We start from the raw sequence: 118,801 nt of genomic DNA on the forward strand, positions 1-118,801 counted from the left end.
TTAACCCAAGTCTCTTTCCACTGCAGAATGTGTAGACACTTTGAAAAATACCTGATGGCAGCACCATCCCTAAAAGTCACCTTCCCCAACAAATATACCCAGTGAAATCAATTTATAGTGAGGCCCTACACCTCTAAAATAGTCACTAAAGCAAAGCCTAAGGAAAACTTCTAGACAGAAGCTGGTTCATTTATTTTGAGGTTTATCAGATTGTAGCCAGAAGTGCCCACATACCTTTATCACCCTGTTTCCTACTTTCATCATGTAATATTAGGCTATTTCCCCCTTATTGACTTGGGGGAGATAGTGACATAAAAACTGCATAAGAGTCTCAGAACATTTTTCAGCTACAGCTGGTAGAACATCTCCTTATTGTTGGATGTATTATACTATAGTCAAATCACTACTAATTAAGGGGAAAAGAAGCCCATAGTCTAAGGCAATCACTTCAGTTCTAATATTTTCATTGCATTCCAGAAGATTATATTGACTTTTTGCTTTTTCCTTTTCATTCACACTCACAAAGGTCAAATTCATAAGCAGAATAAGCCAGTTTATCTGTACCAGTGGTTAATTCAAAAGATCAGCTTTTAAGAATCATTAAACAGAAATGGAAAGGGCTTTAAAACTGTGAAGATTTGAATACTACTGAACTAGCTGGAATTGTAAAGATTATATAAGCCAATCCATCTAATTTTACAGGTGGATGGATTTTTCTCTCTAGATGATCTGGGTGTGTTGACATTATAATTACACTTTAGAATCCATAGCTCTTGGGTTGAGATGAAGGGTCCTCATCAGCAATGAGGGTGGGGGCAGGATGGCAATATTTCTAGCCCAAGAAATGGTAAAATCAAAGAAATGAAGACGTGGCATATCACTTGGAAAGTTTGCCAACCCCTAAAATAGGCTCTGGTGGGGACGTGAGGGAGGAAGAGAAGGAAAGCCTCTTTGTGGAAGTTGTGACTGTAGTAGGGGGCATACTATGAAACAAATAAACTGCAGCTGCCTTTTGGCATAAGTTGGTCCTGATTTTCAGTTGATGCTCCCCAGCCCCACCCCGCCCCCAATTCCATCATAAACACATAGTTATCCTGGCAACTGCCAAGAAAGCATGATTTAAAAAAAAACTCAGCCTATATTCACGTGGCAAGGAGTCAGTTTTCGGTAACATTCCAAAGAGGGATGGATGTTGCAATCGCCTGAGCTGGGATGTTTTCTTCTTTCTCTCCAATGATTTCTTTGACTTTCTAGGGGGTTTGTGGAGTCCTGGGTTCAGTTAACCCTCTGCAACTGAGCTGCATCCCTCCTCTCCCATCCCCCCCAACTTACAAAGGGAGTGAACCTGATCATATCAGATTCTTTCTCTGCATCTTCCTTTCTTCCTTCTTGTCACCCAGATCATACTTTGATTTAAGTAACTGTCCAAGTTATTCTAGTAGCAGGACAAAATGGGGGCCAGGTGAAGGGGGCCAGCTTTCCCAGATTCTGGGCTCAACCCTTTTCAGATACAAGATAGACTAGGTCAGAAGTAGGCTTTAGTTGAATTGAATGATACAGACTCTACTTATTCCCTCTTCAGCCTTCAGCCTTCTTAGCACATCACAAAGCATACATTTAACAACCCTAAAAGAGGTGATAAGTGGATGAAAGAAGGTGAGAAGAATTCCATCTATTATGATAGTTGCTGGATTGGAATTAAGAGGTCTGTGCACTGTCAATGTTCTGTCAACATCTACTCTAATACGTGCACAATTCTTTTTTCCCCCCCAAGGAAATGGGGTTAAGTGACTTGACCAAGGTCACACAGGTAGTAAGTATCAAGTCTCTTAGTCTGAATTATATTTGAACCCAGGTCCTCCTAACTTCAGGACTACTGCTCTATCCATTGTACCACCTAACTACTCCAACCTTGTACAATTCACTTACCACTCTGAGCTTTAGTTTCTGTAAAATAAAGGGATGAATTAGATGACCTTAAGGTCCCTTCCAACTCTAACAGCCTGTGTCTATGGTCTATTCTAGTTCTAACATTCTATGTTCTAACGTTCTATGTTCTCCTGCTCTAATATTTTAAGCCCCATATCTTATATCCTAAAGTCACTCCCACCTTTCGTGTTCTAAGAGTCTATAATTCTGTGACCCTTTGCAAACAACTAGTTTTGTCTTTCCCCCCTATCCCACAGAGGGCAGCTCTCTCCATCTGGCAATAAATTACCCCCAGACAGCGTTAATAGGATCCATTTGTGAGACAAGCCACTGGCTCCCAAGTCTAGGGCAATCCTGCAATAAACACTCACTCAGCTGTGGCTGCGGGTTTGGGTGTGCACATGTACTAGATGTAGAGGCAGCTGCAGTACCACTGACCAGCTGTGAACCAGAGAAAGGGTTAGGTGATAGAGACTTGTAGGGAGGAGATCACCATGAGAGAGCTTTTGGGGGAAGGAGTCTTTCACCCTGCTTGTAGTGCTCTGGGTTCCTAGGAGTACAGATTATACATATAAATTGTAGTGATGATAATCATACTAACACTTTACATTATACAGTACTTTCCAGAAAACAGAATTTTTCTCATACATTAGCTCATTTATTTTTTAGGATCCTATGAGGTCTGATACTTAACTCACTGCATATCAAAAGAAAGCTACTTCCCTCTTTGGGTTTCCTCTTCTGAAAAATGAAGGTTTCAATCTAGATGATCTCTAAGGTTCCTTTTAGCTCTATGGATAGTTCTCTTCCAGTTCTACAATGCTGGGTTCTAACCTTCTATGTTCTAGGTTCCTTTCCAATTCTAGAATTCTATGATAGGCAGAAGGAACAAGATTTGTTAAATGATTGGATTTGGGGTTGAAGGAGAAGCAAAAGTAAAGATGAAGGACTCCAAAGTTATGAATTTGGATAAGTGAAAGGATAGGAGTATCATCAACAGAAATGAGGAGGTTTGGAAGAGAGATTGGTTAGGAAAAAATAATGAATTTCAATTTGGTAATATTAATTTGATATTCAGGTGGAGATATTCAGGAGAATGCTGCTAATATTAGACTGATATAAGGAGAAAGATTAGTAGTGAGAGAAAACATTCAATCCATCCCAGGGAATATTTTAGTAAGGGCTTTCTAGAGACAATGTCTTGATCTTCCATATGAAGCTCATGTTCCCTTTTTCTTCCATGTTACCTTGAATACTGTTCTCAACTAAGACCATTTTCATTATGACAATTTTCTAGACATTAAAAAATTTGGGCTGGGTGTGATGGTGTACAGTATCTATAGTCCCTAATAACAATAACAACAATTGGGGTGGCTATATGGCGCAGTGGATAGAGCACAGGCCCTGGAGTCAGGAGTACCTGAGTTCAAATCCACCTCAGACACTTAAAAATTACCTAGCTGTGTGGCCTTGGGCTAGCCACTTAACCCCATTTGCCTTGCAAAACACTAAAACAAACAAACAAAACAACAATTAACTTTTATATTGCACTTTTAAGTATGCAGAGAACAGAAAGTGGGTCCTAGTATTTTCCCTATTTTACAAATGAAGAAATCAAGGAATGGAATGGTTAAGTGACTTGGCCCTGATCATACAGCTAGCAAGTGTGTGAGATTTGATTTGAACTCAGGTTTTAACTCCAAGTTCAGTGCTCTATCTACTCAACCAAGGAATCTGAAGCTGCTGATTTGTGTTGGGAGTTTGAGTTAAAAATAGGTTTAAAATCAATCAGATGGATCAAAGCAATCCATAGTCATTTGAAAAATTGCTCTAAATCATTACTAATTAGAGAAATGCAAATTAAAGCTTCTCTGAGGCACCACCTCATAAGTCACTTAACAAGTGACTTAACCATTCCATTCCTCTCAGATTGGCCAATATGACCAGAAAGGACAATGATCATTGTTGGAAGGGTTGTGGGAAATCTGGGACACTATTACATTGTTGGTAGAGCTGTGAACTCATCCAACCTTTCTAGAGAGAAATTTGGAACTATGCCCAAAGGGCAACAAAAATGTGCATACCCTTTGACTCAGCAATACCACTACTTGGTCTATAACCTGAAGAGATGATGAAAAAGGGTAAAAACATCACGTACAAAAATATTCATAGCAGCCCAATTTGTGGTGGCAAAGAATTGGAAATCAAGTAAATATCCTTCAATTAGGGAATGGCTTAGCAAACTGTGGTATATGTATGTCATGGAACACTATTGCTCTATTAGAAACCAGGAGGAATGGGAATTCAGGGGAGCCTGGAGGGATTTGCATGAACTGATGCTGAGTGAGATGAGCAGAACCAAAAAAATACTGTACACCCTAACAACAACATGGGGGCGATGATCAACCTTGATACACTTGCTCATTCCATCAGTGCAACAATCAGGGACAATTTGGGGCTGTCTGCAATAGAGAATACCATCTGTATCCAGAGAAAGAATTGTAGAGTTTGAACAAAGACCAAAGACTATTAATTTTAATTTAGAAAAAAACTGTTATCTTATTGTCTGATCTTGCTATCTCTTATACTTTGTTTCTTCCTTAAAGATATGATTTCTCTCTCATCATATTCAATTTGGATTAATGTATACCATGGAAACAATGTAAAGATTGGCAAATTGCCTTCGGGGGGGGGGGGAGGGAAGTAAGATTAGGGGAAAAATTGTAAAACTCAAAATAAATAAAATCTTTAAGAGAAAAATAAAAATATAAATATAAAAACAAAAAAATAAAAATAAAATCAATTAGATGCCCATATTATCTGTCACTAATTTGGTGTAGGACCATCAAGCTACCTTAGGAAAGATGAACGGATCCAAATTGGAAAGAGAGCAAATCAAAGTTTCCTTGCTGACCAACAGCAGGCCCACCACTGTGCAAAAAATGGCTCAGGTAAGGAAGGGGGTAGAAAAGATCTTATAAGGGAAGAGGAGCTCTAGAGGGCACCCTAAGAGGCTGAATTTGTTCTGACCTCTAAATGAGGAGTGTAATGGGTATAGTTCAAAAAAGCAGCAATATAATGGAAAGAACTCTGCCTATATTCTGTGTTCTAATATTTTATGTTTTAATGTTATAAAGTCCCTTCGGAGCTAACATTTCATAAGGTAGATATTTCATAAGGACATAGCAGGGATCTTCTGGTCTGACCCATTCTATACTTTTTGTTTTAATCCTCTATATTCTAAACTGTAATGGTCAATGTCCTTGTTCTAATACTTTATATTCTAAAATTCCTTCTTCCTCTTATATTTTACCTTTGTTTTTCTTGGGTTTTTTTTTTTTTAGGTTTTTGCAAGGCAAATGGAGTTAAGTGGCTTGCCCAAGGCCACACAGCTAGGTAATTATTAAGTGTCAGACCGGATTTGAACCCAGGTACTCCTGACTCCAAGGCCGGTGCTTTATCCATTACACCACCTAGCCACCCCTATATTTCTATATTTTATGTTTTAAGAAAATCCTTTCCTGCTCTAGCATTTTGTGGTTTAACAGGCAATGTTCTATCAGCAGCTAAGTGCCACAATGGATAGAGCACTGGCCTTAGATCTAGGAGTAACTAAATTCAAATCTGACCTCAGACATTTTACTAGCTCAGTTACCCTAGGCAAGTCATTTAACCCTGCTTATCTTGAAAATAAAATAAAAGAAACATTCATTACTCTAAGAACATAGGATCTAAAATTCTCCATTTCAATGGTTATAGTCTATGATTCCCCCTTCCCATATTTCATATATATACCTGCATGCATACAAACAACAGCAGTCTCTTAGGGTTGCCTTGATGGAATATCCTGTTGATCCTTTTCTTCCTTAGATAAATAATCTTTTCTGGAAAGAATGGGGGAAGACTTTAGAGAATGAGGACTAGGGTAGCTATCTTTTCCTCAATATCTAATGCTCCCACTCCCCAAACATCCCCTTCTATCAGGCCTTTAGTCTTATATTCAGTCTGAATCCCATATGCATGTCAGGAAAGGATATCAATAGACAACTGAGTCTCTATTAGTAACAGAAAATTCCATAATTTTCCTGTTCCCATTTTCCCCTTCAGTCAGCCAGGCTCATCCTAAAGAATAAACTAATCACCTCTATTTGCAAAGACCTTTGAGGAATATTTGGAAATATACTCTGAATCCTAGAGTGCCTTAGTACTTATGTGACAAGAAGATGCAATAAAGAATGTTGAGAGTTGGAAAGGACTTAGGACAAAGAATTTTAGAGTTAGAAGAGGCCTTCTGTATTTTTAGCAGCTTTTGACACTGTTTTATCCTCCTCCTGAATTTTTCTCCTATCTTGGCTTCCTGGATGCTGACTCTCCCACCAATTTGATCATTCCTTTTTAGCGATCTCTGTTGGTTTTTCAATGCATCTCCTTTCATCACCACCCTAACACCCCCTGAGTGTGGGCATCACAAAAGCTGTATCTTAGTCTTCTTTCTTCTCTTCTTGATGACCTTACTAGCAACCATGAATGCAATTATTTCTACATAGATGTCCAGTCCTGAATTCTGGTCTCTCATTTACCAGTTCTGGCTGATGAACATCTCTAGACTGTTCCACAGATAGCTTAAGTCAAACATCCAAAATGGAACTCATCATCTTTCTCTCAAACTCAGTCCCTTTTCCAAACTTCCAAACTTATGACCAAGATGGCACCATTCTCCCGGATATTCCCAGGTACACAACTTTGAAATCATAGTCTTCTGTGTTCTCCCTCACCTCTCCCTATCTCCCTCCACATTCAATCTGTTAGCACCTCTTTATTGTTTCTCCCTTTAACCATTCACAAAGCCATCACTCTAGTTCAGCTCTTTATCACCTCTCCTAAGACATCGTGATAGCCTCCTCATTGGCCTCCCAGAGACCAATCTCTTCGCCCTTACCTCTCAAATAGCAGTGAAAACTATTTTTTTAAAAACATAGACCTGACCACATCATTCCCCTATTCGAAATTCTTGAGCGAATCCCTATTGTCTCTGGAACAAATATGTCAGCATGGTGCTTAAGGCCTTCCATAATATAGCTGCAAATTACCTTTCTAGACTTCTTCCATATTACTCCCCCAGAACTGTTCTCTCAAGAAAGCCAAATTGAATCATTACATCTCCCACTTCCATCATCAGCACCAGTCACTCCCCAAACCTAGGCTACATTCCCTCCTCCTCTTGACTTCTGAGAAGTCTCATCTTTTTTAATTCTCAGCTCAGGTGCCAGCACTTCTGAGAAGCACTCCCTGAGATTTCCTCAGCCCCATTTCTGCCAGATGTTAATTCTCTCTCCACCCTCCAGTTACTCTGTACTTAGTCTGTGTATGCACTACCCACCCCCAACCCCAGTCTTTGCTAAAATGTCCCAGTGCCTACCACAGTGCCTTTTATAATATGTGTTTTCTAAATGTGTTTAATGTACTGTTATAACATAAGACGTTAGAACTGGAAGGGATTTTAGAACAGAAAATGTTAGAAGAACTTTTGGAAGTCACCTAATCCAACCCTCTCATTTTTGTAGACGATTAATTAAAGTCTGGAAGAAGGGGAGTGACTTGTCCAAGGTCTCAAATTGAGTTTATGGAAAAAACTGGTATTAGAATCCAGTGTTCTTTCCTCTAAAGCAGAGCCCTGAGAAAATGATCTTCAGAAGTGCTTTCAGAGGAGAAGGGGTGGATGGAGCAGAGAAAGGGTTAATCCCTTCACTGCCAGTTTCTAGGAAACTGCTGAAAGTCCAACTTATGAAAAGAAGAACCTGCCTTTGGCTGCTTTTCAGGCTTTTCTCCACTTTGGAGTGGGGGAAGGAAAAAAGAGAAAACGCGGGAACAGAGATTCTTGGGAAATTCACCATCTGCCTGCCGGGCCCCAGCTCCTGGGCAGGATCCAGACTGGGGCTGAAGGCCAAGGCTCCAGAAGCAAAGTGGAGGGACTGGGGTGTGTCATCTGTCCCATCTCAGCAAGAACACAGAAAACTGAGCCACTCGAGAATAATCAGCAAAAGAATCACTGCCTCAGCTGCACATCTGTCTGGAGCTTTACAGTTGTCAAAGCCTTTTCATATCTCATTTGCTCAAGAGGCAGATATGGACCAAGGAAAAAGGCACTGGATGCAAAATTCAAAGACCTCACTTTGAGATCCCACTCCTTCACATACTGGCTTTGGGACCCTTCTTTCTGACTTTCTTCTCTAAATAAAAGAGGGAGAAAATATTACTTCACAGAGTTTTGATGAGAAAATTACTTATAAATTTTATGGTACTATTTGAAATGCAAGGACAATATATCAGTACATGTGCTCCTAAGCTCACATAGTTGTAAGGAAAGTGATTTGTCAGTCTATCATCTATCTATCTATCTATCTATCTATCTATCTATCTATCTATCCCCCCAAATCTATGTCCATATACTATATATCTATGTAGACTAATAATATCATCAGTAGTAAAGGGGGCTAATAAATCAGGGCCATCCAACCTTACTTTTAAAAGATTTTATTGAAAGTTGCCATTTTAGTGGGAGCTCTGCGGTAGCTTGGCTCCATTTATTAAAGCACCAAAGGAAGCAGCATAAAATCACCCTGCAGACTGCATTTTGAACAACCCTGATATAAGTAATAGTAATTCATAAATATTTATATTCTATTTTATTAAATATTCACAGCTCTATGTAAATGTAAATTATTGCTGATATTATCAAATTTATTTTAGAGATGAGGAAATTGAAACACAGTGAAGTGACTTGCCCCTAAACACTCAGGTGGTTCATATCAGAACCAGGAGTCAGTGTCAGTTCTTCAACATCCTGTTTAGTGCCCTTTCTACCACAGCACACTGCAAGATAGAAAGAATTCTATTCCTTTCTAAGAGTTTTTGCCCCCAGACAGAAATTTTCCAGATAACTCAACTCCTGGCCTGATGTTCACTTCTGTGACATTGCCCACAGAGCCTTGCCCTCCCTGCTTGTCTTCTGGTCCCCTGATCCTCAGTTGGGGAGCAGAAAAGGGAGATACGGCATTAACCCCATCTGTGTATCTAAGAATATCAAGAGCCAGGGAGGTTTCTGTACACAGCATAGCTCCTGGACCCACACCCACAATAGGGCCAAGACATGCCTCTGTGAGACGTGGTATTTATTTTTAGCAACTCTACTGACTCCTTCCATTAACTGGCTCAGGGACTCCCCAGGATTGGGCTGTGCCCTCGGGCCCCTGGCTTCTATGTCTGCCAAGGCTCCAAGTGTCTCCCGGAGCTGAGTGGCTGTGTAGCTCTGATCGATATGGCCATTATGTCATAGTCACATGGTATGATTTATGTCATCTCCACACAGCTGGAAGAGCACTTAGTCTCCCACAAAGACTTGACCAAGAAAGAAATTTAAACAAAAAGGAAAAAAATAAAAAGAGTTTTTTAAGGAGGTTTCTAATAATATCAAAAATAACAGTTCCCAATTCTTTTAGGGCCCTAAAGTTTACAAAACACCTGCCTCACAAAAGCCAACTATATAGTTGTCTCCATTTTATGGATAAGGAAATTGAAGGTAAAAGATGATTAGACTTTTTCAAAGTCACACACATAATAAACAGTAGCAGAGTCAAGACCTGAACCCAGATCTTCTTATTCTCAGATTAGTGTCTTTTCCCTTTTAGGTCATTTCCTCGGTATCATTCTAGTAATAAAGGAAAGGTGCTAAAGCAGTGCACTTCACTATTAAAAACTTGACTATCAGAAATAATGATGAGGAAGATGAATATAGAGGAAGAGAGTAGGAGAATTGGATTTTATCGTCTCAGGATGATCCTCCATTTAGTAATTCTAAGAAGGAATTAACCCTAATTCTGATGTGCACTGATTTAGGGGATCAGGAAATCTGGATTCTACTCTCACCTAGGCAGCTGGGTGTTGTAAGGGAATGGAGTGTTAGTCCTTGGAGTCAGGAGGACTTGAATTTAAATCTGGTCTCAGATATTTACTAGCTGTGAAACTTTGGGCATGTCATTTTAACTCTGTCCTCATCATTTTTCTTGTTTTTCTTGTTTTTCTTTTTCTTTTGGTTTTTTGGCAGGGCAATGGGTAGTTAAGTGACTTGCCCAAGGTAATACATCTAGGCAATTATTAAGTGTCTGAGGTTGGATTTGCACTCAGGTTCTCCTAACTCCAGAGCTGGTACTCTATTTACTGTGCCACCTAGTTGCCCCTCCTCAGTTTTTCTCATCTATAAAAACAGGATAATAATACCTACCTACTAGGGTTGGTGTGAGGATCAATGAGATAATGTTTGTGCTTTAATAAATTCTTGTTTTCTTTCTACTTTTTCTTTTCTCCTCAGTCACAACTCACTGGGTATCCTTAGATAAATGCATTTCCACTCTATGAAGTTTCTCCTCATGAGGGTACCAGAAGCTCTCCCAAGTCCTTTCCAGTGCTATTATTCTGTGTTCTAAGTTTCCTTCTAGGACTAGCAGCCTACATTTAAGTTCTATATATGTCCTAATATTCTATGTGGTTGCTTTCAAACTCTTGAGCTGTGATCTCATTTATTTGAATGTTCCCTCCACTGAGACAACTCACAACCTATTTGCTCATCTCATGATTCTCTTTTTCCATACCCTCCAGGATGTTCATCATAGATGATCCACTCAGTGTGCTGGAGGTCTTCCTCTACTCCAAACATAGAAAGGATACCAATGGAATACTCAGACTGTTCACCTGTTATCCTTTGCCCTTGACTATAACCAGCCCATCTTCTATTCATATCATTCATCTCTCTGACAACATACTTTACTTGTCTTCTTTAATGTTTCTCATTGGTTATGTATTGCAGGTTGCTCATGTCCACCATGCACCTCTCCACTTGCTCGGTGTCATATTCATTCTCAATTATTTGATTAGTTACCCGACTTCAGGTTTATGACAGCAATGGTAGTATTGCTGGTTGGAAGGTTGGCTGAAGGCTTGTAAAAAACCTTGATGGTTCATCAGTTCATGAAAAATTCACACTGCTTTCTGACACAGAAGTGAAAGAGTCTTATAGCTTTTATTTCATGTGTTTCTGCAAATGTTTAAGGTAACAAGTAACAAAATACAGAGATCTGGACAATTCACAGAATTCCTTCTGAAAGCATCAAGGTAAAGAAAATAAGATGGTTAAGAAAGATAAAGTTAAGAAAAAGAAGGAAAGACAGCTGCCAGACCCTACTTGTAAATGGACTGGAAAAGCAACAGCAGCATGGCAGAAAGAAAGGGGAGAGCTTTTAAAGGGAGCTCATCATGCTGACTGTGTTGGGAGCAGAAAGGGCAATGCTAGAGATGTTCTAAGGAGTGGCTAACACCTGAATGTGACTAATGTCAGACATACAGGTAGGGGAGGGGAGCGGAGTACGTGGTACCTTCTAGGAGAAGGGTAACAAGGGAGTTGAGGGAAGGGGTTGAGGTTGTTTCTATTATCTCAGTGACTTAACCTCTCAGAAGAAGTTGAGGTTCTAGAAAACAATAGAAAGGAAATCAGAGGCCCACAGGATATGGCAGGTGAGAGCAGACAATAATACCCTTAATATTTTCCCTTCATCAGTAGAATATTGATATATTTAAAAGATGGACCATTTTGAGAAAACACCTTATCTCACTCCTTTGTAGAGGTTGGAAATATAAATGAAGAAATGTTGCACATAATATAAGATTTGTATGTTAATTTTGCTTAATTTTTCCCCTCTTTTTACTATTAATTATAAAGGATGACTCTCTGAGGGGAATGAAATATATTTATGTTTTATAAAAACAATTATTATTTAAAATTATTTAAATTAAATTTAAATTATTTAAAATAAATTGTTATTCCTAATTGTTATTCCTATTGGGGTCATTAAGGGAGCTCTATATAATTTTTAAAGGACAATTCAGATCAACTTCCTCCAGTTTAGTTCTGGGTCCACCTCGTAGTACATTTGTGTTATCTGTCATCTATATTTATACATAAACATACACATGTCTATAGGTTGTCCATCCAAACAATGTGTGAGAATATGACCAATAGACATTCTTCATCTACTTTTCCCTCATTTGTACCTGATTAGGTAAAATTCTTTTAAGTGGTTACAGTTTCTTATAGGAAACTTAATATTCTAGAAGCAGGTGTGACCAACTGAACCCTCCCCCCAATCAAGCAGGTCTGTGGCATCGGTTGTTGTGCTCATTGGTGGTTTGGGGTCCACTGTATTCATGAATGGTATTGATTTCTGTTTACAACCCCTGAAGGGTTTTTTCTGGGCAATGATGGCCCAGCAGAGCTAAAAGGTTGCACACACTTGTATCTAGACTTTAATGCAACTAGTACACTGTTAACTGCAAAAGGGGTATCTGGAATATTTCACCATCTGCCACATTCCCTCCTCAGCTTGAATTCTGCACTATATCTTCTCCATCACATTAACAAACATTTTTAGTCAGCATACTTTTCCCTGTTTTATGCCTTATCTGATGTTTATGATCAATTACCTGTTGTTACATATTTCAGTAAACCTTGAATGATTCTAATAATTCTATAGAGCTACACACAAGGTTTCAGTTCAAAAAGGCTTCTTCCTTTCCCAGATGACTGAACCTTTAAAGTTCCAGTAGTTACTGCTTCACCCAGGTTTGAGTCCTGACTAAATACTAAGAGACTTTTGTACAGGAAGTAGATGGTCAATTCAGCAAGGTTTCTGTGTTAAATAAATGCAAAATCAAAAAAAGAAAAGAAAAGAAAAAGAAAGTCTCCTTGAGACTCAGCTGTTTTGGAAAAGAAAAAGGGAATTACTTAGTTCACCCCAGTTTGTTGCAATGTAATGAGATACTTAAAATTCAAGACATCATTAGAACAATAGTTTCCTCTCAGTCTTTTTAGAAGAGGAGGACCTGAGTGAAAGCAGAAAGAAATGAAGCTGTTGCTGATAAAGCTATGGAAACCAGTCTTTGGAATATTACAAGATAACAGAAAATAGAGAATAGGCCTAAAGGGAAAAAGGAATAAAAACCTTATTGCTGCTAACTTGATGTTCAAGGTTTGAACAAGACCATCTGGGTCTCAGAATATCCCTATACATATAGAGAGAAGAACAAAATTATTTCTCTGATCTCTTCTAGCTTTAGTGCTCTACACTCTTTTTTATGACATAATAGAAGATAAATGGCATATTCTAAGAAGAAACACTTGTTTAGTGTAGGAGAGGTAGAAATGCAATGTAAGAGGTAGATTTTCTGCCTTTATTGCCTCAGTTAAGTATTATATTCTTGTCTCCCCTTCAGAGCAGAAGATTTTGTCTTTTTGACCAGAATGGGACCCAGGCATGCTCCCTTTCTTTAGAATATTTTCAATTCCCCATCCTTTCTTGCCCATACTTCAAGATACAGCACAAGTCCCAATTCTCAATTAATCAGGGAGACACTGAACAACTCCTATTTTCATAGATTAATAAGAGTATTAGAGCTGAAAAGTTCCAAGAACATAGCACAGAAGAACTGGAAGGGGTCTTAAAGAACATGATGTTTCAAAATAAAATGTTAAAACTAAAAGGAATCATAGAGCATAAAATTCTTAGAGTTTTAGAAACAAGAATGTAATAGCTAGAAGTAACCTTCAGGCATATCTTGTTAAAATATAGAACATAGACAATTAGAGCTGGAAGAGGTTTAGAGCATAGAACACACAGATTGTGAAACACTTAGGACAAACATAGCTTCCCCTAGCCTGGCTCCAGAATATGAGGAACACTGGATAGAATGATGGTGCCCATATGGAATGCATTGAGTGAGTGGTGGTTGCATTTCAAACATAAAGATGTTTCCTGAGCTGGGGTTCCTGGAAGAAATGGGTGATGTGCAACTATAAGTCTTTGATTGGCAGACCCCACTGTGTTGGGTTTGATAAAAGAGTTGCTTGTGTTACAGAAGAGAGGAGCCAATACAAACAAGACCAGGGTAGTGCCATCAAAGAAAGTACTTAACTTTGAGAAGGTGAAGAAACTGGCTTTTACCATCAAAGCCACATCAGCACAGACCATCAGCACAGTCTAGGAGACTAGAAGAGCTGGAAAAGAAGTCAGAATGGAGGAAAGGGGGCTTTATTTATTCACATTTCTGTTACCTTAATATTCAAAGGGTCAGAGAAGGTGGTCAAAAATCTCAGAGGCTTTCCTAATTTGCTGGACAGAAAGTTGCATATCAAAACACCAATGGGTACCCACTGCCTACCAGATGAAGCATAAATAAACTCATCACCTTGGCTTTCAAGGCCCTCTACAAAGTTGCCTCACATTACTTCTTTCAGCCTTATTTCCCACTGCTCTTCTCTAGTAATAGTCTACTCCTTACCCTCCAAAGATGTATATTCCTGCTAACTTGATGTTCCTTTGTTCATAACTTTGTTCACAATATTACCTTGTCATATCTGTGAATCTATCCACATTCTACCCACCTTTACAAAGCTAAGTGGATTTTTTTAGCCTTCTCCAGGAAGTCTTCTTAGTGACTGTGCCCAATAATTTCTCTGACATCTGAAGTTTTGCAACACATACTAGCTACACCATTCATTTTCTGGTTTGTGAAATCTCTTTTTAGACTAAGTTTGTATCTGTGTGTTCTATCTCTCTAATTAGACTACAATTTTTCAGGGCAAAGACAAGGTTAATTGCACAGTATCAGTACAGAATTGTACAGAATCAATAGAGGTTCGTTGTTGTCATCATAGTCATCATCATGATCATCATTATCATTATTGTCATCACCACCACCACCACCATCATCACTATTACTAAATAACCATCCACCCCGGAGTCAGGAGTACCTAAGTTCAAGTCCAATCTCAGACACTTAATAATTACCTAGTTGTGTGGCCTTGGGCAACTCACTTAACCCCATTTGCCTTGCCAAAAAACACCAAAAAAACAGAAACTAGCCATTGAGTCAGTCCATAGACACACACACACACACACACACACACACACTTCATTTTTCAAATCTAGGTCTGTGATTTTACTGACATGAGAAACTTCCTTGTATGGAAACTCCTTCAATTGGTGCAGGCTAGCAATTCATCTTTAATTTCTAATCTTAGCAAAGTATATGGAGCACTGAAACATGAAGTGACTTACCCACAGTCATACAAATAGTATGTGCCAGAGATACAATTTAAATCCTGCTCTTAACTTAAAAATTAAGAAGACAATGTTATACTTATGTGTAATGTAGGAATTGTCCAGTGAGGATCCAATCTTCAAACATCTTTTATCTGTCTTGTCTGGGACCAAGTCATATAGCTGCTTGGGGATACTGTTTTCAAACATGTGTGTTGGAGAGCTCTGTTCTCCATTTCATGTATGATTGTTTCCTAGTCACTTACTTTGTGGTATACATAGGGGTAGGGGGAATAGGCTACCAGAGCTATCTCTCCCCCGACCTGGAACCTGACCGCAGGCCTTACCTCAGTCACTACCAGGAAAAGAGGTCAGATTTGACTTGTTCAGGCCTTTTTGTATGCATATTTAATTCTGACTCAACAGTAAATACTGGGATCTAAGTCAGTGGTATCAAATTCAAGTAGAAATAGAGGCCAGTGATCATACATAAGGATTCCTGTGAACCACTTGTTAATTTTAAAATGTAATATCATCTGTTTTATTGTATTTTTATTTATTTTGTTAAATATGTCCCAATTACATTTTAATCTTTTCTGGGCAGTTCTAGGGAATGCTATAGGCATATGTGACATCTCTGATTTAAGCAATAGCAACCATTGCACTTTAAATTTAAGCCCAAAGTCATTGAATGTGGAAAGCAAGCAAGCAACTCAGTATGAAAGCAGATGGGAAAGACTAATTTTGTAACTATTGTTCTTACCATACTTTCTCAATAAATCTTTTTTTCCAAAAATGAATAGAGTTCTACTGATTGTTTAATAATGAGGAATAACAGAATAGAGGCTCATTAACGAAGTACTAGAAGCTGCAATCCCCCCAGGTATACTCCCAGCACTCTGAATGGTGAGGTAAAATCTTTAGGGACACAACTGAATAGTGGGAGTGGGAGTTAGAAGAAGGAGTCCAGAGGGGCTACATGGCATTCTAAAATTCCTTTCTGTCTAATATTATATGTGACATGTTCTAACATTGCCCATTTTGTTTTATTTTGTTTTGTTTTTAACAAAAGGGAGGATTCAATGTAATTCAACAAATATAAAGTCCAAACTATTTATACTTTGCAAAGTATTAGGGTTACAAGGACAAAAAAGGAAATAATCTCTAACCTCAAGAAGTTTATATTCTAGAGAAAGAAAAATATAAAATATAGAAAGCCAAGAAAGCCAGAAATAACCAGAGAGAGGGCAGCTAGATGATGCAGTGGATAGAGTACCAGTCTTAGAATCAGAAGGACCTGAATTCAAATTCCACCTTAGACACTTAATTATTACCTAGCTGTCTGACCTTGGGCAAGTCATTTAACTCCATTGACTTACAATAAAAACAAAAACAATGACAAAAAAGAAAGAACCATAGTGACAGAAGAGAAGAGAGGAAAAACCACTGATTTTGGAGGCCAAAGAACTAAGTTCAAATTCTGTCTTTGTTATTTACTATTTGTGTGACCTTGTGCAAATCATTTTAACTTTTGGAATTTCATTTTCCTGATCTGCAAGAAATAAGGAGTTTGGACCAAATTGTCTCTAAATTCCCAATCAGCTCTCAGTTTTATGAGCCTGTCATAACTCAGTTGGATATTCACATAAACTACTGCTTCTACTATCTGTATAAAAGAAGGATAATAATAGTTTACAAAATACTTTACATATATCATCTCATTTGAACTACAAAACAACCTGCAAAATTAGGTTCTGCAGACATCATTACTCTGATTTTACAGGTGAATAAACAGATTCAGAAAAGTTCGTTGGTTTGCCTTCCATTTTCTATATTGACTCTACCTAGATGAGAGCCCTGGGTGGAGGAGGGAGGAAGCAGAGAAAGAAGAGGTGAATGAGAGTGAAGTAACAGTCAAAGTTGCTTAGTGAAGAGTAGAGCTCTCCCCAACTGGGGCTGTCCATAACTATTAGGGTTCAACTATTGTTCTATTAGAAACCAGGAGGGATAGGAATTCAGGGAAGTCTGGAGGGATTTGCATGAACTGATGCTAAGCAAGATGAGCAGAACCAGAAAAACATTGTACACCCTAACAGCAACATGGAGGTGATGATCAACCTTGATGGACTTGCTTATCCCTTCAGTGCAACAACCAGGGATAATTTTGGGCTATCTGCAATGGAGAATACCATCTGTATCCAGAGAAAGAATTGTGGACTTTGAACAAAGACCAAAGACTATTACCATCAAATTAGGAAAAAAACCATTATATTATTATGTAATTTTAATATCTCATACCTTATTTTTCTTCCTTAAGGATATAATTCCCCTGTCATCACATTCAACTGAGATCAATGTATAACATGGAACCAATGTAAAGACTAACAGAATGCCTTCTGTGGAGGGTGGGGGGAGGGAAGCAAGAATAGTAGAAAAATTGTGAAACTCAAAATAAATAAGATCTTTCCTTTAAAAAATGGCATTAGTTAGGAAAAAAACTGATATCTTGTTGTCTGATCTTATCTCTTATACTTTGTGTTTCTTCCAAGATATGATTTCTCTCTCATTACACTCAATTTGGATCAATGTACAACATGGAAATAATGTAGAGACTGACAGATTGCTTTCTGTGGTGGGGTGGTAAGATTGGGGGAAGAATTATAGAGCTCAAAATAAATAAAATCTTTAATTAAAAAATGATATTAGGGTTCAGTCCTTCTTCCTACATCCTTGAACTGTCATGGAAGGAAATGGAAGGTAAATTTACTTCCAGTGTGAGAACAGGATCAGAGGAAGTAAAAGAAAAAGCCTTGGCCCAGATATTACTGGGCAAAACTGGCCCTGTGCCCATATGTGAATGGTTCTGGTTAAATTCCTAGATAACTTCCCAATTTTCTCCAAAGATTTGAGAAAATGAATTGTGAAAGGAAAGTTGATGATCATAGATTTAGAACTGGAAGAAACCTCTGGGATCAAGTAGCTCAATACTTTCATTTTACAGAAGAGGAAACTGAGGTTAAATGACTTGCTCAATGTCATGGTAAGAAGTAAGGGCAACTAGTTGATACAGAGGACAGGAGATTTGTTGTCAGGAATACCTTAGTTCAAAACTCCAACATTTTTTTGCCATATAACCCTGGACAAGTTATTTAGTTGCTATTTACCTCAGTTTCCTCTTCTGTAAAATTGGGATAATTATAACACCTACATCTTTGGGTTGTTGTGAAAAATATATGAGATAAAATTGTAAAGTACTTATTAGGTAGCAGAAATTAGATGTGAACCTAGGTTCTCTGTGTCCTAGTTTAATGTACTTTCTACTGTACCATGCATGGACAGTTAGGTGACACATTGGATAGATCACACTTGATGTCAGAAAGACTTGAGTTCAACTTTAGCCTCAGACCTGTCTAGTTGTGTGACACTGGGCAAGTCCACCACCCTTTTTGTCTTGGTTTCCTCATCTGTAAAATGACCTGGAAAAGGAAATGACAAACCACTTCAGTATCTTTGTCAAAAAAACATTTTTTAATGAGGCTATGAATAGTCAGGCACAACTGAAACAACAGAAGCAAAAACTATAACACACTGCCTTAGTTTTATCTGAGTGAAGAAATGTGGACCATAACTTTTCTTTATATAGCTGTGACTCACAAATCATAAACCCTCAGAACTGGAAAGAATCAAATATTACCTAATGCAAACTCCTACCAATACCAGAATTTCCTTCAGTTCATGATAAAATCATGAGTCATTGAAAATTTGGTTAGAGAAAATTTTCAGGGACCTTTCTGGGAATAGAAAAACTCAGAGGCATGATGTTTGTGGTTTTAGGAAGCCTCATTATTTGATGGTCCTGTTTGGTGGGCCATTTGGTTTGGAGCACCTGTTGGTGGTCCATTGTTTATTTTTTTTAATTTCCCAAGAAAGCAAAGCAAAATCCTATAATAACTACAAAGCCAAGCCATGCAGAGTTGAAAAGGCCAATGGTTCTGAGTTCAAGTTTAGACTCTATCATTGGCTTCATCTTTGTAAGCTTAGGTAAACCCCATGGATTCTTTGGGTGTTGGTTTCCTCATTCAATAAAATCTAAGTTTGTTAGTGCTTTGGTGGCAGACACCGTTCCATTTTGTCTTTATGCTTAGCAGATAGTAGGCACTTAGAGGTGGAAGAGTCTTCAGATTATAGTTCAACAGCTCGATTTACAAATAAGGAAATGAAAGCTAAAATGATAAGGTTCTGTAGACAGTTCAGGAATCTGGGAAGAGGGCTACATCTGGTGATTCTGTATCATCAGACTGGGGTGGCTTCTTTACTCTTTCTCTTTCTGCCCCTGTTGTACTTCAGTCCTATCTCCATTACCAGAGCTTTCAAATGAAGAAGCTGAACAGGGTATAATCTAAGGACCCTTCCAACCCTGGAGCCTGTGGTCTTATGTACTAGCTTTGTGACATTGGTAAATCACTTTCCCTCTTTAAATCTCAGTTTTCTGGGCAATTGGGTAGCACAGTGGATAGAGCACTAAGCCTGGAATCAGGAGGACCTCAAGAGAAATCTGGCCTCAGACACTTGATACTAGCTGTCTAACCCTGTCAATAAATAAATAATTAAATCTCGGTTTTCTCATTTATGAAATAGTGACAATAATACTTTACTCTCTCTAATAAGATTGACATGCGATAATAACTTACATTTATATTGTATGTTAAAGTTTTACATAGTCCTTGATTCCATTTGGTCTTTATAATCACCCCACTTAAGTAAGTATTATCCACATTTTCCAAGTAAGAAAACTGAAGCTCAGAGAGGTTATTTTGCTTCCCGCAGCAATCTAGCTAGTTAGTGTCTGATTCCACCCTCTGATTTAGGTATATCTTGGTTCCAAGTCCATTTGCCCCCCTCTTTATATCAAGCAGAGATAATGCCCATGAAACATGTAAGCCTTAAAGCTCCTTACAAATGTAAGCTATTATTACATAATAACTATATAAGTTGAAGTTAATATTTTTTCCAGAGCTTTTTGCAATGAATGCATAGAGAATAAAAATTAATGAGAAAAGCAGAAGGTATATTCATTTGAATCTCCATATCTGACAATTAAGCTTTAAAGAGAACTTCTTATAAATAATAATAAATGTCCTTTCCTACTTTTCAGAGAGCTTCAGACATGAATACCTACCATTTGATTCCTACTACAACCCTGAGAGATAGGGCAGAGCATAGGCACTATGATTCTTAATTGATAGATAAGGTAGCTGGGGCCCAAAAAGGTAAAGGGACTTGTTGAGGAGCTAAGTCTGCACTAGTTTCATGGCAGGAAGTCCTCTAGTCAGGGCAAGAACCCAACCAGTATTCTTAGTCCAATGTCCTTTCCATCAAACTAAGCTGTCTCTTAACATGTCTGTGTTTTAACAAGGGACCTTCTAATGTCTTAAATTATAGAAATTAATGGTGAGAATTACAGGCATATGAAAGGAATAATGGAGAAGATATTATTGGAGGGAGTTCCTTGCAAGGATCCTTAAACCACAACATGTATCTAGAATCTCAGAGTGTTATATCATGAAGGAAACTGAATAGATGCAGGTTAAAATAGACTGTTAGAACTAGAAGACTTTCGAACCTAGAATGAAAGGAAATTGTCGAATCGAAAGGTTCTAGGTTTTCTCATCCTTCAAATTCTAACTCACAAGCCCCCTCTTTATGAAACTTTCCCCACTTAAACCTCTCCAGAGTTACAACTTTGTTTTCTCTATTATATATTGAGCTAGTTCTTCCTTTCTGTTGGGTCATTAGCTACTTAAGACCAGGGTCTGTGTTCTCTTCTGGTCCTTAGCATATAGTACAGGATCTTATAAGTATTAAGTGCTAAATAAACATTTATTGAATTTCACTGAATTGTGAGGGCCCTTATAATATACTTTAGTCCAACCCCCTTATACTTACTGATGAGGAAAGTAAAGGTCATGGAAGGGAAGTGGTTTGCTCAAAGTCATAGGAGCTTTTGTTCAGAAATCAGCCTCAGCCTGGGTAGGAGGCCAACTCATAGATTCATACATCACATTGGTAGAGAGACTTGCTTTCCATACTTTCCCACAGAAGCCACAGGTAAAGGTGTTTATGTCCTAGTCATGCTGAGGAAGGCCATATGCTTTTTAATGAGGCAATGCCTGGTCCTTACAACCAAGAATTTTTTTAAATGGTGTTAACAACCAGGCTTTGTGGTAGAACTTTTAAATCTATCAACACCTCAGTGGTGACAAGGATCATAAACTGATCCATAAATTTAAACCTATGAAATCTGAGCCTGTTAGTGGTCACTTGCTTGCAGAACATGAAATGTTTTTATTATTTTATTTACTTTATTTCATTTTATATTTGTGGCACCTTTGTAAAGCACTTTATGTTCCATGTTTTCCTGCTTGATAACTTAATAGATCTTCTGTAAGCCAAGTAATACTCTGTGAAACAGGGACTTAATGGGAAAGAGAATTGATTTATGAGACAATTGGCTTCTCAGTATCTTGCCCACCCAGTTTCCTCTGATGCTTTCCTTTGGTTGTATAACTCTTTACATGAAAAGTTAAAAGAAAAAAAAATGTTATCAAGAAAGGGTATTTCATGTGCCACATGCAGCCCCACAATGTTAGAATGGTAGGTTTAGCCATGAAAACTCAGGGCCAATAACAAGAAGCAAATGTTGGCCAGTAACATTCTCACATCATCAGCTTTGCTAGGTCTAAGGACACATGTTATTTTGGCAACACTGCTATAAGTAGCAAAATATTATTACTCCTTTGGGAACCAGTTGTAACAGCGTTATTTTTGTGTTGCTGACAATGACGTATTGTTTGATGTGAATGTAATCCTGAAGAAGATAAAGAAGACTAGTTACAGGATCACAGAAATATGGAAGACTAGAATTAGGGATCTTGGAACCCCTGATCTTGAGGACAAGGGTAATTTCATTTTTACCTCTTATCACCTCACATCCAACCTAGAGCCTTGCATGTAAGTAGGCACTTAACTATTTGTTGAATTAAATTTTAATGTCAAAATACTATGGGGAGATGCGTTTTGTGTGTGCTCTGGAAGTTGTTGGGTGTTCATTGGGAAGTATCTTTTTTCCTCAAAACAAAGTGGATCAAGAGAAAAGAGGAAAAATGGGACATTGAATGTTAGGAACACCTAACAATACTAGCAACAGTACCAGATTTGGCTTCAGAAGACCTGGCTCATAGCATGAGGATGATACTTTTAGTTGTGTGGTTATGGCCAAGTCTCTTATTGCTATATCTCTGAGCCTCAGTTTCTACATCCGTCACTAGGAGATGATAAGAATTGTATCGCCTACTTGGAGGGAAATTGTGCAGAATGAAATTACAAACTTTAGAATGAAGTGGAAACGAATCCTTCCAGAGTCCTGGAGATGCTGCAGACCACAGAACGCAACCTCTGGTTTACAAAGAAGAGAAGCGGCTTGGTCACAATCTCCTGGGCACGGAGCGCTCTTCTCCCCCGTTCCAAAGTCCCCAACTTGCCACCTCTGGTTGGATTATATGTTTTATCCCCCAGATCCTTTCAAATTCGGCCCTCCCGTTACTCTCAATCTTTCTGCCCCAGTCCGCTGAGCTCTTTTCTTCAGCCTTCTCTCTTTCCAGCCCCGTCCCATCCCGGTCCCGCACCTGCGGGGGAGAACACGCCCCCCACCACAGAGGCAGGTTACCCTGCCCCGGAGAGACGCCTTAACGACCCCTGGGCTCGCTGGGGGGCCGGCCGGTCCTTAACACTCGTTAAGGAGCAGGTTGGACGGAGATGTCCGAGGTCCGGTCACCAAGGCTCGGCGCTGGGAGGGGCGATGCCCGAGGGCTGCGGCCGGAGGTCGGAGCCCGCCGAGCCGCGCCACCGCCTGCTTCTGCTCCGGAGCCTCCGGATCCTCTTCAGCACGGAATGAGCACTCCTCCGCCCGGGCTTGTGCAAACGGTGCCTCCCGGGCTCCTCGTGCGCTCAGGGCGCACGTGGGTGGCTGCGTGCGTGGGAGACAGGTGGGCAGGAAGGCCACGGGCGGGTCTGCGCTCGGGCTGAGCACGTGTGCGCGTGTGTCTGTGTGTCTGTGCGCGCGTGGGACGCTGCCCCTTTAAGCGCAGCCCGGGGGGAGCGTGGGGCGCCGCCGGGTGGGCGGCCGGGAGGCGGCGCGGCTCGGGGGGGCCCCGGCCCCACTTCCTGGCCGGCGGCCTCCAATGGTGAGCGGGAGGATGCCCGTGTTAATTACATAAGCAGAACGTAAATAATTCGCGGGAAAAAAAAGCGAAAAAGATGGCGCCCCGCATCCCTCTGCCGCCGGCCTGATCGGAGTGCAGCCGCTGCTCGGGCCATGGCCGGGACTCCGCGGCCCCCGAGACGCTGACGGCCGGCCGGGCCCGGGGACGGCCAGCCGCGGGGGCGCCCAGACCTCCGCTCCCGATGCGCTGGGCGGCCGGACTCCCAGCGGGACCGCCGGACGGACGCGCAGCCTCGGGGTAAGGACGGCGCCCGGACCCGGGGCGCGGGGGGGGGGGGTTCGGGGGGCTCCTCTCCCCCCTCTTCGTGGCCTCCATCCTTCTCAGAACCTTCCACAGCTGTGGACTGAGTTGGTTCTGGGGCGGAGGGGGAGGACGGGAGGGGTTTGGGGGGGGCAGCTGCTTTTCGGGTCTCCAGGCGCGCTCAGGCCAGAGGAAACCAGGGAACCGGGGTTCGACTCTCGGGGCAAGTGGAAAGGAGAGAGAGAGAAAGGGGCAGGGCGGGAATGGGGGGTCTTGTCAATGCATCCCACGAGCCCCGGCCCCCGACATCCTCACGGAAGACCGGGCGGCGCGGGTGGCGAACGGGGCCGGGTGGGCACGGAGGGGGCAGGGGGCGATTGTTATTTCAAGCACGTTGGCAGCGCTTGGCCAACGATCGGGGCTGCGGGAAAGTTGGAGGGAGCGCGTTCGCGGGACGGGGCGGGGCGGGGGCGGCTGCGCAGACAGGGGCTCCGGGCAGCCTCGGCTCGCCTCTGTGGGAGCCGGAGACCCGAGTTTTAATTTTTTTTTTGTAAAAAATGAAAAATAAAAAATAAAAGAATGAAGTGCATCGGGCTCCGGGGGGCCTCTCTCTGTATGAATCACCCCGTCTCTCTCCTCCTCTTCCCTCCCCTCCCTCTTCTCCGGGGCCCCAGACACCAATTTGACTCAGATTTGAACTGGACGGAGTGTGTAACCCACAAAAATGCATTTTATTTTGAATGTGTTTGAATCAGCCAATCAGAGCCCTTGGGGGCCCGGCTCGGAAAAGTCGGAGGCAGCGGAGACGGAGGTGCTGGGGGCTGGGGACGCCGGGGTGTGATGCGGGGGGTGGGAGAGGATGACTCCCGGGGCTGGGAGGGCCCGCGCCTCCCGTCCCCTCCCGGGCCTGCCCCCGCCGCTGCACTTGCCGGCGTCGCGAGGGGCGCGGGAGGCGGGGGGCGGGGGCGGGGGCCCGGATCCCGGGCGAGGAAGTGTCAGTTCGTGAACCTGCCGCGGGAGCCGGGCCGGGGGGCGGCGGGCCGGGCCCGCACCGAGCGGGAACCCTGCGCGCCCCACCCCTTTCCCGGCCCCGCTTGACTCATGCCGCCCGATCCATCCAAAAGGTGGAGAGTCGGAGGCGTCAGGCAGCCGCTCCCCCCCGCCCCGGACTCTGGGCGCTCGGCAGCCAGGGATTCCCTCTCTCCTCAGGTAGGAGGCGCGGCTCCTCCCGGCGGGGAGGGCGGGCGGGCGGCCGGAGCCCAGCCCCGACCTCCGCGCTGCGGCCGGCCGGCCCGGGAAGGGTTCGCTGCACAGCGATGCTCCGTACGGAGCAGGGCCCCGGGGCCCGGGCCCAGCGGGTGGCCGGAGAGGCTCCCTTCCCGGGGCTCCGCTGGACGCACGCCGACCTCGCCCCCACCTGGGGTCCGTCCCGGGGAGGCGGTTTTCGAGGTCCCACCGGGAGCGGGAGCAGGATATCGCACGGCTGTTCTGACACCTGGTCTGGGGTCCTGGCACTGCGGAGGGTGCCCAGTCCGCCTTCGCCCAGAGAGGGAGTGGAGCCGGCTGAGGACACTGAGCGCCGGGAAACATTTCGGTTCCTCCTAGAGACCTTTCGCGATTCCCACCCCGAATCCTTAGTTTGCTGCTCGCAACCTGGACGTTTGCTTTTTTACTTTACAGCTGTGCGTCTGCTGGGCCCCTTCTCTAGAAGGCAAGCTCATTGAGGGCAGGACTATTTTTTTTGTCTTTTTCTTCCGAAAATCTGGCACTTGGAGTGGGAGGGGGGAGTATGGGGGGGGGGTCGATTTGGATTTTATGAAAGAAAAACACCCTTCCCTTGCCGGGTTGCACCTGCTCTGCAGTTCAGTCTGAGAGTCTTCTGGGCACTAAGGCCACTAGGGACTTGCCCCAGTAGCCCCAGGCTTCCTCATTCTGTAGCTCCTTTCTCAACACTACTCTTGTTATCTCTCTATCTCAAATTTAATTAATAGCTGAATTGAACTCAATTTGGGGGGATCAGAGGCAAGTAGGAAAGTTGAGAGTTGAAAAATATTGATCAATCCAGGGTGTTGAGTGGGAATTAATTTATTAATTATTAATAATTATTAATTTTATATTATATTTCTATCTGTTCAGATTTATAACTAGCCCATAACTAACCTCAAGGATATAGACTGTACAAATGTGAATATGAAGAATGCAGAGATAAAGTGACTTGCCCAGCCTGAAAAATTCAGTCCACTCTCCCTTTTCTCACCTTTCACCAAATCCAAACCCTTTTTCCCTTTCCCACAGGAAGAAATTAAATTTCCAAGATACTCCTATGATTCTATGCACTTCTTCCACTTGGAAGATAAATGAAATCAAGGGATATTGTTCATGGAAAGCATTTTATGTTACTGAATCTCATCCCCTCTCCATTAATAATAACTTTTCCCCCTTCAACCTTGAGTAGGCAGTGAACAGATGACTAGATTGGAGTCAAGAAAACCTGATTTCACATTCAGCCCCATAGATTGAGTAGCATAAACTCAGATAAGTCTTTGCCTCAAATTCTTAAATTATAAAATGGAGATAATAAAAACACCTTATAAGGTTGATGTGAGGATCAAAGATAATATTAATAGATAGTAGATGAGCTACTATTGTGTAGTTCATTTTGTAATTTTTTTATGTACTTCTGGGTATCATAACTCTGTTAGTGTGTCTTTCCGGCATGGTGAATGGAGTACTGGACTTAAAGTTGAGGTGATCAGGTTTCAAATCCTTTGACACTAATCATTTGACTGAGGGCAAGTCAATTCTCTAAAAACCTGTTTCTTCATCTGTAAAATGTGAATGATGTCTGCAGTGCCTACCTCCTCTGAAGACCAAATGAGATGATATGTGCAAAGTGCCTTGCAAACTTTCAATTATTATTTAAATATAACTGTTCCATGTGGCTAGGGAGATGGGGAAAGAAAAAGAATATCAAGCTCCTACTATGTGCCAGACAGCTCTTTACAAATATTTATACTTCTATCCCTATGAGGTAGGAAGTATCAGTATCCCACCTTAAAGATTAAGATGCAGTCAGACTGAAGTTAAGTGACTTGCCCAAAATCACCTAGCTACTAAGTATAGGAGACTAGATTTGATATGGGATCTTCTTGACTTCAATTTCTGAGCTCCATCTACTGGGCCATCTGTCCCAACAAATTTTTTCCTTAATTAAAATCTTGTGTCTTTATAGTGCTCTGCATATAATAGATATGTTTGTGTTCACACATGCAAATTTCATATATATATGCCTATGTGCACTTACACATGCATGTTGTGTTTTTTTAAGATACTGAAGTGATTTGCCACTTCTTTGTTCAGTTCATTTTACAGATGGGGAAACTAATGCAAATAGAGTTAAGTGACTTGCTCAGGGTCACACAGTTAGTCAGTGACTAGGGTCAGATTTAAACTCAGGAAGATGAATCTTCCTGACTCCTTTATCCCCTATGCCATCTGGCTGTATATATACAGGCAGACACATTCATTATGTACATAAGTGTGTGTGTGTGTATTAAATGAAATCAAAGTGTGCAGAAAACAATGCCTTGAAATGGTAGCAGTATCCTAAGATTGAATCAATTTCAATAAACATTTATTTTGTACAATACACAAGGCCTAGGAATGCAAAGATTGAAAATTATACAAACCTTCCCAATAATGATTTACAGTACATAATGGATACCCCAATGAGTATCATATAAGGGTAAAATGGAGGAAGTAACATGTAACAGAAGCAAAATAATAACTCATGCTCTTATACACATTTAGAGAGCTCTAGGGGACAGTGCTAGATTTGTCTTTAGAAAGACCTGGGTTCAAATTCTGCTTTGACTTTTTTTTATGATCATAGGGAATGATCTTTCTGTGCCTTGGGCAGCCCTCTATAAAAGTCTCTACTAAGAGTTTCTGGGCAGCTAGGTGGTGTAGTGGATAAAGCACCAGCCCTGGAGTCAGGAGTACCTGGGTTCAAATCTGGTCTCAGACACTTAATTACCTAGCTGTGTGGCCTTGGGCAAGCCACTTAACTCCATTTGCCTTGCAAAAAACCTAAAAAAAAAAAAGAGAGAGTTTCTAATCTGGGGAAAGTCCACATCCCAGTAAAATTATAAGTGCTTGACAGTGAAAACCTTTAAAGTTTTCAAAAGATAAAAGTATTTCCCCACAACAACCCTGAGAAGCAAGTTATAGTATCTTCATTTTACAGATGAGGGAAATGAGACTCAGAAAAGTTAAGTGACTTGCTCACAGTCATGTAGTGGAAGTGCTCTAGGAAAGGGAAAGCATTACTTTCAGGTGATACAGCTCCTAAATTGAGTCTTGAATTTCAGCAAACAGTAGTAAGGAGGGAGTGCAATGCAGACATGAAAATTGACCATCAATCCCAGAAACTTAAAGAAAACAGATCAAAATCAGGGATTAGGACAGGCCCCATGACTTTATTGGTATAGGGAACATTCTCCTTTAATGCAAGCTGGTACTTTTCTCTGCTGGTATAATCTTAGAGAATTACCCCCTGAGAGGTGAAGTGATTTGCTTAGTGTATGTGAGAAAGGCAGAATCAGGACATAGATCTTCCTGGTTTTAAGGTCACACAATGCCTCTGTAACATCAGAGAACTGCTAGTAAATGATATTGTTTCATTGGGCGGTAGGGAGTTAGAAAGTTAGAAAGATAGGTTGTGACTAGATAAGAGATTTTCTGGCCCTTTCCTCTAACTTAGCATCCTAGATGATCCATGGTTATCTTCTGCTTTTGAAAGATGCTTGACATCTAACGGCATTTCTGTAGCATTTCTGATTCTGAGAATAATCAATTTTATTATAAAACCCTCCCCTAATAGTGCTGGTGACATGTAAAACCTATAACTAATCTCCCTATAAATGGTAATGAATCAATTCCTCAACAAATATTTATTAAGATTCTTTATAAAGGTATCTGATGACAGGGGAAGTCAACAAACATATATAAAACATCCTATTGCTAGACACTTTGGGAAAGTCAAAAATGATCACAAAGTCCTGGCTATTGAGGAACTTATGGTCTACTTTGTCAGGGATTTGTAAGCTACTTTAATATTGACTTAATAACTTAACATTTTAATAACTATTATAATTATTTCCCTTGTAATTTTGCATATTTTATTTTATTCATTTAAAAATGTTATTCTGTGAAACAGTGAATAAGTTTCATCCAATTGTCAAAAGATTCATGACACAAAAAGTTGAGACACTGCTTGGTTAAATAATATATAATTCCTGGCATAACATGGTCATTTATGTTAATTGAGTGACTGACCGTGATAAATGAACTAGCAATGTTATAAGATCCAAGGCAACTGTAGATGAGACTCGAAATTCAATAATTCCAGGAACTTTTTAGGGGTGAGTTAAATAATACTTGATCAAATATAGCCCAAGAATGATGTTATAAATATCCAAATGGCCCTTGGCAGAAAAAAGGTTCCCTATCCCTGGTTTAAGTCCTCATGATCTCACACCTAGATCATTGCAAATCTTTCCCTATTTCAATCTATTACCCAGTTAGCTATCAAAGTGGTTTTCCTAAAGCATGTAGATGATCTTGTTACTTTTCTACTCAATAAATTAGTGACTCCCTATTAACTCTGGGATCAGTTATAAAATCCTTTGTTTGGCTTTTAAAACCCTTCATAACCTTGCCCCTTCTATCTTTCAAGTTTTCTTAAACCTTCCTCCCTTTCATGTCACTATATGATTCTGAATTCTGGCTTCCTTGCTATTCTTCACACAAGATATTCCATTTCCAGATTCTAGTACATTTTGACTGGCTGTCATCCAGACCCAGAATTATCCCCTTCTAGGCTTTCCTGGCTTCCTTCAAATTCCAGCTAAAATCTCACCTTCTGTAAGAAATCTTTCCAAATCCTCCTTAAGGCTAGTGATTTCCCCCACCCCCATGATTATTTCCAATTTATCCTGCACATCTCATGTTTATACATAGTTGTGTATTGTCTCCTCCCCCACCATTAGACTGTGAGTTCCTTGAGGGCAGGAACTGTTTTTTGACTTTCTTGATGCTATCAGTGCTAGTAAATAAGGCACTTAATAGATGCTTATTGATATGTCTACACTAGAACACTGAAGTCAGATCTGTATTTTAGCTGGGGCTGTATTGATAATTTAACATATGATTTTGGGTAAGTCACACTGCCCTCTCCTCAATAGTTAAAGACTTTTAAAGTTGAAAGGGATCTTTGAGATCCTCTGATCTAAACTATTTAAAAGATGGGAAATTGATCATATTCAGAGGAATGGTGGCATTTGCAGCCTTCTTTTTCTGATTTTTAAATTCAGTTTTCTTCATAGCCTTTTAGATATTTCTTCAAAATCCTTTTACTTCTAAAATTATGGAAAAGTTTCATCAACAAGATAAGATATAAGCTGAACCTTAAAGGATTGATAGAATCTGGATTAGTTAAGACTTCTGAACATTTATTTATTTGCCCTTTGGTAATTTTATAACCTAATAATTTGAATTAGTTTTCATAAAATAATATACTTTAAAATCAGGGGAAAGGGGCATTATAAAAATCTTACTTAACCAAGACTTGAGTGGGACATAAATTATCTAGAGGTTTTCCTTCTCTCCAGGTGAATCCTTGAGGGAAGTCAAGGTCTCTGGCCAAACCTCTGCTCTGAGAGTGAATGAGGGGAAAATTCAACTCTTTTTTTCCCTAGAAAAAGTTAAGTGTATGTTCAGTTCATCAGCCTACCTAGGAAAGTGGGTCTCTAGAACTGAGAAATTTTGTGTTAAATATTAAAGATTGAATGTATATTTTTGTCTTTTTTAATCCCAGGGGTGGTCAAAACTGATGGAGAACCTCTCTCTGGAGTCAGAAATCCAAGATGACTGTGGGCCACCCAGAGCAATGGGTGCTCCTACAAAAACCAGAAACAACTTCAAAGACTTGATGGTCAAGCTGACCGAGGGCCAGTATGTGCTGTGCAGATGGACAGATGGACTGTATTATCTTGGAAAGATTAAAAGGGTAAAACATGGCATACTAGGATCTCTAATTCCCCAGGCCCAGAGCCCAGTCCCTCCACATCAGCTTCTGAGCTCCAAAACCAAAATGGGAAGAGGATTTTTGGGAAATTAATTAATTGATTAATTGATATTATTGACAACTACTTATCCTTGTGGGGTCCAGACAGCCAAAAGTGAAACAAGTTAGAATAAACTTAAGTTCTTTATAGATTTATAGGGCCTAGGGATCATTTATTCCCACTATTTGTGTTTGGGGATTTTTGTTTGTTTGTTTTCAGCAGTCCAGGGAAGTGAAGAGACTTCCAAGGTCACACAGGTTGTAAGTATAGGGGTTAGGAATCCAAACTGTCTTCTAAGTAAATCTAAGGCTCTTTATACTGTAGCAGGAAACCTCCTTACAACTCATTGACATAATCACTTCTTTACCTTTTCCTGAGAAGGAAGATCAAAAAAGACTTGAATTCCTGGGGGGAGGACTCCCTGGTTCATTATTCTTTAGAAAGTCATTGTGAAAATAACTCTTCTACTCTGACAACCTTCTCCTTTAGTAAAGGAGAAAAATGTGGCTCAGCCGGGGGAAATAATGTGAGAGGAAAATGAACAGAGAAGTTGTATCAGCTGAGGTTGTTGTATCTGTGATGTATTTTGTGTTGATTTTGAGTTATAAATGTGAAGAAGGTCCCCGAGTTCAAATCTGGCCTCAGACACTTAGTAATTGCCTAAATGCATGACCTTGGGCAAGTCACTTAATCTCATTGCCTCAAATAAAAAAAAAAGAAAGTCCCCAGGTTGGAATAATCCAAAAATTACTCACCAAATGAAGTATGGCATAGTCATACCAGAGCCCAATTTGGGAGATCCTGATCCCATTTCTAGCCTTTGCTACTGGATGTCTTTGGACAACTAGCTTCCCCTTTACTGACTTTATTTTTCCTTGTCTAAAGAATAAGGGGCTTGGACAGTTTGATCTCTTTTAGCTTGAAGTTTGAAAAATCTTTTGAGTCTAGCTTTGATGTGTCTTAGCAAAGTAGATTTGGCAGGATCACCCAGATATCATTCTTATGTTTTTTCTAAACCAGTTTAGATTTCTGGGGGCCTATTTTGTCCATAAATATTTTCATGGAAGGCACCCCTGCATGCTCTTCCCCATACTCACTTATTTAGTAAATTCTCATCAGAAAATACTTTTTGAGACCTAGTTTAAATTTCACCTGCTTTTGCAGAATCTGGAATAGAATTAGTAATCTGCCATTAACTCCTAATACCCTTGGCAAATATTTTCCCTCTGCCTTCAGTTTCTTTATCTCTAAAATAAAGAAGTTAGACAAAATTATTTATAAAATCCCTTCCAGCTCTAATTTATTGACTGTCATCCATAGTTCCTTTATTACTTATTCTTCATCTGTAATGAAATATCATAAGCCAGCTCTATTAGAATATAAATTGGTCCCTGTGGGTGATACGTTGAATTAATTGCCCTTTTGGGTGAATGTTTCTCTGTTGATTCCTGATCAAGAGCATTGGGCCTGAGGGGATGGAACCTCAGTTGGATAACTTCAGCGTGGGGGGGGGGGGGATGGACTGTTCAGGCCTGATCACTTATGAAGGGCAGACTTGGATGAATCTAGAGCTAAGGGAGGAACTGAAACCTCCTGGGACTCGAGAATCATCCCTGCTGTTCCTAAGTCTTTCTAACATTTGGTCAGCTACTTGACCTCTTAAAGAGATCCTCTTACAAAGTTAAACAAATGTAAATTACTATTATTAGAAGGCTCAGGTTATAGTGGAAAGAGAAATGGTTTTGTAATTGGGGAAGATCTCCATTCAAGTTTTGTCTCTAATTCATACAAGATGTGTAGCTATGGGCCTCATTTAACCACTCAGCATCTCAGGCAAAAGTCTCTAATGCTATAAATTAAAGAAGAGTTGTCAATCTATCTTAGTAGAGGAAGTTTTTCTACATCAAGGTCTCTCTGCCAGTGAAATCGCAGATCCAGACAGCCTAGCATCATCACCATCATCGCCGTTGTCATTTTCGTCATCATCTTAAGGCCAACTGTGAAAACAGAAGATGACCACCTTGGGTGTACTTGAAAGTTGTGCATTGGGCTAAATCTGGTGGGCTAAGCCCCTCACTTGTAGTCCCCTTTCTAACTACAGGTCAGCAGTTCCAAGCAAAGTTGCCTTGTGACCTTTGAAGACAACTCCAAGTACTGGGTCTTATGGAAGGATATCCAACATGGTGAGTAACCTGAAAACTTGGATCACAATCCCTGGATTTCTTTTATGGATTGATCTCCTTGGATTTTCACTAGAATTCCCTACTCCATTTGTTCTTTGCTACTTTCTTTCAACTTGATACCTTAATTAATTCCTGGGCTCTTTAGAGTTTTAGAATCAAAAAACATAGAATGGGATAGCTAGAAGAAGTCTTAAATATCTATTTTATTATTCCCCCCCCCATCTCATTTTCCAGATGAGGAAGATAAGACCTAAAGCAGTTGTGTCCAGCCTGTGGATTGAGGGCCACATACCCTCAAAACCCATTCATGAGGCATTATTTTATTTTATTATTATACTCATTGGTAATAGGGTTTACACTGTAGTCATAAATAAATATTAAATTCTATATATACAGTCCTTGACAAGTTTTTTTCAGTGATGTGGCCAAGAAGACCTAAAAGGTTGGACACTCATGAACCTAGAGCTAAGCATGGTATAGCAACATAATGATGATAATAATAATAATAATTACAATAATAATCCTCTTATCAAAGAATTTGGACCTAGAAGAATGAGAAGAAAAGATGGATGCTTAGATGGGCATTCTGAGCCTGAGAACCTTCTTCATTTAATAGGTGTTTATACTTTGTAGCTTCACAGGAACAATAGTATTGAAAAGGAAGCAGCCAAAGGATTTGTTTAATTAATTTAGAGCAGAACTAACTTTCACTGAGACATAGAACCCATCCCTCATTACTTATTCATTCATTCATGTATCATATAATTCCTGAGTGCTGATTATTTAATTTAGTTTATCACAAGAAGGATCTGTACCCAACTTGAAGACTTAGTCTTCTATTGTGAAGCTAGGATGATAGAAATGGGGGGGGTGTAGCAAAGATCACTTAATTCAATACTGTCTGCTCTTGCCCAAGGTGCCATTGGTGATGAATGGCATGATGTCTGAATAAAGACAGAATATTAGAAAGGAATCCTAAAGTTGATCTCTTCCAATCCTCTTAAGGGTGAAGTGGAAAGAGCATTGGATATGAAATTCAGAAGATCTAGGTTTGGATCCTACTTCTATAACTTACTACATGTGTGACCTTGAACATGTCACTTTTGATTCCCTCTTCTGAAATGTAGGAGTTAGAATACATTCTCACTTAGATTCTTCTAGGTCTAGATTCAGTGATTCCTTCCATTTTACAGTGGAGGAAATTGAAACTCAAAAGAGTCACTTTTTACTTGTGCCCAACTCTTTATGACTTAATTTGGGAGTTTTTTAGCAAATATACTGTAGTTATTTGTCATTTCCTTCTCCAAGTTATTTTATAGATGAGAAAAAAACTGGGTCAAACAGGGTTAAGTGACTTGCCCAGGGTCATATGGTTAGTAAGTGTCTAAGGCTGTATTTGAAACCAGGAAGAGGATTCATCCTCATCCCAGGCCCAGTGTTTTGTTATCAACCCAAATATCTCTCAACCAAGTCTCTTTGTTCTGATCCATTTTGCTCCTCGCTAGCCACACACACTATCACCCTGGGAATTGTATGGCTTACAAAACCTATTAGGGCTGAAACAAAACAAAACAGACTGACCCTGAGCCACAAGCTAGTTTTAAGCAGGGCCAGTCCAATAATAGGTGAGGTGTAGAGTATCTGAGAACAGATACTACTACTCAATTCAGAAAAAAATTGTCCTTCTCTTCCAACCTTGATCCTATTCCTTCTATAGGATCCTACCCCCCCCCAAAGTTTTTTGTCTTTTTTTTTTAATCCCAAATAGTATTGTTCTCTTAAAGTGATTGTAGCTTTTGGATATAGAGGGAATCTTAAACATGATCTAATCCATTTCTTTCATTATGCAAACATTTATCCAAGGTTAAAAGAAAGGCAGTTTCTAAGGCAACTTGCTCAAAGTTATCTAGCTATGTAATGTCAGAATTGGGACAAGAAGGTAGATGTCCTATAGTCCCGTAAGAATTACAGGATTTCAAAACAAAAAGAATCTTAGAGATGATATAATTCAATCTTATAATAAGGAAACTGGGACATTTTCCCTGAATTGCTTTTATATTAAGCATTTAGAGGAATTAGCGGGTTGGTAAACATAGTGTAATGCCCTCAGAGCATGAAAGAATCTTGAGTCATATCTCCCCTAAAAGATCATCAGAGGTTCTAAAATTTCCTAGCTTCCTAGCAGAGAGAGAACTAATCTCTTTTTACCTTTCATATTCTCTCAGGGCTGGGTACTGCCACCATTAGATGAACAAATGAGCATTTTATTTTCCCATTGTGAGAGTTAACCTGGTAGTCAGTTACTTGGAGCCAGATGACCTTGGTTTCTAGTCCTGACTCTGCTATTTATAAGTTATGTGACCTTGAACCAGTCACTTCCATTCTCCAGCACTTAGATTCATTTCACTTTGTAGGTGACCTTTGAGGTCTAGATCTGCTTCGTTTTTGTCTTTGTAATTCCATTGTTTGCACAAGATATAAACTTGGAATAATTTTTTTAAAACTGAATTGAGATTATAGATTTAAAAGTTGCAAAGAATCCTAGAGGCCATCTAGTCTAACACACCCCTCCCCCCCTTTTACAGAGGAGGAAACCAAGATCCAGAGCTATCAAATGATTTGCCATAAGGTCACACCAATAAGAAAGTGATAGGATTGAGATAAGAATTCAGGTAGTCTGACTTAAAATCTCCAATCTTTCTATTGTACTGTGCTGCTTGATGATTAATAATTCATCTAAGTCCCTCTTATTGACATAATTCTGAATTTGCTCTAACTTTTTGTCTTCTAAGGTCCTTTCCAAGTTGGAACATTAATGGAAGAGATTTTGTCCTTAATTTCCTGACTCTTAACTGTTATTTTCTCTTTTAGCTGGTGTTCCAGGCGAAGAGCCCAAATGTAACATCTGTCTGGGAAAAACATCTGGACCCCTGAATGAGATTCTCATCTGTGGAAAGTGTGGTCTTGGTGAGTGTCATCTCTGACTCTAGCACTGTCAGTGGGATAAAACTGGGGTCAAATCTGCCCTTACTCAGTGTGGAAGAGGCACTCCCTTTATTTCTGGGATTCTTTTCTAACCTTGCCCCAAGACCAGAAGTTCACCCCATGACCTTGCCTTTGCTGGGCAGTTGTCTAGGATAGAATGGGGAACACTTAGTAGATGTATAACCTTGGGCAAGTTATATAACTTCTTTAAACCTCAGTTTCCTCATATGCAAAATGGGTACAATAATACCAGTATTAGTTCTCTTATAAGGCTGTTGGGAGAACAGGGCTCTTTATGCCTTAAATTACCACATAAATCTGAACCATTACAACTGATGACTCCACTTCTGAAGGGGAATTTGAGGAAGGAAACTAGGGGTGGGAAAAAAAACTGTCATAATGATAGATAAGTCACGTTTCTATAGTGTTTTCAGATGTATAAAGCACTTTTTTTTTTCTTGGACAGTCCTGCCAAGTAGATAGCACAAGTGTTTTCCCATTATACAAAGAAGAAACTTGAAGTTCAGAGAGGTTAAATCAATCTTGGGTCACATAGCAATTAAGTGCCAGAGACAAGGATTTAAATCCAAATTTTCAGTGTTCCTTTGACTACTTGGAACTACCTCATGTATGACTGGGGCTGCCAAGTTTACTTCTTATCATTTGCTCACATTTTTCCATTGGGGTAAAACTTGCAGCTCATCGAATAAAGCCCCTTTTGCTGAAGCCCCAAAGTAAGATCTCCCTCTCAGTGAGCTCCTGCCTAGCATCATGCTTAAGACTCCCATATCCTCTTCTCCTTTGGAAGACTCTGCCAACATGCGGATGTTACTTAAGAAAGGGGATCATGGGGACAGCTAGGTGGCCCAGTGAATAGAGTACCGACCCTGGAGTCAGAAGGACCTGAGTTCAAATGTGGCCTCAGACACTTAATAATTACCTAGCTGTGTGACCTTGGGCAAGTCACTTTAACCTCATTGCCTTGCAAGGAAAAAAAAGGGGATCATCCACCACTACCAGAGCATGAGCTAGGACAGAGCTGAAAGGTACTCTAAAGGTTATTTAGGCCAGAGGTCAACAAATGATGGTCCATGGTCCAATTTTGGCCTGCTTGATGAGATTTTAAAAATTGACTTGAGAGATTTTAAAACATAAAAACTATTCTTAGCTCTCAAATAAAAAAACAGATAAATCAAAGTTCCAGTTTTTTAGATGAAAAAATAGGCCTAGAGAGAGGGCAAATGACTGGTCCAGGATCAGAGGTAGCATGTATCAATGCTGAAATTGAAACCCAGGTCTTCTGGTTCTAATTATAAACTAATTCTCTTTATTATACTACACTGTCTCAAATTAACCCTAAGAGAGAGCAAGTAGCTGAAGAGGCCTTGTTATCTATATATGTAACATTTGGATAGGGATGAGAAGGATCAGAACTTGAATCATTTTCTCAGGGTCCTATAAGGGCAGACTTGGGATCCTAAGGAGGAAGAATAAATACAGAAGACATAGAAGGAAAAGGGAAGGAATTTACCCTATTCACCTATTTAGCTGAGTTGGCTCTGCCTCCTTTCCTTCCTTAGCTCTAGATACTTTCATAAGTTAGGTTCTCCTAAAAAAAAAAATAGTGAGAACTGTCATCTAGGATGTCTAAGGTCCTGGCTATCAAGATGCAAATCAGCTGCTTCAATTTTACCCTCAGCCCCTTTCCTGATTCTTCCATTACTATTCTCCCTGGCTGCCTGATCATAAGTTGAATGTGTTACCTAAATAGTAGCCAGACCCCTCAGGGTTATGACTTTCTAAGAACTAGGCTTTCCTTAGCAGTGCCCTGGAGAGGATACCAAGCTCTGAGAACTGAAGAAAAACACCTAAACTGGTGACTCTGTGTGTATATGGATATACATAGATAGATGAGGCTGTGTATATATGAGGATGGTAGGCATGTTATGTGTACATATGGATATATGGAAATGTGTGTGATTCTGTGCCTCTAGTTTTGTGGGGGGGGGGGCAGCAAATTAGAAGGGGTGTAAGAAAGAGATATAACTATCTACTTAGTTTTCCTCAATTTGAAAGAATGTTATGTACCTACTGCCCAGGAATGGGGGATAGGTGAACTGGGTAGGATGAATAATTTTTGACGTGACCTGGAGGAGAAACCTCTGAGTTAAACTATAACCCATCATGGTAGCTAGATCCTCTCTTCCTAGAATGGCAGTTTCTTGAGAAACTGCCCAACCTCTGCAATCTAGCTCCCTGGAAACACTCTCTACCTTTGCCACTCCATAGGTTACCATCAGCAATGCCATATCCCCATTGCAAGCAGCACCGAAGGGCCCCTGCTAACACCATGGTTTTGTCGACGCTGTATCTTCGCTCTGGCTGTGCGGGTGAGCCCTCAGGTCCTAGACTGTCTCCTATCAGTCTCTTTCTATTCTCATTCTCTCTCTCTCTCTCTCTCTCTCTCTCTCTCTCTCTCTCTCTCTTCTTCCTTTAGTAAAATGAGAGGTTTGGATTAAGTCTCTAAATTCTCTTCCAGCTCTGACATTGTATGTTGTAAAGACCTCTCTAGTTCTGATACTATAATTCTCTTCAACAGTCTTCATTTCTGTCTTTTCTGTGTTTCCTTTCAAATATATTTCATCTGCCTCCTCCACTCCAATCATGGATTTGTAACCTGGTGGTTCCCAGACCACAAGTCAGATTCCTATCATCCCCTCCCAAGAATATCTGTCCCTAGAAGTGATGACAGCTTTTGGGTGGGGAATCACCCATTCCAGCTGCCAGTCATTGGAACCACATCTGTTTTATCCAAGTACCAGTGTATCCACATTTACCCAGGAGATCCCTAGTTGAATGTGGTAGTCATAAATGACTGGACTGTTCCATCTTCTGCAAGAGGTGTTTCCTGGGCTGCTAGTGCTGTCTCTCTGAGATGACTTTCCATAGTATGTTTTCAGTTGTCTGCATATTTTTTCTTCCATTAAAACATGAGCTTTTGGAGGACAGGGAACTGATCTTTGCCTTTGTATTCACAGCACTTAGCAGTGGCTGGCATATAATAAGACTATATATGCTATATACATATATATATGTGTATATATACATATATATATATATATGTATGCTATAAATGCTCATTATCTGACTGACCAACTGAATGACCGTTCCACCCACTTGCTGTTGGCTCACTTGTGCCAATGACTCTGGAACCCCCTAGGGTCTTTGGAATGACTTGTCTGCCTTCTCCTCATCTCCTCCCCAGAAAGGTGGCGCACTGAAGAAGGGAGCCATTGCCAAGACCTTGCAAGCAGTGAAAATGGTACTCTCTTACAAGCCTGAAGAGCTAGACTGGGACTCCCCACATCGGACCAACCAGCAGCAGTGTTACTGCTACTGTGGAGGTCCTGGAGAGTAAGGGCCTGGTCACCTTCCCGGTGACTGCTGGGGTTATTGGATGGTGGGGTTGGGGCTCATGTTGATATCCAGGCATAGAACATCACTTGCTTAAGCTTGGAGCACAGCTATTGGCTTCAAATAATGGAGAGGGAGACAGTGAGAGAGAGAGGAATGAGAGACAGAGGGAGGGAAGGACAGAAAGAAAAAGAGAGAGGGAGAGAGACACAAAGAGAGGTAAAGACAGTGTAGAGAAAAAAGGAGAGGAGAGAAGGACAGAAAGGGAGAGGGAGAAGAAAGACAGAGAGAGAGAGGGGGACAAGATTAATGATAGTTGAGATCCCAGGAAGTGTTAGTCCTATTGTTGCTCTCCAGAATATTGTTCCAGTTCTTTGTTTCTGATTCCTGATAGACGAGTTCATTCACAAAAGAGCAACTAGAATGGAATAGAGACAGATAGAGGTCTTAAACCTTGTGACTTAAAGAACAGAAAGACCACCTCCCTAAGAAAGCTAACATCTAGAACAGAAAGATAATAGGGTGTGACCAGGGAAGAAGACAATGGAACTATCTATGTTCAGTTCTGGGTGCCTGGAGAACAAGACTGGGGCATCTCCAAGCCAGGTTTTCTCTCCCAGACCTTGCTAACTCTCTTTTCCTGTTGACTAGAGAGAGATAGGACTAGAGACCTCAATTTTACAAGGATTAGGGTAACTAGATCTAGTTGGAGAAGAAAATATAACATGAATCAAATAAACATTAATCATCCATGGGTGTAAGAGTTAATGTGACTAGGATACATAGTGCTAGAATCTAGAATGAGGAAGAACTGAGTTTGAATTCTCCTTCTAACACTACTTGTGTGCCCTGTTGGCAAGTCATTTCTGAGCCTATCTTTCCTCATCCATAAACCAAGGATAATGATCATTACTATCTGGACCATCTCCTCATAGCCTTGTTGTAAGGCTCAAGTGAGGTAAAATAGATCAAGGGAGTAGCAATCTTAAAGCATTATAATGAAGTCAATTTGTGTTGTTTACTGTTAAGTAGGAAGGTTGTAAGGGACTGGTACAGAATACAAATGGAAGACCCAGATTCTACCCTTAGAAACTTTATCCTATAAGATACTGCAGTTTTAAACTTCAACCTCATATTCTGACCTGTATATAGAAGAAAAATGGAAAAGATTAAAGATGAGGACATCTGGATTTTAGTCTTTGCTCTATCATTTATTCCATGACTAGGTAATTCAGTTCCTTTTTCTGGGTGTCAGTTTACCCATCTATCAAATGGTTAACAATACTTAACCCTACCTACCTCTCAGGGGTATTATTGAAATAAGATGAAATGAAAAGTGCTTTTTAAAAGTATAAAGCCAGGTATTGTGTGTTACCTTGTAATAGTAATTAGTATTATTATTCTATTAAGAAAATTGCTTTGGCTGTTTCATATGGAAATGATCTCTTTGATGGGTATATGTTGGGCATATATTACCCAGAAAAGAAGAAACTAAGAAAATATTTTTTTCTTTGGGATTGGGGAAAGGAAGAGTGCTATCCCTACAAGGGCCTGGCCTTTCCTTCCTTTCCATTTCCCTAGCCCTCATTCTAGAGAGAAAAAGCAAGAGATCAAAGTTGACATGGGCTTCTTCTCTCCCTAGGTGGTACCTAAGAATGCTTCAGTGTTACAGGTGTAGGCAATGGTTTCATGAGGCCTGTACCCAGTGCTTGAATGAGCCCATGATGTTTGGAGACAGGTACATGTTTTTCTTAGATGGTCTCTGCTTGATATATGTCCTCATATAAGATGATAAATGCTTCATTTTTCTGAGCAATCATATCTTCAGCTATCTCTGCTTTTCTCACATACATATGTTTATTTTACATTTGCATTTGTGTGTGTGTCTGCATATCTATTTCTCTAGTATACATGTGATGTCTATTTGTGTGATTATTTGTGCATGTTGCATCACAAAACATGGACTGGCTTCTCCGTGTTACAACTCAGCAGCCAGTTCCTGTTGACATTCAAGTGCAGAGTCTGAGTGGGAATTGCTTCTCAATAGGGCCATGAAGTCAATATGTAGAATTTCTTGACTCCTTGTATATTCATGGTGAAATTTCCAGAGAAAGGCCATCCTGTCTCATCTCTTTTCTCTGACCAAACCCATTTAATTTAACTCCTGCCTCCTTGATCTCAAAAGTCCCTGGGAGCAATGATTAACTAGATTTCTGGCCCAATCTAAAGCCAATTCCCAAATGCTCAGAAATTCAGGGACTTTTCAAGAACATGAAGCAGAGGATAAAGTGAAGGATCTTAATGGACCTGTCAGTTAACTAGAATATATTAAGTGCTATTAAGGTACAAGTGCTGGTATTAAGTGCTAAGAAAACAAAGAAAGGAGGAAAAACAATCCCTGACCTTAAGGAACTCATAATCTGATATGGAAGATAGCATGCCAACAACTATGTACATATCACATATACACAGGATAAATCAGGGTTTGTCTCAGAGGGCAGCTAGATGGTGTGGTGGATAGAGCACTGGCCCTGGAGTCAGAGGGACCCTGAGTTAAAATCCAGTCTCTTGACATTAACTAGTTGTGTGACTTGGGCAAGTCACTTATTCTTGATTGCCTCCAAAAATTGAAAAATAATAATATTAAGGAGGTCTTAGGCTTCTTTAACTGAGACTTGAAGGAGAGCATTCTGGTCAGAGAGAAGGACTGAGTCATACAGATTCTGAGATGTCCGTTCTGCCACTCAAAGCTTTCTCAGCTGTCCCTGACCCCTTCTCTCCCTTTTTCTTACAGGTTCTATGTGTTCTTCTGCTCGGTGTGTAATCAGGGTCCAGAGTACATTAAGAGGCTACCTCTAAGATGGTGAGAGTTGAGTGTGGTTGGGTAGACCTCATGTTTGTCCTCCTGTTGCAGTTTCCTCACTTGTAGAATGAGGATAATAATAGCAACTACTTCCTAGGGTTGTTATTAGGCTAAAAGAAGATAATATTTGTAAAACACTTTGTAAATCTTAAGAGTACTATATAAATGCTAGTTATTCTTATTATTATTATCAACTCATGAGTCAGGAAATGAAGCCAAAAGAACAGAAGTCTTGACCCTTTCTGAATCATAGTGATTTTGTCTTTCCTAGAAAAAAGAAAGATACCATTTGTTCTTTGCCACTTTGTCCCCAGATTTGACCTTCTTCAGCTGTAAGATCCCTTCCTCTCCCTGTGTTCCCATCACCAATCTGGATTTAGAGCCTGAAACATTTCTCCTTGGGAGTGGGGCAGGGGATCTAGAAGATAAGTCAGTTCTAAACCTTTTCCTTCTGTCTCCAGGGTGGATGTGGTTCATCTTGCCCTCTATAACTTGGGGGTACAGAGCAAAAAGAAATACTTTGATTTTGAAGAAATCCTAGCCTTTGTCAATCACCACTGGGATCTTCTTCAGCTTGGCAAGGTACTGGGGTTGGGACAGGGAAGAAGACAAACAGTGACTGGGGTGGGACAAAGAAATAAAACTTAAGTGCTGGGAATCAGTCTGCTGAAGCTGGAAAAGACCCAACAAGAGAAAATGTCAGAGGTATAAGATCTTAAAGAGCATCTTGTCCAGCCGGCTCATTTTATAGAAAGATAAACAGGAGTCCATCAAGGGGAAGTGACTTTAGCAAGGTCACATGGCTAGCTAGTGGCAAATTCAGGACTCTCAATCCAATATTCTTTCTATTACATGTTTAAATTGAACTAAAAAAAAAAATAGAAAATCCAAGACTGTTTATGACCCAGAGATGCCAACTTTAGGAAAAGGGCTTGTTAACCCAGCTCTGCCTAGCTAGAGCCTCAGTGGTCCTGGGAGAGAGCTGGAAGTGGGAAAGGATGAGAAGGACAAGGCAAGTAGAATTTAGGCAGTTTTTTTTTTTTTCTTGAGTCCTATGGGTTCTTGGAAGAAGCTGAGGCAATACAGCTCCCTGCTGGTGAAACTTTGAATAGCATGTTTTGGTTAAGGAGGACTGAAACTTCTTTTGGTCTTCCATCTTTTTCATAATTTTGATACACATCATGAAATATTAGGGAGCTCTCTTGATCATCACACCATCACTAAGGTTCAGAGAGGTACAATGGCTTACCCAAGTCCACACAGCTAAGAGACAGCTGAGCCAGTGTTCCTATCTAGATTTCTTGACTTGGAGAACAGTATTCCGTGACTTATATTACTTACATTTCTTAGCTTTTTACGGTTCCAAAGTATTTTATAATCCAATTGAGTCCTTCAAGAAATCATATAGCATTAATGGGGCAAAAACTATTAGACCTCCTTTATAGATGAGAAGGCCATGACTCTGAGACATTAAAAACCTAAACAGCTAGATCTAGAAAGGTCTTTCTGAGATCATTTGGTCCAATCTCCTTGTTTTTTACAGATAAGGACCCTGGGGTCCCAAAAGAGGAAAGGACTTATCCAAGATCATGTAGTGTCAATGCTGAGACACTAATTCTAGTCTCCTGCCTTTCTAGCACAGCTATAATTGTCAGTCAGAGCCTTTGGCCAGAGGTATAATTAGGTCTATGAAGTCAGTGCCTAGTTTAGGGGGTTCAGGAAATTCCATGCTTACCTAAAAGTTGAGGCTGAGGCTGGTGATTCAAAGACAGTTTAAAGTAGTAGAGTAAAACAACATGACCCTGATCAGAGACTTTGCAGGTGTCCCAAAGCTAAAGACTAATAGCTTGCATTGCTCCTTGAGCTGATTAATGTTTAATTGAATTCCTTCCTCAGTTAACCAGCACCCCAGTGACAGAGCGAGGACCCCATCTCCTTAATGCACTGAACAGCTACAAAAGCAGGTGAGCAGGGGACTGAAAAATGAACTGGGTTCAAATCCAAGTGTATGATCTCTCCAACCCTGGTACTCTTTCTTCCTACCTGAGGACCCCTCCCACCCCAAGACTTCCAGACTACTCCCTGCCAACAACAACCAAAAAATCCTCCTGCCTATATGAAATTAAAGCATCTTTCCACACTTCCCCTCATTGATCTCAGATTAATAGAATGTAGAGACTATGAAAGTCCTTAGTATATGGGAAATTTGAGCTAGAGGAGATCTCAGAGATCATCTAGAGTCAAATGCTTCATTTTATAGATGATAATAATGATAATTCGTGTTCCAAAGCATTTTCTAAACTGACAGCCCATCTGTTAGTGTATCCATACTATCTATGGTGAGTGAGGTCTAAAGGGGACCAGGCTGAATCATTAGGCAGTGCTTTTAGCGACCCAAAACAAAGGGTCAGTTTCCCAGTGTCCATTCTAGTGATATTGTAGGGCTGCAAGTCATGGGATATTGCAGGCTCTGGAGATGTACAGCTGGTGGTCAGCCAGAAGGCAATATGGACAGAGGGGCGGGCACACAAAGGAGTTAGGCAAGTGGAGCAAACCTTGCATAAGATGCCATTAGGAAGATCATGTAATCAAGAAAGGTGTGTGAATAGTGAGGGGAAAACTGGTGGTCAACTTGTGTGTTCTCTTGAAACCACATTTGGGAACCAAAGACCCCACTTCCTTTCCACAAACCAAGTCTAGTTGAGTAGAGTATTTACAACAAGAACATGGATGAGAGTTATACAAGATGAATGGACAATGAAGAATTGCAACAAATGTGGTGTAGCACCTAGAATACTGGAGGCAGGAAGATGGGATTCAAAATTCAATCTCAAATCTCATTCCTCCTTGAGCTCCAGAATTGTTTCATATTTGCCTTTGTGTCTCCAAAACTGTGCCTCAATTTTCTTATCTGTAAATTAGAGATACTAATAGTGTTTACCTTTCAGGGTGATGGTGAGGATCAAATAAGATATTTGTAATCCTCTTTGTAAAACTGAAAGAACTTTATAAATGTGATTTTTTTTTTTGGTAAGGCAATGGGGTTGCTTGCCCAAGGCCACACAGTTAGGTAATTATTAAGTGTCTGAGGCCGCATTTGAACTCAGGTACTCCTGACTCCAGGGCCAGTGCTCTATCCACTGTGCCACCTATCAGCCCGTAAATGTGATTTATTATTGTTAATTATTATTATTATTGTGGTTGGAAGTAAGTGTCTATATTAATGAAATCACAGGTTATTCAATCAGCTATGATTTTTTCCTCTGAATAGTATATTTTTCCAATTACATGTAAAAAATAATTTTCAGCATTCACTTTTGTAAAATTTTCTCTCCAATATAGCAAGAAATCCTTATATAGGTATTTATGCATAATCATGTTAAACATATTTCCATAGTAGTTATCATTCTACTTTTTTTTTGTTAAGGTAATGGGGTTAAGTGACTTGTGCAAGGTCACGCAGATAGGTAATTATTAAGTGTCTGAGGTCTGATTTAAACTCAGGGTCTCCTGACTTCCAGGGCCAGTGCTCTATCCACTGTACCACCTAGCTGCTCTCTACTCCTATTTGTTAGGCACCTGTTGTATGCTTGGGACTGTGGAGTAAGTATTAGAGATCCTTCAAGATCATGAAATATATTTTTTCAGTATATTACAAACAGCTCTGGGGCTGTTAGCTATAACAAGTACCATTAACATGCTCATCTTTGGTAATCTGCCACCTAAAGAGGTTAAACAACTTTCCTGTAGTCACACAGCTAGTGACAAATAGTACATAGATAGACTTCATCCAGTTTTCTCTTCATTATACCATGCTCCCTCTCTCCCCCATGAGCCCTTGATTCTTAGAGCCATGGAACATTAGCATTTATGCAGTCGAAGCTCCTAGCTAATGCTGAAAGATCAAGACATCAGATGAGTCATTCAGTCTCTGTCTAGACACTTTTAGTGAGGAGGAAATCACCACCCAGATATCCAGGTGCCTTCATGGATAACTATTACTTCCTTTTGCCAAACCCACATCTGCCTCTGTGGAACCATTGGTTCTAGTTGTGCCCCTGGGACCAAGCAGAATAAGATCTAATATCTCTTCCACGTTGCAACTACCATAGATTTTACCTGGGACCTGCATAACACCTTTTAGCCTTTGGGAGGCAGAGTGGTCCATTGGAGAGATGGATCGGTTTGGAGTTAGAGACTTTGAGCCACCATCCCTTGCGCTATCTCTGACATTAGGCAAGTTATTTAAACTCTCTGTAAACTGGCTTATTCATCTGTAATCTTACTCATCTGTAAAATGGCAAGGTTAGACTAGATGACTTCTCAGGCCCTTCCAAGCCTAAATCTATGATGTTGTTCATAGTATTTTAAATTGTTCTTTCTTGTACTTAACATGTAACACATTTCTTGGGGAAGACTAGCTGCTCTTAAATTCTTTTCCCAGCCTTACAAACCTCCTTACATTCTTAGTGTTCTAGTATCCTTGAAGGGCACAAAGTCTTCTAGCTGCTCTCTAGGATGGAACCTATAAATGTATTAAATTAAAGTGAATGTTAGGTAATTTAGAAGATTAAAGACAGCTGATACTCAGTTTCCTTAAGAAGTTGCCTTTGTTTCTGAGGGCCCAAGACAGTGGTACTTCCAGGAAGATAATATTCTGTGGAGGCAAGTAGTTTAGCAAAGTTAGCTTTTTTATTTAAAAAAACAAAAAGGCAAAAACTATTAAGTATTTACTATGTCTGAGATATTAGATATACAAAGAAGAGAAAGTACATAGTTCCTGCCTTCAGCGAGTTTACTTTATAATAAAGAAGATGTAACAGACACAAAGAATTATGTATGATACATGAAGAATGACAAGGCATTATCAGACAGTAAGCTCTATGAGGACAGGGCCTAGGGCTTAGCTAAACTCTTCATCCTTATGCTCTACATATGGTAGGCACTTGATCCATGTTCAGTAGATGAAAGAATATAATAGGGGTTGAGATTCAGTCAAAATGTCAGAGAAAAGAGACTTCCTGGTACAGTAGAGTGGCCAAAGAAAGCTTCAAAGAGGGGCCTCTTTAGGATGAATCAGATTTGGCAGGTTAGAGGGAAGAAGGTCTAGACATTCAAGAGAAGTTGTGTTATAGTAGAAAGAACCCTGAATCTGGATTTAAGAGATCTGAATTCATATTATGACTCTTCTGCTGCATACTTTGATGACCTAGAGTAATACCAGGGTCTTGGCCTCCTCATCTATATAATTAAACTAGACTAAATGACCCCAAAGATTCCTTTCATTTCTAAATCTCTGATTCTGGAGGTAGGGCACAGCAAAAGCAAAGTTTTTGGAGATGGGATTCAGGGAAAGGTGCAATGAGGAGAAATATTCAAACTTCAAAACGCTCAAAACTCAAAAGGTCCCTACCTCTTCCAGAAGGTTCTCCTTGGTTCCCTGGATCTGGAGTAATCTTCCCTCTTAGATCTCACTGGAGGATTTCTTTTGTACCCTTTTAGTGAACTCACTTGCAATATGAATTATAGGGGTATCTGGTTTTATTGTTACTGTCCCTCTTGAGCTCATATTCAAACTTTATATCTTCCACAATATTCAAAAGCAGAGATTTAATCTTTTTTGCATCATGAACCTTTTTGGTAGACTGGTAAATCCTATAGACTCCTCAGAACAAAGGTTGTTTTTTATTTTAATTTAATGTAGAAAGTAAAATACATAAAATTGCTTTTGAAATAGTTATCAAGATTTAAAAAAAAAAATTCAGGAACACCAGGTTAAAAACCCTTGTTCTATATTACTGAGCATCGGAGTAGATGCTTAATAAATGTTTGGTCTATTTTATTTCTTAGTTGAGAGCATGAAGAGGAAAAGACAATGAAAAGCAATAGGTTCCCCAGTTACTGGGAAACTTGAGGCTACCTCATGTTCCTTGTAGCTCAAAAATGTATTGTATCTGTCTCCCCTGGAGCAAGGAGTATGTTTGGGGGTAGGGCCTAACCCGGGACCCCAGAGATAAGGGACTGTGATAAGCTCTGAAGCCTCTCCTGGGCCTTTGCTCACTGCCTCTCCTCATCCCCTCCATCTCCCTAACTGCCGGTACAGCCTACTGCTTTGCATACCATGAGTTCTTAAGGAGTGTTATTTATATCCCTCCTGTTATTTTAGGTTTCTCTGTGGCAAGGAGATCAAGAAGAAAAAATGTATTTTCCGACTAAGGATCCGGGTCCCTCCCAACCCACCTGGTAAACTGCTGCCAGACAAGGTGGTGACTCTGAAGGAGAATGGAGGCACTTCCTCTGACCTACAGAAGAGAGGGAAGAGCAAGTACCAAACTAAGCATAGGTCAGTGCCCTAAGGAGTGCTCCCCACACAGGCGGAGGGGGCTGGAGCTGCAGCAATGACTTGGTATTTCTGCCCCCAGATCCCACCCGAGAAGACAGGGAAGTACAGTAGACACTGAACTTCCTTCCCTTCCAGGCCCTGTGCTTCCATCCCAGCCTCTGCCCTTTGTTCCATGACCTCAACTCTCATCCTAGATGTGTCATGGAATCTTACGAGTTTGAGCTCCTTCAGCCCGGATGACCCCATTAGTCCCTGTCTTCCACCTGCCTCTGATCCTGATGCCAGTCCTTATTTTCTCTCACCCCTATGATCACAGCCTCTCTGTTAATCCAGCCCCAACCTTTCATGGTGCCATGCCCCTGTCCTTTCCCATTGCTAAAATCTTGTGAACCCAGCCCCTGTGACCCAAGCCCCTGACCTTTCCTCCATGCCCGTAGTCCCTTTCCCTCTGACCAGTGCTCACTTCTCTCTGCATGGTGTGAAGAGCTGAGTCTCTTCCCTGGCCTCCCCTCTCTTGGATATCCAATTGCTCAGTCTTCCCATATTAGACTCCCATTCCTTCCCCCTCTTCCCCAAAGTGTTGGGGGAGAGGGAAGAGGCTGACATACTCTCTTTCTTTCTCCCTTTTCTGTGTCCACAGTTCGGTGCCTCATGAACAGCAGAAAAGGCGAGTTGTTAGAAGAAAAAGATCAAAATTTTTGTTGGAAGATGCTATTCCCAGTGTTAGTTTCTCACTGTCTGTCTTTACTCTCCACACTTTTACTTTCCTGGGTCTATACAAATCAGCAAAATGTTATTTAAAAAAGAAATATAGCTTCTGTTCTCTCATCCTTAATTTTGGTAACTATATATAGTTTGCCGCATATGGGAGAAAATTCTAGCACCTTTAGCAAGAGTAATACCCACTCCATTTATACAGCATTTCATACTTCTCCAGGCATTTACACGTTGACCATACCATTAGATCCTCATAAAAACTTGTAGTATAATGATGGGAAGAGACCAGGATGTGCAGTTGGGAGACCTGAGTTGAAACCCTGGCTCTGTCACTCATTGTCTCCAAAGACCCAGGGAAACTCCTTGCCCTCTCTTTGACTTTGATTTACTAATCCATATAAGGAGGGAGTTTGTCTAAATGGTCAGCTATTTAAAAGGCCATTTGAACCCTAACTTCTGGAACCTATAAACCTTGTCTGAGAAGCATTGCAGGGATTATCTCTATTTTTGGATGAGAAAAGAGATACCTAGAGAGAGTAATTAGTATATACAAGGTCACCTAGTGAGCCAATGCCAGTCTGACCTAGGACCTGTGCTGGACCAGTTTCAGGACAGTTCTAATATTACCTTCTCATCCCTGAACCCTGGCATCCATGTCCGGGGACCAGACTTAAGGGAAAGGACAAGGCAGCTGGAGGCCAAGAGGTCCCGAGCCATCCTAGGCCTGTAGACCCAAGGGGTGGGGGGCAGAGAGAGCATTGATGCCACAAGGGGTGGGCTGGCTTCGCCTGCCTGGGAAGAACTTGGAGTGCTCCTGGCTTAGCGGGGCTATTTGAGTCATGGTGCTGAGAGAATTGTTAAGCTACTATTTGGGAACTCCTGATTCTCTTCGAAAGGTCACTGGACTTGGTTCAAGTACTGTCTCTGCTACTTCTATTTGTGTGGCATCAGGCAAGTTATTTAATTTCCCTGAGTCACAGTTTTTTTTTTCATTATTTATGAAGTCCATTTCAGTCTGAATCTGGTATCTTGCCTTCACTACCCAGATGGTTATGGGGTCCTGAGAGCAGGTCATGTATTTAGTCTCTGCCTATTAGGTACAGAAGCCTGTTCCTTAAATCTGGTTCCAGCAGAGAGAATAAAGATATTGTCTCTGCCCTTATGATGCTAAAAGCCTAGGAGAAAATATGTTGAGCTTATCTGGGAAAAGTCAGACCAGGTCGTAGGAGGACAGCCAAGAGTCCCATGTTTACATAGCACTTTCACAAAAGATCTATCACAATATCCCAGGGTAGTTGCTCTATTTCAAATAAAGAAAGCAAGATTCAAGGGAGAGCAAGTGATGCCAGAGGTCACACCACTACCAAATGGCAGAGTCAGGATTTGGACCTAGGTTTCCTGACTCAAAATCTAATCTCTTCACTATCAGTAGCTTGAACCAATCAAGTATTAAGTACTGACCATAATAAGAACTCATATGTCTCTAGCCCTTATAGGTCCATAATTTGCTTTTCTCTGCAACAATCCTATGAGGTGGGGAGAAGTCTAACTATTTTAGAGATGAGGGAACTTACACTCATGAAAGTTAGTCACTTGAAAAGAGCTCCAGCCCTAAGTGAGGTGTTGCAGAGCATCCAAGGGATGATGAGGACACATTTCCCATTCACCTAGAATTTGTATCTTTGTTGGGGTTCAGGATTCTTTAGGATCTTTTGGAAAGGGGAAGGTAGGAAGAGAAGAGGAAGGCTTTCTAAAAGAGGGTGGGGAATGGGTACAGATTATTTGCTAGATGTTCAGTGACTTCATATTTCTTCTGTCCCCTTAGAGTGATTTCACCTCAGCCTGGAGTACCAACCACCACCTTGCCAGCATATTTGACTTCACTCTAGATGAGATTCAGAGTTTAAAAAGGTAATTGAGAATAATTCCCAATTCAATTAGATGAGATTGAAGAGTTTAGGGAGGAAGGGAACATGTTATCAGTGTCTTTGCAAAAGGCAGGACTAAGGGTAGCTAGGTGGCGCAGTGGATAGAGCACTGGCCCTGCAGTCAGGAGAACCTGAGTTCAAATTCGGGCTCAGACATCCATAGAGTCCAGATTTTGTGTGATCTTGGGTAAGTCACTTAGCCCAGTTGACAAAAAGGAAAAAAAAGACAAGACTAAAAACCAGAGAATTTAGAACTGGAAGGGAACTGACGAAAACACTTAGTCCCATGCCTTCATTCTAAAAGTGAGAACAAAGAGGGGATATGACTTGCCCAAGGTCACATAGACAACTAGTAAAGCTGGAATTCTCTTTCCAAATCTATATCATGTGGTAGAAGTGAAGGGTGAGAAGGAGCAACCATTTTAATAGAGAAAAGGGAAGTAATTTGAAGTTTTAGAAGGCACACAAGATTTGAGAGTTAGAAGACTTGCTAACTTGTGATTTTAGGCTAGTCGCTTCCCCCTCTGTAAAAAGATGAACAAGATGATATATGAATATACCCTTATATTTTCCAGGTCATTCTGGGAGTAATGTTCTATGATTTCGGTTGTAGCATGCCCTAGCAGGCTTGGCTTGGCCAAACCAAAAGGGTTAAGCTCCTCTTTGGAAGAAGAACGGTGTTACCTTTCTCTTCCTTTTTTCTTTCAGTGCCAGCTCAGGCCAAACCTTTTTCTCAGATGTGGACTCCACAGACGCTGCCAGCACATCTGGCTCAGCCTCCACCAGCCTATCCTATGAGTCCAGGTGAGCAACAGTAGGAGCCACTCTGGCACAACGGTCCCAAGCCCTGGCTTTCCCCAGCATTGATCCCATGGTCTGTGCTCTTTAGGTTCCAATATCTATGCTGTCCCTTTCCTCCCAGGGTGGGGTTAAGAGTCTTGAGGGTGGGCAGTGGTTATATAGGCTTGGCTTCTGTATGGAGTAAGTATGCATATGTCCCCCAACACTCAGTCATGACCCCTCCATACCCAAGTTTGATCCATCCAGTTCCCTATCAGCACTTAAAAGTCCCATCATCACCTTCTGCCCCTCCTGGACAGGCGGACTGTGGGTAGCCGGAAGAGGAAGCTGGCAGCCAAAGCATACACATCCCTAGGGGCGAAGCGACGGGCAGCAGAGCCTGGTGGGCGCTGCACCTCAGACAGCAGTGCCGAAGGGGGCTCGGGCCCTGAGAGACCCGATGATGGCATTGATAGCCACACTTTTGAGAGCATCAGTGAGGACGATTCATCCCTTTCCCACCTCAAGTCCTCCATCACCAACTACTTTGGTGCAGCTGGGCGGCTGGCATGTGGTGAAAAGTACCAGGTCCTTGCTCGAAGGGTGACCCCTGAAGGGAAGGTTCAGTACCTGGTGGAATGGGAGGGGACTACCCCATATTGACCCAGTGTTGAAAATATGGAGGGGGAAGAGCAAGAAGACAGTCTTTAAAGAATCTTGTGAACCAAAGGAGAGAAGAGGGAAGTCTACCCCAGGGGCCTACTAAGCTCTTGGGCCTCTCTCTATCCCCAGGGGTTTCCAGGGAATTTGGAATAAGTAGTGAAGCTCAGCTGTAGAATTCCAAGTCTTTTTGCCAGGCTAAGAAGCTCCTATGATGTTTGACTGAGCTCCTAGATAGGACTGACTTCTCTCTTCTCACATTCTCTCCCTTTTGTGTTTTTTTTAAAAAAAAATTTCTGCCTTTCCGTGTTTTTTGTTTCCTTTCCTAGTTCCATTTTACTCTTTCTTGAGGTCTGTTCATTTTTCTCTATGAATCTTTGTCTCTTTCCCTATGTGTTTTACCATTCTAGGTGTTTCTTTCTATACCTTGATAGAAGTCTTTTTTCCTTTACTTTTCTGGTCGTCTTCTTCCCACCACTCCACCCTTCCCCAAGCTATATTATTTTCATACAGAGGGCAGCTGCTTCAGGCCCTTCTCTGACCTGACCTTGGGTGAGATATTCTCATGGCATCAGAGTATCTTTAGTATACTAGGGAATTCAGGTTGGGAGGAGGGAAATCTGGACTCTATGGAGTCTGAAGGAGACCTTGTTGTAGCTCCCTCATTTCCCCACCCAGTGTGAATGTGGTAGGATATAGATAGGTAGGAGAAAGATATCAATACAACCTCATATTGCCCAACTTGTAGGATAGGAACTCTTCTATTGGATGAGAGACCTGCACCCCACCCCACACCCAGATGAACAACAGAAAGGGTCAATTTTTCCATTATATTTATTTCTTACCTTTATGGAATGGTATTAAGAATCTCCATCTTCTCCCCAAACTTTGCTGTGAGTCTGAGATAGAAATCACTTCATCACCAAGGGCTTTCTGTGTGGGAGCCCTGGATCAGGGGAAGGAGAGAAAACAAGAATTTGACCCAAGGCAGTGCCCCCAACCCAGCTTCTTCCCTTCCTGGGATCCTAAGACACACATTAGAATTCTCCTTTCCTGGGGGTAGTCACATAGGTTCCTTAAGCACAGCCTTTCCTGGGAACAGTCTGTTTAGTCAGCTCCTGGAACAGGAAGAACTGAGGTGGAGGTGGATATAGGATGTATATGTCTTTAGAGTTAGGGATGCTATAATGAGGATTGTGGGACTTCAGATCTCAAAGAAACCTCATAAGGCAATTAGTTCAACTTCACTTTTTTCTAGATAAGAAAATGGAGTGGTGATGTAAAGGGAAGAGCATTAGACTTCGGAGTTCAAGGATCTAAAAGAATGCTGACTCTGGGATCAGAGGACCTGGATTCAAATCCTGCCTCTGTGATCTTGGATGAGAAACCTAATTTTTCTTGACCTCAGTTTCCTCAGTGGTAAAGTAAGACTGGAAGACCTCTTGGGTTTTCTTCCAGTTTTTAGCTATATGATACAGGTTTGAATCCTGTTTCTATTATATCCCAGGTGACTTTGGGCAAGTCACTAAATCTCTCTGAGCCTTAATTTTCCTTCTCTTGTAAATTGAAGAGGTTGGCCTCAATGACCTTTCTCTTCCATTTCTAAATCTTCTGCTAAGTGACTTGCCCAAAGTCATAAAAATAATAAATATCAGAGCTGGAATTTAAACCCAGGTCTTCTGACTTCAAAGGCAGTATGTTCTCCACACTCTACAGCCTTCTGTATTGATTGTATATTTGTGTATTTAACCCTACCACTGATCTGTCAATAGATGCCAAACTAACAACCTAAAAGTGGTAGTAGGGATGGCTACACTTCCATCTAGAGGAGGTATCCCTCTCTCCTGAAACTTTGACAATCATTTGTACAGGAAGCCCAGTGCTTGGCACTGTCCCCATCCTCTTAAGAGGAGAGCTGAGGAGATGGGGGGACAGGGATTGAGGGTGGAAAATAAGTTAATCTTCTCAGACTGAGAAGTGCTATCTTGATAAGCAACAGCAACCACAAAAGGAAAGTCGTAACCAAGCTGGAGGCTCCCTTTATACCCCCTTCTCCATACTTCTCCCTAGAAGAGGAATCACCCATATTGGAAGAAAATGGGAACTTCCTGTTATTGCTGCTTTTGTGAATAATCAAAACCATCTCTCAGAGAAGGGAAAACAGATGCACATAGTTCTTCATAGGGTAGAATGCTCACAGCTCTACCAAATGCTGTTTGGGGAAGTTGGAGGTGGAGATGGGTGGCAGGACTTGAAGCACTTATGTAGACTTAGGTCTCTAAATGGGGCTGACTCTGGAAAACTCAAAGATCAGGGATGGGGTGAAGGACAGCAATTACAAGTGGCCAAACTGGTGTTTGAGTAGGTCTTAAGATATTTCCAATATTTTACCTTGCTGGACCCCAAGCCTTAAACCCTGTCCTCATGCCTTATAAAGAACATCTCTGGTCCCAGGGAGGGACTTAAATTGAAACTTAAAAACCTCAGAACTGACCAGTGCCTTTCAGATTGAATTCCTCACTCTACTCATCCCAACAGAAAAAAAAAGTGCTAACTTTTCACTGACTCCCATTCAACCAGAAAAGTTGTGTTCCGTGAGTAACCGTGACTTGAGGCCTTGGTGAGTTTCCACTCAGATACTGCTAGGCGGTCTCTCTAGGCCCCAAGAAACTAGCCATGGAGTAAAGGCCTCTCCCCTTGACTCAGCAGACCCATGAATAGCATTTACAAATTAAAGCAAATGTCTGTTCAAGCTGACCCCAGATCCAGCCTTGCACCAAACTAATGAAGCCTGGGTGAAGGAGCAGGGAGTTCAGTAGGGTTGTTTAGAAGTTCTGTTGTAGATCTCAGGTGGGAGGTGGTGGTGATAAATGGGCTTCCTGGGTCCTTGGATCTACCCAAGAATGACACACCTCTGAGCTGAGTCCTGTCCTGTCACTGAGGACACTGGCCATGCCAGCACCTTAGGACAAATAACCCTTTAAAGATACTGCCTACTTAATCGTTGACTGTGGATGCCTTGGAGTTGTGAGAATAAAGGGACAGCTAAAAATATGGGAAATAATGGTATCTGTCCCTAACTGTTCACAATCCAGTCAATTTCCTGGCAATCCCAAGAGCCATGTGATCTGGGGAGAAAACTGAGCACCTCTCCCAGATCTCTTTCCATGCTTTGGGCACTTTGGGTCCCCTAAACTCGTCACATGAGGGTGGTTGAGAATCTCTTCACTAAGGGACTCTACTCAAAAGGCAGGTGTATTTCCCACCCCTGGGAGTCTCTTGGTCCCTGTCTGGACACTCTGAAGTTTCCTTAGTTCTTTATAGGGGCTGGATCCAACTTTGGCATTCTCATTGGACTCCTGAGGGTATTCAACATTAGTTGTAATAGTTTCTGTAACTACTCTGTTGTGCACCTTTTAAAAAGATTTATGATTCTAAGTTGCTGCTTTTAATAACCAACATTTTATATTAAAGTTGTAATTAATGTTTGATGTACAATTAAAAATCTTGCCTTGTAAAAATCACCTGTTTTTTCCCACATCGGTCTTTAGGCAAGGGATTCCCTTGCTGAAGGAGATGCCAAAAAGGCAAAATAAAGTGACTGACTTATTGCTTGCCCTATCCCCAGACTGAGGAACACTTAACCCAAAGTTCTCAACTCCATCACCAATAACACTTCCCATTTCTCTTAATTGTTCATGATTTGCGAAGAGCTATCCTAGTAAACCTATGAAACAGGCCATATAAGTTGCCCCCGTTTTGAAGTTGAGAAAACAGACCAGAGAATAAAGTAAATGACAAAGGTCAGTTGGTGTCAAAGATGAAGCAAACTCTCGTCTGGCTTGAAGTCCAGTATGAGTAAGTCTGGTTTTTGCCTTTTTTTTCCTTTCCTTATCTCTCCCTCTTCCCTACCCCATGCCCCCAGAATGTTATTATGTTAGTATTTACATATGTGCAGTGAGTATCTAGCAGATAACCTGACCTGGTGGGAAGTGTTTTCATGGTCTTTGACTATCCCAAGAAAATGTGGAGTCAGAACAATGGGAGTCATAATGGAACAAATACCAGCTTTAGATTAAGAAAACTGGTTCAAATCCCAACCTTGGACAATCCAATCTTACCTCTTTGGACCTTGGTTTCCTCATTTGTAAAATAAGTGGATTGAAAGTTCTCTAAAGTTGTTTTCCATCTTTAGAACCTACAATCTGTTAACTCACCCCAATCAACCTCTTTCTTAAATGTGCTACACTATCATCTTTGGGCTATCTGCTCAGGTCCAGAGAATAATGAGATTCAAGATCAGAGTTAGAGTTGGAAGGGACCTCATAGGTCATATAATTCAATCATCTTTTGTCAGTGAAGAAACAGGTCTAGGGTGGTAGGTGACTTGCCCATTGATAATATGAAGCAAAGATGGGATTGGAACCCTGGTCCTCTAATTCTAGAATCAGTCCTTTCCCCATTGAACCATCTTTCCTTCCAATGATAGTCTCCCATTATCTTTTCTCATTAGCCCCTCCTCACTCAGCATTCTATCCTAACACAAAGAGTCTGTCAGTGAAATACCAAGAAAAGGAAGTAAAGCACAATGCTGAGCCCTATGGATTCAAAGGAGGAATAAAGAATAATAAAGTGGTAAAAAAAACAAAGGTGCTTGATCTAGCAAATGAGGATTAATATATATGGACCACTTTAAATAAAATTTTAAAATGCAGCACATATACAAGACAGGTTCTTAACTATTGAACTAGAGCACAAGTATGCTTTAAAATTCTGACTTGTAATAAGGGCAAGAATATGGTGGACTATCATGATCAAGGAAGCTTTTTGTTTTATTTTTCAAGGCAATGGGGTTAAGTGGCTTGCCCAAAGCCACACAGCTAGGTAATTATTAAGTGTCTGAGGTCAGATTTGAACCCAAGTACTCCTGACTCCAGGGCTGGTGCTCTATCCACTGTGCCACCTAGCTGCCTCCCTCAAGGAAGCTTTCCTAAATGAGGTGGTACTTGAGCTGGACTTTGAATGATAGGTAATATTTAGATAAGAGATGACAACCCCCAACAGGAGATGTAGACAAGACGTTAAATGTTTACATAGAAAGTATCAAGGAGAAAGGAGGGGAGGCAATCAGGAGTAGCAAAAATAGTGTAAAAGACTGTACCTAAATGTGCTTCCCCAAGAATGTACAATTCTCTCAATAGGATCTCTTTCTCTTGGGTCCCTGGGCTTCAGATATTTTACTTCTTCCCTCCTTCTTCTCTTTGTCTCTCCTTCCTTCTTTTCCCTTTCCTCCTTCCTCCCACAGAATTTATGTTTCTGATATTTCATATTAAGCCATCTGCCCATGTCTAGGCCAAAAAGAACAAGGGCAGGATTCCTCAGAAGTTTACATCAGTTGTGAATTTTGACATTAAGCTACTCTCATCTAATATCCTAGTTTTAGGGAAGAAGGAAAAGGACTTCCTTTTATTTTTTTAATCTTAATTTCCAAATATCTTCTTCTCATCCCACATACACCCAATGAGCTATCAAAATAAAAAGATTGTGTGGGAGAGGGAGAGGAAAGCAGTTTGCCAAAACTAACCAACAGATCAATAAAGTCTGAAATTGTAATATTTCATACTCATGGTTCACCCTTGCCAAGAAAAAAAAGGAGAGAAGTGCATTAAAAAAAAAATCTCTTATTCCAGGCCAGGTTTGAAAATCATAACAATATAAGTTTAAGTCTCAATTTTGATGTCAATGTATTATTTTCCTGGTTCTGTTTATTTTACTGTTGTAGTTCATATCAGCCTTCCCATTCTTACTCCTTCATTCATTGTTTCTTATAGTAGAATAATATTCCATTGCATGCATTAGCATGCATGCATCTGTGGTTAACGAGCATCTACTTTGTTTCAATTTCTTTTCTAGGGAGTTTATTTTTTTTGTAAATAATATTTTAGTTTTTCCAATCACATGTAAAAATAACTTTCAAAATTTATTTTTTAAATATGATTTTAAGTTTCAAATTTTTCTCCTTTCCTCCCTCACCAAGATAGCAAGAATTTTACATAGGCCATACACATGCAATCATATAAACATAGTTCAATCATATAAACATATTTCCATATTAGTCATGTTGTGAAAGAAGAAACAAACAGAACAAAAGGAAAAAACTAAAAAAAAACAACAACAAAGGTGTAAATAGTATGCTTTGATCTACATTCAGATTCTATAGGGTTTTTTTTCTGGATGTGGGTATCGTTTTCCAATATGAGTCTTTTGGAATTGTCTTGGATCATCGTATTGCTTAGAAGAACTAAGTCATTCATACATAATCATCGTGATGTTGCAGTTGCTGTGTTCAGTGTTTTCCTCACTTCACTCATCAGTTCATGTAAGTCTTTCCAGACCTTTCTGAAATCTGTCTGCTCATCATTTCTTATAGCACAATAGCCATGCCCCAACTGATGGTCATTCCTAGGGAGAAAATTTCTTAAGAGTTTCTTTTCATTATAAACATGCTCTTTTGATTCTTGAGATGCAATTTGTGACTACTTTCTCCTCCAGATGCCAAGTCAAAAAATCCCCAGGCTCCAGATTTCTCTGTATAGCTACACATAACTACATTGATGCATACACACAAATAAGAGAAATGTGTATGATTTTAGTCTTTTTTAAAATCTTGGGTCATCTCTCACTGAGGAGATCTTTGCATAAAACATAGCTATTTTTTTAAAACCAGAAACTTCTCTTCATAATTTTCTTTCATGCTTCAACTTAAAGAAGTTTCAAGGCACTTTAGAGATAAACACATATGCAAAATAAATCCCTACTATAATATATCTAATAAATGATCATTCAATCCCCTTCTTGAAAAACTCTTGAGATAGCCCATTCTACTTTTGCATAGCTCTCATTGTTGGGAAGATCTTCCTAACATTAAGCCAAAATTCGACCTGAACATAAATAGGAAAATTCAGGAGAGGAATTTGTTTGAAAATCCTTGATCTATACCCAAATACTTTCCATAATACTTCTATAGTTAGATTACTGAATTTCCTCAAGATTGTATTGCTACTTAATGAACAAGGCCTCTCATGCTACCTTTTGCCTATTTTTTTCTTCTTGATAAGATATACCCATCCAGAGTCATGTTCTAGTCAAAGGTCTCATCCTTTTAAGTTACTGTTATCAGCGAGAAGTGGTTCTATCCTTTCTTTGATCTTCTTGCTGCAAAATCCCTCTAAAGTCATTTTGTATCTTTAATCATCTCCATCTTCAGCTCATTCTGAGTTTTAATCTTCTTAATACTCTTCTTACTGGACTATTTTATTACTTTAACATACCACAGAGTCTTATTTTTAAAAACTTATTTTTATTTCATGTTTTCTTTTTTTGGGTATCTCTAGCTTTCAAAGATCAGAAAGGGCCCTTTCTTAAGAACTTCAAAAAATTTATACTGAACTGAATTTATATTAAATATTTATATTGAACTGATTTTCCCCTTCTAGTCTTGAAGGCTAAATGATGAAACTGTTAGCAGGCTTTCGTCAAATCTTCCTACTGGCTATAGAAATCTCTATTTGGAGTGATCTCATTATTAGCTTGTTTCTATTTTCATCATTCATCTTTTAAAGCATCTATTAATATAATCATTAGTACACAATTACCCTTAAGATAAAAAGATTTTTCAAAATAGGCACAAAAAATTCCCATTTTAAATTCAAAATGAGTTGGACTTAGTTGACATTCAGTTTTGTCAAATAATTTGTCAATCTACTTTTTGTCCTTTTTTAAATTAGTGCTGTAGAAGCTCTGTGTTGATGCGAATCAGATTTGATATTTAATGCTTCTCATTAATTATACTATTTGGCTCATGCCCCCCTCCCTGGATTTCTCTGGATACATTAGGATATGACATTTTGCTGTTTCCCAGTGAGTAAGTAGTCAAAAGATATGCACAGACAGTTCTCAGGAAGTACAAACTATAAGCAACCATTTGAAATATTGCTCCAAATCACAACTGGTAAGAGAAATGCAAATCAGAATAACTCTGGAGTTTCAACAATCAGAATTACACTTTTTAAAAGTGACTAAAATATCCATATCACCTCATGATTAACATAACAAAATATTCATAGTAGCATTTTCAGTTCAAAGAGGTAGAAATAAAGTAGATTCTCATTAATTTGGGAATAGTTAACAAAGTGAATCAAATGAATATGTGAAAATGATGGCGAAGACTTCAGAGAAATGTGAGAAGACACACAAACTGATTCAGATTAAAGTAGAACCAGAGAGATAATATACACAATAGCAAGGGAAATGGAAAGGAGGAAAAAAGCAAATTCTGTGCTGTGTAATTATATGATCTAAGTTTGACCCTAGAGAAGAAATAAGAAAAAGTTAGATTTTTGATAAAAAAAAAAAGAATGTGGTTCATGCTTAAGTCTCTATAATTAAAAGGAGAGGGAGGGAAACCCTCAGTTCCTTTGCAAGTTTTTAGGCTATCAAGCCAGTGAATTTAGAATAGGTTTTATCTAGCCCAACAGAAAACAAAAAGACTTGCATCTAACCCAGTTAAATACACCAGATTGCTCTCATGCCCACCCTCCAAAGAGGAAAGCAGTAGGAGTTGTTAGTGAGTCAAGTATCATACTCCCGCCATGGATATTTATAGTACTGCCCTAGGATAAAAAATGTTTGACCTGGGGAAAAAATGTACAAAGCAGTATGTATATAAAATACATGTATATCTGTGTATATAACACATGGATATGTATTTATAGACATATAAGCATACACACACATACACATATATGTTGATCAGGAGAATCCACTATTATTTCCCTAAACAATTTGAGATCATAGGGAATGGCCTTTTTTGTATGAAGACTTCTGAAGGGCGCATCCAGTAATGTCTTCCTGAGATTACAAAGAAAACTCCTTTGATTGATACTTTGGTAACTTGGACTACTTCTAAGCTGATTGGCATTTGAAAGTTGGAGCATAGATTTTTTTTTTAACAATTTTGATTTTTTTATTTTGAACTATTATTAATTTATAATTTCTTTTGAAAGTTTTTTTTTTATTTTCACTATTTTTTGCTCGGTCATTTTTCAGTCATGTCTGAAATTTTCTCGGCAGATATTAGAGTGGTTTTCCATTTCCTTCATCAGCTCATTTTACAGATGAGGAAACTGAGGCCAACAAGGTTAAGTGACTTGCCCGGGATCACATAGTTAATAAGTATTGGAGGTCAGATTTGAATTCAGAAAGACAGAGGAGAGCAAAGAAAGACAGAGGAGAGCAAAGGAATCCAGCCCTCCCTTGGCAGTTAAAAATAAATAATTTAGTTGGTATGTAGACACACATACACATACGTTTATGTACAAATATATATTCTATCTTGTGAAGAATGAGTGAACGTACTTCAGACTTCCTCTTTACCTTTTCCATAAGAGTGAGATTAAGGGAAAATTTTTTTCCCCTCTTCTCCCCAAGTACAGAAAAAGCATATGAGAAGCTACATATGTTTATACATAGCCTAAGAGGGAGTATTTGAGTTCCTGAAACTCAAATCTCACAAATACAAGAATGGATATTTTAAAATTTTTAAGTAACAATTTACCTTATAGCCAAGGAGTAGAGATTTCTTAAGGGGTACTAGCTTTTAAAATTTCCTTCAAGGTAACCCCATATTCTAGAATTTCTGAACAATTAGGGTATTTAGAGGGACATTTCCTGATATCACATATTCTTTAGAGAAAGAATAAAAATATCCACATAGTTCCTGCGTAATTTGCAAATTGAGGAAAAAAATCATTCTGCAAATTTCACTAGAAGAGGATCATTTATTCAATAGCCCCCAAAGTCCATTTATTTTCTGAGAGCAGTCTGAATAACAGGGTAGTTTTCTATGAATCCTATAAGGACTGAATGGTTGTGGGAGAAATTCCACTGCAATATCAGGCTACTACACTCACAGTCAATTAGCATTTGTTAAATGCCTACTATGTGCCAGACACTATACTAAACTGCAGACAGGAAGAAAAGCAAAAGAGTTAATTGCTGCTCTCAAGGAACTCACATTCTAATGGAAGTTCATTTCCCTTAGTGCTGGACAGATATATATTTCTGCATCTCTACATGAGCTCATAGAACAACTTTTTTAGCTTTCCCTTTTTCTGCGAAACTAAATAAAAGCTGTCCAGTTCCAAATATGCATTTACCCAATATGTAGATCATCTTTCTGCCAAATCTCCAAATCCTCCAGTTCTCATTTTGGGTTCCCTTGTAGTGAGAGATCACTACATCATGAAAGCCCAAGCAATATACATTAACCATTTTCTTGACATGTTACTATATCCTCTCTTTTCCTCCTCTTACTTTCCACTTGCTGGTCTGGGAACAGTACTCAAATTTATTTCTTCTGAAAAAATTACTTCTTCAATACCCTATGATTCCACTCACCATTCCTATGACTTCATCCTTTCCTAGACACCACTGCCCTATATGTGTTGCCTCCCCATGTTATGTCATAACTCCTTGAAGTCAGAAAAATAGTTCACTCACATTTTGTATTTGCATTTACAGAAATTAGCACAAGATCTGATTCATAATGAGTATTCTCCTTGATTCATGTTGCCAGCTTGCTTTTTCTCATACACTTTGTACTTTGTGGTCATGATCCTTAGCAGAAACTTTTATCAATCCTCCATATTCTGGAGTGGAAGGGAAGGAGACCTTCTTTCTCTAGTTATTTTAATAAGAAAAATATCACAAGATCCTGAGCCTTAACAAAATAAACCTTTCCCCCACCCAGAAGACGTGCATATGCAGCAATCTTTTCTACTCAAAAGAGAGCTATACCTGGAACAGCCCTAAAACTCCAAGGTCTCAGTCACCAAGACAGCTCCATGATGTTCGGAAAGTGGGACTTGATAGCTTCACTGCATTTACCTGTTCAGACCACATTCAGCTTATTGCATCATGTCAGAGGGAATGGGGGCAAGAACACCTTAGAAAACCTACAATGAAGATAAATGGAGAGAGAGGTGATAGAATTTATTAAGTATTCATATAATTTACTGCATAGTTTACTAATTGAGGAACAAAATGCCAGACACTGTGGCAAGTGTTGGGAATATAAGTATAAGCAAAAAGACTTTCCTGTACTCAAGGAGCTTACATTCCAAAGGGGGAAGACAACACATAAAAAGGAAACTGAAAAAGGAGAGGGTAAAATGTCCCCACTCAGGGACAAGGTAGAAAAATAATCCAGAGATTGAATGAAGTTAGAAATGAGTATGGCTATCATGGATATTACTTCCAATGGAGATTCTAGGATGAATTCACTAATTGTGGGAAATGGAGGGTTTGCCAGCATTAGATAGCTGATGAGGTCAAAGGAGTCTAGGGAGCTATGGGCTGAGTTCGGTTGGAAAAAACTGAAGAAACTGAAGATGTTTAAAAACCTGGAAAAGACTGGAAACTAGGGCACCTAGGTTCAAGTACTTGAAGAACTATCATGTGCTAAAAGTATTTGATTTATCTTGCTTGACCAAACTAGGAACAGAAAACTTGCTTATCTTTAGAGCTATCTAAAAGTAGAAAAGATTCACTCAGAAACTAGTGGGTTCTATTAGGTCTAAAATTCAAGCAGACCTAAGAAAAAGGAAAAGCAACTATATGAACAACAAAAATTAGAGCAACTATTTTTGTGATGCAAAGAACTGGAAAGTGTTGGGATGCTTATCAATTGAGGAATGACTGAACAAGTTGGTAAATTAATGTGAAGGATTCTATTTCTTTTTTAAATAAATGATGGAGATATTTTCAGAAAAATCTGGAAAGATCAGTCTGAACTAATTTAGGGTAAAGTAAGCAGAACTGGGAGAACAATTTATACAATAGCAACTATAATGTAAAAACAAACAATTCCAGAGGCCTCTTAATAAACCATGCTGCCCACTTCCTGAGAGATGATGAACTCATAGTGTAGACTGAGACATACATATATGCAGAAAAATGCAGAAAGAGAGATTTAGTTTTTCTTTTTCAATTGGGAGGGGGGCTGTGGTGGAAGGGAGAGAAGGCAGATCTTCATAAAAAGTAAATAAAATTTTATTGGGCAAAAACTAGAGGATTCCCCTTTGGTGGAGGTCTCCAAATTGTGGTTGGAGAACTTTCCAGGGATGCTGTAAACTCCTTTACAGGAACAGGTTGGATTAAATGACATCTGATGGCCTTTCAAATGTTGACATTCTGTGTTTCTTTGTGCTATTTCTACTATCTTTTCTGTTATGTTTTAGTGGATCAGGATACAGGTAGAACAGGAGAAGTGTTATTTAACCTTCCACACTCCCACAGCACCAGTCTAGACTATTACAAGCAAAGATGTTGTGGTGCAGATCAGTTTGGGTTAACATTGACCTCACAAGTAGATATATCTGGGATCCAATCATGGACTCTTTGGGCAAAAAACATTTAAAGTAGTTTTTGGACTTTGACAGAGAACTTCTGAGAACCCAAGGACTCTCCACGCTGACTTTTAATCTCCCAGTTTATGGTTCTTAATTTTTTTTCTATAAGACTGCTTTTGTCTAGAGGTTAATTACTATATTTTTAAAATGTGATTGTTTGAACTCTTTGGGTTTAGCATGATCCAGATGAATAGCAACCTAAACAGATAGGTGCAACCAATTAGTGAAATAGCCTTTTTTTCCTCATAGAAATTTACTCCTCATTTTGTGGTTGAAATTATTTAACCTTCTTTAATGATTTGAAATCTCATTCAGACACTAAATTCTTATTAGATTTAAAATAATTACAGAAAGAAAATAAAGTCAAACAAAAGGGAATAAAGAAGACAATATAAAGAAAACTAAAAACTTTGGGAAATTTTTTCTTTTCAAATCTACATGTAAACCATGTGATGAACTAGTTATTTTCAAGCTTGGTTCAAGTAAGGATCAGAGGTAATGAGCTCAATGAGACCTCAGAGGACAAGTGGTCCAATTCCCTCACTTAACAGATGGTGAAATTGAAACCCAACGAGGTTAAGTAATTTGTCTAAGACTATGTAGGAAGAAAGTTACCAGAAGTGATATGTGAACCTGATTTTTCTAACCACAAGTCCTCTCCATGCCCTACTCCTGTTCTTCCAGTCTTCAAAAATATGCCCCCACCCCGGGCACCTTCACCTCCACCCCACCCTCATCCTCCTCTTTCTCCATTCCCTTTTATGTGTCCTTTCACATCCTGAGCCATCTCCAGTTGTCTTAATTCATATCTGAACACTGGACCCAGATGACTCCAGAGGAGAAAGTGAGACTGGTAATTTAGCACAGTCCCCCTCACTCAAATTCATTTACATGTGCTTGTCATGGTATCACCTCCCTGATGTCAAGATATTCTTCAAGAATGAAGGATGGGTGGCACAATGAATAGAGCACCAGCCCTGGAGTCAGGAGGACCTGAGTTCAAATCTGACCTCAGACACTTAATAATTGCCTTGTGACCTTGGACAAGTCACTTAACCCCATTGCCTTAAAATAAATAAATAAATTTTAAAAAAGAATGAAGGTCAAAAACCATCATCTTCCTCCATTAGAATGTAAGCTTCTTGAGAGCAGGGACAGTCTTGGTGCTTGTATTTGCATCTCTAGTACTTTGCACAGGCACATAGTAAGTTCTTAATAAATACTTGTTTCCTACCTCTTTCCAGTCATTTTTCCCCACTGTAATACACACACACACACACACACACACACACACACACACACACAGACATATCTCACATGCATATAAACAATGCATCCAGTGTACAGATTTATTAAGGAAAAAAATTTCTGTTACTCCACATTTATTATTTACTTGCCAAAAAGTACAAAAGTACTACAGATACAAAAAAAAAGCAAAAATAGTCCCTGTCCTCATAGAGCTTACAATCTAATTGGGGAGAAAATATATACACAGCTATGAACAAACATAAATTGAAAACAACCTCAGAAGATAGTAACATTAATGGATTGAAAAAGACTTCTTGCAGACAGAAGATGAGATTGTAACTGGTTCTTGAAAGTAGTCAGGAGGTAGAAATACCTTTCCAGATGGGGGGACAGTCAATGAAAAATAGATGAAGTTGAGAGATGGAGGTGTTTCTACAAGGAACAACAAGGAGAACAGTATTACTGGTTCATAGAGCATATGGAAAGGAGTTAGGTATAAATAGCATGGAGGGAGGATCAAGCTGTCATTTTGGTCTTGATTATATTCAACAATTCCAATGGCTTCCTCTTACCTCTGGGATCAAAAATAAACTCCTCTCTGTTAGTCTAACCAAATTTGATCATTTATTTTCCTGTTGACAGGGTGGAGGGGTGGAGAGTGATAGAAGATGGTCAAGAAGAAAATTCTTGTTGGAAAAAACATGGTAGCCAATTTATATCCAAAGAGTCTTACAGAAAGTAATTTAGGGTTTGAAGGGCCCTGTGGAAATAACAAATTTAAGAAATTACTATTCGAATTTGGACTTTAAAACAGTTATTATTTGAATATTTTACATCAGAAACCATTTATGGATTATGGGCTCTTTTTCTTTCTTTTCTTAGCTGAATAGAAGTCAATACCGCATTTTATGAAATGATGAATATGAAGAATTCAGTGATGCATAAGAAGATGTGAACTGATACAAAATGAAGTGAATAGAACCAGGAAAACAATATATTGCTATGGAAACAGAAAAAAGGAAACAATAGTGTAATGATCTAAATGACTATTTACTGAACAGTATAATGAACTGAATAGAATGATGATCAAGGTTGGCCTCAGAGAAAAGAAAATGTTCCATCCTCCCTTCTTTGAAGAAATGAGGAGACTAAGGAGATAGTGCCTTGCAGATACTGTTAAACTCAGATAATGTGCTTAGTTTTGCTTAATTTTTTTTATTATTTCTGACAAGAGATGATTCTCTGAATGGGAAAAGGGAGCTATATTTGGAAATGAAGATGCTATAAAAATTTAATTATTTAAAGAAATAAGGACAGTCAGATATTTTTCCCACCTTAGACACAGTTGATCTAAATTATATTCGATAAAAGATATAGATTCCATTTTGGTCATTAAAAAAGTCAGTTATAAAAAACATAGGAGACTTTATGAAAATTGCAAATAAATTTTAATTAGAAAGACCAACAGTAAAAATATCAGAAATTACCAATAGAACACAGTCATGACAAAATTTCTTTATGTGAAGTACTTTGTGAATTTTTTCAAAGATTATTCTTCACTATTTATTAAGTTATAGGTTATAATTGTTCTTAACAGAGGGAATTCTCATGATAATGAAATCACAGGTCCTTGCATGATTTTTGCAGAGTCGAAATAGAAGAAGAATTTCTTATAAGGTGAGGTGATATAGATGTTTCTGTTTACAAACGAAATTATGTTTATGGCATCAAGTCCTGGAAGGCTGAAAACTTTTATAAATGAGTTCCATAATCACCTAAAGAAATTCAACAATAATCTACACAGGAAAAATTAAGTGGATAAAGAAAATCTATATTTCAGATTTTGTTTTGAGTAAACCAAAGCCTGTATGTATGAGATAATCTAGTATTTGAACAAAAACTAATCCCAGAATTGAATGGAAGGAAGAGAGTGGACTGAACCACATTTGTTAAAATTTACAATACTTTTCATGTCCCATACTTCTTGACATAAAGGCTCATATTTCTAACATCAAAGTTTTCCTAGGACTGCAGTATCGAGAAGTAGTATGATATACAAAATGAGAGTTGACTTCAGAATCAGGAAGAACTGGGTTCAGTTCTTGCCTCTGGTACATATTGCCTGTGTAAACCCTGACAAATCACTTATTTTCTAAAGACTATGTTGTAGACATTCAGTTTTAATCTATATTCAGCCTATATTGAATTGCTTTCTGTCAGGAGGGAAAGGAGGGAGGGAGGGAGAACAATTATAAAACTCAAAACCTTGCAAAAAAAGAAGATTGGTAAAAATGACCATTGTATGTAGTAGGAAAAGCGAATAAAATATTTATATAAAAAGAAAAAAAAGACTGTTTTGTAGAACAGAGGCTGGCTGGCATTGGTAGGAGTTTCTTCAGTGGAATTTATTTCCCTTTACCAGTGACATCATGTATGCAAGTCCCCCCAAAAAAACCTGCCAAATTATTGCATGTTTGTGATTCATAAAATATCATAGTATCAAAAAAAAATTAAAATTGCCCAAAGGGCAATGAAAAAACATGCTGCATATGACGAGGTTTGGGCCTACTATGAATGAAGAATTACATAAAATAGTGTAAAAGTTGTCATCAGAAAGATGTATAATCCAAAAAGAAGTTGAGTTGATCAAATACCAAGAGCAAAGCATAAGCAATAGTCTGTATGTTCCATTGTCATCTCCACAATTTAAAAGACCTCACAAAGACCTCTCATTAATGAGGCAATCCCCTCCTGTGGCACAGATCATCACCCATTCTTGCCTTCTGTTCTACATATTAATGAGACCACTGGTTCATCAAAATACAATTTTTGAAAGGAAATACAATTAAAGGATTTCTTCCCTAGATTAAAAAAAAGTATACTTAAATTACTCTCAACCTGCCCAAAGTAATCTTGCATATATTTGGAGCAGCACCTGATTTTGTCCCTTCTTTTCCCCTTGCCCCTTTCTAATATTTTTTTTATAGTCTCCCTAGTTTAATTTTCATGGTTTTAGATTGACCTCACTGGAGAAATTATTAAAAGGGTATAACTGACTATGGGGAATTATCAATAAAATATACCTTTTGTTGGACTTTCTTTGTTTCATGATTCAGTTTGCTCCACTTATGGACAACCACTCTGGTACTTCCTGAAATTACTACTCCTCTTTTGCACTCAAATGACACATTTAGTCCAGATGATCCCACTCCAAGCCAAATGGGAATAACGACTGATGGAATTCTTTTTTTTTTTTGGTTTTTGCAAGGTAATGGGGTTAAAGTGACTTGTCTAAGGTCACACAGCTAGGTAATTATTAAAGTTCTGATGCTGGATTTGAACTTAGGGCCAACTGACTCCAAGCCCAGTGTTCTATCCACTGCATGACCTAGCCACCCCGTGATGTAATCCTTTTTGAATCTTAAGTGTACAAAAGACAATAAGGCATATAGTACAAAGGGCACAGAATTTGGGATTAGAAGATTGAATTTGAGTTCCAACACTAACTTTAAATTTGTGTGACTTTGACCACATTGCTCCACCACTCTAATGGTAAAGTTTCCTCATCTGTAAAATAAGGTAGTTGGTCTAGTTTATCTTTAAGATCTTCTCCATTCCCAAATCAATGATTCTTTAAGGGCTAACATTTGATTGGTTGTGATAACTATATTCTTACTGGCTTGTTTGTAAAGTGATTGTAATAACCTGCCCTCATTTGAGAGGCCTCATTAGTAATGCTTCCCTGGGATAAAAATGTTTTGGAATGCAGAAGAAGACTGATTTACAGTTGAATGGTAAGTTTTACTGGCCCATGCTATCAGAAAATGTATAAAACCCTGCATTTTCAACTAGCCCCTAGGGTTTCTGTATTTTAAACATTGGACATATATTTTGGACATATTCCAAAACTAAGCTCTGAGACCAAAGAAGAATTTCTGCTGGCTGGCTGAGGACTCCAAATCAAACTATAAGACTAAATACTGTGTCTGCCAGGTATCCCATCAAGGGTTCCATTACTACATAAAGTGGACTGATTTTCATCAGAAGCAGAAAGGAACCAATGCTAACTTTGGACAAAGCATATATATATATATATATATATATATATATATATATATATATATATATTCCTGTCAAGATCCTTATCAATAAAGAACTTTGATCAACTGAGTAATAAATGGGAATTCTTACTTGACTAAAACTGGAATCTGAAATAAAACTCTTTTAAAAAAAATATTTATATAGGCAAACCTCAGAAATATTGTGGGTTCAATTCCAGTTACCACAATAAAGCAACTACAGCAATAAAAGCAAATCATGAATTTTTTTGTTTTCCCAGGGCATATAACAGGTATGTTTGCATTGTACTATAGTATATTAAATGAGCAATAGTATTATGTCTAAAAAATGAGCATACTTTCAGTAAAAATATCTTATTGCTAAAAAATGTTAACCATCATCTAAGCCTTTTGAGAGTCATGAATTTTTTGCTAATGGAGGATTTTGCCTTGATAATGATGACTACTCACTGAACAGTGAAGTAGTTGTTGATAGAGTGACTGTGGCAATTACTTAAACAAAAACAACAATGAAGTTTACTGCATTGAATGACTCTTCCTTTCATTTGAACACATAGAGGTCCTTCCAAGGTTATTAATTGATCTAATTTCAATATTTTTGCTTCTCAGGGAGTAGGAGGCCTAAGGTCAAGGAAAGAGAGACAGGGAATACAACATTTATCTATTATTTATCTATTAAGTTCACAGTCTTATTTGGCATGGTTTGTAGCACTTCAAAATAATTTACATAATATAAAGATCATTGATCACAGATCTCTATAACAAATATAATAATAATAATAATAATAATAATGAAATTTGAAATATGAGAATTTCCAGAATGTGATATAGAAACATGATGTGAACACATGCTTTTGGAAATATTGTGCTAAAAGAGTTGCTCATTGCAGGGCTGTATAAATCTTCACATTGTAAAAATATAAAACAAAACCACAGTATCTTCAAAGTATACTAAAGTGAAGTGCAATAAGACAATGTATGTCTGTATTTATTTTGGTAAATATTTCCCCAAAATTATAACAATTTTTAAAAATTCTTTCCCTCTCTCACCTCTCTCCCCATCTTGTGAAGTCAAGAAAACTAGTTTTCATTATATCTGTAAATTCATGCAAAATATGTTTCTATATCAACCAGGTTGAAAAAGAAAACACAAATAAAACAACAAAAATAAAGAAAGTGGGAAAATATGCTTCAGTAGGCATTTAGAGTTCATTAGTTCTCTCTCTGGAGGTAGATAGCATTTTTTATCATAGGTCCTTTGAAATTATAGTGGTGATAAATGAAGATTTTTGCTTGGAATTGTCTTGGATCATAACATTGATCAGAGAAACCATTTTCCATAATTAATCATCCTTACAATATTGCTATTACAGAATATAATTCTGTACTGTATTTTCCTTTTCTGTCATGTTATCCGATATAAGAAGTGTGAGGTGGATTTAGGGAGCTGTTAACATTAGGTTGTTTTAGTTATTTACTACTGTGTATTATGTATCTGATCTACTCCATTGATCCACCACTCTATTTCTTAGTACCATATTGTTTTGATGATCAATGCTTTATAATATAGTGAGAAATCTGGAACTGGTAGACTGTCTTTCTTAATATTTTTAATTGATTCTAATTAATTTTAATTGAATCTCTTCATTTTCTTGACCTTTTCCAGATGAATTTTGTTATAATTTTTTGTAGTTCCATAAAACAGTTTTTGGTAGTTTCATTGGTATGATACTGAATTAATAAGTTAACTTAGTGTTGTCATTTTTATTATACTGACTTGGCTTACATATGAACAATTCATAGTTCTCTATTTATATATGAATTTATTTGTGTGAAAAGTATTTTGTAATTGTGTTCATATAGTTTCTGAGTTTGTCTTGGCAGGTAGATGCCCAAGTATTTGATATTATCTACTTTATTTATATTTTATTTATATTTATATTATCTATTTTATATTATCTACTTTTTATCTACTTCCTGTTGGGTTTTGCTAGTGCAAAAGTAATGCTAATGAGTTCTGTGAGTTTACCTTACATCCTGCAATTTTTCTGAAGTTGTTAATTTTTTCAACTAGGTTTTTGGTCGATTATTATCTGCAAAGAGTGATAGCTGTGTTTCCTCATTGTCTATTTATTCTTTCAAATTCTTTTTTCTTGTCTTATTACCATAACTATAATTTATAGTATAGTATTGAATGATGGTGGTGATAATGAACATCCTTCCTTCACTCATGATATTAATGGGAAGGCTTCAAGCTTACCCCCATTACAAGGTAATGCTTGCTGATGGTTTTAGATAGACATTACTTGCAATTTTAAGAAAGACTATTAATTCTTAGCTTTCAAGTGGCTTTATAGATATAGGTGTTGCATTTTATCAAAGGTTTTTTTCTGCACCTTTCAAAATAAGCATGTGATTTTTGTTGTTATTAATTTGTTTGTAGCTAGTTCTCCTAATATTGAACTAGCCCTGCATTCTTGGTGTAAATTCTATCTGGTCATAATATATAATCATTGAAACCTATTACTCTAATCTTCTTGATATTTTATTTAAAATTTTTGCATTGATGTCCATTAAGGAAATTGCTCTATAGTTTTCTTTCTCTGTTTTTGTTCTCTCTAATTTAGGTATCAAAGTCATATTACTGTCATAAATGAGCAAGGGAAATTGAGATTTCCCATTAGTATTATTTGTTGCATTTACTGCAAATTTTACAATTTCATCCTATAATTTATTTAACATAGGTAATTTAAGAATTTGGATTCTAGGGGCAGCTAGGGGACACAGTGGATACAGCACTGGCCTTGGAGTCAGGAGGACCTGAGTTCAAATCTTATCTCAGGCACATAATAATTACCTAGATGTGTGACCTTAGGCAAGTCACTTAACCCTACTGCCTTGTTAAAAAAAAAGAATTTGGATGTTATCCTGTTTGGTGCATATAGGTTTAGTATTGCTTTTATTTCATTGTTTTGGTTCCTTTTAACAAGCTACAGTTTTTCTGTTCATCTCTTTTAATTATGACTATTTTAATTTTTGCTTTATCTGAGACCATTATTTCTATCACTGACTTTTTTTATTTCAGTTGAAGCATAATAGATTCTGTTCCAACCCCAGATTTAATTGTCTATCTCTGTTTCAAGTGTTTCTTGATAACAAAGTATTTTTGAATTCTGGTTTCTAATTTATTTTACTATCCATTTCCATTTTATGAGTAGTTCCTCCCATTTAAATTCACACTTATGATTGCTGACTGTGCATTTCCCTTCATCCTGTTTACTTTCATTTATTATTCTTTCTCTTTTATACTGATCCTCCTCTAAAATCTGTTTTGCTTCTGACCACCACCACCTTCTTTTATCTGCCTTCTCTTTTATCAACTCTCCCCTCTTTCTTTCCCTTCCCCCCCATTTCCTGTTGAGTAAGGTAGATGTCTATTACCAATTAAGTAAGAGTATCCTCTAAGCCAATTTAGATATGAGTGAAGTTCAAACATTGCATGCTCCCCCATTTCCCTCTCTCCATTGTAAAAGCTCTTCCTTGTGTTTCTCTTTTATATGAGATAATTTTCCCTATTGTTCTTTTCCAGAAGCATTCTTCTTTTTCACTCATCCATTTTTTTACATCATTCCAACATAATCGACTTTCTTCTGCACATTCTTCTATTGTTGAATCCTTCTAATAAAGTTCTTAGAAGATACATGTATCATCTTCCCATACAGAAACTTAAATAGTTTAACCTTAAGTCCCTTATGATTATTCTTTCATGGTTTCCTTTTTGTGTCATTTGTTTTTTAGATTTTTGCAAGGCAATGGGGTTAAGTGGCTTGCCCAAGGTCACACAGCTAGGTAATTATTAAGTGTCTGAGGTCGGATTTGAACTCAGGTACTCCTGACTCCAGGGCTGGTGTTCTATCCACTGCACCACCTAGCTGTCCTTATGTCATATTTTCTATTCAGCTCTGGTCTTTTCATCAAGAATGCTTGAAAAGCCTCAATTTCATTAAAATTTTATTTTTTTCCAAAAGGATGACATTCAGCTTTATTGAACAAATTATTCTTGAATGCAGTCTTAGTTACTTTGCCTTCTGGATCATCATATTTCAAACCTTGTGGCAGTTGCTAAATCTGGTTCATGGTTTTTGAATGCTTTCTCTTTGACTTCTTGAAGTATTTTTTCTTTGATCTGGGAGGTCTGGAATTCAGCTATAATATAGTTCTAGGAGTTGTCATTTTAGGATCCCTTTGAGATGTTATTTGAAGTATTCTTTCCATTTCTATTTTATCCTTTGGTTCTAGGATATCAGTGTAGCATTCTTTGACAATTTCTTGAAAAATGATATTTATTCTCTTTCTTTGATAGTAACTTTTAGGTTATCATATTAAACTATCTGTCCTTGATCCACTTCCCAGGTCAGTTGTTTTTTTCTATAAGATACTGTACATTATCTTCTATTTTTTCATTATTTTTATTTTGTTTTATTGTTTCTTGATATCTTATGAAATCATTGACTTCCACTTGTCCAATTATAAATTTTAAGGAATTATTTTCTTCAGAGATCCTTTATATCTCTTTGTCTATTTGGCCAATTCTGTTTTTTAGGGTGTTTTTGGTATTTTTTTTTATCTCTTCTACCAATCTATTAATTGTCTTGTCTTTTCATAATTGTCTTCCTTTGTTTTCATTTCTTTGCCTATTTTTTCTCTACTACTCTGATTTTGAAAATAATTTTTTAGTTCTTCCATGCACTGCTGTTGGACTTGTCTCCAATTCACTTTATTTTTGAGGCTTTGCTTGTAGCATTTTTGACTTGTCATCTACTGAGTTTGTATCTTGATTTTCCCTGTCACTTTAGTAGTTTTTTTATAGTCTGGTTCTTTTTTTTTTATTTGTTCACTTTTCGATGTCATTTCCTTATTTGAAACTTCCATTTAATGTTGGGTCTTGTTCCTGGCAAAGGGTTGGGAGGAAGAGCACTGTCTCAAGTTTTTGACTTTTTTTGTATTGCTGTTTTCAGAACTAGTTCTGAGGTTTTGGAAGATTTTGGTGCTTCTGTGGTGGTTTGATCTAGGGAGAGTTGTGGTCACTGCTCTCTTAATCTGCACTCTGATCTTTATCCAGGAAAGGTCTTTGATCCCTTGGGACCAGAAAATATTCTGTTTTTTGAAATCATTGATCTATTGAGTCCAGAAATGATACTCCTTACACTTCCTCTTGATCAAAAATACCCCCTCTGTCTTTATGTTATGACCCAGGATTGGGTATAGGCAAAGAAGTTGCCAAACAATTGTCTCTCAGAACTCCCATTCAAATAAAAGTCTTAATGATATTTTAATTAGCAATTTGCTGGTTCATCTGTGTAGCATAAGAACAGATGGAGCAAGAGAGCCCCATCATGCTCCAAGACTCAGTGGGAAATAGTAAGAAAGTACCTTGCTTGGGAGTTGGAGATTCTCCTCTACTAAAGGTGGAAAACTTTCTCATGCAGAAAAAATAAAAGGTGTTTCTCACAAAACTTGAAGAATTTATACCATTTGACTTGTGGAAACCAGTATAAAAAACAGGAGTAAATATAGCTAGAATCATTCTGATCATGAAATACCAAAGCAGCTGTTGCACTATCTGTTGAATTCCCCGAAGTAACCTCTCCATGATTTCTCTTTTCAAAATGAAGGAGAGCATTTGAAGAAGGAGAACTGAACAATGGGGAGTGTTGGGAAAGGAAGTGAGAGCATGAACTTGGCCAAGAACAACATGAACAACAATGGAGAGTTAAGACATGCTGGTGGTGTGCTACTGCTAGTTCTTAGAGAAGGAGGTATGGTTCATTAAAGAAAGGCTATCCAAGTCCTTGCTTGGATAAGCAAGCACAAACTGGGGAAATGTTTGTCTTTCATTCTCAAAGAAGACCATGACATCAGGGAGGTGATGTCATGACAGGCACATGCAATAGATATGAGTGAGGGGGTGCTGTGCTAAGTCACCAGCTTCACTTTCTCCTCCAGAGTCATCTGGGTCCAGTGGCCAGATATGAATCAGGACTGGAGATGGCCCTGGATGAGAGACACTCAGGGTTAAGGTCACATAGCTATAATTAATGTCAAGTATTTGAGGCCAGATTTGAATTCCTGTCCTCCTGACTCCAAGGCCAGTGCTCTATGCATTGTGCCACCTGGCTGCCTTGGCAAACTGGGGAAAAGAAGAGAAGAGAGAGAAGAGAAAAAAACTATCATACAGGAAGATGGAGAGGTATTAGACTCAATATCTAGGGAATCCTGGGAACTTCCTGAGAAGTGTGTATGGAGTAAAACTTTGAGATAGATATAAGAAAAATGGTTCTGCCAAAGCTGAGGGAGCAAGAAAGGTGGAATTACCAAGATATCCCAGAACTCAGAATCCCAAAGACAAAACAAAAGTGATCAGGAGATTCTAGTTTGCCCCTAAGTAATTAACAGGTCTCCATTAGATCACTGAGAGAATACTGAGGTTAATTAACAGCTTTCCATTTCCTTTGTCTATTTGTGTATGGGACAGGGTAGGTAAATATAGGCAGATAGGTAGTATAGTAGACAGAATGTTGGACTGGGAGTCAAGATTCCTAATTGGAAGCAATTAAATTTTGCTCATATACCCGGGGAAGAGACTTAATCACTTTCAACCTCCATTTCTTCATCTGTAAAATGGGAATGACATCAAGGGTAGTTATGATCACATGAGATAATATTTGTAAAGCACTTTGCAAACCTTAAATAGATCTATAAATGCTAGCTATCATCATAGCATCATCATCATAATCATTTTTCCTATTTCCATAATTAAATTCCTTAGCTTATGGATTTGAGTCTCCTGTCTAGTAATGGAAAATATTACTGAATCAGACCTAGAGCCATGTGCTGCACAGTTGATTACCCAAAACAACCATTCTCGATCTGTAGCCAAGAGTTTCCAAATCAGATGGGACTTGGACTACATATAAATAAGAAAGTGAAGCACAATTGGATCATATTGTTCCTTTTAAATTAAATTAGTTGGAAAAGTCATAATTTAATGCAGTTTTAAAATGTTTATTTTTTTATTTGTTGTAGAAATGTGGAAAAGTCAGAAAGAATATTGTAAGAGTATTTCAGTGCTCTATACAGCAAGGAATTACATCATAAATGTTTCAGGAGGTGCCTGAGTGAGAAAGGGTGGGGTCAGTTCCCAGCATTTCCCAATCTTTCTCTAAAGAGGCAAAATAACAGCCTGGTAACCCTAATCTTGTTTTAAAAATCCATACAATAAAAAAATGGAGTCAACAAGTGAAAAGGAAATGTACTGGGAGAAAGAGAAAGGAGAAGGAGAATAAGTTACAATGTTTCTTGTAAAAGAGTCAAGAAATAGCTTTTGCAATGGTATGGAATGGGGGGAAGGTAAGGGGGAATGAGGGAGATTTCATTCTCATCAGAAATGGCTAAGAGAGGGGTGGCTAGGTGACTAGGTGGCATAGTGGATAAAGCACCAGCCTTGGAGTCAGGAGTACCTGGGTTCATATCCTGTCTCAGACACTTAATAATTACCTAGCTGTGTGGCCTTAGGCAAGCCACTTAACCCCATTTGCCTTGCAAAAACCTAAAAAAAAAAAATGGCTAAGAGAGGATACAACATAAATACCTAATAGGGTATAGAAATCTAAGAGAGAAAGGGTTTGGGAGAAAGGGGACTGGGGAAAGGGAGGGGGAATGTAGGTGACAGAGGAGAGGGTAGAGCGTGGGAGAGGATAGTCAGATATAACACATTTTCTTATTTACTTTTAGCAAGGTGGTGGGATTGGGTGGCCTGTCTGGGACCCTGAGGCTGGGTGGTTGCTACATCTCTGGGGTGGGATGTGGACTTGGGGCGTCTTGGCCCCAGATATTGTGTTCTGTCCACTGTGCCACTAGGCTATCCCAGAGCACACTTTTCAAGAAGGACTGAGTGAAAGGATAGAGAAAATATAATAAATGGTAGTAGGGAGGAATGGATGAAGGGCAATTACAATCAGCAACAGCAACTGTGGAAAAGTATGGAAGTAACTTCTCTGATGGACTTATGGTAAAGAATTCAATCCACCCCAGAGATAGAACCCCATAGAGATGGTATCTGAACAGACTGAAGCACATTTTTTCCTTTCTTTCACTTTTTTCTTTTTTCTTTTTTTCCCCTCTCATTTTATTTTTCTTTTTTTTCTTTTTTCTTTTATATTCTCATTTTGTACATTTTTTTTACATTAATAAAATATACTTGTTTACAAGTAAACAAAATACCCCTCCCCCCATGAATATAGATAGACTCGCTTGGGCTAAAAAGTAAAGGGGAGAGAAAAAAAATTAAAATTAAAAAAAATAGTAATAATTGTAGGTATGGCCAGGTGGCGCAATGGACGAAGCACCAGCCCTGGAGCCACGAGCACCCAAGTCCATATCCAGCCTCGTAAACCCAATAATCACCCAGCCATGTGACATGCAAGCCACCCGATCCCCACTGCCCTGCAAAAACCAAAAAGAAGAAAAAAGAAGACCCAAATAAAATAAAATAGTAATAATAGTAGGGGTGGCTGGGTGGCAGACAGAGCATTGGCCCTTTAGCCAGGAGCACCTGGGTCCGAATCCAGCCCCAGACACCCAAAGATCACCCTGCTATGTGGCCCCAGGCAGGCCACCCAGCCCCACTTGCCCTGTACCCTTCCCCAAATAATAATAACAAAAAATGTGCTTCAGTCTTTGTTCCAACACCATCAACTCTGTCATGAGTGGATCACATTCTTTATGATAAGTCCATCACAAAAGTTACTTCCATATTTTTCCAACGTTGCCATTGCTGATTGCAACTCCCTCCTTTCTTATTTCTCCACTACCATGTACTATATTTTCTCTCTCCTTTCACTCTGTGTCTGCTGTAGGGTCGCTGAGTGGCGCAACAGACAGATCCCTGGTCCTGGGGCCAAGAAGCCCTGAGCCCCCATACCACCCCTTAGGCCCAGAATCCACCTGGCCCTATTGTCCTGGGCAGGCCATCCAATCCCAGCCCCTTGCAAGAAGTAAAAAAGAAAATGTGTTATATCTGACCACTGTCCCCCCATGGGCCATCCTCTCCTCCTTTATTCACATCCCCACCCCTTCCCCCTGCTCCCCGCCTTCTTACTCCAGTTGTCTATACCCCATTGAGTATATTTGCTGTTTCCTCTCCTAGCCATCTCTGATGAGAGCAAAGGTTCCCTCATTCCCCCTTGCTTCCCCCCTTCCATATCATTGCAATAGCTCATTGTAATAAAAAAAAAATCTTATTATGTGAAGTATCTTGGACTATTCCCCCTCTCCTTTTTCTTTCTCCCATTCCATTTCCCTTTTTTCCTATTGACTCCATTTTTACACCATATTTTATCTTTGAATTCAGCTTTCTCCTGTGCTTCAACTATAAAAGCTCCCTCTACCTGCTCTATTAACTGAGATGGTTCATATGAATATTATCAGTATCATTTTTCTATACATGCAGTTCATCCTTATTAAGTCCCTCATATTTCCCCCCTCTCCTCCAATCTCCATGCTTCACCTGAGTCCTGTATCTGAAGATCAAACCTTCTGTTCAGCTCTGGCCATTCCAAAAGGAACCTTTGAAATTCCCCTGGTTCATTGAAAGTCCATCTTTTTCCCTGGAAGAGAATATTCAGCCTTGCTGGGTAGTACATTCTTGGCTGCATTCTAAGCTCTTTTGCCTTCTGGTATATTGTATTCCAAGCCCTACGAGCTTCCAATGTAGTTGCTGCTAAGTCCTGTGTGATCCTGACTGCAGCTCCACGATATTTGAACTGTGTCCTTCTGGCTTCTTGTAATATTTTCTCTTTGACTTGGGAGTTCTGGAACTTGGCTATAACATTCCTGGGGGTTGGTTTTTTGGGATCTCTTTCTTGGGATCGGTGGATTCTCTCCATTTCTATCTTGCCCTCTGCCTCTAGAATATCAGGGCAATTTTCCTGTAGTAATTCTTTGAAAATGATGTCAAGGCTCTTTTCCTGATCATGACTTTCAGGTATTCCAATAATTTTCAAATTATCTTTCCTAAGTCTGTTTTCCATATCAGTTGTTTTTTCAATGAGATATTTCACATTTTCTTCTAATTTTTCATTTTTTTGGTTTTGAAGTATTGATTCCTGATTTCTGGTAAATTCATCAATCTCCCTGAATTCTATTCTTTGTCTGAAGGATTTGTTCTCAGAGAGTTTTCTTATCTCTTTTTCCATCTGGCCAATTTTGCTTTTTAAAGCATTCTTCTCCTCAATAACTTTTTGAACTGTTTTATCCATTTGAACTAAGCTGGTTTTTAGCATGCTATTTTCTTCAGCATTTTTTTGGATTTCCTTGACTAAGCTGCTGACTTCATTTTCATGTTTTTCCTGCATCTCTCTCCTTTCTTTTCCCAGTTTTTCTTCCAACTCCCTCATTTGATTTTCAAAGTCTTTTTTGAGATCTGTCATAGCCTGAGCCCAATTTCTGTTTTTCTTGGAGTCTTTAGATGCAGGAGCTTGTGCTTCCTCATCTTCAGACTGAGTATTTTGATCCTTCTTGGGCTCATTTGCAAAATATTTCTCAATGGTCTTCCTCTTATTTCTTTGCTTGTTCATTTTCCCAGCCTAAGCCTGTTTTTTGGGGTGCTTCCTGAGCTTTTGGGACACTCTCACAAGGGTCTCAGTGTGTGAGGTTCTGTCCTCCCTCCTGGTCTGTGAATGAACATAAGCGCCCCCCTCTGCCACGGGGGCCGAGGTGGGGGGGCCCTGTTGTTCTATGGGGGGGCCTAGACTGTGATCAGGATCTGAATGTGGTCAGAGCCCCAGAGTCCTGTTCCAGGGGCAGAGGACAGAGCTCAGCAGTCTCTCTCTCTTTACTCCCCTCCCTCAGCTCAATGGGCTCATGCCCTGGAGGCTCCTGCTTCTGTTTCCAGGTCTGGGCTGCAGAAAGACCAAGCTGCTTGCTGTGTGCCCTGAGGGCTGGGCTCCACGTGCTTGCTCTGACAGAGGTCCCCCCTTGTTCCCCCACTTTGTGCCGGTGCTCCCCTGGGGTGCAGCTCAGGAGACTCCCCCGCTGCTGTGAGCTGCGGCTCCCAGCGCCCTGGGGCTGCCTCCAGGAGGCTGAAGTTCTTTGGCTCTGGAGGTCCGCCCCTCCGACCCCGGGAGCAGAGCCTTTCTGCTCTTTTCCAGGTTACCTTGAGTAGGAGAACTGCCTCACTGGGTCCCTTTGTGGGTTCTGTCTCTCGAAAGTTTAGTTAGAGGCCTTAGTTTATTAGTTTTCATCAGAGAGCTCCTAAGATTTGGTCCCTTCATGTCGCCATCTTGGCTCCGCCCCCACTTTTTTCTTGTGAGTTTTATTATTTTTGGGGGGATTATGTTTACTCTTACAAGACTATTTTAGTAATGTATAAATAAATAAAAATGTAAATTTTTTTAAGAGATTTTATTTGAGTTTTACAATTTTTCTCCCAATCTTACTTCCCTCCTCCCCCTGCCATGGAAAGCAATCTGTCATTCTTTATTAAAAATGTAAAATTTTTTAAAAGATTAATAAAATCAAATTATAAATAAATATAAATTCACTGGAAAAAATCCATGCAATATAGTATCACCAGCAAATTTTGACATGGGATGATTTCTAATAATAACTTTTAAAGTTTTCTTTGACTTTAGCACTTTTCTTTTATGATTAATATATTTATACATGTATAATCTATATCAGATTACTCATTGTCAAGAATAGCAGAGAGGAAAGGGAGGGAGAAAAATGTGGAATCCAAAATCTTACCAAAAAAATGAATGTTGAAAATTATTTTTGCATGTAGTTGGAAAAATAAATAAATAAATTTATGTTAAAAAGACTTTTCATTTGCCACAAGTACACTGTAGTGTACTTTCTAGTTACCAAAACTGCTAATCAGTTTCTTCCATTTAAATATGAGGGATATAGTTTCTGTAGATAAATCTAAATGGCTAAATACCATTCAACTAAGAAATTGTATGGAAAAATAAATTACCATCAGAAGTGACTTCTGAGGTTAAAAACAGACATAATTACAGGAAAGGTAGAAACTAAATAGTATTACAATTATAATTTCCTGGAAATTGGTTAAATGTTAGTAGTTCTTATTTCTGGTGATCTTTTCTATATCTCTAACTACACTCTTTGCAATTCCTATTTCCCTAAAGCCTCTACTCTTTCTTTCTCTAGCCTTTGTTCACACCAGGACAATTTCATGATTGTTTCCTGAAATTCCTAAAACAGAACCAACTTGCAGCACTTCCAACCCAGTTTCCTGCCTAAAACTGATCACTATTCTACCTTTTCTCCCTATGTACTTTCATTGATCTGTTCACAGTTGTTTCACTATTCATTTTCACTGGTAACTTTCTTAATTCTCTTTCTTCAACAAGAGAGAACACATTGGGGCAGGAGGCCATGAGTTCAAATGTGACCCAAGACTCTTAATAATTGCCTAGCTGTGTGACCTTGGGCAAGTCACTTGACCCCATTGCCTTGTTAAAAAAAAGAGAACATGTTTACCCTCCTCTACCTCATGTCAGTCCTTTAGATATTTGAAGATAGCTACCCAACCCTTCCAAAGACTTCTCCTCTAATAAACATGTATTATTGCCCAAGTAAGTCTGGTTTAAGATTCCCTTCCCATCATGGTCACCTAACACCAAAATCCTTCCATCTTAACAATGTCCTTTTAAAAAAATTTATTGCCCAGAACCTAACACAGTATTCCATGACTAAGAGTGTAATAAAAAACTGGAGCCATAGCCCCTGAGTTCCAATCCTGTTTTGACCGCTTGCCTGTGTAACCTTAGGCAAGTGACTTTGTCTTTTGGAACTTCAGTTTCCTCATTTATCAAATGAGAGTGATTGACTTAGTTTCTCAAGTTCCTTCTAGCTCTAGATCTTTGACCTAATCAGAACAAGTTATAATGATACTGTTTACTTTTTTCTAGTAGAGTCCTTTGAAGTCTCATTGTCAGGTCTGGGTAACCTTCAAAAGCATGAAAGTCATGGATCCAATTGTTCCTAACTGGGGCCTGTTGCCTACAACTTGGCCTAACTTGGAAGATGCTCATCACCAGAAAGCTATTCTGAGTGATTCATGAAGACTCCCTACTGCAACATGAAAGAATTTCTGTCTACAATGGAAGAGAAAATAACCATACAAGTGAAATCAGTGAATTCATAAATATTAAAATATCAGAAATGTTAGTTTATTTTTTTTAACAATGACATCAAAATGTTAAGTTTTAGAAATCAAAATTAATGTTGGGAAAACAACAATTTTCTTAGGCACCATTTTGACACCTGTAGAATGGAAATATCATACCACAGAGTTGTTTGGGGGCAAACAAGATAGTGCAAGAAAGTAATGTAAACTGTACAGCTTTGACAAATGTAAGATATTCATGTCATAAGATCACAGATCTGAACATCAAAGTTTATAAGACCTGAGAATTGAAATTGGAGGATATCTTAGAGTCCACCCCTTTCATTTTACACAGTTAATAAGTATCTGAGGCATGACTCAAAGTCCTATTTCCCTTCATTGGATCTTTTTCTTTTCTTTTCTTTTTTTCTTTTTTTTTTTTGCAAGGCATAGGCTTAAGTGACTTGCCCAAGATCACAAGCTAGATAATTAAGTGTCTGAGGCCAGATTTAAACTCAGGTCTTCCTGACTCTAGGGGTGGTACTCTACCCCCCTTCAAAGTCATATTTCCTAACCTAAGCCAAGTAGCTGTTTTGTAGCTCCTTTACTTTATATTAGGAATTTGCCAAGGAAGCTACAGGTAGATCAATAAACAGAGCACTGGCCCTGCAGTCCGGAAGATATAAGTTCACATCCAGCCTCAGACATTTACTAGCTGTCTGACCCTGGGCAAGTTATTTCATCCTTTTTTGCCTTAATCCACTGAGGAGGGAAATGGCAATCCTCTCTGATCAATGAAATAAAATGAAAAAGAAAAAGAAAAAGAAAAAGAAAATTCTATATGGGATCTCTAAGATTCAATAATAAACAAGGAAAATGTCTGAGGGCTCTGAACTGTTGTGATTATACCACTAACTTTTCACCTTATATAACTCCATAAAATATCAGAGGAAAGAATCACATGGATTTGAGTACCATTAGGCTAAGAAAATAAATGAGTCCATTATTGTACTAAGGTGTGGCTGATACACTGGGGAGGGCTTCATTGTTTTGTTTTGATTTGTCCCAGCTCACCTTCTTTTCTAGTCAAACATAGGATCACAGGATATGGAGATGAAAGCGATCTTAGGAAACTGATAGTCTACTCCCTTTGTCTGACCAATGAGAAAACTAAAAGACAGAAAAAGCAGACTACAAACACTAGTTCTCCGATTCCAAATTCAGTATGTGTTTTACTATATTATGATGCTTCTTTTCTTTTTAAATTTTTAAAAATTCATTTTGAACTAAATATAAAAAGAAAAAGAATTTCCATGATCACAGACAAAAAATAGGATTCGATATGAAACCATGAATCACCACCTCATAGTTTATTTATTTATTTTTTAGTTTTTTGCAAGGCAAAGTGGCTTGCCCAAGGCCACACAGCTAGGTAATTATTAAGTGTCTGAGACCAGATTTGAACCCAGGTACTCCTGACTCCAGGGCCAGTGCTTTATCCACTACACCACCTAGCTGCCCCCTCAGACTTTATTTTTTAAAAAATAACTATGAAATAAATACATCATTTTCAAAACTACCCTGCTTTTTTGTGTTTCCTTCTGAGTTTTCTTTTGTTCTCTGCAGTGCCCTCTTCATTTTTCTTTTTTTCTCCCTTCCTGCATACCCTGCACTAGAGAAGGCCACCATTTGACACGGAGATATGCATACATAATATGTTTTGTGTATATGTATTTATATACATATACACAAATACATAATAAATACATACATATATATATAAATCTATGTAAAGCTATGCTTCATATACTTCTATTTATCAGTTCTTTCTCTGGAGGTGAATAGCATCTTCTTTTATAGGTCCTTTAGAGTTGATTTTAAATATTTATAATACTGAAAATAACTTAGTCATTCACAGTGGTTCTTTGAACAATATTGCTACAATGTATATACATTGTTCTCTTGATTCTGATCATTTCACTCTTCATTATTTCATCAAGTCTTTCCATGTTCTAAGTTACTTCTTGATAATGCTTCTTATGTCACTTCTCATGTATGTCAACATAGATGGCATATTACAGCCTGCTTACATGCACCACGAATATGTTACATTGCCTGCTTAGATAACTTGATTCTAGACTGTAGAGCAGGGGCAAGGGCGGGAAACCTCTGAGGTTAGATTATATTAGTTACCAAGGCAACTGTGGGTGGGACTTGAAATTCAATAAATCTAGGAGCTTTTTAGGGGTGAATTAATTAAATGTTTGCTCAAATATAGCCTGAGAATGATGTTATAAATATGCAAAATGCCCTTTGGCAGAAAAAAAGCTATAGAGCATCAATGGAAATATTAGTCTTTAAAAAGATACACAGTTGCAGAAGGGAACAATGTGGGATTATGAAAGTGTTATGCGGTTTTCTAAATGCAATTCAGATTCATCTTTTTTACCTCATTTTTAAATTTGAGATTGACTTTGAACCACATACCTTCAAACACTTCTTCCAGCTCTAAACTTATGATCCTAAGATCTATTCAACTCTGGTTCCAGATTATTGTCTAGTTCCAGTATCTGTTCATCAAATATATATACAATATTTATTTCTAAAGCTTCAAAGCAACTATATATTACACATAGTAGTATTAATATGTAATTTATATATGATATGTAGATGTAGCAGTATATATAGAAATATGTGTATACATATATTATATAGCTATAAAATATACACCAATTTCAAGGGATATAATCCTATAATGAGGATTTTTATCCCTACAATTGTAAGATTGAAAACAACAACAGTATCAAAAGACAAACTTAAATTATGATCATTGAAAAGCCTATGTGGGCCTAAAATATGTTTTGTTGAAAACTCTAGGATTTTAATAAAAATAGATACTTTTATTTTTGGTTACAAGATTAACCCTCTATAGCAAAGGGAAGATATATATTCAGAAATGAAGGTAATTTAAAAGTAAAAGATATAAATTTTTTTAAAATAACATATACTTTATACTGTTACAGATACTGAATCCATAAAACTCACAGGAGAGTGACCCCATTGACACTGACAGGTTAAGGCACATGACAATTTAAACAAAATGGAAGATAAGCAGAACTCAAGGAACTTTCCCAAAAGTTGGTAAGAAGGAAGAGGATAAGGGAAGGTAGAAGAAGAGAATAAGAAAAAAGAATAAGCACAGTAAAAATCAGGAGAAAGTGAAAGTTTTGAGGATCTAGAGAAGATAGAAGAGATTGAAGGGAGGAGAATGTCTCAATGGGTACAGATGGAAAATTCTGTATTTCAGTTGAGACTTGTTCTGGAAGGAATGATGAGAAAAAGAGACCAAAACAGATAGGAATAGTCCAGGGAAAGTTTCACAGTATGTAATTAAGCTAATATGGTAGTGTGTTTCTCATAGATCTGATTTTAAATATCTTTTCTACCTTGGTTTCCCTATACTGACAAAGTTCCATTGTCCTTTAAAAACCAGACCCTGATAACAATATTCACAATAAGGCAGACTCTTTTAGAATATAATACCATGGGGTTTTCAGAAAGAGGTTGAACTGAAATTCCAACAATATATTTAATAATCAAAAGGTACCCCAAGTAACACCTTGAGGCAACATAGTGTGGTAGGGAAAGAACTAGAGAAATTGAGAAAGACCTAGGGTCTTATCTTATACCTAACTAGCCGTGTGAGCATGGATAGGTCACTTTATCTCTGCACCTCAGTTTCCTCATCTATAAAACAGAGATAATATCTGTAGTACCAACTCACAAAATTGCTTTAAGTTTCAAGTAAAATAATGTATTATTATCATGAGAACTATAGATCATTTGGTGAGCAGTTAAATGCTTCAACTAGCCTGTAATGTGGCAGCTAGGTGGTGCAGTGAATAGAATGTTGAGCCTCCAGTTAGGAAGAAACCAGTTTAAATCTGATCTCAAACACTTACTAGATGTGTAACCCTTAGTAAGTCACTTAACCTTGTTTGCTTCAGTTTCCTCATCTATAAAATAAACTGAAGAATAGCAAACCTCTCTAGTATCTTTGCCAAGAAAACCCCATGATGAGTTGTACAGGAGTGAAAAAAAGACAACAACCCTATGATGATTTCAGTGTAAACTTCATGTTTGATTTAAATTTATAACATTACTTGTTTTATACAATAGCTATTTAAAGCCTTGTTTTTCTTCATATAAATTTGCTAATTGAATGTCTATTCATGTGTATAAGGAACTTTATAATAAACTTGAGGGTGAAGAGGGCTAGAATGACCAAAAATTGCCCTATGATCTATGAGCCCTTGAGCTAAGATTCTTCCCTGAAAGTAAAGAGCACAGGTTTAAGAGTCTGGTGACCTAGGTTTCAGTAACACTTCTACAGTTACTGCCCAGGTAACCCTACATCAGTCACCCCATATATCTAAGCCTTAGGTTTCTTATCTGTAAAATGACAAGGTTGGCCTAGTTAACCACTAAGTCTCTACCAAGCTCCAATTCCATAATTTCCAGGTGTAATGTCTAAACCAAAGTTTAGCATTGTGCATACTAAGAATAAGGCCCTATATTTGAATGTCAGTCACATATGAAAAATTTCACAGATAATTAGAACACATGGTTAGAAGGTGATGAGATATGACATGGAGATCCTAGATAACTGGTTTATCCCTAATACAGGAAGAGAGGCATCCAAATGTCAAACTCCAATCTTTATCGCTTTGCTAGAGATGCTCTTCCTCTTCTCCCACATTGCTACCAATATTCTCTCTTTTTTTTAGGGATGTGGCTTTCTGTCCAAAAATCCTACATTACTTCCATGAATCAGCAGGAAAAAGAGATTAGATCTGCCAGGGCAAGAGTATTTTGAGGAGATTAGGAAAAGTTCTCACTTCAGGGATCCCTGAAAAGTATTACTTGGGTTTAGCATTGTTCACTTCAAACTCTTTTTTTAATTTCCCTTTTATGACTTAGCTATAATAAATCTCAAACTGTTTTACGAAGTGATAATCATCAAAACAAAATGCTACTGGCTAAAATAATAAGAAGAATAAAAATAAATTAGGTACACAAAACAGAATCATTTACTGATGATCATAGTAACTTATTGTTTGATAAACCCAAAGATCCAAGTTTTGGGAACAAGAATTAACCATTTGACATAAATTGCTGGGAAAACTGGAAAGAAATTTGATAAGAATTAAATAAAGACCAACACCTCATACTCTATATTGAGATAAGGTCAAAATGGATATGTTTTAGATATATCTTAAGCAAATTAGAAGAACGTGGAATAGCTTGCCTGTCAGATCTATGAATAAGGGAAGAATTTATGACCAAACAAGAGATAGAGAGCATTACAATATGTAAAATGGATAGTTTTTATTACATTAAATTAAAAAAGATTTTGTACCCAAAACCCCCTAATGCAGCCAAGATTAGAAGGAAAGCAGAAAACTGAGGGGAGGGAGGAATTACAGCCAGTTTCTCTGATAAAGGCCTCAATTATCAAATATAAAGAGTCAAAATTCTAGAAATACAAGTATTCCCTAGTTGATAAATGGTCAAAGGATATGAATAGGCAGTTCTCAGATGAAGTAATCAAAGCTACTTATAGTCCTTTGAAAGATGTTATAAATCACTTGATTAGAGAAATGCAAATTAAAATAACTCTGAGGTACCACCTCATATCTATCAGATTGTTTAATATAACATAAAAGGAAAATATTTACAGCTATTCTTTTTGTGGTGACAAAAAACTGAAAATTTAGGGGATAACCAGCAATTAGGAAATGGTTGAAGAAGTTGTAGTATAAGATAGTGATGTAGTACTATTGTGTTATAAGAAATGTCAAGCAGAATACATTCAGAAGAGTCTGGAAAGATTTACACAAACTGATGGTAAGTGAAGTGTGTAGAACCAGGAGAACATTGTACACAGTAACAGCAATATTTTTGATAATAAACTGTGAATGACCTATTTTCAGTAATACAAAGATCTAAGACAATTCTGAAGGACCTATGATGAAAAATGTTGCCTACCTCCAAAGAAAGAATTGATGGAGACTAAACGCAAATCAAAGCATTTAAAAAAAAAACTTTATTTTTCTTATGTGACTTTTTTTGTTCTATATTTTCTTTCATAGCATAATTAGCATGGAAATATGTTTTCCATGACTGTAAATGTATAACTATATCAAATCTTGCTTGCTTTCTCAATGAGTGAGGAGGAAAGGGAGGGTGGGAGAAAATTTAAAATTCAAAAAGTTAAAAAATGTTTTTATATGTAACTTGGAAAAAATAAAATATTTTTAAAAAGAAAAAATTCCTTTGTGGAAGAAATACATCTAAATCCTAGAACCTAAGGATGAATTAATTTACCAGATTTCTTCCTAACTGAGGCAATAAAGACAACTGAAAAACAGACCCAATTTAGCCTAGTTCCCATTTTTTTCCATTCTGTGAAAAGGGAATCCATGGACTGGTATTACATCTGAAAGTGTATAAGAGAAGAGAGTTGTGGTTGAACTCTTACAACCAGTCCCTTAAAGAAGTAAATTTTCATCATGAGGAGAATGGAGGGCTGGATAAACATATTTATCTTTTCTCCCATTCAATATACTTTCACCTCTTTTGCTTATTACTTGGAATGGGTGAAGAGCTGACAAAAGCATCAGAATATATAAGTTAATATCTTCTAATTGTGTTACAATCGAAGAGACAGCAACTGTCTCTCCCCACCTCCTACCAAGCTCTCTACAGAGCTCTCTCCAATGGGAAAGACAATACTGTGAGAACTGTCACACCAGAAAGCAGATTGGGCCTCTGTTCAGTCCTCAGCTACCCCTTCCTCAATCCACTTTAAATAAAGAGGATTTCCTTGGTCAATTGGTAGACTGAAGAGTTCAGGAATTTCAAAAGGATGAATTGATCTAAAGGAAGAGAAAAGAGCTGAGTAAGTATGGGTGGAGCTATCTCCTGAGGAAGAAACCTTGAGATCTTTATAAATGTAGGTACTTCATTTAATGACCACTTGACAAGAGCAGTTTAATTCATTATAATGGGGTTTTTTTTGTAGTTTGTTTTTGTTTTGGCTTCTGTCCTCATCAAGGGTCCTGATACATAAACCTTGAAGATTTTTGCTCTCTAATATTTAAGGGATCTGTGGTTTCATCATTGGACCACCAGTATTACAGCCCATCTTTCTCACTAAATTAATCTCAAAGAGTGACTGGAGTTCAGAGAAATGAATCCACACTTAGTAACAGAAGAAGGTCTTTCTAACTCCAAGTCCAATATTCTGTTCAATTTACCATGTGATTTTGTGTGTGTCACACACACACACACACACACACACACACACAAAGACAAGAATGCTTGTTGTTAGTATTATACCACTAGCTTCAAATATCTCCCATGAATAAGTATATAAATAACAATACTGAGAATTCCCTGAAAATTTTTTTTTAACACCATGGCCAGTTCCTTTGCCAATTATAGTGTAATTCCCTATTCTTACTGAATCTCCATAAGGGGTACCATAAAGGGTACCATGAATATGGTGTTAAGCATCCTGCCTTCAACTATATCTGAGATATATTCATCAGATTCAGGCGCATGACCAAGCAGCTGAAGGAAAGAGACTAGATATAGGCTGACAGAGAGAAATCTCACCTGATGTAGTTAGAGAGTTCATGTATTTTTGAAGTCTTCGTTTTCATTAACTGTTCAAGAGAAACATTATTTCAGAAATTCATTTCCCAATCATATGATAAAACTTTCACCTCTGATGAGCCAGTTGGTGTAACTTTTCTCTCTGACTCTAAAACCATGGATTTCCACTGAGGTCCTTAAAAATGACCCAAGGACTTGTACACAAAATTTGACAGAGATGGAAATACATCCCTTCCTCATCTATAAAATAAATGGATTACACCAAGTGATTTTTAAGGCCCTTTTCTGCTTAAACATTGCATGTTCTTAGGTCCATTCCAGATCTGATATTCTATATTCTAAGATCCCTTTCAGGCCCAATATTTTAAAAGTTAAAAATGATAAACTGGAGGTACAGTGAATTTCTCTTTATTATTCATTCCACTTTGCCTCAGACCCTTTAAATTTGGACTGGTACTCACACTTACCAAAAGGATTTCAGTAGTTTCTTCAATCTCTCCCTTCCAAAAGTACCTAGATGAGTTAACAAAATTACAGAAAAAATATTATTCCATTTTAAGATTAGGTAGAGCTCTCTTGAAATGCCATTTCTTAACCCTATGCCATCAGCTCATTCCCTGCTAGTTAAATATAACTAAGAAAAGAACAAAATTTTAAAACTTTCCCTGCCCCCTTTAATAAGGATTTCTAAGGAACAAGGACTTACCCTATCTATGAACTAACTATAGGAGGTAATATATAAAATACTAAAATACTGAGCCAGAAGGGACTAGAAGAGATTAGTCTCAACTTTTTTTCTCTATTTGGGAACTCCCTATATAAAATCCATAACAAGTGCTCATTCATCCTAAGTTTGGGTATTTCCAGCAATAGGGAACTCATTAATTCCAGTTATATTTTTGGACAGCTCTATTTTTTTAGTAAGTTCTATCTTTAAAAGAACTAAAATCTGCCTTCCTGTAACTTCCTCCTATTGTACCTAGTTCTGGAACCATAGAGAATAAGGAAGCCTACTCTATTCACTAAACAACTCCTTTATGTATCTGAAAGCAAACAATCCTATTCCCCACCCCACCCCCACCCCCCACCCCCGCCTCTCCCTTCTCCAGGCTACATATTCTAGTTTTCTATGTAACTCTTCATACAACAAAGTTTCCTAGGTCCCTCAAATGCCACAGGAAAAAATGACCATTGTTTGGGAGACCCAATTCCCCAAGATTTGGCAAGAATCTTGGTGTGTCATAATTCACAGATTATTAAAGCAGGAAGGGACTTTAGAAATCATCTAGGCCAATAGCCATATTTTTTAAAATGTTTATTGATAGATTTCATTTTCATATGATTTTTATTTCTAAAAATATTTTTTTCCTTTCTTCCCTCCCAGGAGCTATCCTTTGTAACAAAAATAAAATTAAAAACTATAAATAAAAACCAAATAAGAACTACAACTCACCCTCCTACCCCCCAGTTCATGTTATCCTTCCTAAAGTGTATCACTAAGAAGTTGATAAAAAAAAATGTTCATGGTCAGAAGCAGCAAACTCAGCATCAGTATCAAGGATAGATTCAATAGGAAATAGGATAAAGGTAGATCATCTCAAAGGGTTCTATGGTAGAGTGTAAAGAGAAGAATTGATTTTAGAATCCGCAAATTTGCTTGGCTATTTATTTACTTATGCAACCTTAGGTATGTCAGCTAATCTCTCTGGGTTTTAATTTCCACATCTTAAAGAAAAAGAGAGGAGTGCATCTAGGTGATCTCTAAAATTCCTTCTGGTGCTAAATCCTAGATGAGAAATATATGTCTCTTAAGACATTCAGCACAATGTTGGTACAGATCTACCCTTTATAAGGTTATTAATGTGAAGAGCAAGATATAGATAAAAAGAAAATGAAGTTATAAAGGGATGTGAATCTCATAGGACAGAGCAATGTTATAATTATGTGCTTAAACAAATGACCTAACAGTGAGTTTTAGTTAAAACCAAAGATATGCTGGAGCCAGCTTAAACTAGTCTCGCAAGAATAGATTGTTAAATTTTCAGTGTGTACATTTATGCCTCAGTAATTAATTAATACTAAAAATGAGGGTTTGGATTTTGTTGTTGTTGATCGTCTAGATTTAAGAATATGACAGTAAATATTAATAATGGAGATTAAATTTAAAAGTATATTCTACTGCCTCCTGTCCCATACAAGAACTAATTATTATAAACATCTACCAGCATACCCTTGGTTATAATATATTAATACCTTTTGAATGAAATTATGTCAATTGGGGATATGATATACAGGAACTGCCTAATTATGATTAATGGTGAAATGTATAATTCAAGCAGTAAAAGTAATAGATTCTGAGGTGGAAGAAAAATACTGAAAACTGTAATGGAAAGGGAAGCCTGTATAGAAAAAGGATCTCAACTGGGCCGTGCAGAACAAGAAGGGAGTAAGGAGGGTATTCCAGAATGCATTCCAGTATTAACCATGTGGTATGTGTGGGAGGACAATGATGACAATTTAGATGGATCAGAGGTTTCACATAGAAGTGTAGTAGGAAATATGTTTGGCCAGTCTAAGGAGGTACTTAAATGCCATGGAAGAAAATGCCCATTGTTTGGGGGGACCCAATTCCCCAGGAGTGTGCAAGAATCCTGGTGTGTCATAACTCAAAGATTATTAAAGCGGGAAGGGACTTTAGAAATCATCTAGTCCTGCAGTCATATTTTTTAAAATGTTTATTGATATATTTCATTTTCATATTATTTTTATTTCTAAAAATATTTTTTCTTTCTTCCCTTCCCAGGGAGCCATCTTTTGTCACAATTTTGTTAAAGGAAAAGAAGTTCAGCAAACTAGCCAAATGTCAGATGAGTCTGACGGTATACCCTGTGTTCCAAACACATAGGGCCCTATCTCTGGAAGGAAGAAGAGGAGGGAAGAAGAGAAAGGAAGAGAAAGAGAAAAAGGAAGAGAAGAAAGAGGAGAAGAAAGAGAAGAAAGAGGAGAAGGAAAACAAGGTAGAGAAGAAGGATGAGGAGGAAAAGGAAGAGAAGAGAAGATGAGGGAGAGAAAAAAAAGAAAAAAGGAAGAGAAGAATGAGAAAGAGGACAAGGAGAAAGAAGAGAAAAAGGAGGAAGAGAGTCTTCAAGAACATTGTTGTTAGAATTACACAGCATTCAGTTTCCTTTTCTCCCTCCAACATCATTTTTTGACTGCTCAGAAGTTAAGTGATTTGCCCAGTGACAACCATTTAGCAGTAGGCCTGTGATAAGGAGCCAGCCCCACTGATTTCTAGGTCAGTGTTCCTCAAATTTCCCAAGAGATGGTATTGACTTCAATTTCCTTTTGTTTTGTTTCTTGGTTCAACTACGCAATGAGACATCAAATGGTTACCATAGCCCAAGCAATGGGGTGTTTTAAGAGCAACAGTGTTACAGAAATGATGGTGTGGTACGAACTATAGTAGCTCTTGTTATATGGATTTGGAGTCAGAGTTCTAAGGTTGCAGACTTCCTCTCTTTTGATCTCCAATTTTATTTAGATCAGATGAAGGGGGATAGATAGAACAGGTATTCTTAACCTTGGGCCCATTACGTTGCTTAAAAGAATATTTTGTATAACTACTAACATATAGATTCTTTTGTAATGTGATGTTCTTGATTTTGTGCATTAAAAGAGTAGACTTTACCTGACTGCCAAAGAAAGAAAATGATACAAAAAAGTTTAGATCCCTCCCTTAAATCAAAGATATTTCCTTCTAGGTGCCTTCCAGCTCTCAGTCCTGTCTTTATTTTGTGGATGTTGAGAGTTTTTGAAGGATTTAGAGCAAATGAGACCATTACAAAAGGATCAATTAATAACACTAATATTGTTGTATGGGCCTCTGTTAGGCTTCTTTGAGGGTTTCTGACCTGAACAATGTAGAGACTATAATGCTAAAATGTAATGCTGACCCTGCGCATAACCCTTTCCTCATACCAGAGGTGGCAATCTGAAAGGACAGCAGCCTTACTCACAGAGAGGAAGCCCTTGGCAGGATATTCACACTGGCAGCCAACTTCTTATCTAGGATGGTCCTGAGAAGAGGAGGGGAAAATAATGAGTGATTCAAAAAACAATTCTTTGCCAAAATCCACTATCTTTGACCTGTGGACTGGTCTCTTGGGGATAAATTTAGCTCCAGGCAGGAGTATGCTGTTAAATGTTTAACCACCAGCTCTCTAAAGAAAAGGGGAAAAAACCTGTAAAAAAGGCATACTTTTAATTTATGTTGCATTATAATCATTTCCCCCATTACTTTCTTAAATCTAGATGATTAACAAAACCATCATCCAAGTCCTGATTTACAGCATTTGCCAATTTTGAAAGTAAAAATGCTCCCAAAGAAAATTTAATAATCAGCAACCTGGTTAAAGCTGTTGCACCCTTAGCTCCAAGGAAGAATGCTAAGGAGAACAACCTCTTCCTCTCCCAAGACTTCCTGAAAAAGATTAAGAAAAGGCTTGCTCCTTGGGTTGTTGTTAAAGGCTTTAAAGAATGTCCTGGGATATAAAAATCTATAACCCAGGAAGGCAGGGAGAGGAATTATAACACCCATTCAACAGGGCTTTAAGCTTTACAGAATGTTATCATGTTGGCAATACAAATGTCAAGAAGACCCATTTTAAAGATGCAGATACTGAGGCTCAGAAAGGTATAAAGATTACCCCAAGATCACACAGCTAGACAGTGCCAAAGCCAAAACTCTAACCAAGGTTTTCAGGACTACAAGCTCTAAGGACAATGCTCTTTCTATCCTGCTACATTGCTGCCTGGGGAGCCTTAGTTTGAGGTGCCTGTCAACCTGAAAATGAGAACCCAACAGAAGGAACATTCTCTGTTATATTAACTGAGTCTCTTATTAGAACTGACCAATTTTCTCCTCCCTCAAGCAGCAACTAATCTGAGCATTTTCCTTATTAATGTAGCACCAACAACACAGGTCTGGCTTTCTTCCCCTCTCAGAGGCAACACTAAAATCCCCTTTTAATTGTATTAAGGAGTGTGAATGGGGCAGTCTTGTTTCTACAGCAACTGCTGGACAATTTACTCACTCCAAACAGCCAGGATCCAGGGATTAATCTCAAATTGCTTCATCAAAAATGGGTGGCAATCAAGGAGTCAGGACTGAGTAGCAGGGGAAAAAAATTAACCCACCATGGGGCAGAGAGAGCAAAGCATCATAACATGATGTGATCGGGGACTGGAGGGAGAATATGTTGAATTTAGTTTCATAGAATCTGTTTTATTCTCATCTCTACTAGTTATTTGCCCGTGTGACTTTTGACCAGTCACCCCCCACACACACACACACACACACACTTTAGTTTACTTATCTGCAAAATAAAAGGGGACTGGACTAAGTGGATTATCCCTAAGGTCCTAGCCACCTCTACATCCTATTTTTCTGCCAGCTCATGTACTCTGGAAAGTATATCAGTTCACTAACCAAGTGGGGGAAGGTTGAATGATTCAGCTCTCTTGCCAGGTCAGATCTCACAATTGGCCATCCCCCAAACCTCTGACCAACTAAGGGAAAATGTCGAATGTTGTTATTGTACCGAAACTCAAAACACACATACACACATCAATAAGTCATGTAAGAAGTACCCAAGGCTTTCCTTCTGTACTCAGGAAACCAAGAACTAAACAAAAACTCTTCCAGCCAATGGAACAGGTTTGCTGACCACATACTGTAACTACAACCTGTATAAGTCATTAGGACCTAAGGAAAAAAAGATCAACTCCCTTTCCCAGGAAGGAACTTTGGAGACTGTGTTATAAAACCACTTGGCTTTGGTAGATAAGTTAATGCTTTGAGGCAACAGAAAAGAACAGAGAGGGAAAAGACAGAAGGTTATAACTTGTCATCATGTTTGCAGTACTCTTAGGGGATAAAACTAGGATATTTTCCTGAATAACTGACAAGTTAAAGGTGGAGTAAATTCTTCTGCAGTTTAGGAAAAATGTTCCAGAAACCTAGACAAGATGGGGGTAGGAAGGCTATTCAAAGGAGGACACAAAGCTCGTGTCTTTGGGAAAAAGAGTGCTTTCTCTGTTGACTGTCTACCAGGGAAGTTGGGTGTAGTAAGGGATTGAGACTCTGCCTTCTATTCCCTACAATCGATTGACCTTGTAGTGTGGGACCTCCAGAAACCAGAGGAAAAAGTTCTCATCCATGCCTAACTTCATCTCAGTTACCAGAAGAAATCTTAACTACCTGTGATTTGGCATGACTCAACCTCTCTGTGCCTCAGTTTCCCTTCTTGTAAAACAAGCAGGTTGAACTTGATAGCCTCTAAGGTCTTTTGTAGTTCCAAAGCTATGATCCTATAAATGTCTCCCAACTAAATCTTGCTTGCCAATTGGATAACTTCAGATATTTTCTTGAAAAAGTTATGGGATCAAATCTATGAAAAAGTAGAAGGGAACTTAAGAAACCAATGAACCGGGGCGGCTAGGTGGCGTAGTGGATAAAGCACTGGCCTTAGAGTCAGGAGTGCCTGGGTTCAAGTCCTTTCACAGACACTTAATAATTACCTAGCTGTCTGGCCTTGGGCAAGCCACTTAACCCCATTTGCCTTGCAAAAACCAAAAAAAAAAAAAAAAGAAAGAAACCAATGAACCTTTATGATCCTCATAGTCTTCTAATCTATAAAAAGGGGAAAATAAAATATTCCCCTACTACCTTCAGAGTTATGAACAAGATGCCTAAAGCACAATAAAGATTTGAAATATTGTCCTCAGAGGATAATAAGATTTAGAGCATGAAGGAATGTAAAAGTCATTTGGATCAAACCCATTCATTTTACAAATGAAGAACCTAAAGTCTAGAGAAAGAAAGTGATTTACCCATGGTCAAATAAATGAGGTAATGGCAGAAGAGAAACTAGAATTTAGGTCAGCTGATTGATCCACCCATGCTTGGGGGTTTGGGGGGGGCAGCAATCTGTTCCCAGAGGAATAGCTGTATAGGTTACACTAACCTTGCCTCCCAGAACATCCTGTGTATCTGGAAGTTTCTGGGATTTAGAGAACACAGGTTCCCATGGGGAATAGTGGGAGAGACACATAGAACAGGGCTAGGCTGAAGTGGACACTGAATAATTCATGTCTTGCCTCTGAGAAGGGCATGAATAGTCTCCCTGTGTACTACAGGCCAACGGTGCCACTGATCCTATGTTCCCTCTGGATTAAATATTAATTTGAAGAAAGAAAATGACACAATAAAGAAGAAATGAAGCCATGAGTAGAGTCAATCTGCTCTTAGCTGCCGCTGTCATTAATTTTACATAAAAGGTCATTTAGCTCCAGGAAGGTCAGAGGTACATTTTTTTTTCTATTTCGAGTTTTGCAAAAAAAGTCGGAACATAAATAAGGAAAGAGGGGACCCTTCTCTTTGTAGCAATTTTTTTTTAACATGTGCAAGGCTATCTTGGACTATAGAAGAGGAAACAGGGGCTTGGCCCCAGAGGTCAAAACTCAAAGCAATGGGAAGTTTCAGGGAGTGGTTTGGCATGAGATAATTTTCTAGAAATGGGTCCCATGGGGCGGCTAGGTGGCGCAGTGGATAAAGCACCAGCCCTGGAGTCAGGAGTACCTGGGTTCAAATCCAGTCTCAGACACTTAATAATTACCTAGCTGTGTGGCCTTGGGCAAGCCACTTAACCCCGTTTGCCTTGCAAAAAAAAAAAACCCTAAAAAACCCTAAGAAATGGGTCCCATAACTTAGTGGTATGGCTTACCTCAGGACTTAGGGGGCCACCCCATCAAAGTAACTGGCCACTTGATGGGAATTTTGTAAAGAGAATTCAAGCTTCAGACTGGGGTTGTTTGAAATGATCTCTAAGATCACTTCCTACTCTAGCATGTGATGTTCCCAACTTTAACATTTTGATTCAATTAACCTTGAGGGAATTGAGGAAATTAGGACACCAAATAGATCATTGTAGGAATAGAGTGGAGTACACTGATTCAATAATCTGACTCAATTATAGAGCTAGCTTAGTTTCTGTTCAGTTATGGGTCTAGTGAAAGAGAAAACATTATTCAGTTGTGGGAATTGGAAAAAAAAACACTTTATTTCATGGTTTGAACCCCTTGTATGGCTAGGAGGCTGGACCAATTCTACCTGCTGTTTAGAGACCCAACCAAGGATCTAAATTATGTTGACCAGGAACTAAGACTGATTAACAAAGACTGATGTAAGTTTTCTTACAATTATACATCTCAAGCAACTCATATGTCTTACCTGAAAACTGGCCCCATAATGATTAATGAGTTATTGTTTACACTTAGGGGAATGGGATACCTCTTTTTCACCTGTTCACTCTTAACTTCTGATCTTGGAGTGTCCCTAATCTTTCATACAATTGGAAACCAGATTACCTAATGTTGTATTATTTCCTTTTAAATAGGTGATCCTATTTGCTTAACTGTTTTTAATTTATAAAAGTCTGTCTCTACTTGTCTTCTAGTCTAGTTCTAAGGTGAGGAAGGTCTGCTCCTAATTTTTTAGACAATTGGCATGCATCACTTAATAAATCAATATGCTTAGGACATTGAACCTTTGTTTTCCTCAGACATTTCCTCTTTTATCCACCACATCCCTTAAAGAAAAACTGACAGTAGAGAAGTCATTAAGTATTTTAAATACCCAGAAGGAATATGAACCCTAATTGTAGGACTTCTTTCCATTTGACAAGAAGTAGAAAAATCTGGAAAATTTTTTAAAAACAAATTCAAAATATGAACTTGTGTGTGTGTGTGTGTGTGTGTGTGTGTGTGTGTGTGTTAAGGGAAGAAGTTAGAATCAGGCTCACTGGTCTAGTACAAAGAACAATGCTATTAGATTCAAATGACTTGGGTTTGTTTCCTGGCAATGACACTTAACAGCTATGTATTAAGTAGGCCATTTCACCACTCTGAGACCCAATTTCCCTATCTCCTGCTCAAAATATATAAATGGAGTTATTTTCACTATCATTGTTCTTACATCAATACTAAAGTTGTTTCTAATCCAAGAGCATTGGATTAAGAGTTAGGTAGGGGACGCAGGTCTTGGTTCTGGGTTTTAATTTGTAGAATGGGAATAATGGTACCCACCCTTGCCTATTTCACAGAGATATTTTTAGGATAAAATGGGAAAAAGGATGAAAGAGATTTCAAAAATATAGAGTGAAAGTATTTGCTATATGGAATGACTCTCTGGGAGAGAAAAGGTGAAGAATGTAGTGTGAAGGATGGTAAAATCAAGGCTGTTAAAACAGGAGACACCAGTAAATTCTTTTTTGAAAAAGAAAATAGAAAGTGTTATTAAAAGACAAGGGATTATGATTATAAATAATACTATTTCACCTGAGGCTTTCAAAGACCATTACTAACTGCCTAAATAAAAATAGCAATAGTACTTTATATTAATATAGGACAAATTGAATAATATGTGTGAAGTGCTTTGCACACCTAATTCATTATATAAATCTGAGCTATTATTGTTATTTCTCTTTTAGGCCATTTCTTTTCCTAGAGACCAAAGGGTCCATTAACTCAAAGCCCCTTGACTCCTAAATGTATAGGGTTGAGTGGTTTTAGTTTAGAGAGAGAATAGAGTCCTACTCCTGAGGCAATATAGTAGCGCTGACATCTTCCAGCCCACAAACTGGACCCCTAAACCCTATATCCCATAGCTCTACCTTGCTATGTCTCTGGCAATCTGTTCATTGGGGCAGTTGACAAAAGCAACTGAATGAGTTCCAGAGAGGTAGCTTCCAGTAATTGCTGAGTGGAGGTGAAGGCTGATGATCCTCAGCATTGGGTATGACAGGAGGAAGGCAACTGCCACCTAGAGAAAAATTAGGGAACATGAGTCAAAACTGCCCATGTCTAGTTGATCTTTCAGAAAAACATAAACTTTGGGGAACCATATTCATTCATTCATTCACTGAGGCAACTAGTGGTACAGTAGATAGAAAGCTGGGCCTGTGGTTAAGAAGACCTGTATGCAAATTTGACCTCAGGCATTTATTTGTATGACGTTGGACAAGCCACTTAACTTCTACCTGCCTCAGTTTCTTCAACTGGATTATGAGAGTCAAATGAGGTAATATTTCCTACTTCCCAGGATTATGAGAGCTAAATGAGGTAATATTTCTAAAAAGTGACTCACAGTGCCTGGAACATAGCAGGTATGATATAAATGCTTTCCCTTTCATTCATTTGACAAACATTATCTCCTACATATAAAATATTGTGCTAAGAACCAGAGAGATACAAAGTTTGGATAAAACATGATCCCTGCCTTCAAAGAGTTTATAATCTCATAAATGGATAAAATACAAACATATTATAGGGTAAATACACTAAATAGTTGCAAAACAAGCTACTATGTAAGATACAAATGTGAAGATCAATACTCAAAGGAAATTAGAACCTTTTTTTTTTTGCTCCACCCTCTAACCTACTTTAAGATTATGATAACTGCATTGGTCCTGTACCTGCCTTGATATTCTCTTGATTTCTTCAATCTCAATCACATATCTACCTGGCTTACAGGCTCACATGGTCTCTCAGAGAACAAATATCTAGTCCAAATTCTGCCTGAAGAAAAACACTCTCTAATATATCCTCCCCAGTGTGGTCATTTAGTCCTGGTTTAATTTCCTACAGTGATGGGAAACTTGCTGCTCTCAGCTACAGTCCACTATACTATAATATTTCTTGAAATGTTAGGATTTCTTACATATCAGACTTAAATCTGTCTCTCTGAAGTTTCCATCAACTCACTGCTCTTAATTTTGCCCTATGGAAATAAGAAGAAAAAGTCAATTCCTTCTTTCACCTGAAAGTGTTCCAAATTCTTGAAGATGGTTATCTTTGCCCTGAGTTTACTGTTTCCCATAGTAAACCCTTAGTTCCTTCAACCCATCCTCACATGACATGCTCTCAAGACCCTTTAATATTCTGTGTGTCCTCCTCTGAACTCTCCACAGCTGATAAGTCTCTTTCCTAAAATGTGCAACCTCCAGATAGCACTGAATTTTAGATATGTTCTGACCAGGGCAAAGGACACTGGGTATATCACTTCCCTAGTTCTAGGGTCTCATTCACTATATCCATTAAAACCCTCCTCAGACATCTCTACTATCATGGAAATGTGAAGTTGATTTCTTGAAGCCAAATTTCTAACTAGCTTTTTCTGACCAAAGAATATACTAGATTATGTTCTACTCCCACTCCCACTTCTAAAACATATATCCATGATACATGGTAGGTACATCAGATGGAATAGTGGCCACCAGTTCTCAGAACTGACTCTGTATCAGAGTACTAATATATTTGTTTTAGAGTACCTGGATTCAGATCTCATGCTTGATTGATATGGACCATTCATAAAGCCCTAGGCAAACTTAATTTCTTTGAGACTCAGAAAGCAAATCAAGATTAGTTAAACTTTAAGCTCTATTCCAAGTCTAAATCCTCTGATCCTAAGTTAAAGGACTTTGGATTTGTATGTAATTTTTTCAAAGTCCTTTAACATCTATTTTCCCATTATACAAATGGGAAATACAATTATGTTAGTAGGAAATGGTGTTAAGAATCACATACATGTTGAGAACAAGCATTAAAATCTTCAGAAGAGAGACTTCCCTGCATTTTTACAGTTATGCACTCATAGAGCTCTCTGGAAGAACTCTAGTATTTTGGGCACCTCTGGATCTCCACCCTCTTTCCCTGGCCTTACTCAAATCCATTTCTGTTCTCCCTCTCTTACTTCCCTGTCTCTCTGCCTTTGGCTGGCTCCTGTCTTCTGGCCAGGCATGACTGCTGTCTTTATTTCTTTACTTTCTGAGTTTGACTAAATGGTAGGCTGGTTTTTTCTCTGTCATAGCCACATCTTTCCTCTCCTCTGCTTCTTTGACTTGGCATTCCAACTGCTCTAAAATAAGATACCACTACATGAAGAAAAGGGTCCAAACTATGTTTTTTTTAATGATTATATATGACTAAATGATAGACTGTCAGAATTGAAAAGGGTCTTACAACATAGAATAATAGATCTGTGTGAAGGGATCTTAGAAAAATCATTTAATCCAACCTTCTTCTCTCATTTGTCAAGTGAGAAAAAACCAGAGAGAGGTAAGCAGACACAGAGGAACACACCCTGACAGAAAGGACAAATGAACAGAATATCAGAAAGACAGAAAGTTAGAGAGCACATGCTGGGCTTTCTCAGTTCCCTCAGAATTCAGAGGTGCTCCAAGGAGATAAAGTCCAAAGCAAGATCAGAAGTGGGGGGGGGGAAGGGAAGAGAGGGTAGCCCAAGCAACTTCACAATCACTTTCATAAAAAAAAAAACCTGATGAACATAACAGGAAGGAGGGCAGTTCTGAGGGGATCAAAAGCTCCAATATGCATTTTTAAAAATTCTCTTTCATGAGATAAAATAAATACAATAAAATTAATTTAAATATGATTTGTAATTACATTACAATTTGTAGTGTTTTAATCTCCCTAGCCCCCACCGGTTCCGAATCCTTTTTCACAGTTTTTTTTTTCACTTTTCCTGGTTTTCTCAAGGTGAGGGGAGAGGGAGGAAGAGGACTGGGTGGGTAGAAGGGAGGTTGTGGGTATCGTTTTCACTCCTAAGGGCAGAGGAACAAATTCCCACTCTTTACCTGCTTCTCTGGGGTATTGGCGGCCATTCCCAGTTTTCACATCCATAAAGGTTGTGCTTTAAGAAACAAACTGGACTAAAAAAAATAAATATAAAAAAAGAAACAGACTGGACTATATATATATATATATATATATATATATATATATATATATATATATATATATATACACACACACACACAGACTGGATTTGGAGTCAAGAGGAACAGGTCCGGAATTGTCGGATCCCACCTGTGTGACCTTGAACAGGTTCATTTCCCTCCCTGGCTCTTGGTTTCCCCATTCGTCAAATGAACAAACTGGGCTGGCTCGCTAGGATCCTGCGGGACTTTGAAGCCCCAGACCCCCCATTTCCAGGGAAGCCCTCCGCAGGGCCGGGCACTCACCAGGAGCCAGGAGAGGCAGCCGGGGCGAAGGCAGCTCTGGGCGGCGAGCGGCGGGAAGCGCTGAGCCAGCCAGTCCATGGTGGCCCGGGCCCCGGCTCCCCCGGGCTCCCCGCAAGGCTGGGCTGGGCAGGGGAGCTGGAGCGCTGCCAAGACTCTCCCCCACTCCCCGGCTCTCCTCGTGGCTCCTCCTCCCAAAGGCTACCCCGGGATGGGCGCCTGGGCTCCTCCACCTGCCCCGGCCCAGGCGGCTCCCCTCAACTGCGAACGGCGGATTTCCTCTCTCCACCACGCTTTCTGCCCCTCAAAGCTGCAGCCCCAGGAGGGCCTCCAGGGAACGGTCCAGCTGCGAATGGAAATCATCCGCAAATTGGATCCTAGCACTTAGACCTGGAAGAAACCTTAATGATCATTCATCCAGTCCAGTAATTGAATTTTACAGAAAATGTCAGACTCAGAGGAGGAAACTGAGAAGTCTGAAGAAATATGCACATTTGGGGGGGGGGGTAGCACCCAAGTCTGTGATTTCATCATCCCTTAAGGAAATTCAGGTATGGAAACTCTCTAGAACAAAGTAGATGATGGACTCACCTGTAAATTAGTCTTAGAGTTAAATGGAGACCTTGAATTTGTCTCAGTACGATTTATTTGTGTCATATAGCACATGTCAGAGGCAAGTCTTGAATCCAAGTATTCCTCTTTCTAAGGCAGGTCCACAAATAATGATAATAACTGGTATTTATGTGGTGCTTTGAGAATTGCAAATACATTTTCAACCTTGAGGAACTACTTGGGTTTTCCCATAAGGGTTGAGGGTCTTGCACTCACTCCCCAATCTGTGCCTAGGTCTGCCATCTGGGCACGCTTTGGCCTCAAGGAGTGTGGCCCAAAATGAGACCAGTTACTTTTCTTAACATTTTTTTGTTCATTAAGTCTCCAACTGGAAACCTCAAGGATGAGTTTCTTTGGAGCTTAACAGATAGGACTCACTTCTAGGGTCTCCTCAAAGAAGGGGAGTAAAAAGGTCACCAAATGAACAATATGAACTAGATATAGGAGAAGGAATTTATTCTTACCCACAAAAGGATGCTCACAAATGTGAGCTTTCAAAAAAAAAAACAAACAAAATAAGATTCAGCAACTTAATTTAAAATTACTGTTTCAGTCTTCTGGAATGTTAAGTAAACGTCATAGGTACATAAAAGTTTGCAGTTACTGATTAGGGTATTTTGTAATATTATCACAGTTCAAACTCCTAGTATTGTCCCCAAAATTCCCAGGAGATGTCAGTAGGCAAAGTGATCAGACTTGGGCCTATGTTTTTGTCAGTGACTGCATTTTCTAGGAGCACTTCAGTAATTGTGAAGGATGTCCCCCCTTCTCCCTCCATAAAACTCCTGTCCTCTCGAATATACAAGGTCAGGTTCAATCCTGAACATTATTTCAGATTGGATATTTGCCTAAAATCAGCAAAAAGAAAGCCCCAAAGAGGCAGGCTCAGGTTTGCCTCATGGAAGACAGGCATCTACTTTGGTTGACATGGGCTGGCAGCCAGCCATATGGAGGCCAGCCACCCAGTTCTCAGATACAGCTCAAAAGGAAGAGAGAGGTCTGGAGTTTGCCCTTTTGTCCATCTACTAAGATATCAGTTTCTCCAATCCCTAGTCAACAAGCAGACTCATATTCATGTTCAAGTGCAAGTCTCTCAGCAATGTGTCATACATGACTAGAACCAACCTTCCTTTCCCTAGCTGTGTCGCTGTGTGGTACAAAAAAATGACAGCTCTGATCTCAATCCATAAAAGAAGAGAGGAAGATGGCTCTATTATAGGCACATTATCTTCTTTTGTCTTCATAATAATGTTGCTAAATAAATAATTGCAGGTATGATTATCCTGACTTTTACAAGATGAAGAAACTGAGGTACATAAAGGATAAAGTTTGCCTGTGAGCAAACTTGCCCATATAGCTTGGCACCATGGATCATAGATAAAGTTTTGCAATTCACCTTAGAAGCCATTTTGGACACTGCAGGCAAACATGCTCACATAAATGTATACCCACAGCTAATGATCCCCAGTTTTCATTTGAGTGTCCAGCCCTGACCCTGGAGGGAGAACCTTCAGGAGGTTCCTGGAAATAAATATTTCTGTTTATTTATAACAGTATGACAAGACTCAGAGTGTATCAAATACGGTCTTTGGCTGAGGCTGCATGGGGATCATAGCATTGTAGATTTAAAGCTGGAAGAGACCTTAGAAGGAACTCTCCCTACTTTAAGGAGGATCCATGAAATGGATGTGGAGGAACAGAAGATTAAAAAAGGCAGCTGGAGAATAGATTGGATGGTAGGAAAGGCAAAAAGGACTGGGAAGCTATGAAGAAAGAAGAGGAGAAAGAGAAACTAATCTACCCTTTCCCTCTTTCCATTAGTTCATATTGTTTTAAGTTTCAACAAATATTTATTAAGTCCTTAATGTGGACAAGGATTTTTTGCTCAATAGGATGGTGGAAAGAAAGAGAGATAAAATAATGTGTAGTCCTTTACTCTCATAGAAATTTACAGTTCAATAGTTAATTCACAATTAACAATATTTCAAAATAATAAACCCACCAAATGCTCCTATAAGCTCCTTCTTCACAAGGCTGTTGTGAGGATCAAATGGGATAATTTTCCTTAAAGTGAAATATAAATGATTACTACTAACTACTACAATACTACAACTATAACCTACTACTACTACTACTACTACTACTACTATATTACTACTACAAGAGATAAGCAAAGTCCAAAGGTTCAACCTTCAGTTCAATTCAATTCAATTCAATTCAATTCAACAACCCCTTAAGGTTCACAAATCTTAGCTGTCTGAGCTTGTCAGTCACTTAACCTCTGTTGGCCTCAGTTTCTTCCACTATAAAATGGGAATATTAATAGCACCTCCTTCCCAGGGTTGTTGTGAGATAATATTTGTAAAGTGCTTAGAAAAGTGCCTGACTTGTAACAGGAGTTTTACCAGTGCTAGCTATTATCATGAAGTGAAATGAGCAGAACAGCAACACATAAGTTGATCAATTAGGATGACTCAGCTCTTCTCAACAGTTCAATGCTCAAGGACAATTCTAAAAGTCTTATGATGGAAAAAGCCATCCACACTCAAGAGAAAAACCTGTGGAGTCTGAATGCAGAACAAAGCATATTATACTTATTTTAAAAAACTTTTTAATATTTTTTTGTCTTTCTCATGGGTTTTTCCTTTAGTTCTGATTCTTTTTTTACATGACTAACATGAAAATATGTTAAATACAATTGTACATGAACAGCCTATATCAGATTACTTGCTGCCATGAGAAGGGAGGAGGGAAGGGAGAATGAAACTCAAAAGCTTACAAAAAGATGAATTTTATATTTTTGTATGTAATTGGAAAAAATAAAATAACATTAAAGTATATTTTTTAAAAATAATAGAAGATTTTCCTCCTTCCCAGATTGAGAGATTGGAAGGATCAAGTAAAGGTTATTTTTTTAAAAATTTATCTTGGATAGAGGAGATCTGGACATGTTACAGGCAGTAAGAAAGGAGGTGGCAGATAAGGAGAGACTAGAGAGAGGAGAGAAAAGAGATGAGCAAAGGGCTAGACTTTTAAAGGACACAAAAGGAATAAGAATAATGTGTGAAAGTAGAAGGAAATTAGAAGGAAAGCTACTCAAGAAGAGTAGCTGGTAGCTAGATGGTGAAATGAAAAGAGCCCTTAGGCAGGGGTAGAGAAGACAAGTTCAGATCTGGCCTCAGATACTCATTGTGTGATTCTGGGCAACTCATTTAACCTCTACGTGCCTCAGTTTCCTCCACTGTAATATGGAAAGAATAACAGCAACCACCTTCCAAAGTTGTTTTAAACATCAAATGAGATATTTGTTAAAAGGAAAAAAAGGAAATAAGTGCTCAGCACAGGGCCTGGTATTAAGATATTAGGAGACACTCTGTTTTCAGTGTTAAGCCAACAAGTATGACAACAATTCGTTGCATTTCATCTTCTAGAACAGATGGTCCCTGAGCTTTGGCAAGCACCAACAGGCTCACACCAACAGGCTCACACTTCCGGCTATGAAGGAACTTTTTGTCACTAGACAGCCTTGCCTCTTACCACTTTTGCCACACTCCACTGTTTGACTCCTTGCCTAGCTACAAATACATAAATCAAAGTTTAACCACACTAAGGTGAGTTCCTCCAAGAGGCAGGGGCAGGGGGTGGGAAACAGCACATGTGTCTGATTTGCCTCCTTGTTTGCAAGCTTTTCCCTTACTTTGAAATTCAACTTCTGTTTGAATCTTGACTGTCTTGTCTCCAACCTGCCCTCTTCTGCTCAGGCCATCCACAGCTTAGAGGACAGTTAGGTACATTGTAGTCCCTATATAAATGCCTACTCCTTTTCTCTTCCCCTTCTTCATCAAAGAGATGACCTGGAGAGATTTTGTGGTATAAAATAGGGGGAAAGAGGGTTGTCATGTTGAATGGGCTCCGTGTTCCCTGATCTGATTAATATGACATTCTAGGTATTCCCTCTCCTTCCATCTTCTTCCTTTATGCCTTGGCACAGAGACTTCCCCTCTACCTCTATTATAGTCCCTAACTTCCTCCAAAATCCAGCTTAAGCACCAACCAACATGCAAAACCTTCCTGATCCTCCCTTCTCCTTCTTCCAAGCTATCAATGCTTCCTCCTTCCTGAACTGACTTTGCATAAATTCTACATCTACTTATTATCTTTGTTCATGTTGTATCTCACCCAGTAAGAAGTTGCACATAGCAGAAGTTTGGTTTGCTGAATAGAATAGAATAAAGTAGTTGTTAGGGTGAGGAAGGGGAATAGCCACTATCAGGAGCACCATAGAGAGTCAATCATAGAAAAATAAAAGAATCATCATGTAAAGCAAGAGCCTGGATGGAGTTAAGATAAAGTTATAGTGAACTCATTTGGTACACTCTATCAATGTTTAATAATAAGTTAGAGTAGGACCTGAGAGTACCATTTGCACATATTGGGGTTCCTTTTTAATAAATTCTGCCAGATTTAAAGTGCTCTTATGGGTCCACATCTACTCACAAAAAAGTAACATAAGAGGCCCTGACTGATATTTTTACCTCATAATCTCTTTCCTAGTTATCCAGAGGATCGAAATAGGTCAAAATGTGGTATTTAATAAAATAGTAAGATAGTTCAAGTGGGGATATTTAATAAAATAGTAGGATAGTTCAAAATGAGGTATTTAAAAAATAGTAGGGTAAGGAAAATAGCAGAATATCCCCTCTTAGAAATTTGGGTCACAATTACAAACTTTTCAATGGGAAATGTGGCTATATCCAATGCACTCCAGACAAGTAGAGAACACATCAGATTTCAACAATGAAGCATAACTCCATTCTGACATTGCAGGCCTGCTGACATCTGGCAGTGCCATTCCATTGTACCCACTTGGCTTAATCTGTGCTGGTAGAGAAGAGCAAGCCTATATTGTTCCCTGCTGGTCTTGACAATGTTCCATTGGTTCTGAGTTTGCTTCTGGCCCATTATTGGTAGCCCTGATGATAGGGAATTTCTGTCTGCTCCCCATTAGAGAACACAACTTAAAGGGTTATTTCTTTTCCATGAAAGAAAGCAAATAGGGGTGGCTAGGTGGCGTAGTGGATAAAGCACTGGCCTTGGAGTCAGGAGTACCTGTGTTCAAATCCAGTCTCAGACACTTAATAATTACCTAGCTGTGTGGCCTTGGGCAAGCCACTTAACCCTATTTGCCTTGCAAAAACCTAAAAAAAAACCCAAAATGAAAGGAAGAGAGTAGAGATTATAATTTTTCTTTTAGATATTAAATTAGAACCTCCCCAAATTTATGTTTAGAAATTTTTTAGAACAGTTCACCACTTGCAAACAAAGAGGATGTCTTTATCTGCTTTCCTCTCCACAGAAGAACCTGTCAGTCATAGGATCATAGTCTGAAATCTGAAAGGGATCTTCATAGTCATTCACTTCACTTGTGAGAAACCTGAGGTCTAAAAGATTATTTTCCGAAATCATATGGTTAGAAGGTGATGGAGTTTAGACTTCAACCAGGGTCATTTTGTTGCTGCTTGATTGAGTTAAATTATGCCTGTGAAGAATCACGATTCAGACCCCTGAATGTAGGTATGGAAGAAGTTGAGATTTATTAAAAGAAGTTCCAACACAAAGAAAGGATGAGGAGAGAGAGAGAGAGAGAGAGAGAGAGAGAGAGAGAGAGAGAGATAAAAGAAAAATCAGAGTTGACTGAGCCAGAGAGTCATAGATTACGGGCCTTGAGTGGAGGTGGAAAGCAAAGGAATGAAATTCTTCAAGGGGAGTCCTAGAAAGGCATAGCCATCTAGCTCAATGACCTTAATTTCTATTCCAAATTCCTGCTTTTATAATTGGAATTTGGTTCAAATTAAGCTTGGTTCCTGGTAATCTAGAATCTAGGTCGGAGAAAACCTAGGATTGGTATTGGCAAATCCAGGTGAAAATAAAATGAGGGAAAAGGTATTCCAGGGTAGGGATTAATCATAGAGTCAATACTACAAAGGAAGGAAAATTAGCTCAGGAGAGTTCACAGACCTGGAAAATAAGGAGAGATAGCATAAATGGAGGTTACAATGAGGGGAAAAACTAGGTTTAGAAAAGTGAAGCAATAGGAGAAATGGAAGAGAAGAAAATTTCAGAAGTCATGGACATAAAACAGTTATGGGTGAAATCAAGCTATGTCCATCCATATCTATTGCTGATACATTTAATAGTGTTTGATGTGGCTGATAAACTGAAAGGCCAGGGCATTAGAGGGTCATTTACATGGTGAAGTCTGAAGGGTGGGGAAGAAGATGGAAAAGAAGACACTCAACCCCTTGAGAAAAGATAGGGAATGGTCTGTGGACTTATAAGTAATATCCCACTGTTATTTGTCCCTCCTTCTTGAGGAACATCACATTAAGGAGGTGATGTCAAGACATGCAGGTGAATTGGATTTAGGTGCAAAATCATTTCACTTTTTCCTTTGGAGTCATCTGTTCCAGTGGTCTGGTATGGATCAGGATGACTGGGAATGACCCTAGCTGCAGTAGGAAACCTTGGTTTTTTAAAACTAGGTCTTTCCCAGGTCACAGGTTCACTGAAGCAATGCCCATTCAGTCATTTAGTAGCTTCAAGTAAGTAGCATTGTTGCAGGGGCTTGATGTTTCCTGTGATGAACCAGAAGTGGAAGCAGCAATGCAGGTGTAAAAAGAAAAATATTTATTAAGGAGTCATTACAACACATGGAAAGTGATAGAGAAGTTAAGAGAGATTAAAAGGCCATGTGGATTGTAGTGAAGCTAACTAGGCAATCCAGTTGCAAAATTAAAAAGCAGGCAGTCCAAAGGAAAGAGAGGCACAGCACCTGCCAGATTCTCCTTAAATGACCCCTCAGGGTCCATAGAAAGAGGTGGTGTCTTGAGAGTTGTCCAAGTCCTGCATTGGAAAGTTTGCCTTTGGGGAGGGGTCCAGGGTCTTACAGTGGAGAAATTTGATTCTGGTCTAGGTGGTCTCAAGATGGTATTTCCACATCTGTGTTATCTAGCTTGCCTTACCAATGAGAACATGGCCAAGGTCAGACTGGAGGTCAAGGTGAAGTGTTTATTTTTAATAGTGTTGGAGGATCAATAGATTAAAAAGAATTTAACAGTGAAAATAAAGATTTATAAAATTCGTTTCCAATTAATTTCAATATCCCCTATGCCCATGATTCTCTACATCAGTATCATAATTGCTCTCACAGACTTTATTAAACATATACTGTGTGCAAGGTGCTGGGGATATAAAGACAAAGATCAGCACAATCCCAAAGGAGAAATTGCTGAGTGATGATGGCAAAAGGAGGGTCCAGAAGGGGCAGGGAGGAGCAAGGACACTTTACCTTGTGTACTGAGGTATACTGAAGCATGTGAGATGTGATACCCTGTACTAGAGAGGGGGGCCAGAGATGCAGTCTTGTGTTATGAGTGAGGTTTCTTTGAGAACAAGAAAATGAAACAAATGTGATCTGTAATTTCTTCAACATTCAGGACTCCTAGAATGGGAACTCCTTCTGCCAATCTGTTTATAGTTTAATACATAAATCCAAAGGAGGTGTATGAAGCTTCCCACCTGAACCAGAACCAACCTCTAATTTGTGGATGACTGGAGCTAAAACAGAGCAAGATAGAAACAGGAGTCAGGACACAAATAGAAGTCTAATTTCAGAGTGAGGAAAAAACATTTGCAAATGGAAGCCCCCTTTTCTAAGAATGATGGCTTAATGCTGCTGATGGAGTCACATATATGGAAAGGATTGACCCACATCACAATTATTCTTAGATCTTGAGACAGTTCTCATGGCTGGCATTTCTTGGAATAATACAATTGTTCTTGGATTCTGTGGGAATAGTCATTGTCTTAAATTTTGGGGGTTGTGATTACTCTGTGGATTACGATTACAGAGTCCTGTGATGGGAACAGGAGTACAGCACAAGGAACAGGGATTGTGAACCTGTGATGGATGGCCCTAAAAAATAGGAGCTAAATTCCTCAGTGAACACCTGGTGCTAGTCTAAGTAATACACATTGCCAGAGGGTGAGATCATTCTAAAGTACAAAGGATTATTGTTGTTCCCAAGCTTAGAGCACAGCCTGCTTGCTGGGCCTTAACTCTGGGAAAAAGAGTATCTTCAAAATATTTTACAAATTCATGGAAGTTAAATGACTTATTCAGGGTCACACAGTTCATATCTGAAGAGGCATTTGAAGTTCAGCTTCCTATACAACATTCTGAAGTGATATATAGAAACAAAGTTTTTATTGGAACCTGGATTCCATAAGTATAGGGAATCAATGGAAATGAACAACTGCTGTACAATTTATAGTCTTAGCCAGCTGTCTAGGACACTGAGAGGTTAATTGATTAATGCAGCAGCAGGTAGCCAGTATGTTCCAAAGTTGGAACTTGAACCCAGGTCTTCATACCAGTCTAGCTCACAATCAACTATGCCATCCTTTCTCTCAGTAATTAATTATGACATATGTTTTTAATATTGAATAAATTAGAGAATTATAAAATAAGTTGCTATAGTGGAACTGAAGAGGAAAGTCATTATCAGAAGAGAAGCTCAAGAAATTTATCAAGATACTTTCCTACTCACTATACCATGAAGAGGAAGAGTGAATTCCAGGCTGATATCTGAAGTTTAACTTCTGGCAAATTCCTAGTTATATAAAAGACCACAATAGATAATGAATAGTGAATAAATCCCTTTATCCTATCAGAGAAATCAGAGAAGTTATATAGATTAGAATATGCTAGACAACACATAGAATGAATGAACTCCCCCCTCAAGCAATATATATCGAAGCTCAAATTGGAGAAAAAAAGCCTCAGTCAAACCCAAGGGGAAATTTCCCGAAGTCTCTTTGGAGGTAAGCAAACATTTAGAGGAATCATATTTTCCCTACACAGCTGCCTTTCAAAGTGTATACTCTTTTGAAACAGGAGGAAAAAATCTAATCATCTAATCTCTCTCTCTCTCTCTCTCTCTTTCTCTCTCTCTCTCTCTTTCTCTCTTCTCAAATAGACTCTTTTCCAAAACTCTTGTGAAAATCCACTCCTCATATAGTCATGCAACATTGAGTAGTCATTCTTCCCACCAATGAGGACTTATGCAAATACCAAAGGCTTGACTTTTGATTACTAGGTTTACCAAGAGGCAAATCTGCTAAGAAAGATGATAGAGGATGGGGTCAAAGCATATGTAGAGGGAGGTGTTGGTCATGGGAAAGGAGGTCACTTTATTTAAAATGACTAGGGGGCAGTTAGGTGGTGCAGTGGATAGAGCTCAGACCCTGGAGTCTGGAGGACCTGAGTTCAAATCCAACCTCAGATCCTTAATAATATCCTAGCTCTGTGACCTTGGGCAAGTCACTTAACTTATTGCCTTGTAAAAAGAAGTTGAGGATATTATTAAGAAGCTTTAAGATGAAAGGAGAAAAAGAAGATTGAGTTCTGTGTCAAATGGCCTGACTTTTCTAAGTAAGCAAGTAAGAAAGGAAAATAAGTATGGTAGCCTGGAGATAAAAGAGATTTGGAACAGTTTCTGCTCCAGTGAGATAACAAATTAGAAAAGAGTAAAAATGTTGATATGCTCAACTGATGGCCCATTTGAGGTTAGATAACAATCATTTCAGTCATCTTACTTCCTCCAACTCCATGCAGCAACACATGAGTTAGTAGCAGAGGAGAGAGATGGTTTTAGTATTCAAGACATGAGCAGCAATAGAACAAGGGGACCTGGATATCAAGAGAAGATATTAAAGTTCCCTGTTTAAGAACTGGAGCTGGAGCAGTGAGTCAGGTGTTGAACTCCTCGAGAAAAGAGGGGAAATGACTAGAAGGGCTGCTAAGTGTAGGAGGAAAAAAGAATGAACTAATAAGGAAGAGTTGCTAAGCGAGAGTGGCAAAATTAAACAGAAATTGGATATCAGGAGTATTTAACTCCTCTGTTATCAGTTTCTTGATGTGGAAGTGATGAGAGAGAGAGAGAGAGAGAGAGAGAGAGAGAGGCTTTAATGGGTTCTGGAGATAAAATTATTATATAGAGGAAACAAGGTCTCAATAAATGCAAGGAAATGGAAGAAGTATGAGAGGGAGTGTTCCAGAAAGAAGGGAACATCATTATGGAAAGAGTTTCTCTCCTGGCTCCCTTTTTGACTCTTAGGACTTTACCACCATTCCCTCTCAGAGGTGTCTTCCCTCGCTTACACTTTTTAGCTCTCTTTTCATTAGAAAATAAGCTCTTTGAAGGCAAGGATTGTCTTCCTCTTGGCTGGAGTTTATATTTTCAGTAGTTAGCCCAATGCCTAGTACTTAGCAAGCAGTTAAGAGATGCTTATTGTCTTGTTGCCTTGCCTTGCCACGTTATCATGACCTTGGGTCACGGATGGGATAGACTTGAAGGACAGAACAAGAGGTGGAAGTAGAGGATAGCTTTTTCCTAGTAGTCAGTTATTAAGTAATCCAGGAATAGGAAGAGTAACAAGTGGTAGGAGTTTGCTAACAATATAAGTAGGTAGCAATGAATGTTTAGTTTCTAAGGGATATTGTTTTAATATATCAAAAAATGATATATCTATATATAAAACTCTACCTATCTACCTATCATCTATCTTTCTATCTATCCATCCATCCATCTATCATCTATCATCTATCTATCTATCTTGTCTCTATTTATCTATCTTGTCTGTATGTGTTTGTTGGCATATTAGCTCTCCCATTAGACTATGAGTTTCTCTGGAGCAGGGAATGCTTTTACCCTTTCTTTGTAATTCTATATAGCACAAGTGTCTGACTTGCAGTAGCACTAAATAAATTCTTGTTTTCTTAATGTGACTTTCAGGGAAAAGGTCAGGAGCTGTGGGCCTTGGTCTTCACTCCTCTGGGCTGGCAGGTTAGAGGATTTGAGAGAAAATGCTCTAGGTTTTTGAGGGCCACTGGTGTGCAATGGATAAATACATTGGACTTGGAGTCAGGAAGAACTTAAATCTTACCTCAGATATTTTCTAGCAGTGTGGCCCTGGTTAAGTACCTCAAAGGATAATTCTAAGAGTTCAGTGAAATAACATATATAAAGTATTTTGCACTTTTTAAGTGCTGAATAAATGCTAGCTACTATTATTACTATTATTATTGTCAGCAACATTTACTAAGATTTTTGCTACTTAGCTTAGTTTTCCCCTAAAAAGTCATTCTCTAGACCTTAGAGACTAGGGTTAATTAGTCCAAAAAAGTAAGACTTGAATTGTTGACATAGCTTCTTGACTGAGTAAACAGAAAAACTCAATACACTGGAATTTGAATTAGGTTCTAGGCTCACTTTCCCATTCTATTTTAGGCCTAGCAGGTCAGGTCCACAGAACTTAGCTACTACTTTTCCTTTTGGGGTTCTAGGGGATATGTGGTTCTCCAGGGCTATTACCTTCCTTTAAATATCAATTGCCAGATAATATCTCTCCAATGTCATTCAACCTATGAGCATCCATTACCTTTTTATTCATAAAGGAATTTTTTTTTTTTAGGTTTTTGCAAGGCAATGGGGTTAAGTGGCTTGCCCAAGGCCACACAGCTAGATAATTATTAAGTGTCTGAGGTGAGATTTGAACTCAGGTACTACTGACTCCAGGGCTGGTGCTCTATCCACTGCACCACCAAGCTGCCCCTAAAGGAATATTTCTTTTTTTTTTAAGATTTTATTTATTTTGAGTTTTACAATTTTCGCCCTAATCTTATTCCCTTCCCCTACCCCCTACAGAAGGCAATTTGCCTTCACATTGTTTCCATGGTATATACATTGATCCAAATTGAATGGGATGAGAGAGAAATCATATCCTTAAGGAATAAACATAAAGTATAAGAGATAGCAAGATCAGGCAATAAGATATCAGTTTTTTTTTCTAAATTAAAGGTAATAGTCTTTGGTCTTTGTTCAAACTCCACAGTTCTTTCTCTGGATATAGATGGTATTCTCCATTGCAGACAGCCCCAAATTGTCCCTGATTGTTGCACTGGTGGAATGAGCAAGTCCATCAAGGTTGATCATCACCCCCATGTTGTTGTTAGGGTGTACAGTATTTTTCTGGTTCTGCTCATCTTGTTCAGCATCAGTTCATGCAAATCCTTCCAGGCTTCCCTGAATTACTGTTCCTCCCAGTTTCTAATAGAACAATAGTGTTAAAGGAATATTTCTTGAGAAGTAATGATAAGATTCAAAACACAATCATCTCTGAAACTGGGAGCCAGCTCTCTTTTACCATCTCAGTCCTGGGGAAAAGAATGAACTCATTTTCAAAGTGGTAACTACTAAACATATGACACACCAAGATTACCCATGGGTGTGTCACAAGCAATGGATAAGGTGCTCCCTTGTTTGCTGAATCAATATGTCAGTTATTGGGTCAATTCACTCACTGTGTTTAATATATTGTGCCTCAGAACTAGACACTGCCCAGACCTGGCTGCTAGGTCTATCAGTAAATTTCCTGTGGTCTCTAGTTGTGGGATGTCTAGTGTCTCTTCTGATTTTTGAAAACTCACAAAGTTGAAATTCTTTCCATGCTATTGTCAAGTAAACTTTTTTATTAAATGTCAGAGTGGATGTTCTATGAGTGTCTCATTTAGTTCCAATCTTAAACCTGTATCACAAGAATGACCTGAGTCAGTCATGGTCCAAAATACAGGGGAAGAATGAATGATTTCTGTAAGAGGGGGCATTTGAATTGGGCTTTAAAGGATGGGTAGGAATTTAACAGGTGAAGAGAAGGGAAGCAAAGAGCAAAGGGAAGCAAAAGCACAGAGTTGGGAGATCTCAGCATATGTTTGGGTATCCACTTTGGCTACTCTATCTCTGCCTCTTCTTTTCCTCTCACCTTCTCCAAAAATGGTTAAAAAAAAAATGAGGGGCAGCTAGGTGGCATAATGGATAGAGCACCAGACCTGGAGTCAGGAGGACCTGAGTTCAACTCTGGCCTCAGACATTTAATAATTACCTAGCTGTGTAGCCTTGGGAAAGCCACCACCCTTGCCTTGCAAAACCTAAAAACAAAAACAAAAACAAAAAAGGAAATCTTTATTACAAATGTGCAACATCAAGCAAAATGAATTCCCAAAAGCTATGTCTTATTTTGCATCGAGTTCATCACCTCTTTGCCAAGAGGTAGTTATCATGCTTCATCAACAGATCTCTAGAATCATGGTCAGTAATGAAATGATTAGTTATGATTCTGTCAAAATTATTTGAATTTACAATATTGTTCAAGCATATTCTTCTGGTTCTAAAGTCTTAACTGCAGAATGGCTGAACAAGTTATAATATATGAGTGCTATGGAGTACTATTGCTCTCTAAGAAATCATGAATGTTTGGATTCTAGAAAAGCATGGAATGAAATACACACCAGCTGATGCTGAATGAAGAGAGCAACACCAAGAGAACAATGTACACATTAACAACAACATCATGAGATGATCAACCTTGATGGAAGCAGCTCTTCTCAGCACATCAGAGAGCTAGGACAACCCTGGGGGATCTGCATGGACAATGCTATCCACATTCAGAGGAAGAAAACAAAACAAAAAAAACAAAAAAACCCTATAGCATCTGAATGAACAGATTTAAAAATTTGTTCAATTTTAGAATTTTTCCTTATGTTTTACTTTCCCATCCCACAGTTTTCTTTTCCCTTAGTTCTAGTTCCTCATCCAGAAAAGGATTCCTGTGACCACGTTAAACACACGCATGTGCCACGTTCTCATCCAGAAAAGGACTCCTGTGTGCACACGTTAAACACACGCATGTGCCACATTCCTCATC

General features: G+C 38.8%; 2 protein-coding genes across 13 annotated transcripts; one reads left to right on the forward strand and one right to left on the reverse strand.

The window, feature by feature from the left end:
• The first annotated feature begins 23,517 nt into the window (after positions 1-23,517).
• On the forward strand, positions 23,518-94,855 carry PHF19 (PHD finger protein 19). Of its 4 annotated transcripts, none has more exons than XM_074211704.1 (15): positions 23,518-23,596; positions 30,477-30,668; positions 32,828-32,909; positions 35,781-35,876; positions 38,184-38,284; positions 39,160-39,308; positions 40,951-41,046; positions 42,103-42,171; positions 42,633-42,753; positions 44,068-44,135; positions 48,338-48,514; positions 49,155-49,236; positions 51,057-51,142; positions 51,868-51,963; positions 94,072-94,855. In XM_074211704.1, the coding sequence occupies exons 2-15, from the start codon at positions 30,492-30,494 to the stop codon at positions 94,328-94,330; spliced, it is 1,659 nt and encodes a 552-aa protein (XP_074067805.1). In that variant the 5' UTR covers positions 23,518-23,596; positions 30,477-30,491; the 3' UTR covers positions 94,331-94,855. The 4 variants fall into 4 exon arrangements, with proteins under 4 accessions (XP_074067805.1, XP_074067806.1, XP_074067803.1 ...); XM_074211705.1 differs by lacking the exon at positions 94,072-94,855 and adding an exon at positions 67,200-70,332; XM_074211702.1 differs by lacking the exon at positions 94,072-94,855 and adding an exon at positions 52,260-67,172.
• Positions 26,745-104,452, reverse strand: LOC141505673 (protein CutA homolog). Of its 9 annotated transcripts, none has more exons than XM_074211709.1 (7): positions 104,369-104,452; positions 101,000-101,148; positions 95,285-95,344; positions 91,736-91,781; positions 91,269-91,318; positions 53,445-53,545; positions 26,745-32,723 (listed from the first exon to the last, which is right to left on the reverse strand). In XM_074211709.1, exons 1-7 carry the CDS (start codon positions 104,444-104,446, stop codon positions 32,602-32,604), a joined length of 606 nt encoding a protein of 201 aa, XP_074067810.1. In that variant the 5' UTR covers positions 104,447-104,452; the 3' UTR covers positions 26,745-32,601. The 9 variants fall into 9 exon arrangements, 5 of the variants coding, with proteins under 5 accessions (XP_074067810.1, XP_074067813.1, XP_074067812.1 ...); XR_012473660.1 differs by lacking the exon at positions 26,745-32,723 and adding an exon at positions 63,457-63,614 and having other exon boundaries at positions 53,454-59,061; XR_012473662.1 differs by lacking the exon at positions 26,745-32,723 and adding an exon at positions 66,890-67,077 and having other exon boundaries at positions 53,454-63,614.
• Positions 104,453-118,801: the final 14,349 nt, after the last annotated feature.

This window comes from Macrotis lagotis, chromosome 1, assembly GCF_037893015.1.
Source record: "Macrotis lagotis isolate mMagLag1 chromosome 1, bilby.v1.9.chrom.fasta, whole genome shotgun sequence".
NCBI classification, from domain to species: Eukaryota; Metazoa; Chordata; class Mammalia; order Peramelemorphia; family Peramelidae; genus Macrotis; species Macrotis lagotis.

Bases quoted from the DNA above. Each gene is read 5' to 3' on its own strand.
- PHF19 (XM_074211702.1), top strand. From the start codon at position 30,492: ATGGAGAACCTCTCTCTGGAGTCAGAAATCCAAGATGACTGTGGGCCA. The intron at 32,910-35,780 runs GTGAGTAACCTG...TTTCTCTTTTAG, and splicing joins ATGGAAGGATATCCAACATG to CTGGTGTTCCAGGCGAAGAG. The intron at 51,143-51,867 runs GTAATTGAGAAT...TTTTTCTTTCAG, and splicing joins GAGATTCAGAGTTTAAAAAG to TGCCAGCTCAGGCCAAACCT.
- LOC141505673 (XM_074211709.1), bottom strand. From the start codon at position 104,446: ATGGACTGGCTGGCTCAGCGCTTCCCGCCGCTCGCCGCCCAGAGCTGC. The intron at 91,782-95,284 runs GTGAGTAAGGCT...TAACTCATCTAG, and splicing joins CTGCCAAGGGCTTCCTCTCT to GTACTTTTGGAAGGGAGAGA. The intron at 53,546-91,268 runs GTGAGATTTCTC...CCCCTGATCCAG, and splicing joins GAACTCTCTAACTACATCAG to GGCTCCCACACAGAAAGCCC.